This window comes from Lates calcarifer, linkage group LG12, assembly GCF_001640805.2.
Source record: "Lates calcarifer isolate ASB-BC8 linkage group LG12, TLL_Latcal_v3, whole genome shotgun sequence".
Taxonomy (NCBI): domain Eukaryota; kingdom Metazoa; phylum Chordata; class Actinopteri; family Centropomidae; genus Lates; species Lates calcarifer.
Genome location: NC_066844.1, coordinates 27,477,060 through 27,614,936, shown reverse-complemented (window position 1 = coordinate 27,614,936; position 137,877 = coordinate 27,477,060). Strand labels below are relative to the sequence as shown.

At 42.6% G+C, this 137,877-nt stretch overlaps 10 protein-coding genes across 11 annotated transcripts; 5 read left to right on the top strand and 5 right to left on the bottom strand.

Moving 5' to 3' along the window:
• Positions 1 to 7,260: 7,260 nt before the first annotated feature.
• Positions 7,261 to 16,397, bottom strand: LOC108902104 (acid-sensing ion channel 1). The gene is made up of 3 exons (XM_018703834.2): positions 16,138 to 16,397; positions 14,677 to 15,087; positions 7,261 to 7,477 (listed from the first exon to the last, which is right to left on the bottom strand). Exons 2-3 carry the CDS (start codon positions 15,036 to 15,038, stop codon positions 7,261 to 7,263), a joined length of 579 nt encoding a protein of 192 aa, XP_018559350.1. The 5' UTR covers positions 15,039 to 15,087; positions 16,138 to 16,397.
• Positions 16,398 to 26,881: 10,484 nt separating this feature from the next.
• Positions 26,882 to 29,242, top strand: LOC108902129 (elastase-1). Its single transcript, XM_018703874.2, has 8 exons — positions 26,882 to 27,048; positions 27,265 to 27,362; positions 27,479 to 27,579; positions 28,013 to 28,138; positions 28,314 to 28,450; positions 28,554 to 28,696; positions 28,841 to 28,990; positions 29,114 to 29,242. The coding sequence occupies exons 1-8, from the start codon at positions 27,009 to 27,011 to the stop codon at positions 29,123 to 29,125; spliced, it is 807 nt and encodes a 268-aa protein (XP_018559390.1). The 5' UTR covers positions 26,882 to 27,008; the 3' UTR covers positions 29,126 to 29,242.
• Positions 29,243 to 34,189: 4,947 nt separating this feature from the next.
• On the top strand, positions 34,190 to 37,702 carry LOC108902128 (elastase-1). Its single transcript, XM_018703873.2, has 8 exons — positions 34,190 to 34,352; positions 34,467 to 34,570; positions 35,114 to 35,214; positions 35,547 to 35,672; positions 36,027 to 36,163; positions 36,282 to 36,424; positions 37,245 to 37,394; positions 37,597 to 37,702. The coding sequence occupies exons 1-8, from the start codon at positions 34,313 to 34,315 to the stop codon at positions 37,606 to 37,608; spliced, it is 813 nt and encodes a 270-aa protein (XP_018559389.1). The 5' UTR covers positions 34,190 to 34,312; the 3' UTR covers positions 37,609 to 37,702.
• Positions 37,703 to 42,597: 4,895 nt separating this feature from the next.
• Positions 42,598 to 52,183, bottom strand: gls2b (glutaminase 2b (liver, mitochondrial)). The gene is given in 19 exon segments (XM_018703868.2): positions 42,598 to 43,224; positions 43,647 to 43,710; positions 44,975 to 45,051; positions 45,243 to 45,304; positions 45,384 to 45,476; positions 45,792 to 45,923; positions 46,028 to 46,204; positions 46,313 to 46,363; positions 46,817 to 46,883; positions 47,019 to 47,077; positions 47,199 to 47,231; positions 48,006 to 48,064; positions 48,424 to 48,436; positions 48,438 to 48,588; positions 48,951 to 49,030; positions 49,240 to 49,369; positions 51,137 to 51,258; positions 51,333 to 51,432; positions 51,902 to 52,183. Coding segments are annotated over 19 exon segments (1,833 nt in total). The 5' UTR covers positions 52,108 to 52,183; the 3' UTR covers positions 42,598 to 43,067.
• Positions 52,184 to 53,352: 1,169 nt separating this feature from the next.
• rdh5 (retinol dehydrogenase 5 (11-cis/9-cis)) lies at positions 53,353 to 56,192 on the bottom strand. Its single transcript, XM_018703836.2, has 5 exons — positions 56,111 to 56,192; positions 55,689 to 56,011; positions 55,341 to 55,599; positions 54,248 to 54,411; positions 53,353 to 53,965 (listed from the first exon to the last, which is right to left on the bottom strand). The coding sequence occupies exons 1-5, from the start codon at positions 56,140 to 56,142 to the stop codon at positions 53,745 to 53,747; spliced, it is 999 nt and encodes a 332-aa protein (XP_018559352.1). The 5' UTR covers positions 56,143 to 56,192; the 3' UTR covers positions 53,353 to 53,744.
• Positions 56,193 to 58,371: 2,179 nt separating this feature from the next.
• On the bottom strand, positions 58,372 to 61,080 carry bloc1s1 (biogenesis of lysosomal organelles complex-1, subunit 1). Its single transcript, XM_018703850.2, has 4 exons — positions 60,847 to 61,080; positions 60,645 to 60,717; positions 59,327 to 59,459; positions 58,372 to 58,976 (listed from the first exon to the last, which is right to left on the bottom strand). Exons 1-4 carry the CDS (start codon positions 60,905 to 60,907, stop codon positions 58,866 to 58,868), a joined length of 378 nt encoding a protein of 125 aa, XP_018559366.1. The 5' UTR covers positions 60,908 to 61,080; the 3' UTR covers positions 58,372 to 58,865.
• A 1,466-nt stretch (positions 61,081 to 62,546) lies between these two features.
• itcha (itchy E3 ubiquitin protein ligase a) lies at positions 62,547 to 76,269 on the top strand. Of its 2 annotated transcripts, none has more exons than XM_018703848.2 (24): positions 62,547 to 62,700; positions 63,605 to 63,684; positions 64,167 to 64,308; positions 64,757 to 64,881; positions 65,879 to 66,010; positions 66,182 to 66,230; positions 66,389 to 66,567; positions 66,784 to 67,012; positions 67,220 to 67,315; positions 67,534 to 67,708; positions 67,980 to 68,049; positions 68,193 to 68,277; positions 68,994 to 69,122; positions 69,241 to 69,313; positions 69,486 to 69,557; positions 69,643 to 69,731; positions 71,194 to 71,353; positions 71,476 to 71,609; positions 71,853 to 71,993; positions 72,177 to 72,297; positions 72,458 to 72,562; positions 72,692 to 72,788; positions 72,870 to 72,942; positions 73,649 to 76,269. In XM_018703848.2, the coding sequence occupies exons 2-24, from the start codon at positions 63,660 to 63,662 to the stop codon at positions 73,746 to 73,748; spliced, it is 2,601 nt and encodes an 866-aa protein (XP_018559364.1). In that variant the 5' UTR covers positions 62,547 to 62,700; positions 63,605 to 63,659; the 3' UTR covers positions 73,749 to 76,269. The 2 variants fall into 2 exon arrangements, with proteins under 2 accessions (XP_018559364.1, XP_050930213.1); XM_051074256.1 differs by having other exon boundaries at positions 62,557 to 62,700; positions 63,614 to 63,684.
• An 878-nt stretch (positions 76,270 to 77,147) lies between these two features.
• Positions 77,148 to 79,523, top strand: pxmp4 (peroxisomal membrane protein 4). Its single transcript, XM_018703849.2, has 4 exons — positions 77,148 to 77,316; positions 77,503 to 77,565; positions 77,638 to 77,836; positions 77,917 to 79,523. Exons 1-4 carry the CDS (start codon positions 77,204 to 77,206, stop codon positions 78,184 to 78,186), a joined length of 645 nt encoding a protein of 214 aa, XP_018559365.1. The 5' UTR covers positions 77,148 to 77,203; the 3' UTR covers positions 78,187 to 79,523.
• A 1,877-nt stretch (positions 79,524 to 81,400) lies between these two features.
• On the top strand, positions 81,401 to 86,554 carry tgm5l (transglutaminase 5, like). The gene is made up of 14 exons (XM_018703832.2): positions 81,401 to 81,456; positions 81,601 to 81,783; positions 81,896 to 82,129; positions 82,519 to 82,637; positions 83,008 to 83,136; positions 83,476 to 83,653; positions 83,858 to 83,993; positions 84,095 to 84,198; positions 84,287 to 84,526; positions 84,626 to 84,688; positions 84,786 to 84,998; positions 85,092 to 85,249; positions 85,411 to 85,547; positions 86,047 to 86,554. Exons 1-14 carry the CDS (start codon positions 81,450 to 81,452, stop codon positions 86,198 to 86,200), a joined length of 2,055 nt encoding a protein of 684 aa, XP_018559348.1. The 5' UTR covers positions 81,401 to 81,449; the 3' UTR covers positions 86,201 to 86,554.
• A 183-nt stretch (positions 86,555 to 86,737) lies between these two features.
• eya2 (EYA transcriptional coactivator and phosphatase 2) lies at positions 86,738 to 111,451 on the bottom strand. Its single transcript, XM_051074626.1, is given in 17 exon segments — positions 86,738 to 87,965; positions 88,318 to 88,418; positions 88,533 to 88,654; positions 88,904 to 89,018; positions 89,549 to 89,709; positions 90,458 to 90,516; positions 92,240 to 92,329; positions 95,187 to 95,270; positions 95,401 to 95,537; positions 95,736 to 95,919; positions 96,095 to 96,171; positions 100,077 to 100,193; positions 100,700 to 100,730; positions 100,732 to 100,828; positions 101,246 to 101,287; positions 101,650 to 101,710; positions 111,064 to 111,451. Coding segments are annotated over 14 exon segments (1,431 nt in total). The 5' UTR covers positions 100,804 to 100,828; positions 101,246 to 101,287; positions 101,650 to 101,710; positions 111,064 to 111,451; the 3' UTR covers positions 86,738 to 87,884.
• Positions 111,452 to 137,877: the final 26,426 nt, after the last annotated feature.

The window sequence follows — 137,877 nt, the reverse complement described above, 5'->3', positions numbered from 1 at the left end:
CTCTGTAATCATATTCCTACACTATCAGGTTACCCCCACTGCTATGGCAACCACCTTTATATCCAATCACAGGATTACTTCAACATTAATAAAGCAGCAGTAATTAAGCATATGTAGTGCAGGTCCTGAATACTTCACATCAGTGCATTAAGAATAAAACTCTGATTTTAAAAATATTATAATGAAGTAAACGGTTTGTTCTTCTAATCTGTAAGAAGAACACAACCAACCACTCATTAGTGTTCTTACTTTGAAACCCTACTGACTAAAAAAGAAACGGTGAAGTCAAAAGGAAGAGAGGGGACTTTTATGGTACCGGATGTACCCAAGAGACAAAGAAAAGAAAAAAAATAATCAAGACAACGGCTGCTAAGATGAAAACACAGCATCCCAAGGGGAGCTGCTGGTGTTCCAGATGCTTTTCTCGCTCTATCTCTCCCAGACGCTGGAGCAGAGGATGACAGTATCTGTACCCTCTCGTCTGTGAAATAAAGAAACATCTTTCTGACCTGTCTGTCGCTCACCTTCCCGCTGTCGTATTTAATAATACGGCTGAGACGAAAGCTACATCCTGCAGTCACAGAAACTGCACATACATGCATTCACAGTCATCAATCAGCTGCTGTAATTATCAGAATCATCTGGAAATGTCAGAACCATTAATCATGTATTCATGTCATTTTTCTTTAATGAATTCAGAGGTGTTAATGAACTTGAGTAAATCTGACCATATGTAATGTAGTAGGTAAAACACGACTATTAAGAAAAAGAAGAAAATCAGCTCTGCTAATATGAGTCTGATGGTAATTAGCTGACTAATGCAGCAGTGAGCCACCTGCCAGTGGCATATGAATAATCACTCCGACTGTCTGCAGAAGCTGAACCATACATCGGCTGTTTCTGCAGTGGACTGGAGCGAACTGAGAGCTTTACAACGCTGTGAATCCCCTGCTTCTCATTCAGCTGCTGCTCCTGAGCTCCTACTCTCCTTCAGTGTCTATCAATCCCCACCTCTTTCCTCCTTCCCTCTGTTCACCACTGGCAGCCGGCACCACAAACCCAGAGCCAAACAGACACTCCCCCCGCTGGCACACACGTTCTTATTTCAGGACAGTTTCCTGCCCCCTCCACTTTCTCTTCCTCTTTCTCTCTGTGCAGCCATCCACTGCCTCTGATCTCAACCAGTGTTTATAATTGATTCTTTAAGGGATAACTTCTCTCCCTCTCCTTCTTTCTTTCTCTCCCCCGTCGCATATCTTCCCACTCACTTCATTATTAAAAATTATTTTTGAGCGGCCAGGAGCAGCGACAGGGTCATGTGGAATAAATGGATTCTCAGATCTCTCCATGCTCTGAATTTGCCTTGATCTGCGTTTCCCTCCTCTTCTCACCTCTTGTCCACCCTGCACCTCACACATCAGGAAACCATCTTGTCAAAAACGTCTGTCCTCGCTCTTCATTCCACCATTAAAAATACAACAAAGAGGTCACATGAAAGGTGCCTTTCTGTGTGTGTGGTCAGGGGAGATGCTTGAGTTTCTCAAAAGCACTGTGACAGAAAATCTACACCTGCTATCATCCTCTTCTTCTCTGCTGGAAAAGCCAACAAAAACTATGCAGTGAAGCAGGATGCAGGCTGCTGTTTAACCACCCAGGATGCTGTTTGCTGCTGTTTGTTCTTGTGCTGTTTGTACTCTTGAAAAGTAGACAATAATTATTTTGGGCAAAAGTCTACAACTTCACAGTGACAACACACAGACTAATGTAAAGGAACAGCTTATTAATTTGATGTCACAAACATTTTTCATGTTCCATTTTATTTAAGCTACTGTACGCACAGTATTCACATGTGTTTTACTGTGTTTTTATCATTGAAAAAACTGCTATTCACACACAACAGACCATACAGTAGAGCATTATTATATATTCCAACAGCAACTCCTAACCAGACATGCTCATATCCTGACGCTGACATTTACTCTGAAGTATTTGTCACAATATCCAACAAACTACCAGCAACAACATGACAACTGAACAGTCTCCAGTCTTGGTCACCTCTGAGAGAGCATGAAAACTTATCAGCAAGTAAAGATGTCAAATAAAGAGATTAAAGTACTGAATGAAAGGTTAAAACATCCAGCTTCTGTGGCAGTAATGTAAACCTAACCTACTACAACCAAAGACAGCGGGCCTAAACACAGATGGAGTTGACAGATAGCTTATCAGTGTTAAAGAAACATTCAGAAGAATACATCAGGCAGAAAAGTTTGGGAACCGGAGTGTTGCGAGATATATATCAATGTCATAGCCCCGTGATGAGTTCAGGGTCAAATATTTGATTCAGCATCTTGGGTTGTTTGAAATGTTTTGAATGGACACATTACAAAATCCTTATTACCTCATGCTTCAATTTCTACTTCAGTCTCCAGATGATGAGATTGAGAGACAGGACTGTGCCAGGGAACACCACTGGCCTCATTACACTCCAAGAGAAGATGATTTTTTTTTTTCATTAAGGATGCATCCATTACTCAGCAACAACCTAATTGATCCATGTCTTTGAGTTCTACAGTAATAGCAAATTGATTGATTTATCCTCAAGAGGAGAAGTGGTGGGAATTGTCCGGCCAAAAAGAAACGGCAGAATCATCGGCTTTGAGCTGATGGATGAGACCAGAATAGCAATGAAAAAACAGGGTGGAACAAAGGTGAGGTGTGTCAAAAACAGTTGATGAGGAATGGGAGATTAAAGCTCGTTTGAATTTCTGATATCACAACTGGCAGGTACCTCTGAAGCCTCTCAGCCTCAGCAGTCATCATATTTAAGAGCCAACATAATTAAATTAGATTACATCTTTTTTCAGAGATAAGAAATCAGAAGGCGAGCAGCTCGGAGCCTACACCAGTATCCTTCACCATGGCTCAGCAACGAAATCCAGTCTGTGTGACCACACAGGAGGGAATCTCAGAGTGAAAACTAAGGAATCACTGAGTGATTTCATTCACCAATGATTTATAAATGTGAAGAGAGAACGATGTTAAAGAAAGACTTCAAAGTCAGCATCGATTCAGAGGGTGTTTGTGAAATGTGATCCATGAGCAGGTGTCTCTGAAAGGCTTTCTCTATTGATCACATCTCATTAGTGACACTTCCTCTGTACCACCAGGGGTGGACTCTGAGGGTCAGTGGACAGCTGAGATGGAGCCAACAGCTCAACACAATGGTCACAAGTCATTACATAAGATCTGGGTTACACAAAGGTGGAGAGGAGTAGTGGTTAGTGGTTGGTGTTGTCACAGGGAAAGTAAATGGGAACTACTGAAATAAAAATGTCAATAATTTAACCTGAAATCCATGAATGATTCATTATATACAACCTCACAAATATTTCACTGGAGCGGTTTGTTAAATGATATTAACCAAAATGAATAAATGTCACAGTACAGTTTGATGCTGTTTGAGTTGAATATTGGAAGAGGTTTTTAGGGAGCTTCTGAGTGTTTTTGTTGTTTCGAGCTGGTGAACAGAGATGTACCATGGAGACATAAGTGCAAGACAATAATTTCAATATGTTATTCAAAGTCAGCTGTATCAGTTAAACCTTTTCAACTGAATCAAAATTAAAGGTATTAAAATGTAATAAATAAAAGTCAGTGATCTGAGGATGTTCTCTCTGAAGCTGCTCCTGTTGTAATTTGGCTGATAATTTCTACATCTAATCGAACACAGAAGGAAGAAATCATGGTGCTAACCAAGAAAGCAGAACATCATAGGAACTGTTGGAGAGTAAAGCAGAGAGCATGTCCTGTACAGAAAGAACATCATGATGATTCTTCTCATTAATTCAAGACAGCCTGAGATTTGATCTAAGCACCACTGTGTTATTCCTCCTGTGCATTTGGATAGAAGCTCACACTTATTTTTAACAGAAATAAAAGAGAGGAAAGGAGGGACCTGTTGAGCTGCCATACTTCATTGTGTTGGGACAAACAATTGTGCAGCTGAAAAAGGGAGATAGAGCGAGCTGTGCAGCGTCTGAGTGGTTAAATGAGCGCAAACCTGTGTGTCTCCTGATAGTCCTTCCACTGCTGCTGCTGCTGTGGCAGCTGCTGTTCTCTGTCTCTCTGCAGCACTTCACCATTATGTTCAGTTTCATCTCAAGGACTTTGTTGTTACCTGGGCCTCAGTCTCTGTCTTCCTGTGGCTCTGTCCCTCTTTTTTCTTGCTCTTATTTTCTCTTTCATGTGCTGCCTCTCCCTCCCTCTCCCTCTCTGTCTCTCTCTGCCAACCCCCTCACCTTCAGTTTGAGTCGTGCAAAGTTAGAAGTCTGTCAGAGTTTTCTTCAGTGACTGAAGTCAGACGTGGGTGTTTTGTGTTCAAAATGGAATAACTTAGACAATGTGACATCAATCTCCTATCAACATTATCTGCAGAGGACCCCTCGGGGATGCACTAAGATACACTCTGTACTCAGTAACTTTATTATAGACATTTATGATTACATGCCTACGTATGTGTCTCTTTAATTAAAGACCAGGCTGTAAAAAAAATCTAATTCTGGTCTTTGTAGTTCACTGTCTTTTTTAGTGTTTTCTTATTATCTCCTGCAGCCATGGTTCAGAAGCTGTGCACCACCTATTAATATTAATTGAGGGTAATTTTTCTTTCCTGCTGTTCTTTAATATCAGCTGAGCTAAAAAGACATCAGTGCAGCCGTATGCATTCCTAATTAGCAAAAGTCTTTGCAAGGAGAAAGAGAAGGCAGGGACACAGACATAGGAATGGAAGGCGTCAGAAACAGAGGAAGTAACTAATCTATAATACTTCCAGCAGTAATGACTGAAAATTGGTCATATGATACTGCGTCCCACTGAGTACTGGAGCCAGTGAACAATAACTGATGACAACAGTGGTACTGTACGTCTGATTGGATGATGGTGAACTCTACACCCGGATGTGAAACAGTGTGAAATCAGTTCAGACACAGCAGAGACTGTGGAGGAAGTCTTTACATCTGTCAGAAGATTAGAGAACGTTTCATATTCTCGCATCCCATCTGAGACAAACTGCATTAAGCAGCACCACTGCTGCGCTCGACTGTTTTATTTACCACATTATCAGAGCACTGATAAAATGACTCGCTGCAACTGGAAGCCCGGATGCATATGTAGCTGAGACCATTTGTTTCTGGCTATCTTCCACAGGCAGGGAGCAGCTAGCGAGGCTCAGAGCCGATGCCGCGGGTAAACAAGTAGAAGCTGCGACAGTGTTAATCACAGTTTACTGCTTCCATGCTCTGGGGTTTGGAGGCAGAGGCACCGTCCTCTTTCTTTTTCTATCGCACTGAGGATTCTTTCCACACCATTAGTGCTCTCTGCTGAGCTGTTCCATCCAGGACCACCACTGTACTAATACAGTAGAGCCCTGTGAAGCACCATCTGCCATAAGCACAACTAACTACAGCAAATGTGGACACATCAGCACATTAGAGCAGCCGCAGCATGTGGCAGCCCGCTCCTGTACTACATGGTTTTACAGGGAAAAACCCTCGGAGCATGAGATATTCACCTCAAAGGACCACTGAAGGACAGAGTGAGACAGTCCACTGATTTACTGGGTCTCACATTCTCTCAGGCACACTCTCTAATGTTATTTATCGAATTGGCGTACTGGTCTGGAAGAGCAGTTTGATCATGTGACGCACACCTGGAATATAATGAGTAAAGTAACTTCCTGTGTGTGTGTACATTTATTGGAGGATTGGTCAAATAAAGGCCAGAGACATGGTTTCTGTAGACAGCTGTGCACTCCTCTGGACTTAGAAAGGTTCAATGAGGTTCAGTGTAGAGATGTCTCTTAAACCTCTAAAGAAAGCTGTGGCAGGTATGACTTACTTTACAAAGAGAACACATCACTACATGATGTTAATTCAAAAGCAAAAAGAACCACTCTCTCAGAGACAGATAAATGCACCGAGGAGCAGATATTCACTCTGACTCTGATTAGGAGACATTTATTAATGTGAATTAAGTCAAAATCTCCATGAGATTTCAACCTAATCAATACAGAACCATTGTCATTTCCCACCTGCCACTGTTAATGTAATGTTTTATTATGAGATGATTGTGTGTCAGTCTGTGTTATTGTGTTTTTTAGGAATTAATTCTGTTAATGCAGCTTTACACTGGCTGAGGCCTTCAGAATGCAGAAATGTTCCCAGAACTGTTAAATATCTGTTTCACACAGAATACACCAACCTGACCTTACTAATGTCATAGTTACAGTAACTTCACTGCTGCCTTGGTTACTCAACATTAGGAAAAAAAATATTATAAAGAAAAATGTAGTGAAATGTGAAAAGTGTCACTCACAAAATTAAATTTACTGTATGGTTAAGAGTCAGCGTACTTATCAACATTTCCAGCAGCAGTAAGTGTCTCTTATTGGCTAACAAGCTCTAATAAATACACAGTACGCTACCTGACCATCATCACACTGCAGACACTTTAGAAAACAAAAGAGAAAGATCTGCTTCTGCTCTGTTTGCTGCTTCCTTCTACAAGTCACGGTCACTTCTGTAAATGTCTTGGTAGCAGCAAAATGCACAAAATGACTGAAAGCTACCATTATCAACAGGTACATTATTAACTGTACAGTAACAGCTACATAGGACAAAGTAGAGTCCATGAGCTTCAGGCAGCTCAGTGGTTGTTATGTGATGAATCTGTAAACTGTACCGCAGATATAAAGGTCACACAGGTCCCACGTAATAACCAGATGTCTGTGACCATTCGATAGATTGGAAAAACAAACACCACCAACTCCCAGAGCCAGATTTTTTAGCTTCTTACTCATAAAGAAAATGTTATGGCACTGACCCCGGGTTCAGCCAAAGACCACGTTTCAATCTTTTATGAGAGCATTGCTCAACCTTTCAGAGACTAAACTATCACACCAGGGCCAACCTCCAGGCCCCTCAGCAGACTGGAACATGGTGTGTACTCTCAGAGACCTTTGGCTCCATCCCATCCAGGGGGGATCTGGACTGATGGAGCCCCAAGACTGAATTGAGGATAAAAACCAGCCTGTACAGTTCACTACCTCCTACATCCTGAACGTGTCACTTCCCAAAAGCCAACTTCAGTGATGAAGTCATGTTATATAGAAGTCATAGTAAATTATATCAAAGCTGACCTTGTATTACAAACCAGCTGAGCTGACCCTGGTCTTGGCAGGCCTCCCCTGCAGACCACATGGAACTACTGACATGCCGGACTCACCACTTTGAAGTCCTCGGCGCTGCACTCCATGCCACGGTAGTAGCAGGAAAGCAGCATGTCCTTGATGTCGTGTCCCGTTCGGTCGTAGAATTCACGCATGTTGAAGGGGCGGGGCTTATAGTTGTCAAAGTCAGCCCTCTCCTTCAGGATCTGCAGGACATTTTCCTCCACCAGGTGTGGGTCCCGGATCTCATACCTGGACAAGAAGGGTCTGAGGTTACTTCATGTGGACATGAGGCAGAACATTCATAAATACAAAATCACAGAAACTTTACATCTTTTACAACTTCTCTTCCTGTGGGAGTCACAAGAAAAAATCTCACCTCAGAACAATCACTCAGATATGAACAGCAGATAATACAGCAGGCGTGAGAAAATGAAATTAACTTTCACAGATCTCAACAGTCTATTTTATTTAAGCATAATCGTCTTCAAATACAAAACGTTAAGCTACCCAGGAAACAGCAAAAAACTGATTTGATGTCAAGGAATTCCCATAGACAGCAGAGGAAGACACTACCTCAGCTGTACCTCAGCTCCATTTTAAAATGTGCATTTAAAGAGTCTGGCAGGCAGACAGGCAGTTTTGGCTGGACAATGGGGATTAACATGTAAAAAATTAATAAGAGGAGCAGCAAAAAGAGCATATTCACCCTCTGATTGAACCAAAGATACATATGTACATGCCACACATCATGTAAATCAACCTGCCAAATAATTAGGATTAATTTGCTGCTAGGATTGTAGCAGCAAAGCGTTTCCACATGGGTTCAAAATGCTGTACTGAAGGCTGAGGATCCTGAGCACTCACTGTGGACACAGTTTAAATCACACCTCACCTGGCATCTGTGGCATCTTTTTTCAAGTATAAAACATCGTCAGGTACATCATGGAGGGGCAAACTGACTGGAAACTCAAGTACAGTGGCCACACTGACAGAGAGGAAACACTGGGGAAGTCATTTATGACACGCCTCTGCTCGACAACCACCATCAACCTCCTGCACCTGCTCACAGTCATTCACAGACACAAATTAACCTCAATTAACGAGTGTGGCCCTGCTCCGAGAATGAACGGCCCAGTGTTGACCCCTGCTGAGAGATGGGCCATCAGTGGAACAAGCATTCAAATTATGGAGTGCTAAGATTTAACTGCACTGACAGACACTTATGAGAATAATTTGTTAGGACACACAGAGTCTATCAGAGCCAACAGTCAGTCAGAGAATGCATACTGGTTTCTGAATTAAGAAAAAAGGCTGTTTTTGATATGAAGTCCTGGATTTGTGTGTAATGTGAGAGAGCAGCAGCCATCTTATAATAGGGTTCACACATTGTGTTGTTGTAATAATTCTGGACAGCTCAATTTACATTTGCAAACATGAATAAGTCTGTCCCGAGCTGGAGAAAGCAGAATTAGAGCGAGAGAGACAAAGGCAGGCACTTCTCCTTTGACAATAAATCTGTGAATGACTTTGTGGATGCTGACAGCACAGTTATTTCTCATGGATATGGGCACTATTTCAAACGATAATTGGTGGTAAATCTTAATGGATTTTTTAAAATTCCACAAGGTCAAGCTTTGTCAGTGTTCATGAACAAGATCTTGTCCCTTGATGATGAAGGCTAATATAAGCTGATCCATGAATAAAAAATGAAATATTACATTATTTCCTTTTGTGAGCGCTGCCTTAATATTCAACTGGCGTTGAGTTTTTTACTCATGTTCCAACCAAATTACAAGAAATGTAATATGTTGCACTGCAGCTGCAGTGTTGTTTACCTGCTCCAAACAGAATGAAATAAAATATTCACCATGTGAGACAGCATGAGCTGTAATCTGAAATGAAGACTGTCTGTCTCTGCTGCCCTCACAGAGCTGAAGAGATGAGAATCTGTCATGCTGCGTGTTGAACAGTTAACAGTGCTGTGATGGAGAAAACTGGGACTATTGTTCCCACCAGGAGCTGAACTGAACGCTATACAACATGACCGTCAGGTGTAAGATGGCACCTCGGACTCAGAGCTGGTAGAAGATGATAGCGGCTTCAATTACAATTTATCTAATAACAACAGTCACTATCATACCTACTGAACAGTACTTTGAGTGGGTTAAACATCAGTGCTGCTGTGCAGTGTTAAACTGCTTCTCCACTGAAGGTAAACTCTCTAAATCAACCCTGGCTTCCACTGTTTTTTCTGAGTGTTGTAGTTTACATGCTCATTAGGAGTAACAGCTGTCGTCTTCGTATTTATCTTCTTAATAAAAAGAATGTAAGAAGATTGAAAATTAGCTCAGTAGTAGAAACTAATCGACTACAGAGAAGGCAGCGCAGACGACCACTTTGTTCACGGATTAAACACATGATGAACTCAGGAAAGGTTACTCATTAGCTGCTGCGCTCTCCTTAATACATCTGGCTGCTGAAACTATATCGAAGCCAGTTAAGGTTATGTGGGGTTAATGAATAACTCACTGCGTGGATGTGTGAACAGATCATGTGTGATCAGACTGGCTTTACTGTATTAATTACATTATAAAGAAAAACATTACCGGGAGAGATGTTTGTGCTTCAGTGATAGCAGCTCTGAACAGAGCTGATCCTCCATAAACAATGAAAAACAGATCAACCTTTATCAAAAAAAGGTACTATACATCCTTTATTAATTACATTTTCAAGTCCTTGACTGGGTTTCTAGCTCACAGTATCACTTCAGTGGAAAGTATAAATCAGTCACAGAGTTTGAACCTGGTCAGGAAAGAAAGCACCCTGTATGTCAGAGAGAAACTGGACTGGACTAGATCTAGCTTTTCCTGTTAATCGTGGTTTTTATTTGACTGATCAATTATTGATTGTTAAAATTCCAAGATCAATCATTGTGTCTTTTCTCAGCAAACACACTACACTGAATGTCCTGTGTGTGTGTTGTGGTGACTTGTTGTTAGTGGTTCACTGCATGATGCTGCATGATGTGTAAAATGTTTACTTCAAGGAAACAGAGTTGTTCTAATATATGCACAAAGTTCTTTTAGGTTACAGAGTAATGGAGATGATGGCTGATATCAGCTGATATCAGATAATAATCAACTTCAATTTAAATCACTGAGATACATGAAAAGATGCAGCTTTAACCACAGAGTGAGACTCAGACATGAACATATCTTAACACAGAGAGGTACAGTCAAAGACTTGTGTGACTAAGACTCACTGAACAGCCCGGCCACATAGATATATTCTCCTGTAAAGTTTCTGAGCGAGCCTCGCCCTCCTAACCCATCAGAGAAGGCCAAAGTCAGGAGAGGGAGCTCCCGGCTGTCAGTCAATACAAGAACTCACTGCTCGTCTACGACCCCTCTCACATCGAGACTTTGAGCTAGCATTAGCTGCTGGAAGATGTCACTATGGCTGACTCACAGCCTCCTGACTCCTGCATCAGCTGAGGCAAGGAACACAACGAGGACGTAGGTGAAGGGCTGGAGGGGGAGTAACAGAGGGGGGTGGGGGGCAGCTGAGTGGTTTGCTTTCAAGTGTCAGGCTAGCTTGATTTCCAGGACTTGCTCTTGTAGAACTTGTGGCTTTAAGCACAACTGATCTACCAGTTACAGAGATTGGGAAAGTTAGTCTGAAGTGCTGAGAATGACAGAGGCCAGTTAGGGACTAAAGGAGGTTCAGTGCTCTCTCCCACACGGGGACTACATCACTATACTGTCATGCCTTAATAAGAAGATACAGCCTGTTGTGCTATATTCTGAACTTAATTGAATTGTATCCAGAGCCTGTGTCTTATAAGCAACACAAAGCTGCCAGGAGAGCACTTAAGACGCCATGCTCAGATCCCCGAGTCAGGAGGCTTTAGTTGAAGCACATACAATCACAATAATATGGGTAGATTTTTAATATTGCCCTGCCACTGCTCCCTAAAGCAATCACAGCAAACTCACTACGTAGGGGCGGGGGAGACTAAATTGGATTATGGGCCACAAGCACTTTAATTTTCTTGCGAGGACTAAAACGAATGAAGGAGCATCTGCATCACTTCTCCACCTCATGAGAGGAGCGAGTGAACACGAGCAGCCGCCGATTCTGACAGTGAACTCTGACAGAGACACAGTGGTCACTAAAACTACATTTCTCTGGACTGCACACTCTCAGTTCTAAAAAATTGAATAAAAATGTTCCTGGATAGCAGTTCATACTCCCACTGTGTTAAGATGGTGTTACTACCTCAGGCTGCGTGACACAACAATGAACACATCTTGATATAATATCAGGTAATTATCCAATTAGAGCTAATTGAGCTGGTACACTAACGAGGACTGGATTGTTTGTGCGGTGTCCTTGAAAATGAAGTGGAATGGTTCCACAGTATCACGTCTTAATGAAGGTGCACAATGGCAGCACTTAATCTGCCATTTTAGTCACGATCATAGAATTGCAAACAAAGGTCATGGACAGGAGAAGCCAGCCCACAATCATCTTTATTATACTGATGAAGAAGCAAAATCACATCTGATCTGTTAAACACCTTAACCTTTACTAAGACTAAATCACCTACTTATATCTCTAATGCTAATCTTTACTCTGGTAACAGTTGCTATATAAACAATATAAATGCAAATGAAGCCATGTTTGAAGAATCAGCTTTAGAAGCAACTCTTTGATTTCATGTTTTCTGTATAATGATCAGACCTCCCTCTGTCCTTTGTTTTACCTGTGATCCTGCTGAGACAGATAAGTCAGAGTTATGGAGCATAACTCTTCACATGCAGCTCCTGTGACTTCACAGCCATGTTTGCAAGCTCAGGACACATGTTGAAGCTGCAGAACTGTGTAAGCAGAAGACTCGCTTCTCTGCCTCGCATGAGCTGATTCAACACTTTCTGGCAGCACACACTTTTACCACCAACACCTACCTACCAACAAAATGACCTTTCTTCTCTTAATTATCATATAATTGCCTTTGCAACGTAATAAAAATAAAATTGAGCAATTTACCGGTGATGTTCTGCACTGCCAAGTGTGACTTCAACCTGTGGAATCACAATGAGAAAGTGATTGTTTTTTTCTGTGTTTGTGGAGGAAGTTAAGGTGAAGCAGCAGCTCAGCGTCTAAGACAGCCTGGCATCAGGGATACCTCTGCTTCCTCCTGACACCCCCAGCAACATAACGCTTTGTTCTTCTTCTGCCATTTTCTAAAAAAACCTACAGTATGTCACCTGATATCTTTACCAATGAAATTAATGTTTAATTTAAACAGTGTCTACAAGAAACCCCAGGGACTGTTTCTGTACCAGTTAGATTCAAGTTGTTCCTGATCCTTTTGTTTTTCCTCCACACAGTACCTTTACTACCTCTGTCACAGAGCGCTCTCCTTACAAAGCCGGCCTTGTCGTGTTGTAAGAAAACATCGTATTCTGTACCCATCTCTAAGAAAATGAGGGGACACATCCTCCGAGGCAAAACTGAGCAGAGGGGGCAGGAAACAGAGAGAGAGATGAGAGAGCGTTAATCAGCGGGACAACTCCGTAGCTTAACAAACAGCACTAATTACACAGGGATAAAGACTTGTTCATCACACAGCTTATGAGACACAAGTTAATTGCTCTGCATGTAGTTCCCTCCCCCCATCAAAAAGTCAGCTCGCTCCCAAAGTCACTCAGAGCAAGTGGCTGTGCTTTCATTTTACTGCCTCCTCTCTCTGCTCTTCAGTCGCTGCCTCTGCCCTCATGTTTTTCACATGTCACTCCTTCCAGGAAATGTGGCTGAAACTGAACTAATAAATTCAATAGGTCAGAGCCTGTGTTGATATTTTAATGTTCTGCCATTACATCTAACAGTACAAACACAGAGAAACAGACCCACATAGGAAGGAGACACACTGGTTGAAATCTAAACCATACACAGTAGCAGAAGTGCAGCCCCCAGCAGTGGAATCTGTGCTTTCCTGTAAGGTGGATGCAAATACAGAGGTCACATAGCAGCAATTTTCAGGATAAAAATGGGGAATTGAATGTCATTGTAGCATGTGGCACTCTCCAACTGTGCCTTAGGCTGCAGAGCTGTGTGGATCAATGCACTAAAATTACACTGAGTAATGTGTTCAAAACAGCATTTATATGTGTTTGCATGTAGCACATCTTTTATTTCTGTATCAGGTTTGTGAATTCTCCTGCTTTAGCTGTGAATACTGAGCAGAGGACGGTCATCTGTTTTACACCACTGAACGTGCTCAGAATACGGTGGGTGGCACACAGAGGAGAGAGTGAAGAAATTTAGAGTCAAAAGTTTCGACATTGACGGTGAGCTTGTCATGACTGCTGAAAGACGAAATGATCAAAGCAGTGCACAGAGCAACAAGTGTAGAGGGAGGAGGGGACGGCAGCTGTGAATCACACACACACGTCTCTCCACACTGTGTCAGCCAGGGAGTTAAAAATCTACTCGCCTACTTATCCAATATTGAGATATTCATATCACATGAACTGTAAAATGATGAGGCGAGGAATTACACCAGCGGCGTTTCTCCTTCATCATTTTATATTAACCATTATCTGTTACCTGGGGTATTCACAGCATCTGTGATGAAATGTGTTCCTCCTCTTTCTTTATATCAGAAACTGTATCAACATGTTTGAACAGAGTGATGTTAGAGGAATGCTTCATGTTGTCGGTTAAGGTTTAATACAACAGCTTGTGTGCAGTGTGGATTTCAGCTGACATGATCTGTAATGTCACTACATTATTAAATAACCAGCTCTAATGCTGCTTTCATAAAACACCTTTCATCCATCTTCTTTTCTTCCTCAGTCACCTCAGGCTGAGGTCAGTGCACATTCACATTCACAGAGGCCTTCACTAGGTTTCACATGTGTAGTCCCTGCTGTTTGAACGTCTCCCAGCACAGACAGCTGTTAAAACACTGCTCTGTATAAAACATAAGCTTTCACCTGAGGCTTCATTTCCACAAAATCCACATTCCATACAAGTTCCAGGTTCACTGGTGCCTCATGGATTTAACCTGACAAGTTCAGAGCCAACACATCTTCCCTTCACACAATATCTACAGAGTTTCACTCTTTTTTCACTCTCTTTACTGATTTGATGACATTCAATTAATGTTAGTGGAGTAAAGACTAGTTCAGCTTCAGACAGCTGCAGCAGAATGTAGCGGAATTAAAAATGTTCTGTTTCAGCCAAGTGTTTCCACAGACATCAAATCCTGAATCTACGACTGGAAATCCCCACAGATGGATTTCCCTCAGGAAAAACCGTATGATCCCAAAGCTTTGTTTTCTTCTCGGCAGGAGATCAGAGCTATCTTGGCTCTGACGTCATGCATACCAACAGGTAGACCTGCTGTGCAGGTGAGATACATGGGAACCAAACACACACACCTGCCGTTGAGCAAGGCAAGGAGCTCCCCAGCGTGGTACAGGTCGTTGCGGGTCACTCGGCTGAAGCGGAACGAGTTGAGGTTGCAGAAGGTGACCGAGGGGAACACCATCATCGGAGCTGCTACCTCGTCTAGCTTGGTGACATGAGGGTACTGGAAGTAGAACTGCACCCGGTCCACGCACACCATCACCAGCACGCCCAGGGAGCCCAGGAAGAACAGGATCCACAGACTGCGCTTGATACACATCCGCTCATAAGTGAACATGTGCGAGATGCCGTGCAGCGTGGACCTGCTGGCGAAAACTTCGATAGGAGCCGGCCGCTTGTAGTCCATGTCCTCCGAGTCCGCTTTAAGATCCATGACGAAGTCCCCGGGATGAGTTCAGCTGGATGAGACGGGGTCACACCGCCTTTAAAGATAAGAAGGTGGTGCTTTAATGTGAAGGAGGATAGTGTGTGCTCACAAGTTCACGCCCTTCTACGCATGTATGTCTCATGCAGTGTGTGAGATGTTGCGTCACTGGCACGGAGAGACTGACATTCACTGCATTTTACCCGAGATATCTTCACAACAGCCCGAGCTACCGTGACAACAGCCGGGGAGAGAGCATGTGTTGTCCTCCGCTGGCTCACAGCTCCATCACTAACAGCCCGGTGTGGAGCGCGCATGGACACATGCCAACGCTGTCCTGTGGCTCCCACGCTCTTTAACGGTAAAACAGCAGAAAACACTGAGCAGGTCTGAAGACACACAACCAGAGCAGAGGTAGGAGAAAACAGACGAATCACCGCGGTGAGGACAGAGAGTGAATCAGGGACCAGGCGGCTGGTTTTTCTCTCTCCGTGTGTGTCAGAGTAGACTGGCTACATGGCTTTACCCCCGCTCTTCATATACAATCCCAGCACGTGCATAATAACGAATCGCCACCGATTTTCTCGCCTGTTAGCGTGTGTAAAGCAGAGAACCGTCGGGATGTTCTGGCTTCCCACAGCTGCAGCAGAAGAGCTGGCTCCGTCAGATAGCGCTGCCTCGGTGCGCCTCTCCTCGCTCGCTCGCATCCATTCCTCCTCCGAGCTGCCTCCACAACAACGCAGGGATAATTACTCCGCTTTATTTGGATTCCCGCTGGTTCATCCTTCAATAAGACTGCTCTGAGGGGAGAACGAGGTTTACCTGGGTGAAAAAAAAACAGGTAATTCCTGCTCGGAATGATGAGCGTTGTGAGCTGACGGGAAGCAGCTCAGAGGCGTTCGCGGTTTGCCCGGATCAATTTAATTCGCCCCAAACAGGAGAGAGCACGGATAGGACGGCACGGGATTTACACCGGGTGACGAAGTCCAACGTCGGTGTCCCTCCAGCTGAGCCCACACTTTACAGTCACTGTACCCCCAGAGACCCAGAGGCGGGAATCTGCACTTTACGAGACCACGATAAAACATGAGTGAAAATGAGTCATTACCTGAAGCCGCCTGTTTCTCTCCGTTAGCTTCGATGATCCCACCCGGCTAACAGCAAGTTTGACCCCAGGTCAAACTTTATGTGACTCGGTGACTAAACGCCTCCTGCGAGTTAACAATGAGTTCATTCACCTGGTTTTTGAAGGTAGATTTGCTCCGGTGGGTGACAAACGTTCAGACGCCACGTTAACGTCAGGTGTGTAGCAGGTGTATGGAAGCTGTCGAGGGCAAAACTAAACAAAACCAGAAGACAAATGAAAAAAAACAAAAACACAACAACTGTTGCTAATTTACCAAGAGAAGTGCAGTTTGTTTTGGATCATACAGCTGGTCAACGTTAATGGTTGTTAATTCAAAAACTACACAATAAATAATGATACTGCCTCAGCTTCTTCAAGACATTCACACATCTACACACACACACACACACACACACACACACACACAAACACAATTAGTCACTAAACATTAGTACATGAGTGCACATATAGTATGCTGTGTGCAGAAACGTGCTGCGTTTGTGGGTCCAGGTGCACATTTCTTTTCCTAACACACATATGCTCATGTATGTGTATATACACACATACTGCACATATGTTGTAGATTCTCATGCACATACTGCAGTACACACATACATAAGCATCCATGTGTGTTAAGTGAAAACGTGTGTGTACACACACACACATACAGAAATCCCTGAATGAATCTATTTTCTCCCCTGAACATTTCTATGTAGTTGAGTGGATAAAACATCCAAATATGTCAGAGTGAGTGAATGAGCCAAACACAGGCAATACGGCAGATGTGTCGCAGGACTGCCAGTGCCAAATCTGTCATAGAAACCGTATTGCCAAGAGGCGAGGGGAGCTCACCCATGAAATTGTTCATAATGCGTCCATAATTGCCATTTGCCATAGTATTGACTGTGACAATATGGCAGTCATCTATAAAGCCTGCATCTTATATTGATCAGGGTGCTGGGAAGACGAGCCACACTCTGTTCCAGTGAGGTGAAGTGAATTCTGGGTAGACACTGTGCAGCGGTGACACATGTGGGTTTGATATTACAGCTGATATTACATTACAGAGGTGCATCCTGATAGCAGGTGCAGGACTGACTAAACCAGACTAAACCAAATTTAGCTTTTATGATGGTTGTCTGTGCCACAGTGATGCTGGAGTACAGCTCACTGAGAGGACACTTCTGTCCACTTACATCATTGGGAAGACTATGTAATGCGCCTCAGAGATACCTGTATGAATAGGCCTTTCTGACAAAGAGATTTTTCAGTGCAGCTTTGTTTGCAGTCTGCCGTTCAGCTCTGCCCAGACTCTCCCGCTGTCCAGCCCTGCTTATGAATATATTTCCATGCTCTGACACTATGAAAGTAGGTCTTCAGTTTACAAAGGACTCAGAAGTTGAAAAGAAATGTTAAATTTATTGGCAGCACTTCTGACTGTATTATACAACAGATTATACAGAGATAGGCAGTGGAAAATGAGACCACAGCTATCTTTGTGTTTCAGTGAGAGTATCTTTACATTTTATCACAACTTTATAACATGACCAGTGTGTGAGGGACGCCCACCACTCCCCATCTGACTGCATGGTCTCTTAACACAATTATAGACTGCAACACAATCTGAGTTATTTGTGTTAAAATGATCATATCAAATGGTAGTTTAAATCAGAACTTACTGTAAAAACACGAGTAATGGAGGCCTATTTTATCTATTATTGTTGGCTGAGAAAGGCAAAATGCTCATTTTTCTCTTTAAGTCAAACACAAATATATAAATACACTTTCAAAATACAAAATACATGTGAAAAATACTGACTGGGCCTTTAAATGCAAGAGATACTTAGGAGGTAAACAGGGTGTTTTTACTGAGCAGAAAAGCACTGAGTGGCAATGGGAACAAGAGGGAACCAAATGCATTAATGACTGTCCTTTTTGTATGATTCCACACAGACATATGAATCTAAAAAGCACACACAGAAGACGTTTCCAGTCTCTGCACTCCCATAAAATCTTTTTGTTGTGGTCATTTTCTCCTCCATTTCCTCTGCTGTAAACAATGACCTCAGCAGGCTCTACTGTGATTGGTCAGTTCTTAAAAAGTGCATATACTGATGAGTGCATCACCTCTGAAAAGTACGAGAGAAAGTACTTTGACAGCTGGAGGGAAGATTTGCTTTAATGTAAATCAACTGACCGTCTCTACACTGATGATTAACCATTGACAACCACAACTATACATGTTTTCTTAACCTGTCAAAAACCCCAATATCCAAAGAAACAGTGCAGGTAATGGGTCAATCAGTGTGTGTATACATCAAAACAAGTGTTCCTTCCAAAGCCAAAGAGCATAAAATTAACTGAACACATTATTTTGTTGGATTACATTTAAAATAAATCCAGTTTAAGCCGGGAACACCCACTGTGTGGGAGCCAAGATGCCACAGTTCACAATGACTATAACAGCTCTGTTGTCACTGCCGCAAGCACATTACTGAGATATCATCACATTTCACCAAACACATCAGTTAGTCCTCATCCTCAAAGACTTCTCAGGTTTAAAATAATAATAATAATAAAATGTATGTGTTGCTGCTTTCTATGATATCAGTGCTAGCTGAACTAGTTAGCTAAACTAGTTAGCTAGCTACAGCTCATTTTATCCGCAATCATCAGGTAGAGATGAAAAACCTTCTCTCCTGAAGAAACCTGCTGAAATTAAAGAGCAGCTGCGTAAAAAGTGACCACATGCACTGCACTGTGAACTAGCAACTGTTATCACTGTAAATATAACACTGAGCTGGACAGGCTGAGATAGGAGTTGGTTATTGATATAAATTGTGCATGTCAGTTGCAATAATTACAGACATTACAGACAAAGACATTTTATTCCATTACTTTCCTTTTAACTGTTAAATAATGCAAACTGATTCAGTGCTGATCTGCATTCGTAAGATTATTACAGACTGTATACGTGAGTGTGATAGAACTGGCTCATGTTAAGACATGGGGAAGGCGTTTGTCTCCATAACAGTTTGTGAGGTCGAGTCTCCTTTAATTTTTCATTTGGATTACACCAGTGGTGAAAGTAAGCGCACACACATGGGGAGATTATCCAGTCCTTCCTCTGCTCTCCTTTTTCTCGAGTTCCTCTTCCTTTCAGCTCGCTCCATGCAGATTGGCTTTTTCTTTGGCCAAGGCTACATGGCATGCCAACCAACTCAGAGGGAGCTGGCAGGGAATATGAATACACTCTGGGGTCCCATTGACAAGTCTCTTTAGTTATTGTTGGGCAAGCAGGGCACAGAGGGAGCAAGAGGCTCTTGACCCTGATGATCTGAGTCCATTTCAAGCCCCCACCCAGAACCCAATTCCAAGCAACTGTTGTCTTGGTACTGGTCCAGATCATGACATCATCATCAAAGTGGTGACAGACATGGTCTTCGTAGACAGATGGTCGTTAGATCTAATAATGAGAATCTGCAGGTTCCAGCCCAGACCAATGCATACTACCCGAGTGGACAATGATCATTATCAGTCAAGGACGCCTTTATTCATAGCAGGGGAATCCATCAACGGAGAGGACTCCATACCCACAGCTGAGCTCTTTGTGATGCAGTTCACCAAGACTCCTTCTCCCTCATCTGATGTGACACACAGGACTGAAAAGGTAATACCTCTCCTCTTCTCTGGCTCTGTAACCTGTTATTATGCTCCTACTAGGTGTTTCAGGAGCTAATGACACCAGGCTAATGCTCAGCACAAAGTTTACAACGCTCCATGCATTTAGTTTTCATGGAGGCAATTGCCAAGTCAGTCTCATGAGGGAAATGCCTGCAGGAATAATTCACACATCAGATGTGGTGTTATCCAGGTAGAAAATAGCCGTCCTCACTTTGATCCTCAGGTTTGACATGTTTCTGTTCAGCGACTGAGGCTGTGGTTGGAGTTTGGAGTTATTGCTAAAAGGCCTTTGGCATTATATCTCCAGTCTGATATCAGTGTCTGGTTGGTGCAGATGAAGGACGTGGTGGAATGCAATTTGTGGATGAGGAGGTGGTGTCATTTCACCACTGCTATTTCTCCTCTGTTAGAGTGGTTGATTGGCTCTGAACATAGGTCATTCATCTGTGTCTCCAGCTCAATACAGCATCAGGTCTCTCCGCCACCGCCAGATTGATTCTCTGCCCGTGGAAGAAAAGTTGTAGAATCATCATCCACAAACTTTGTGCGCCCACAGCCTCAGGCTCGATTCAAGATAAGTGTCATGAGATATTTGGAAAGCTGGTAATGCGAGACCTTTACACTTATTTTACACTTACTGTGTTGACATTTTAACAAATCAAGGCACCAGGCAAATCCAGTGAAATGTTTCAGTTAATGTGCTGTTGCTGAGTATTTTGGCTTGCAGGCAGATCCTCTTTCACCTCTGACGTCTGGAACAACACAGCTGCATTTACGTTTGATATTTCAGAAGGTAAAGCCAGTGATTGCACAACTTCTTTGCTTTTTATGAGCAAAAGAAGCTGCTCAGAATCGTGGCTAATTGCATATTCGGTGATGACTTGTGAGCTCATTACTGCCACACAGTTTTGAGTGATTGGCCATTGTCCACAGCTGAGGCTCCATTAAGGGACAGCATGGGAACTCCACATCAGCCCGTCACACACCAACCTCCACTCTGCTGAGGGGTGCAGAAGAACATTTAAATTAGCCTTAAGGAGGAATTAATCCTAATGACTTCTATTCATTAACAGCTAATTAAATATTCACATACAGCCCCCCCCCCCGTCTTTGTCTTTTATTTCAGTGGTGGTCTGCTGAACAGTATTCTGCTGCAGTTGAGAGGAAAGCAAAAGTAAATTGTATTGCGCCACTGCATGTATGAGATATGGGCTTAGCAGAATCGGCACCTCATCTGTAATATGACATGAAAGGAATTAGTTTTCATTGAAGAGATAATTGAAAATTAAATCACCAGCAATTACTTTTTTACTGCTGACCATGAAGAGTTCTTGTATGGGTACTTACTGCAAATGAGTTCACATTGATTTTGATTAAAATTTGAAATACAGGCATTTGCAAACCTTGTATTAAAATCTCACATGTAAAATGTTAAGAAACTTTTTCAAAAATAATAAGAAAAAAAACCCTGCTGTTTTGTTGCTCAAAGGCAAGAAAGACACAGGAATATTCCTGATATAGACATTCTGAGATTCCCTCTAAATGATTTACCAAGCAGCTGGCCAGCCACATGGGCCCCAATCAATAGCTTTAACTCACATTGTTAGCTCTGTAGGACAGAATGAAATACAGAGGCAAGAGATGAGTAAAGCCCTCCACTACTATTAAGAATGGATCAGCATATATTCTCTGTGAAACCTGACGAAACATCTGAATGCCCTGGGCATAGATAGAAGCAGAACAAAACCTATCACATCCTACACCCAAAAATGATGTTTCATGTGCATTATATAACAACACTGCTGCCATCCAGTCACTCACTACTGTTCAACATTACAGAGGTCCAAGTTAATTTTCTCCCCTCTAACTTCCACTCATAATGTAGACAGTAGTCATGCATGAAAGTAATATTGCACAGACCAGTGAAGCTCTGAGATTGCATTCTCTGTCTCTCTGAACCTCCAGCTGTCAACGGTAAAAAGTGATTGGCAGAATACACAATAGATTTGGAAATCAGAGGTTTGCTTAATGCCAAAACTGTGTTGTTAAACTCATCTCATCTCTTTCATACATCAGACAGTCTCACCACATTAATCTATCACTTTAACTTATCTGACTCATATATTATCTGTGGTGGTTTATTATATTGTGGGAGGAAAAAAACCTGTTATTTGTTTGAGAGAATTTAACAATTAATACAGTGACAAATTAACCAGTTACTGTTATCACAGCACATTCACAGTGACTGACGCTCTCTCTGTTAAATTGTGCTAATTGACATATAGCTATTTTCTCCCCTTTCCCTCTGGGAATAATTATGTTGACAGCCAGTGACAGGTATAAATGTGCAGTGTAATGAAAATCATGCCTCACAAAACAGCTGCACAAGCTCCCCTCACTGTATGAGCTTGTTTTAATTAGATCTCTATGTAACACATCACTATACATGCCACTTTTTACTTAGACTATCAGAATATTGTTCACAGATTTTACACTAAAGCTGGTGTGAGTCTTTATCTTTTTTCAGCTGGGAATTTTAACCAGCAGTTTCCAGATGAAGAGTGGAAATCAGATTTTAAAGGCAATCTAATGACCCAACCACTGGCTTGTGTACTGTGATGAGGATCAAGCAACATGGTAGTCAAGTTTTTAATCACCTCTCCACCTCCCTGCATCACTGAGTGAGGGAGGCTTGGAGCAGCGGCCTCCTTTTCCACTCCAGTAGACCCTATCAGTGCTGCAGCCGAGGGCCAGGAAGCGGCAGCACGACGGCAGCTGAGACCAGAGCAGAGAGGGAACAGGGGAGAGGGAACGGGGGAGAGGGAACGGGGGAGAGGGAACGGGGGAGAGCAGCTAGAGGTGAAAACACAGCAGCCGCTGGAGGACGGAGATGGATGAACAGTACTCCACAGGATCAATCAGGCACTCGTAGCCACAGCAGATCATCTTTCTCCAGGAGCATGTTACTGCTGCTGCACCACTTTGTCCCAGCCCCCCATAAACCACACCACTCCACCACCTATATGGCACCTTTTGGCCAGATATATAGAGAGGCAGACAAAGAGGAGAGAGGAAACATGAGAGGGAAAATTAGCTGCTGTAGCTCTCTCAGAGAGGGAGAGAAGGGTTTAGGGGGTAGGAGGAGGATGTATTGATTGTTTTCACTGTGATATAATTGCAATTAAAGGTTGCAAACAGTCCAGTGGATCAGTTTCTCTGCTGTCACCCAGCAGGACACATGGCAGCACTGATGCATCCCTACACATTTCCTCAGCCAGCAGGGAGAAGTGCTAATACACTGTCGGTCCCCTGTGGACTATGTGTAGATTAGTGGCATGGTGTGCAGTAATTTGGCTCTGCAACTCCTCACATATCACATATAAACAGAGCATTTTACTGAAAAATAACACCACAGCCTCAGAGAGGAGAGGGAAGCAGCAGTGTTAACCAGCTGTTATACTCTCAGGTCAGAGGGAGACCAATCTCTGGATCTGAGATCACATACAGACCAAGAGAACTGCATTTAAATGAGAATCTGTAATATCCTCATTACCCTTTTGTCCTTGATGTTGAATCTTTTTCTGAAGCTGAAAGAGCTGAAGGATTTTGTCTGTGTGGTTTAGTTCAGTGAACCACACACATGCTGATGAAGGGAAGGAGGGTTCTGTGAACTATCCAGAACATTTGTCTGTCTAATAGACAGTCTGGAAGTCTGTATACTGTTGGCCCATAAAGACAGAAAGCATAAGAAAGGATTTGCGTGTAAGTGACCAAAATGACAGTTCAGGAGCCTTATGAGAAACAGCTGCGTGGAAATTTCCATTCTGTTTTCAGCTGAATAAAACCTAGAAAAATCCAGCTACATGGTAACTTTGAATGAATGAAAGTTGCAGTCAGATAAATGGTGACACTCCAAATCAAAGCATGACATGTCTGCTCAGCTTAAAGCTGCACTCGTCAATATATTTTTTAATGAAATGACCAAATTTAATTTGAAATGGCTCACTCAGAGTAATAAACCCATTTATGTCAGCCTGCAGTTTCACTGTTTTACTTCACACTCTCATCAGCTTCGTTTCTACTGCGGCAGGCAGCTGCTCTCAGTGTGAAAGCTTTTAAAACTCACTGTGCACTACCTGCCCAGTAATTAATGACAGAAACAGGGTTAGTGACCAGCTTGTAAACTTAGTGGAGCATTTAACAGATAAAGAACCAGATTTTTCCCTCAGGAGTTGGTGGAGAGCAAAATGGAGCTAAAAGAAGTCAGTGATGGAGTTGGCCACAAACATCAGATGAGCACTGATGCTGCTCTGTGTATGTTTGAGTCAATGACCAACTGTTAACATGTTCATCACGTCAACTTCATGAGGTGATAATATGTCACTGCACCTTCTTCTGCAAGTGGCAGGAAAAAAATCCCTGGAATGACTGCTTTGTGGTTGTATGTCTCCACCAACCAGTCAAGTTTCTGGAAATCATGATGTAAAACATCATCACGTCATCGTTTTATCCTCTTAGACATCTGTGTGAACATTTTGTCTTACGTGACGTATGAATTCTTGACTTCAAACAGGTCAAACAGGTGTTTTGTGAGGTCACAGTGACCTTGATCTGTGACCTCTGAATCTGAAACTGAACCAGGTCATTCCTGAGTCCAACTGAACATTTGTACCAAATTTAGAGAAATTCCCTGAGGGTATTACTGAGACAGACAGACAGACAGACAACCTGAGAACATGTTGCTGTGGCTGTGGCTGACACTGCACACAACAAAGATGAAGGGGTACTACATGTTTGACCTCCTGGCTGTCCTCACAGTGCTGAGAAGCAAACCAACACCTTCTTACTAATAATGGGGATCTGCAATAATATGCTCTTCTCAAAGCAGGGTTTCTGTTACACACTGTGCCTCTCACAAAGCAAGAAACAACATCACATGTCAGCACTAATAACAGAGCACCCTACAATGAGTGACTGGATACTAACACAGCAGAGTTAGCTTCTTCCAACCTCTCTGACAAGAGTCTGAGCTCTTCATGCAGTGTCACATTGACATGATCAACAGTTACCCTGTGATAACCCTCCCTGACTTTCTATCAGGGACCCAATCAGTGCGTCCCATTAATTTTTTTTGGGACCTCAATTTCCTGCCCATGTGAGAGACATCTTTATGGGAACCAAATCGACTGTTCATTAACGAGAGGAAGCTGTATCAAGAACAAACATCTTTAATTAACACATCCCCAGCACTTCCTGTCTTTGATCTCCCCATTTAATTTATGCCTCTGCTAGAAGAGGGGGTGGGGGTATATGAGGAGAGTTTGGAGGGGACGAAGACGCTCTATGAGAAAACAGTGAAAATGTGGAGCCCCTGTTGATCAGGAAGTCATGCAGCATTAGGACCTTTTCCCTGTGTGTCAGGGGGCCAGCTCAATTACCAGGCAGAGGAGCTATCTCCTTAATAGCCTGATAAGGCAATAATCCAAAATCCATACAGTTTTAATGACTTTCTGTCTAATTAAGGGCTGGTTTATAAAAGGCCGACACATCACAGGCCCTCTCATTGTCCAGAAAACTATTGATGGAAATAACAGCGTGACCAGTTAAGAACTACTAAATGGCTTTTAAAAAGTATTAGTATATATGTTTCAGTGAAAGACTCCCTGTCATCATGGAGTTATCATCTGTGATTCTACTGTTCAGGGTCAGAGAGGGCAGAGCAAAGTAGAGGAGAGAAATCTTCTGGAGCTCAGTTCTCACACTGGATTTAAATCTGACCAGACTGCAGATTCTGACTTCATCCTTAGATGTTTCACTACCACACCAAAATCTGCAACACATTTTAAATGGACTTGGACTGATGTGAAGATTTGGGCATTGAAACTGAAATCCCAGGAGCAGACATGGTCTGTCAGCCTCCTGTGAGGAGCAGAGGACATTCCTTCCAGATATTTGGCTGAGTGGAGATGCTGTGTGTTTGTTGGTCTTTAGCCCCCTCTAGTGATGAGCTGTGACAGCATGATCCTGATCCCACATTGTACTCAAGAGTCAAAATCATTTATCATTTGGCCTCTGTCCCAAATCATAAACCCTGCTCTGCTCTGTATCTTAAAATGAAACATCATAAAGTTTAACTGTGTTTCTAAAGAAAAAACTGCTCATATTTATAACCAGAAAGAAAAACATCACCCAGTCAAAGATTTAAATAACCTCCTTTTAGACTGAATTCCACAGCTCATGTCTTTATTTACTCTGCACCTCAGTGACATTGGTAACATTTCCTCTCATTTCTGACTTTTTAAATATTTGCTAAAACAAACAGACAGAATATTCTGTTTTGGGAATATTGTAAAATATATTGAAGATGTGGTCGATCATCATGGTCAGATTTTAATTTGTTGTTTATACAGCAACAGAGAAAAAACGTTTACCACCCAGCTGATGTCACTCAGTCACACCAGAAACACTGGCATCAACAATGAAGATTGATTTTTCATTTTAAAATCTACCTTTGTTGTATGCTGTTACAAAATACCTGTAAATGAGCATCTTCCATAGTTTTTAACAGCTTTACTCCCTCTCAAAGAGTCACATAAGATATGACACAGGAACATGTTACTTACTTCATAATTCATGCTGGTTCATATGTGCACGCCATTTTTATTTTCTGATGTAAATATTCACAAACACTTGCACCATATTTCATCAGAAAATTCATTTTAAGGTTTAATTCTGGAGAATAACAACAAAAATGATTTCCATGCATAAATACACTGAAAGACCACTTTAGAAAGATTGGGTGAGAATCGTGGTAAAAAAAACATTAACTCAGCCAGTCAACATTACACTGCCGTCTTTAGAAGACTCACCTAAAATACATGTGGTGAACTTTATCAGCTGAAATAAATGGATAAAAATCCTTCCTTTGAATCAGTGTGTTTGTCAGTCTACGTGTCATTCTTCAGTCTGAACCATTTTCTACTGGTCAGAGCAGGAGGTGTGTGGTAACTGTGATAACGCTGTGTGAGACAGAGCACAGGTGCATACCTGGTTTTTGTCATAGGGGACAAACAGCCACATTTTTCCACCGCAGCTGAAGGTCAAGCTGAGATATAAAAGAAGGAGAGAGGGGTTAGTTCCTGGCAGAAACGTTCAGACACACTGCAGATATGCTCAGGTTTCTGGTGTTGACAAGCCTCGCAGCCATGGGTAAGAAAATATCAGCAAACACTGTGCTCTACAACCATTCATTATTGATCTCTGTGTCTGAGTCATTCGCTCTCTTAGTCTCAAGTTAGTCACCAGTTTGTAGTTCAGTCACCACACAGGAACTCCAGATAATCTGATCTGCCTGTTCACTACCTCTCCTCTCTCTGGAAAGTAAATAATAAACCAGTGTTTTTATTCTTGATTTTTTTTCTCCAGTGCTGGCTGAGCTGGAGCCCCAGCCCAGGTACCTGGAGGACAATTTTGAGAGGGTTGTGGGAGGTGAGGTGGCCAAACCCAACTCCTGGCCCTGGCAGGTAAACAACTGTAACACAGAGTCAACAGTTAGATTCATGTTAAAGAAACTGGACTGTTTGAATGATGTTCAAACACTCGGAAGCTGGTCATCTCAGGTCTGTTTTTATCTCTGTAGATCTCCCTTCAGTACAAATCTGGCAGCCGCTACTACCACACCTGTGGAGGAACCCTGATTGAGAGAGGCTGGGTTATGACTGCTGCTCACTGTGTGGATAGGTAACACAATGATTAACCAGAGCACACACTCAGTATTCCCCAGCTGTGTGTGTTTTAGCTGGATTTGCCTTAAATAGAAAATAGTGGCATTTGTTGAGAATCCACTGCTTCCTCTTATCTTGAGAGCCAGCTATGATTTATTTTGGTGTTTTTAAATGTCAGCAGCATGAGGACATTTCTCACAGCCTCATTTATAACTGTCACATACCAGAGGGGATTCATTTATTTGATTAGGAATAAAAGTCTCCAAACCACAGAATCAAAACAAAAACACAACCACAAGTCAATTCATGTGTTTTACGGTCTTTATTTCTTTGCATCAGTTTACTGTAATAAAAATTCATGAGGCTGGAGCTGACTTTCAATTAGTCACCTGACTCACAACCCTATCTAATCATGGTTTCTCTTTGCATTCTTTTTAAAAATATAACAGCAGCAGGACGTGGCGTGTCATTATCGGTGAGCACGACCTCAACAGCAACAGTGGCAGAGAGCAGATCAAAGAGGTCGCCCAGGTTTACATCCACCCCAGATGGGACTCTGGCAGAGTGTCCAATGGGTGAGACTCTTCAGCCGACATGCTTTTGTTGATTTGAGGAGGTATCTGTTACTTTGAGACTCCTTTGTTTCTCAAACATTTTTGAAACTGGTGTGGGGTAAGAGACAAGATGTCTTCTGCAGTAGTGAGGTATCTCCTCCTGTCCTCCTGTTTGATCTGTGGATCTCTACCTCAGGTACGACATTGCCCTGCTGCGTCTGTCCTCCGCCGCCACCCTGAACTCCTATGTCCAGCTGGGCTCTCTGCCTCCCTCCGGCCAGATTCTGCCCCACAACAACCTCTGCTACATCACTGGATGGGGACGCACCTCCAGTGAGTTGTCTGTCTGATCATCCTGGGCTCAGTTTCAGTGTCGAGGTTGGGTCCTCTCTATACAGCTCAAGATATCTTATCTTTCCTGTTTCATCGTGTCTAGCTGGTGGTAGCCTGTCGGCCCAGCTCAAGCAGGCCTATCTTCCTCTGGTCGACCACAAGACCTGCACCAGCTACGGCTGGTGGGGCAGCACTGTTAAGAACACCATGGTGTGTGCTGGTGGTGGTGCTGAGTCTGGATGCAATGTGAGTCTCCTGTCTTATATTTTACTTTTTTTTTGATAAGGTTTATTGTTTGTATGCCAGTGAAGGAGCAGAGTGACAAGTGACAAAGTCTCTGAATCACCATGTTCACAACACTGATGCTCTCTTTAATCTGGCTCCTGGAAGGGTGACTCTGGTGGCCCTCTGAACTGCATGGTCAATGGAAAATACTACGTCCATGGTATTGCCAGCTTTGTGTCTGGTTTGGGCTGCAATGCTGCCAAGAAGCCCACCGTCTTCACTCGCGTGTCCGCCTACATTGAGTGGATGGACTCGGTGAGTATGAGGGACATGTACATTCATGATATGTGGTAGAATGACCTGTGAAAGAACTCCTCATTAGTCTTGTAACATGGTTTTGGTTGTGTAAGATGTCTGATCAGAACTCCTCTTTTGCAGATCATGATGTAAACAGATGACTTGTCGATGTTGGAGGACACAGAGACCGCATTCAACCATCTGTTCATCTGCTTGTGCTTCTTCACTTGTCTGGCCTCATTTTGCAAAAATAAACTTGATTAAAGTTTGTGTGATGACTCAATTCTTCCATCAGAAGGTTTACGCAGCCACAGTAGAGATGTGGCAGCTTGGTGTCACACATCATCACAAACTGTGATAAAGTCTGAGACAGATGACAGGTGTGTGTCTGACCGCGGCCGAGTTCAGCAGAGTCCACCTCCAACAGAACTCAGCTCAGGGCACATGAAGGAAACTCAGAGGCGTGTTTCACAGCCACAGGTGAGAAATGTCAGTGCTGCAGATATGATCACACGTATGTATAATTAACACAAGAGGAGCCATGGTCAGTGGTGTTTTCAGAGAGCAGCACTGCAGGAAGAGTTGTGGGAGGTGAGCAGGTTCCTCATCAAGACTCATCAGGTCCTGGCAGGTTCAGCATCACAGAGCCAGGCTCTTCCATACAGCACAGGAGGCAGATAAAAGCAGCATACTGTAGTTTTATCTCCACAACAACCTCATGTCCGCTCATTAAATATGAAGCTACAGCTGGTGAGCTTAGCTTAGCTTGACCAGCACTGCCCAAAGGTGAGAAAATGCATGAATGTGATACATAAAGACACATAAAGCACATATTAATCAGTGAGCTTTGGAGGTGCTGCCAGGTTAGATATTTTCAGATAGGACCTTGCTGGCTGTTCTCTATGCTATGCTAAGCTAACTGCTCCAGGCTGTAGAATATTTGATTTGACAAGGTTAACAGCCTTTGAATGAATTTGATATAATATTTTCTGTTTGTGTCATGTGTTGTAGTCAGGATGTTTCTGGTGATCATTTGCTGCTGTGATTGTTTGATATACTTGCAGTAGAAGTTTTTTTAGTAATGCCATCTCCCTACATGTTTGTCTGTGAACTTTCAGCTGGTGGAATCAGAATGAGACGGGCCTACCTTCCTCTGGTCGACCACCACACCTGCAGCAGCTCCGAGTGCTGGGGCAGCTCTGTCAGGACCACCATGATCTGTGCAGGAGGAGGTCCTCAGTCAGGAGACAATGAGAGTGTGCTGGAATGAATGATATGATAATATTCAATATACAGTTTAAAAATTGATTTCCCAAATTTATGCAGTCTAGTCAAATCATGGACACACAAGGTTATATCTGATTAATATGAATCCACTCTGTTGCCAGCTGAGGAAAATCTGATGAACTTTTCCAAAGTTCTCTCAGTCCCATAATCAACTGTTGGTGCCTGCAAAACACAAAATACTATTTACACATGTTACACGTGATTTTTACATTATTATTATTTCCATGGTTCACCTACCTGTTAGACTCTGGGTTGTTCAGAGCATCATCTCTGATCAGGTAATGAACGATGTTTGAAATGATTGGAAACATTCTTACAACAGAAGCTGATCTAACTGCAGCTAATCTGCCTCTTCAAACCTTTCAAAAATAAAATGATTCAAAATTAGTATCGGCGTTTTTATTTTTGTCTCTGTAACTGGCTCATGTCCTGAATTTTTCCACAGGGTGGAATTTTTTTGCGTCAATGACATTGTTGTGATGAGCCTGATGAATATCTGATGTATGACACACCATCATCAGGATCCTTTCATTTAGATCACATCTTAACAAACCACTGTCTCAGCCTAAAAATTTGCATTCAACATTTTGCCATTCAGAGCAGCATGTGAGCATCCGCAAGTTCCCTCTGTGACAGAAACGGGACAAAGACAGAGACGAGCAGACGGTGCACCGAAGGGCCTGTAGCAGGGACATGAGGATACACTCTGTGTTTCTGACATAATGCAAATGTCTTCTATTCCTGAGCTCTGACAGCCCCCGGCCCTGACTAACTGCTGACATCCACTCTGCAGTGTTTGGCCTGTCCCTTTGTATTAGTTCAGTTATTTTTCAGATGAAAGTTTTGTTCTTTTTTTCAGAAACTGTTCTGATTAGTGTTTAATAAACAGAAGGTTTGTGTTGGCCTGTCTGCGGCCTCTCTGGTGGTTTGCTGACATTTGAGGAGTGAGCACTGAGGCACTACAGGAGGGAAAAGTAGATGCATGATAAGTGTCTGCCTATGGTGGGAAGTACACATGTGCCACAGCTGTGCTATAATCACAAGGACAGACAGACAGACAGACAGACTGACTGACAGACAGACTGACTGACTGTTGTCACTGGCGAAATCCATTACATCTTGTTTGTCTGAAATGATTTTTTATATTTTTATTTTATATTATCTTTTTTTCCTCAGACTTTCATTTCCACTTTTTTATGCTAAATCTGGTAAATGTTAGCGACTGTTTTATTGAATGTTTCATTTCAACCTTGAAACACTGGACTATCCTCCATAAATAAAGGTAGAACTGGGCCTGTGGGAAGGTTTTATCATTTATGTGAATGGATTATATGCTGGTTACACGCTCCCAGCTATACTTTTATTGTTACAGGACTGCTGCAATGGATGTTTCTAGCAAGGCTGTTTAAAGTTAAAATAAGGAAGTCTCTGTGCTCTGTGTACTGATTAGACACCCCTCTGTTTATCACATGATCACATCTACAGGGAAACAGTGGAACTGTTTTTTTTTTTCAGTTCTATGATAAATTAATATGATAATAGCTCCTTTTAAAAAAAGTTCATTCGCTCCAAAGGTTGCTTGGCTCCAAATAAGAGTTCATATACATACAGCAGTGGTGAGCGTCAGACCAACAGCTGGAGGAGTGGCTGACAGCTCTCAACAGTTCAGGACTGCCAGGAAGATTCAAAGTCGGGATACATCAGTATGACATCTTACCCAGAATCTTACTACTTACACCTGTCAAAAAGTTTGTGAGGAGGATAAGTGTCACCTCTGTAGGTGGTTGAAACTCCCCATCAACAGCCTCAGTGAGGGAGGTGCTCAGTGAGGACTGGGAGGAAGTGGAGGGCACAGGAGGCAGTGGACCAGGTGGGATCCAGGCTGTTGCAGTTGGCTGAGAAGGCTTAGGCATCACTCCAACAACCCACTACAACAAAGCCAAGGGAAGAGAGGTGGGACCTGGTCCAGAAGGAAGTGAGAGCTGGGGTGGAGGAGATATGCTGAAGTCAGATGGTAGGGATGGAGCAACAGGGTGCGTGGATAAGATGGGAACAGGTGATGATCTCATGGGCTGAGCTGTGGAGGCCTAAACCCTTCAAATCTCTGATCCAGTCTGTGTACGAGGTTCTGTCCATCTAACCTCTTCTGTTGGGACAAGGTCAAAGCACCAACTGGTCCCCTGTGTGAAGGAGGAGGAATACTGGAGCTGATCCTAAAGCACTGGGGGAGGGTCACTGCTGCTGGCAGCATGACCAACAGCGGTGACTCCATTGACCAGATTCATCTTCTCAGACTGGACGTGGAGACATGGAGTCAAACATCTGAGAGCAGGACAACATCCACATCCCAAACTGAAAGCCCCTGAAGGCTGCAGTGAAACAGTACAACTGGCAGACAAAGGGCTGGCTGACTCCCAGAAGACATTATGAAGACCAACCTTAGACCAGACACTGGGCTGGTCTCTGAGACACAGAAGCAGGTGGTCATGCTGGATGACTGGTGGTAGAAGACTGTCTGCCAAGCTAAGCTAACTGACATGACAGTGGTATCAATCCTCTCAGGTGCTGGGACTATCAACAAGGAAGTGAATTAGAATATTTGCCAGAATATTCCTTTAAACCTCTCATGACAAAGACTGGCAGATACAGTAAGTTTGGGTGCGAGGCAGGAGTTGAGTTGTTCGATAACAGAGCTCATGCAGCATGTCACTGATGAACAGGATGTGAGCTTGGTATTTTCAGTCTGAATAGCTGAACAGTGGAAAACAGTGCTGTTACTTTCTGAAGCTTTGGTGGCACAGAGCCTGTAAAACAAAGCTCAGCGTTGTTTCTGCCTCCTAAAACAAAGAGTCTAAATCTCAGAGAATCATGAATGAATCCAAAGGAAATCAGAGTAAAAACATTTCTTCAAATCAAAATCCAGAGACTGAAGATGTAACTAATAACTGTGTCCATCTCCCTGAAACCAGTCACCTGTTGCAGCAGCTCTTTGTACTCTACACCACCATCACTGAATTATAAAATCAGATTCACTGAGCCTCATGAATACGTATCAAAGGCTTAAAGTAGAATACTGGAGCGAGGCCTCGGGCTTTTTAAGCTTTAAGCATGATCGTAATCTACATTAATCAACAACTTGTAACTTGTAACATGTGAGGACATACACACTCAGCTCTGTCCAGCTGCTGTTAGAGCAGCTTTGACTAGACACTCATTCCTCACGTATCCTGAGTCTGCGTTGTGGATCCATGCATGGTGCACTGTCATACAGCACATTTTCTACACATCACGCATGAAAGTAATCCTGTATAACCCTGACTTACACGTTCATACAGTTTGAAACGTCCTGAGGTGCTTTATGTTTCTAACCACTCCAGCTCCTCTGCTGAAACATGAACATGCTGGATATTTAAATTAAAGAAGCGTGTGTCTATATTCACACTCAGATTCTTTGTCTGAGTGCAACATAATTTTGAATACAAATATTTTTTTCCTCTGAACATTGTGGTTGATGGCCTGAAGTTGGTTTTCCATACAAACAGAAAGAGAGCACAGACACAGACTGCCTCTGCAGAGTTACCTGTACCTGAAGGTGGGTTTTAACAGCAGAGCTACACTTGAGGAAAATGTCAGAATGTATTTGTGTGTGTTGTGTTGAGCCTCTTTCTGTCTCTGGACAGTGGTGAGCAGCAAACAGAGACCTGAAGGTCTGAGGACAGACTGTAGTTTATGATTTGAAATACTGGATTATATCAACAGAACTTGTTTGGTTGGATGTGACTTGACGATGGGGAGAAAGTCTCACAGTAAACCTGCAACTGTTACTACCCATATTCACTGCCAAAGGTGAAGTTTTAGGTGAAACAGACAGAAACATATTTGTAGCAGAGTCAGCAGTTCCAGGAATGAATCCAGCGTACTGATAACTGTGAGACAGACACAGGTGGACACAGATACACACACACATCAGCAGCAGCAGCAGCAGGGCCCTGAGGGTATAAAAGAGAGGTGGTCAGAAGTGTGTGGTGCAGAAAGTTTCAGGAGACTGCAGACATGCTCAGGTTCCTCGTGTTGACCTCTCTCGCAGCCCTCGGTAACAGCTGTCAGCTTCTTCTTCTCTTTTGACATTCTGCACACACACGCCTCCTAACACACTTGAATACATGATGTCTGACTGTTGTGTTCCCTGTGCTTCTGCTGTGCTCAGTGCTGGCTGAGCTGGAGCCCCAGCCCAGGTTCCTGGAGGATGACAGTGCTGAGGAGAGAGTCGTGGGAGGCGAAGTAGCCAGACCCAACTCCTGGCCCTGGCAGGTACAGTAGGCCCAGTCCATGACAGAGGGGGAAGAAGTACTCAGGTCCTTTATACTTTGATAAAAGTAGGAGTAACAGCAGACAGCAATAGCAGTCTGCCTCCTGCCTGATGAGAGCAGGGCAACCCTTATACAGAGTCAGACCATCAGACACACCAGGACCTAACCTGAACCTAACCCTAACCACAGGCTGTGCATGGGACCGGGCTCACTGGCTAATCACATTCACCTCTCACAGACCCACAGTTCATACTGTTCTCCCTGTTAATAACAAGCACAACACAACATCCACAGCCACACATCTGAAAACACCTGTGGGTAAACAGGGTCTGTAATCAATAATCATGCATCATATCATACAAACTGATCATATGGTTTGTATCAAAAATCAAATTAACTAGTAAGTGAAGTAACTAGTGAGGTAAAAAGTACAGTATTTCTAAGATGATACTTTAAAGACAGTCTGATGTCAGGACACATTTATCAACCATGTGACTGGTTGAGTTTGTTGCTGCTGTAATGCTCTCCTCTGTCCTTTCATCAGATCTCTCTTCAGTATAAATCTGGCTCCAGCTTCTATCACACCTGTGGAGGAACCCTGATCAGGAGAGGATGGGTCATGACCGCTGCTCACTGTGTGGACCGGTGGGAGTCTCATGCATCACAGAACAGCTGCTGAGCTAAAGCCAGCAGAGATATGGATGAAGCAGCAGGATATGTGTTCTGACAGAGCTGAACCTTTACATTAATATATTTCATTCTAGTTCTCATGGCTTAAGTGCACAGCTGAGACATCTTAGATGTAAATTTGACTGGTTGGTATTTCAGCTGTCTGTTTGAATTAAGTATCATAGAAAAGTAACAGGCCTCCACAAAACACAGTTTCCATGTGAAACATTGATTTTCAACAGATGTGCTTGGGTTAGAGAGAACTGACTGGTAGACAGTGGAAGAATTCTGTTTTTTCATACCCACAGCTCCAGGACTTGGCGTGTTGTTCTTGGAGATCACAACATCAACTCTCACGAGGGCAGAGAACAGTACATGAGCGTGAGCCGCGTCTACATCCATCCCAACTGGAACTCCAACAATGTAGCTGGAGGGTTAGTGCATCCTGGATGTGGTCTGACCCACTTCTGCTAACAAAAAGAGCAAATATGATATATGTACATCACATATTAGAAACACTGGATACTTCAGTTATCTGCAAACATGTAAAAGTTACTAAAATGTCAATATTTCTGAGTTGGACCTGACAAAGACAGTGAATTACAGCCGGGGCTTTAAGAAACTGTGATTAACCAAGTTATTTGTAGATTAGTTTAGAAAATAATCTGCACATTCATAGTAATGAATAAATGTTAGCCCTCTGTGACTCTAACTGAGGAACAGACAGCAGCCTTCTCTTACAGTGAGAGAGACTCACTGACCTGAGGTCATGTTGTCCTGACCCTCAGCTGGGACATTGCTCTCCTGCGTCTGTCCTCTGATGCTTCTCTGAACAACTACGTCCAGCTCGGCGCCCTCCCCCCCGCTGGTCAGGTCCTGCCCCACAACAACGCCTGCTACATCACCGGGTGGGGACGCACTCAGAGTAAGTCTGACATGATGATACATCCACAGGTCATGATCAGTTCACAGTTTACTTACAGAAAGAAAGCCACCTGCAGCAGTGTCACAGCTGTGAGATGTGTGTCCTCTGCTGTCCTCAGCTGGAGGTCAGCTGTCCGCCCAGCTGAAGCAGGCCTACCTGCCTGTTGTTGACCACAAGACCTGCTCCAGCTCCGGATGGTGGGGCAGCACCGTCAAGAACTCCATGGTCTGTGCTGGTGGTGGCAGTGACTCTGGTTGCCAGGTGAGTCTGTATGAGGACTTAGGACTGTAACCAGTTCTCACATTTAAAATTGATGTGTACAACATGAGTCAGTATGTGAAGCCTGATATTTCAGGCTAACACTTTCTGATCAGCCAGCCTGTATAGAGGCTGTAAAAGTTGGAACTAATGACTTTATTAACGGTTAAAACATTATTTGCTTTTGCTTTGTGGATCAATCTTCAGCTGTCGTTTGACCATATAACCACTCACCTTGTAAAAAAGAGCTGCCGAGAATTTTTCAGCCTAACAACCCAAAATGTCTTATTAATGCTGAAAACTGATGAGTAAAGGACTGGAAACATTAACAGAGGCAGTTATAACTTATCAGACAGTGGTTTTTAATCCAGTGGGACAGATTGGTCCCAGCTCAGACTCTGAACGCAGCACTCAAGCAGACTGGGAGAAACACTGGGAAGAACCTGTCAGAATTTAGTCCCTCTCCACAGTGACAATGTGAAATTAAATGTCTCCCCCTGAGCTGAGGCCTGACCCCTTCCTGTCAGGGAAGATATTTTGGAGGACACATCTGGGATTACTTGCTGCATCAGCGGGGGCATAAGTCACTGACAAAGATCCAGGCTGGTGCTTCAGCTGCACAAAGTGTCAAAGTCTCACAAACTTGTGTTCTGCACAAAATTGCTCAAGGCTGTCTGAGATTAAAAGGGGATATGAGAAGTAAGTGGGAACATGTTGTTGTTTGAGAAAAGCCGGGCGTTTTTCCAGCTCTGCTCGGGAAGTGCAGGGATGAAGCCATCAGTTGTGAGTTTTTGGCTCTCTAATGTGTTTTGTCTGAATCCAGGGCGACTCCGGTGGCCCTCTGAACTGCAGTGTCAATGGCCAGTGGGTTGTTCATGGTGTGACCAGCTTTGTGTCCTCCTCTGGCTGCAACGCCTACAGGAAGCCTACAGTCTTCACCCGCGTCTCAGCCTACATCAGCTGGATGAACAGCGTCAGTATAAGACAACACAACAGAATGAGTGTTTAAAGAAATGCTTCAAACATGACAGTTGAACAGAGTAGGCTATGCATTAGTTGAGTTATAGTTTATGTTTTTTATTTATCTGTTTAACCTTATAAATCTATCTGTGTGATATTTTGTTCAGATTTATGTGGATAATCACATAATGACTCACTTGTCCTTACTTTGCCAGATCATGGGTTGAGAACAAGGTCGATCTCCATGGAGACGAGAGAAGACTCTGGATTCATCTCTGTTTGTGTCCAACTCCATCAGAATAAAATCTCTCATGATGTGCATTTGTTGCCTTGCTTCATTTTTTTGTATTTTGAGAGGGAGACAACAGACAGTGGTCATCTCAAGATTTACTGAGGGAAGCAGCTGGAGCTGAAGAGTCATTTAGGAAGAATTATTTAGATGTATTCAGACAGTGGTGTCAGTGAATAATGTTTAACAGGAGGTCATTTGTGTGTGATGACCTTTTGGCTACTAAATAGATTTTAAAAGTGACAAACAGATCATTAAATATTGCTCTCAGTGAGGCAGTGTTTAAGCACCTTTTATCATCAATATATAATCAGACTGTAACAAATGTAGTTTCTTGGACATAAAAAGGAGCTGATTTCAAGTGATGGAAAGAGGCTGTAAAACAGGGAATAAGAGCAAATGAACCTGTTAACAATGAAGTTGTTGTTCAACAGGGAAACAACATTAAATGTCAAAGAAGAAAATTACATATTAAACTGTATGAGGAAATCTCTCAGAGGCAAACAGGACTTCAAAATGCCCTTATGTTCCACTTATAACATCAGCTGCATGTGAATAATTCATAACTGCACTAATGTTTATCAACATATGACAAAGTAAACAACAATAAACTAATAAACTGGGTTTCAGTATACACAGGTGCTGTGCATACAAACAATAATCAGGGTGAATATTACACTGATGTGAATTAAGTTAGAACAGTGTTCATGTGTGTGTGACATTAATATTTCAGACACGTTCACTGCAGTCAAATATACATGTTCTCTTTCATTCACTATCACATTTGACTCCTGCAGTCTTTTTGTTTTTCTTCATTCTTTTATCCATCTGTCATCTGGCTCCTATACTTCAGGCTCAGGGAGGGTGGTGGAGGTGGTGGAGGTGGTGGAGGTGATGGAGGTGATGAGGGTGATGGAGGTGATGGAGGTGATGGAGGTGATGGAGGGTGGAGGTGATGGAGGGTGATGGAGGGTGATGGAGGTGGTGGAGGTGGTGGAGGTGATGGAGGTGATGAAGGGTGATGGAGGTGGTGGAGGTGGTGGAGGGTGATGAAGGTGATGGAGGTGATGGAGGGTGATGGAGGTGATGGAGGTGGTGGAGGTGGTGGAGGGTGATGAAGGTGATGGAGGTGATGGAGGGTGATGGAGGGTGATGAAGGTGATGGAGGGTGATGGAGGGTGATGGAGGGTGATGGAGGTGGTGGAGGGTGATGGAGGGTGATGGAGGGTGATGGAGGTGATGGAGGGTGGTGGAGGTGATGGAGGTGGTGGAGGGTGATGGAGGTGATGGAGGTGGTGGAGGTGGTGGAGGGTGATGAAGGTGATGGAGGTGATGGAGGGTGATGGAGGGTGATGAAGGTGATGGAGGGTGATGGAGGGTGATGGAGGATGATGGAGGGTGATGGAGGTGGTGGAGGGTGATGGAGGGTGATGGAGGGTGATGGAGGTGATGGAGGGTGGTGGAGGTGATGGAGGTGGTGGAGGGTGGTGGAGGGTGGTGGAGGTGATGGAGGGTGATGAAGGGTGATGCAGGGTGATGGAGGTGATGGAGGGTGATGGAGGGTGATGGAGGGCTGAGGTGTTTTCCTCTACCATCAGACTATAAGAAGAGAAAACAGCAGGAAAATCACTCAGGAACTGAACAAATGTAAAATCCAATGCTGCCTCTGAGACAAACGCCTTATTCATGACAAAAAGAAAAACACAGAAATGTTTTAAACAAGTCGACAAATCAGCTCTAACTCAAAAAGTGGGAGAAATCCCCCCTGGCTACATGAAAAGTGTTCTTTTAGTCAGTCTGAAGTTATGTAATGTATCTACCTACAGCAGTCACACAGAAGGGAAATAGCTGTCATCTCAGATGAACTGGCTATCAGATGGAAAACAAACACAAAATATCAGAGGCATGAAAAGAAGAGAACCTCCACAGTCTAATAATAGCCCTGACTGTGGTAGATAAGCATGAGACAGAAAACACCTGCTCTATAGGGATGAGAACAGCCTGTCCTGCTGGATACAGCAGGTCCGACACTTACGTGAGCTTTTCATGGAGAGTTTATGAAGAGAGGCCGAGTCAACGAGCTCTGACATGTACAGAGCAGTGAACGTGATTCCTAATGACCTGCTCCCAGGTTTGTACGTATCTGAAGGATAAAAGGAAAACAAACTCATAGTCAGGTATTTTGATATTGTCAGCACATTCATTCAAATACAGCGAATGTGATGTCTCTCTTCAGTCCCCGCAGCAGAGGACAGGACCAGGTTTTAGTCCTGGAGGATGAGAAGGGGACAGCATGTCAGTCAGCTCTTTGTAACGTGCCCACAGAAATACTATAATAATCAGTAAGAAAGAAGAAAGAGAAGTAGTGAGTCTGAAAAAAATGTTCTACAGATCCTAAAACTAGAGCAGAGAATTAGAAGTAGCAGCCTTAAACATTAGTACCTGTATGTACTGTAGGTACTGTAGGTGTCGTTACGATGTTTACTGCAGTTTTCAGTCCCTGAAGGATTAATAAGGTAAAGACAGGATAATAAATAGACATGGGATTAACAAGATAAACACTTCCAGACGTCTGTGAGTCCACATATCATAGTATAATAGACAATGGATGGAGTGTTACACTTCTTTACGCTCTGTTAGATGTGTTCAGCTGTAGCAGCTGAATTAAGCCAGTCTGTCACATGCTAGAGGAATTGAACTATATTTACCTCCATGGAGACATTCATTTATTAAATATTTATGAGGTGAGTGATCACCTTCACCATGTGACCCCTCAGGTGTGGCAGCTCCTGACTGTGAACCCATGTCAGACCAACACTGACTCAGTTTCTTTGATCTTTCTGTTGCCAAATAATCTATAAATGCTCAGTTTGTCAGAAAAACAAAGTAATACTTGTGTGAAAATGATGTAATCTTTGAGCTATCCGGTCAACATGGTGAAACTAATTATTATTATGATTATTACATGAGTTCATCAGCACAAAATTACCAGCAAACAAGATGATTTTATTCATTTATTACCACTTTCTCAGCTGGTGGAACGAAATCCAAAGGTCAGAGTATCTACATCAGCTCTGTAAGGAGATCCTCACTCTGTCTCTGCTGAATTCATCAGATTCTTCTGATCAGACATGTTCACACTGTCAAGGGTAAGTTACTGTGATAACAAACCCCAAACATTTTCATTCGTCTTCTCACAGACTGTAGGTTTGGGTCTCCACCCTCAAATCCTACATCCAGCGGGGCGTCCTGTGCAGATCACCTGCTCAGTCACTGTACACTCCTCCATGTTGAGGATTAAATCAGGGAGGGTAACACAAACTAACAGACTAATGAAGATAACCAGTGTAAACCAGCTCCTTCATCCTCAGCAGACTCAGCTGAGTGTTAATGTCAGCATGCTAACACGCTCACACTGACGATGCTAACATGACAATGTTTATCAGCCATTCACCATGTTCATCACCTCAGTTCATCATGTTAGCATGCTAACACCTGCTAAATAACACAGCACAAAGTAGAGGTGAGGCTGATGAGAACGTCTTGTGAGATGTTGCATTAAAGTAACTACAGTTCATCCTGGGGAGGACATGACAGTCTGTTCAGTATTAGTCAAGACATTTCAGTCGAAAGCCACAAATCTCAACCTCATGGTCGCACTAGAGGAAAAGTCTGCAAAGTTATATGGATTCATAGTTAAAACCTTTCAGTGTGTGACCAACACCACGGACTAACATCTAAAAATATCTCTACCAATGCTCAGAGACTAACCTGCTGGCAGGTAACAAAGGCCGATAGTAAAACCTACATGCTAAAATAAGATTACAGCAATAACAAAAACCACACAGTTCATACCTCCTGTCTCTGAATTCATCCTTTTTCTACCTCGTCAGGTTGAACATTCACTCGCAGGGTTCACTGTCATCTCAGCTGCAGCTCATTAAGGCCTCGCATTTAGTTTTTTTGTCCTGGTTTCATCAAAGCTCCTAAATGCCACTTTCACCTGTCTGTCTGCCATGGTGATGGGAGGCCTGGTTTATTCTGTGCAGGCAGAGTATCTGCTGGAGAAAGAGAGCTCAGTGTGAAGCCTTCCCCACTGTCTTCCTACAAGCAGAGAGCTGCATGAAGCTTCCACATCATACAAACTGAAAGTCAACGGCTGTTTTTACTAAATGCTTTGGAGAAAGCAGAGTGCCAGTCTACACAGTAAGCTGTCACATAATCAATAAAGCAATAGGTGGAAGATTTTTCCTTTCATCATTCAAAGTGCTGGATGTCAACATTTGTTCCAGATCTGCACAGAATCCAGCAAGTACACAGCTCCCATACAGGAGTCACATCCATACCACTGAAGGAGAGTTTCATGTTTTCCTTTGAGCTGGTGCCTGTCTGCCTGTCTGTCTGTCTGCCTGTCAGTCAAAATGTCTGTCTGCCTGTCTGTCTGCCTGTCAGTCAATATGTCTGTCTGTCTGTCTGATAGGAGCTCCTCTCTGCTCAGTGCTCAGTGGAGGCTGTGGGCTCACCACTGCAGATCACACACCTCTCTGATGGGGACACAGCGCCATCTGGTGGCTACAATCTACGTGTTAGCCTCAATCAGCTACATCAGCTGGGCCAGGAAAGGGACTTTACATCCATAAATAAAAAAAGAGAGAATCTCAGTTAAAGTGTGTGGACCATGACTCAGTGTATTCACAGCTGAAAGTCTGTGAATACTTCCTGTGGATGGTTTGTTTCATAAACACTATAATAATTATGCAGAACACACTCTAACAATAACAGCATTTAAACCCAACCACCTCCTGCTGCCTCTTCATCATGTATTCCTGCTTTCAGGTGATTTAGTGGATGCTGTTGAATATTTGATAACAAACTGCTGACAGCATGAAGCTTTGACTAACCTTATAAAATCAGACGAAACTGAAGCTATGGGTGGCAGATAAAATACAATTTAATAAAACATGTTTAATGGATGTCAGTGTCAAATACTCCACATAATAATAAATTACCTGTGGGAAGTTCATGTTTGTGCAGAGTTAAAACATGTATAAACATTACATCCATCCACCTATTTAGAGCTGAAGAACAGAATATATTTCAGTGAACCCCAAATCAAGTTTACTGGGATCACGTAGAACTCTGATCAAATTTGAGCTCTTTCTATTTCTATTTTCTTCTTGCATATTTTTGACATACTTTATATTGTATTTGCAGCAGCTGCTGTTTGCACAGTTACTTCATATATTAAGTGAACTAACCACAGGACAGAGTGGATCAGTACAGGTCGTTCACTCTGCTTCTGTTTGCCTCTCTCTCTTTTTCTATTAAAAGTGTATTCTCATACTTCACAGATTGGACAAACGCCCTGACGTTTCACAGTCTGGGGACTTTCACACGTCACACCATGCCCTCGATGGTGTCCAGCTTCGGGGAATGCTCGGTGACGGTATGCTGCTTCTCCTGCTGCCTGTAGACCTGCTGGTAGTCCTTCAGCACCTTCACCACCTCCTCGTGTCCGAACTGCACGGCGTCATCGACAGGCAGGTTCCCCCATCTGCACAGACAGGAGGAAAGGTCATGATAGAGGAGAATTTTCAGCAGTTCATACTTAAGGTTTGAAGCATGGATTCATAATATATCTTAAAGACAATTTAAGCTCAAAGGTTCATCCTCAGAATGCATTATTTATACTTTAAATCTTCTCAGTGTAGCTGTTGTTTTACGTCTTGCTCTGAGATAATTTTTAGTTTCATTCAAACACTTTTTAAATCAGGCAGCCTCACTAAAACTAGAGATCACATTTTCAGGAGTTAGATGAGAATGAATCTGAGTTCCTGTCAGCAGAATGATGAGAGATAAAATGACACCAGCAGAGGCCTACAAAGAAAACACAACTAGAGGTTAAAATATTTGATCATAGCTGGTGTAGAAACTGAAAGCTGGAGGACACAAAGGAGTCAGAGATACTGATCTCACCTGTCTTCTACAAAGGGATCAACTTTACAGGTCTCAGTGAGAAACTTCACAACGTTTATGTGACCTGAGAATAAACAGACAACATGTTTAAAGTTTCACATCAGGGACAATCAAACAGACTCAGCCTTTTTTTATTTAAGCTCAAGAAGCACTGATGTCAGAAAGCAATGGAGCAACAACATGAGCATTAAAAATCATACACCCACAACCAGCAAGTTATTCATCATTTACAGTCTAATAACATGATGGAGTGTGGGTGAGCAAATACTTCTGACAGATGAATAAAGCTGCTAAAAATACAAACTACAGGAAAAAAGAAGAGGATTTATGATTATTTCCTCCAGTCACAATCTGACTCAGGATCAGATTTAGGAGAGTAAAGCTCTGCCTTTCTCATTTGGAAGAAAACACTTATTACCTCCTTTTTTATTCTGCAAACAAACAACCTGCTTACAAGGCTGTTTTTGAAAAATGTTACTGTTGAAGACACAGTGAAGCAGCAGAGCATTAAATCTGCACCGTGAACAAACTTAAAGCACAACAGAGGACAAATAATGGACCATATGGTGTTCTGAGAGCTGACTCATTAGTGGTGCTGTATAAATGTGAGCCAGAGGTTCTGATCCTCTGCAGTTAATCACCAGAACAAATGAAGTGAAAACCAATTTTAGCTCTGAGCGTCAAAACAAATAATTCAACAAGAGTAACTATTTCTCTCTGTCAGTCTCTGATAAAAGTCAAGTTCCCACGTTTGTCATCTCAGAACCAGCAGGTGACTTGTTAAGTCTCACCTCACCTCTGTCAGCATCCAGCTGTGTGAAATATATCACACCTGTTCATCGGCCAGGACGCAGGGGACACCGAGGTGTCAAGACGTCTCAGCACAATTCAGAGCTGAGTTTAGTGTTTTATCATACTCCACCACAAACTAACACACATCACACCCACACAGGTGTTTTACTTATTCTGATCAGACCTCTAGTCAGGATGATGGAGGAGTAACGTCTCCCACCTTGTGCAACAGAAGGATGGTCAGAGACACAGTCCACAGAGGAAGTGAGAACACCTGTGGAGGTGGACTACAGGTGTGCAGGGCCTTTAACATGCACTAACACTAAAGCGTTATATTCTGTTAGCTTTTACTGGAGTTCATATTTTCCAGATTTTTAATGCTTCATTTGACCTTTACGAAGCAGAGGATGTAATATCTGATTTATTTTCACCCTTTGGTCACACAGATCTGTAGCCTGGCTGTTTACAGTTTGCCTGTGGAACTGATTTATCGTTGCTCATTCATTAAATAAAATGTCAAAAACTGCAGAGCTCACCCTCAGCTGCAGCAATATGCAGTGCTGTCCGAGAATCATAGTCTTTCAGATCCATGTCCATGGATGACAGAGCAAACCTGAAGGAAGGGACAGCAGTACGTTAAAAACAGGTATACACAGCTGATCCGCATGTAGGTTCCAGTGTGAGGGATTATTTTCAGCTCAGCAGACAAACTTTATGTTTAGAGTTTCAGCCTCAGGCCTGGAACAAACATTCAAGGCCATTTATTATATAAGAAGACAGTACCCAGGCCTCGTGGTAACGTACCTTCTCAGGGCTGACACGTCTCCACTGTAGGCAGCAAACATCAAGTTGAAAACGGACTTGTTCTGCAAACACAAGAAGGTGAAGTACAGAGACACTGGACATCTTTAACACAACAATCAACAAACTGAGGAGGGAACTCACCCGGTCTTCTCCATCCTGCCTGCGAGGATCCTGCTTCTTCACAAAGTGCCTCAAGTTGTCATAATTGTGGAAGTTGAAAAGCGAAACGAGCTCCTGAGATACAGTTTTGATTTAGTTAGAGAGGAAAACACTGGAGGACCTGGACATTATTCTTGTGTTTTAAGGAACATTTATTATGCGAACTCTGCCTGCTCGGTATCAAACATAGAGTCACTGGGACATAAACTCTCAAAATATCCTTTGTGATCTATAAATAATCTCCTGCTATGTTCACTTCTCTGTAGAGAAGCTTGACGTTTTACATCTCGGTGATATTAATGGTTTGAGTCTAAACTCTCAGAGTCCACTTTGGCTCCATCTGGTGGCAGAATGAACAGACACAGAGGACAGAGTGAAGGGAGCTCTTGCCTGACAGAAGTGAATTCCCCGCACACTGTTTCCAACTCTGTCCAGAGGAGGAGACCAACACATCACTCCCATGACGTTTGGGATCACCAGCAGTATCGCACCAGACACGCCAGATTTAGCAGGCAAGCCCACCTGAGACATGAGGGCGAGATTTCCTCCAGGTCAACACATGAACATTAAGAGAGCAGCAGTGAGGTGGTGGAGTGGTGTACAGCCAGCCTCTGGTGGTCACTCACATGAAAAGCCATCTGACCAGAGAAGTCGTACATGCCACACGAGTGCATGAGACTCAGAGTGTTTCGCACCGCCTCGGCACTCAGGACGCGCTCGCCTGTGATCGGACAGATCCCTCCATTGGCCAGAGTGGCGGCTATGATGCTCCCAGATTCACAGGTCACCTCCAGGGAGCAGAGCTGAGAGCAGAGGAGTCAAAACTACTGGAACTATTCTCATTTCAGATGAATTCATATCAGGATAAACAAGAGCAAGAAAAGGTTGTTTAATGATTCTTCATGGTTTACCTGGAAGTAGAAGTCTAAGGCATCGATCATGTCTGCTCCCGGTGGAAAACACTGCAAAATACAATCATCATGACTATTTGATTGATGGATATGCTGGCTAACACTGTACAGCTGAGCGGTGATTTCTTAACCAGACGATGAAGAATATCTCAGCTAACTCCCAACTCTCCCGCTCTCTCTGTCTCTCTGTCTCTCAGTCTCTCAGTCTGGGACCACAGCTCCAATGATCCTGCAGAACCCCACTGACATAATAACATGTGATGCATGCAGTGGAGTTTTACTGATGACTGAACTAACAAACTGATCAGAGGTACAGAAAACTGGAAGGAAGGTTGATTTCTAATATTTTAAGAAAAGAATTAAAAACATACAAATACAAACTGTTTAGTGATCAGACATCTAAAGATTTTTGATTTTTAGTTTTTCAGATTATTCCCATGTGAAGTTGAAACAATTACTCAGTCCACATATTTCAGCTGTGTAGGAAAATGTTGTGTAACTGACCTTCTTCTCTTTCATGTAGTATCCAATGGCAAAATTTCTGTCGCCTGTTTCTTTTTCTGACTGGAATCTGAGACAGATGAGCAGAATGGGTCAATACTGAGACATCAATAATGCAAGAGGCCAGTGGACAGGCAACCTGCCCAACACACTCTGAGCTTAGGAGTGTTAACAACATCTAGAAATGATTTGACAGTTCACTCACGTGGCATTGCTGAATCCCACGTATTCCTGGCCAGCCATCTTTTTCACAAACTCCATAAACTGGGAAAATAAAGACAAGGTTTTATGATCACTGCAGCATCTCTGAGCCCCGCTGAGATCCTCACACACAGCCACAGTCTGTCTCATGGTCTGAACAGAAAATCCAAGGCTCATTACTCACATAGTCAAACTTCTCGGCCTTGTTTGCACGAGGCTAAAAAACAAAGTCAGAGTCAGTCACTCATGTTAAAATGCTGGCTGCCACATTAATTTATGGAACTCTGCATATGACTTCAGTGTGAAACAATACATGAATGTACCTGTGATTACATAATTCTACATCCTATTATCAGCTGGTAGAACAGGAGGACAGATAGGCAGTGATCGTAAAGCTCAGAGCTCAGGTGGAGTTCAGGGAACACTGAACAGGATTACAAGCATCTGTCCCATTTAATCTGAAGTGAATCTGTGAGACAATCCCTGACTGTCATTCAGTCAGTGAGGTCACACTTCTCCAAATATTACACACATTAAGATACTGTGAAGTTATATTAATGACCCCCTGCTGCTGCTTTATGACATTTCCCTCAGGCTTTGTCATAAAGGTCATCACATCCACACTCAGCAACCTGCAGACTCTAAACCAGAACATACTGCACATTATACAGCTAAATGGGGTTGATTATTAAAACTAGTCACAAAAACACTGTTTTCCAGAAACTTTTTTAGCTAATTCAAATAAAACTTCAAAGATGTAGAGATTTTTCATGTGTGGACTATCAGAGAATTAAATAACAAATCCCTAATCAAGAGTTTGAAAATCAGAATAATATGATTAACCTGTTAAAAAGTTTACACAGTGGGACTCCAAAGTACAGGTAAGAGTTTGTTAAATCGTCTGTGTCACTGACTTTTTCTTTTTTTTTTCAGAAGGACAGTGATTGAGTGTGTGTGCTGACTCAGCTTTCACAGACGTCCATCTGTTTACCTTGATAAGAGAGCTGATCACTATGGCCCCGGCGTTCACCATCGGGTTATGGGGCTTATCTGGAGGTTAGGATGACAAGATACGGTACAGTGTGGATGAGTTCTGCACTGAATAACAGTTTCATCTGATCAGTCAGCCAGGTTCATCATCAGCTGTGCAGATATACACGCAGGTCTGTTTTAAATCTCTTTTGGTTGTAAAAACAAAAAGCAAATAAGTGAGGTAGAAATATGAGCTGGAGGAACACACTGTTGTAATCAGGGAAACTAGCATGAAGTGAATAATGTACCACAGGAGACATACAGTATCTGCTCATATCTATCTTCTTCCTGTCAGTTCAAAGTGGAGATGTTTCCTCCCTCTGACTGCAGGCTGATGTCTCTACAGTCCAACAGCACAGGGCTGAGGCCTCACACACCTTCGTCATCCAGCGGAGAGCATGTTGAACTTGAGTCCACTGGGCTCCATGCCAACGTAACGGTGAACCTTCTCTGTCCCTGCCTCATGGACGGCAATGGCATACTGCAGGGGCTTCACGCAGGACTGCAGGCAGAACGGTTGCTTGGTGTCACCCACTGAGTGTCTGACAAACAAGACCGCAGAGGAAACATTTCAGCAGCAGACCATCTGGAAAATAATGTTTTCAAACTGGACAGTTTGAGCTGTCCTGCTACAGGGCGTCTGAACAAGAGCAGTAATAAAAGGGGTCAGCAGTCCTCCTGCCTTCTCAACACAAGATCCATTTAGCAGCTGTGAGCTCAGTCATGTCACATGACTTCTCAGCATCATTCAAATCAAATCAGTCGCAACTTTTAGACCAGCATGGGTTTGAGTCTTTCAGTGGCTCTGAAAATGAAATTTAAACACATACAGTTCACTGACATCTGGGAAAAAACCAAGACTGTGTTATACGATACAAAGCTCCAGAGCTGCTGTAATTCTTACCTCTGACCATCCACTGTGCACAGAGACACTCCCCACAGCTCTGGGTTGAACTTGGCCAGCTGGGGGATGTAGTCTGCAACCTGAAGCCAGGCCAGCAGGGAGACACAGGAGGAGATTTAGGAATATGTGTCAGAAGTGAAGGCAGCGCAGCAGAAAATGATTTAGTAGGAGATGGAGTGAGGAAGAGTCAGAGGCAGGATTCTGACCATGTGGACTTTCTGTCAAAATGCATACCTGGAGAAACTACAACAACATTTCCATTTCCAAGGAACAAATGACAAACAGCTACCTTTCCATCACTTTGGTTTTCCACTCTGTTGTAGATTGCATCTATTTTTCGTGCAAACACATCAAACTCAGGGATGATGAATTTCTTCCTGAAGGCCTGGATGAGCAGGACAATGTTTCCACCTGCACATCTGAGAGAGAAACAACATGACAACACAGGACTCACTGAAAATTCAATACTGTCTTTGATATTTCAGAAATGTAAACCATGCGGCGTGTGTGTGAGTGTGCGTGGAGCAGCTGCCAACCGTCAGTCACAACGTCAGGCCTTTGCTTTCATCAGCCTGACATGTAGCGACACACACCACATTCACTGATGTGTTTTCACCACAGGCTGCCGACACGTCCAGGTTCATCAGTTCATCAGAGCGTTACTACACAGCATGTAGCACAGTGTATGACTGAGAGCTGTTACTGAAGTGAGTTAACATTGGTGTTTCCTCTAAACTGTGAAGTAAACAGCTGCTAATGCTAACGTTAGCCACGTAGCCACAGTAAAACTGACAGCTCCTTTAACAGAAAACACCAGGTTGACTGCAGATCTAATAAATTATAATAAACCATTTGAAACATCATATTTCTTTCACACTATTCAGGTGAATTCTTTTAACACTGTTTGAAAAACATGATAATCTTTAACCATTTCTGTGTTGGACTGAATCTATAATTTTTCCCCTCATACATGCTGTTTGTAGGTCGGCCATCTTTCAGTATTATACAGTTTAATAAAACCACAGCTTAAAGAATTACCTTCAGGTTGAATCCAGACATTTCAGACACAGTCTCAACAAACATTAAGCATCAACAAACTTACACTAAAGTGACACTTAACAAACTATTGTATCAGACATTATAAATGTGTTGTGGCTCTAAACTCCTCCACATTCTTCAAGTGGTACATGAATCAGACATAAATCAGTTGTAATCAGTGAGGTGTGTGTGTGTGTGTGTGTGTGTGGAGGACCAGGCAGAGAGACAATCACACAGCAACTCACACACATCCTTCATTAACATGGATTGTTGTTGGAAGGTCAGACTAAAAATAGTTTGGTCTCATGCCTGTCCTGGGTGGTGAATGGAAAACAAAACACCGTGAGACATTCACACGTCAACTCTGAAAGGCGCCCTCTTCCTGCTGATCTGTGGTATCGTAGCATGAGAGATCTATTCATTCACCCACATCATTGTCTGAGGTGGAGAGGGAAGCGTGTAGCATCCCTCTGGAAAAAGACATTAAACCTCCAGAACAGACGACAAAGGGAGCTGTAATGTCTCTGCAGCAGAGAGTTAACTAAACTGCTGCACTTTGTACTCACACAGTTCACCTGAAGTCCTGAGCTAATGGCTGTAAGTCACCGTACAGAGGCAGTCAGCATTTCATTTGTGATGATCAAAGTATCCAGAGTCCACATGAAACTCAGTGAAGATAATGACAGACTGTAGGGAGCTGCTGTGTCGTTAGATGTTCTCACTGAGGCAGTTTACAGCCAGGTCTGTGCATTATCATTAATAACTGGAGTCTACAGGCTGGACAAACAGATAACTTTACAGATAAAAGACAACTCAGATGTTACTGTGGTGAACGTTCCGTCTTCTGTTGTAGTATCAGAGCTGACTCTGACTCAGGTGTTAATAACATTAACGATGACTCTGCTCTGTTCAGGTGGCCACTGATCAGTGAGCCAGCATGCACGGAGGACCAGGACCAGGACCTGAGCCTGGAGCTTCCCTTACAGAGACATGTCAAAATGTGTTCTGTGAAAAAGACTTATTGTCTCCTATTCTTATATCTGTGTTTGTTGTTGGTGAAGATGGATTCCAGTAGCAGATACTCAGTGATGTGTGAATCATCCTCTGTGCTTCTATAGAAATAATCTGTATCTATACTGTTGTCTCACCTGTGGAAGAGTTCTCTGTCCATCATCACCTCACCTGCAGATTCCCTCACGGCCCGTCGGAGCTTGTCCATGCAGTCCTTCAGACGAGGGTCAGACGGATGAAGACCTGTTCTCTTCAGGGCCTGCAAACAACAGCGGAAACTATGGACAGGTGCTTTATAAACAGCAGAGACAGAGTGTGTTTCAGCTACGATACTGAGGTGAAGTATGAGATGGGGACTTGCTCTTTTCCCTCTGTGATGGTGTAGAACAGCATGCCCTCCACCCCAGAGCTGGGAGGCTTTGAATGTACGTTCCTGGTGAAGACAGAGACATCAGTCCACACTCTGCTACCTGTACCACTCAAACATAAAGTCTTGTTCACATGCACAATTACCGTCTGACCTACACAGGATGAAGAAGAAACTGCCAGTGTGCTTTAAGAAAAGCCAGATGACAGAGATACAGAGGGTTTGTGTTACCTGCAGTAAATAACAGGTGAGAGCTCTTTCTTACTCTCTCTGACCGAAGCTGCAAGTGGACTCATCTGTAGCCGACACATGCTGCTAACTCACAGTTAAACAGCTGCAGGAGCACATATATATCTCATCTGTATCTCCCATGATACCCTGTACATTATACACTCCCTGGCCTCTTAGGTCCACCTATACTATCCTGTAGAGTCTCTGGGCTAACCATGTAGCTGACACAGACACACGAGGCCCAGGTGAAGCTGATGTGTTGGATCAGTCTGTCTGAGGAGGCGCCGACTCTCTCAACACTTACATGTGATGGGAATGATCCAGGTGTGTGGGCGGCCGTCTCTGGGACGCGGCTGTTGATTTCCGGCTCAGACAGCACGCCGGCTGGATGGTGAAAACCTTCTTCGCAGCATCTGTGTTTTTGCTGATGAGTTGGACAGAGTTTGTCAGACGCAGCGCTCTCAGACAGTTCATGGCTCTGATCCTCTGACGGCGGAGAAACACTTTCATTCACCGAGCTGACGTTCAGAAGCGGATCCCGCGAGGTCACTGACTCTACACTGAGCTGGACTTTGGCTGGCTTCACGTGTCGTCGGAAATTTAGCTTTTTAACGAGAATTTTCGCTGTGACAGATTTAATGTTCTTCAGTCCTTTTCCTGGTATTTATCTCTTTAATGCTCTTCATCTGACAAAGGCAGCTTCACAACGTGATTTGAAAAAATATGAAACTCGTAAAAAAAGTAATAATAAAAACATGACAGAACGTATGAACACTGCCACGTATTGCAATTTCATAGAGAAAATCTAATTTTACGAGGAGCATTTGAAAGCAGCAGGGGGTCTGTATAATAAGTTACAGGCACCTGTCCTCAGGGTCAGATATCAGCTGACTGACAGTAACAAACCAGAGGGGAGACGTTTTGGAAACACGGGTCTCACATCGCTCAGAGTTCATTCAACTGTTTCTCAGCAGATCATTTAGAATAAAACAGGTCAGAGCAGAGAGAGCTTTCTCAGGGTTAGGGTTATCAGGGATATTTATGTCTGAGAAAGCCTTCGGCCTGTAACATCACATGCTCAGCCAACAAGCTACTTAGAATAACATCAGTCACCACAGCTGATCCTGCACAGTTCACTCTGTCAGTACTTTAACTGATGACTGGGTTAGGGTTACCTTATTATTCAACTACAGTCCAGACACTATTAAACTACAGTCCAGATATTACAGAGACGGTTTGAATAAATGAATGAATACATTTTCCTTTGGTCTGTCATAGAGAAACACTGGAGTAAGGCACTCTCTGGTGAAGGATACAGAACATGAGCAGCTTCTGTCTCGTCTCAGGTGTGACTTTACTATGTTGTGTGAATTCTTAGCACCACCTGGTGAAATCTCCAGCCCCTGGGTTTCAGTGTTACACAGGTACAGATCAGCCACAACATGAAAACCACTGACAGGTGAGGTGAACAACACTGATCACCTCATCACAATCCCAATGTCCTGCTGGGAAACCTTTGGAGAGCATCTGGACGTTACTCTGACATGTACCATCCACCTAAACACTGTTGTAGACAAACCGAACCCCCCCAGCTGAGACTGCTCAGAAAAACTCCCCAGATCCTGATCTGATCCAGATGATCCTGATGTTCAGGAGCTGGTGAAAAGATTCAGTGTTAGACCAGAGTCAGAACATGAACATCACAGACATCTAAAGGTTTTATGGAAAATCTCTCAGCTGTTTCTGGATGGTAAATGTGTGTTTATTCAGCCTATGATGTTAACAGCCTCAATACCAAGGAACATAAATAACAGTGTCCAAAGGCACAGCAAAACAATATGTATACAGTAAATTGTACTGTACAGTTTCATTATTTTCTCTCAGATTATCTAAAAGTATCAAGCAGACATTACATAGGAAATATACCTCTATATGGCAGATTATTCAGGCATAAATATAATAACTGTAACAACAGATCACTGCTTGGTCCAAGGTAGATAAAGAATGCAGGTACACATATGTGTATATCTATCTATCTATTTATCTATATATATATATATCTATCTTTTAAGTGAGCCTCTGTGCTGCATTAAAATGTCACCAAATGACAGTAAATGGCCAATAAGTTTGAGGATATTTCCTCAAAGTTACACGCTCTTTGAAGGACGAGGCAGCACCAGCTTCAGCCCAATATCTACCACACAGGAAGGCATGTAAGAGAGGGGGATCCAGATAAGCTTGGCATCCCAGCCGGCACTGTATCTGGTGCGTGGGTAGGCAGCTGTCAGAGCGTGCTCCATGCAGCTGGTCACCTTGGTGAGGTCAGAGTCGCAGACAGCGTTCATGATCACACGCTGCACCTTGATGTCTGAAAAGGAGACGACGCACAGGAACAGGTGAATCAAATACTTTGTGCAGAAAACAGAATAACTTATTGTCAATGCATTTTTTCATCACCTGAAAATATCTGTAGTGTAAACTGAGGGAGATTCATGATGTGACATTTTCACAGGTCACAATGAACCTGCATTTTAAGAATATCTTAATCTTAAACATTTCACCCATTAAACAGAACATTTCATATAAACCAGTAAGTCAGACATTTACTTTCAGTCCACTGAGATAATGACCAGCAGTCTGCTGTACGCACATTTATCCAGGTACTTGTCTCCATAGCTGGCCTGAACTTCAGGACTGAGCTGGTTCCACAGACGATGCAGCTCTCTCTCCAGAGGATCGAGGCTCGTCACTGCAGTCTTAAAAAACCCCGGCTCAATGATGCACACGTTCACTCCAAAGTAGTTTATATCTCTCCTGATACATAAAACACATGGTCATATTTTATTATTCAAAAATAGAGCTTAACAGTTTGAACTCCACTTTCTGAGCCAGGCTAAATAAATAATTTATAGGTTGTGACTAATGGAAGATTGAGATTAAGTCAAATCCTATTTGGTATAACGCTGTGATAAATGTTAGTAAAACACAGATGAATACCTGTGGGGTTTTACACTTTGTTAATAAGCCTTCAAGCTGCAGTGATGCATGTTAAACAGTGGTTAACAAAGTTAAAATTCTCCACAGGTTTTATCCAAAGTGATCCATGAGGTAAAAGACTAAAAAGACGAGTGTCCTGCTGGAGGATAAAATCCTTCTTTCATTACCTGACTCAAGTGTGAAAAATGACGAAGAAGAATAAGAATGTTGGTTAATAAGAAGCAGATAAATCAAATCTTTAACAGCAGAGAGGTGGACCAGTGTTCTCCCCTGTCTGTTCTCATCAGTCAGTATCTTTATTGCTCTAAATGGTTTTATAATGTTCACTATCTGTACAGTAAAGACTGTGTCTGGTATGAGTGTTCGTCCTAATGATCAGAAATAATGAAGGCCTTTGTAAATAATGGGAAAATACACACGTTCTTTGTGTTTAAAACAACACTGTGTAACTTTAGCTGAGAAACAGCGCCCTCTGCAGCCACAAATGCTAATTAGAGACAGGTCCCTTGCTCTTTAAATTCTGTTGGGCTCCCGTATGTACAGAAAACAAAGCCTGATGCTTGACTGGAGCCAGGAGACAGAGTGGTGAATGTTCCTCATGATTTCTGTAACAAACATGGCATTTGAAAAGTTTCCTCACTGGATATCAGGGATGAGCTGTGGTTCTTGAGTCTTTTTAACTGACAGAAACATACACAGTGTCGCAGTATGCTCTTATCTCACATGAATAAGGTCATAAGTCCTACCTGAGACAGTCAGAGAAAGACTCCACTGCAAACTTAGAGATGCAGTACCCACCACCGTTTGCCGCCACTCTACCGAGCACTGATGCTACGTTTACAATACGACCACGAGCCTTTTTGATGAGAGGCAGGAAAGTCATCGTCATGCCAATCACTCCATTCATGTTGACTTTCAGTGTGCTGTGGAAATCCTCCACTTTCATCCACTCTGTAGGACCCATGGGTAATGAACGCCCAGCATTGTTCACAATACCCCAAAGACCTACAAACAAAATGAGAGGGGGAAGAAGTTAGAGACAAGTCTTTCATGAACAGTCACGTTATATTTAGATCATGCAGATCATGTCTCACCCTTGTCGCCAACCTCCTTCTTGGTAAACTCCATGGCCTTTTCGATGCTGTCCTGACTGGTCACATCCAGCAGGACAGTCCTCAGATAAGGGCCCGTCACCCTCTTCAGATCATCAGCTCCCTTCTCTGTGAGACAGCCAGCCAGCACTCGGAAACCTTTTCTGTCGAGCTTTTTACACAGCAAGTTTCCAAAGCCCGAGTCGCAGCCAGTCACAAAGACGTATTTGTCAGTGATGTTCTCAATCTCCAGGCTGTCTCTGTACAGCCACATAATAATCCACAGCACCACAAATGTAGCACTGATGTACAACCAGGCGTTTTCTCTGACAAGACAGAAGACATTGTTGGTAGGTTCTTGTTAGTTGGTAGGTTCCATGGTGAGGATGCAACTGTCAAACTGGTGTAGCATTGGTGTTTCTTACCCTAAAAGGTCGTAGACAAACTGTGTATCCATGCTGCTTCCAGGATTAGAGGTGTGTTTTTGGTCACCTGGAGGACTCAGTGCTCTCTGAGAAAACATGTTGAGCAAATGTTAATAGGTACTGATGTGGCAAAGCTCCAGATCTGATTTTCAGGGAGTGGACAGACAGTAAAAACACAGACTAATTTTAGCAATTCCCATAATCCAATTCCTTCTTAAGTTCATAATAATGTGGGGTTTTATTGAAGTACTGCTCTGGTTTGTTGAACCTCTTTGATTGGAACTATGGGACACAATGAATCTGTTCAGCAAGGGCCTTAGCAGGAGAGGTGCCTGTAATACACAACTGCTGTGGGCACATGAGAAATCTTTGGATAATACTCTTATGGAAGAAAGAAAGGCATTTGTGAGGGAAGGAGACCGGGGGTGGGGTGGGGGGGTTGCATTGTTTTGAGGCATAAATTTAATGCCTGTGACGGAGCTGCTTAAGCTGGTCACTGCTGAAAACCAATTAGTTTTCAGGTATATTAGTGAGAAATAAACTGAATACATGCATCTGTGGGCTGTATTAATGATATCAAAATGATCTTAAGTTAAATCAAGTGTTTATTACTCATATTCATAGCTGTTCAATTAAAACATGAATGATCCTGTGATCAGGTTGAAAAACATGAATTTAGTACAAATAATACATATGTATCAAGAAAAATACCTCAGATATTTGTATGAATTAATATAATTTGATCAGATAAAACTAACTAAACTTAAAACCTCCGTTACTCTTCTGTTACATACATTTAAACAAATCACTTTGATTAAATTGCACTGTGATACATTTACAACAGGAAACCATGACCATCAGAACATCGATGACTGAAAAAGTAGTCTGTTGTAATTCAATGGTGATATTGGTGAGATATTTATATAAAACTTGTATTATCCTACCTTTTCCTGATGGATGTCCACAACTTATCCGTCCTCTTCCTTTTCCCTTTCTGGTTATTCCTGTGTCTTAACTCAGAGAGGCTGGTCAGAGACAGGCTTTATCCCACTGGTTTATCCCTTAAGACAAGTCCGCAATTGGTAATCCCCAGTCCGTAACCATTTGGATTGTGCATGTGTGTGTGTTTCAGACAAAAGTGGTGGGAATTACAGAAAACACAGAGAATTTTCAGTAGGATAAGAGAACTTTGAAATCAGAGAAGTTATTTTAGATATTCCAGCGTCTCACAGTGAATTATCTACTCTCACATTACACTGACAGAAATGTTGCCAACATATTTTCAGTACCTGGTGGTTCTCAGAGTATACAGGCATAAGTACTTTATGTTTTAAGAGTGTTAATAAAAACTTATGATAATCCTACGTTAAAGCACTGTGTGTGTGTGTGTGTACCCTTTAAACCATGTATATAATCTCAGTTCACTGACCCTCTTATATCAGTTTTTAAGGTTAAATAATATTTACTGTACATGCTGTAACTGTAGTCAGCTCATTCTGAAGTGAAATGTGGGGTGTCAACAATAAGTAGCTGTTGCACTGTTCATTGCATTGTAACTTATCAATAAATTATTTCAACAAAACCCTGGAGCAATAAGGAAAAAGGTTTTGTATAAATATGACTTGCTTCACAGTTGCACCGTCCACAAAACCCTGCAGCTTTAAACGTTCTGTCTAAATGTTAGATGACCCCAGAGTGAAGCAGCCTCCACTTTACAGAAAAACAGATTTCTGTGCCACATGCTGAGGAATCAAGTCTGTTTCCTGTTTTCTATCCTGATAATGAGCAGTGAAATGAAAGTGTAATTCATCATCAAACACGCCTGTAATTACGTGAGCGAAGTGAACAGCAACGTGCATCATGACATAACTTTCCTTCACGTCACACATTCAACTTGAATCAGCAACTAATGTTACTTCAACTTTTAGAACAGCTGTAATTAATCCATCAGCCAGAAAACAAACCTCCACTCAGAAGTCTTTGTGACTAACTCTCAGTCTGGACTTTAACAGTTCTTTTTTGACTTGTTTAATTAACATTTTCTATGCCCGCCCAACTACTGACACTTACTCAGGTGTCAGCAGTTTTTAATCAGCAGGCTGCTGAGATCATTTTTGTTATTTTGTTTAACATCATTTATGAACCCTTGTGAATATATATATATATATATATATATATATATATGTATATATATATATATATACACATACACACACACACACACACACACACACACATATAACACATACACAAAAAAAAAGTGCATTTTAAGAAGAATTTATTAAAAACAATGTTCCATCAACAAATTGTAACAAAACGTTGTGTTGTCTGACACAGATGTATAACACACACACAGACATACATGACTCAGTTTTCAGCAACATTCCCAAAAATGCTGTTAGGAGACACTGCAGACAATGAAAGGGTGACAATCTGTGGCTCCTTAAACCTGTTACTCATTAGAAGCAGGTGAACTAACATAACTAACTTAACATGCAACAAAGTCAGAGAAAGATCTTATTTTTATATCAGCATCCGTGTGTGGTTACCCTGGTTAATACTGTTCCTCACACAAACACTTCAACAGTGATGCACGGGTGCAGTTAGCTGTAAAATGCAACTTCAACGTTTCTCTGGACAAAGTAATGCTCAGCATCAGTCCTCTGAGAGGAGTCACTACTGCTTCTATCTGTGCTGACGACAGTCCACGACCAGATTTCTGTTTCAGCTGTAAACACCTTTCACGTCATTCATTTCATGAGGAGGCAGACTGAAGCTGACCCTTGTGTACGTACTCCAGAGCTGTGGCAATGGTCCTCATGTCCATCTCAATACTGCGGGCCCAGTTCTCCACGTCACCAATTTCCTGTTCAGAACAGAGAAACAGAATCACTGCCACCTCATACATTCATCAGTCTAATCGATCATAAACAGGAAAGCTTTAAGCCTTTCCAAGCTTCCTGATGAATTGCTTTTACCACCTGTCAGATCCCTTCAGATTCAGGAGCTGTGTCAAGACTCTTCCATGATAGTAATCTGCTTTTGGTAAAGCTGTAAGGTCTGATGACACTGTGCTCACTGACTGCTGACTGATTTCTGTGGGTATGCCTTTATTTGAATGAGGAGCACCATGAGATGAGACAGTAAAACTGAATCATGTAACTCAACAAAGAGAAGATGCTGCTACACCTAGTAGCAGTGTGAAGTGTCTCCTACCTTTAAGGCCTGGTTGAAACCCTCCACCATACTGATCCACTGAGCAGTTTGTTTGGAGAACTGGCTCGCCTGCACCTGTAGAGTCTTCACCTCATGGTCAAGCTTACGTTGGTTTATGTATGCCTGAGCAACACTACAGTAAAACAAACAACAATGAGATGCTGTATTATTAATGCATGAAAATAGAGTTGTGTACTATTATCCACTGTAGCATGTGAGAGTGAATTTGTATTTACTGGTGTAAAATCTAAGGCATTAATATGTCCATTTATACTGAGAACGTACTGCAATATCCAGACTCGACTAAATCTTTCCAAGTCACAGAAGGATTTTGGTCATAATCTTTTTCATAAAGGAACAGTACAACAGTGGTCTTTGCATCTTACTCTTGTTCTTTAAGCTGATTGTCTCAGTTTCAGCACAACTTTCACAATGTTAACAGTCAGTAACAGTAATGTACTGTTTACAGTTGTGTCACAGACTGGAACACTTTTATCCTGCCAGGAGTGGATGGTTTTATTTCAGTGGTTCAGAAAGAGGTGTTGTGCTGGGTCAGCTTGACTGAAACCTGTTGGGAACTATGATACTTGGACAGTCTAAACAGGTGATTTCTGTCAGGCACAGGCCATACAGTACATTACCCATCACATCAAGGAACATGTTTCTAATGCAGAGGAATTCCTTAACACACATACTTGTATCAGAAGCTGGAGTATGATACTCAGCTGCTGTCACTGAGTAAAAACTAAACCAGAATTTACTGTAAAGTCTATAACCCGATATTCAGATGCAACATTAATAATCTATATTATATCCAATATATTCTAATACTCACTTTGAATCAGTTTAGGCAACCATGCCAAACATTCGCAGCTCAATCTTTTCAGGTGAGTATTAACTGTACTACCCTTTCTGTTTATTAGGATTTTAAGATGAACACCTTTAGGTTTTGGATTATTATGTTGGCGTTAACGTGCCGTTTGAATGACATCACATCACACTGATTTGTCTATATGGTAGCACTTTACAACAATCAATAATAAAAACAGAAATTGAAGCTACTTGTTGAGGCTACGGCAGCTGATTTCCAGCTTTATTTCAAGCTGAATTATTCAAATGCTGTTTTCAGCTGTGTTGGCAGAGAGGCAGGGTGTAGCCTGAAAATAAAGGCGGTTATAGGGAATATTGCTCTGTCAGGGATATATTTATTGAGAATGGACCAACATGCCCGCTCCAAGTCCAAATCCTTAGTTAACTTCACGACAACGACTGAAGAACTGTGAAATCACAAAACAGCAGCGCAGCTTCATTTTCATACCCAACGTTGAGGTGGTCTACCAGGGCTTCTGTCAAACAGGTGGCTGCAGCTATAGCTTCACGCCTGCGTCTCTCTGTGAAGGAAACCAAATCAACAGACAAACCGTCAACACTGTGGAAAACGGGGGCCTCATAAGAGACACGGAGCTTTGTTTTTAGCATCTGTTAGCATGACAGCTAGCCGGTAACAAGCAGCCACTTACCCTGCAGCTCCTTCCGCTCATTTTGCTTCGCCTGGTGCTCCTTCAGAAGACGGGACAACATCCTCAGTGGTCGTTGAAATGATTTCGTAAGTGTTTTTTCCTTTAGCTAGCTGAATAACATGACCGTTACAGACCGAGACGGTGGCGATGCTAACAGCTGACAAATGAACCCGCTGTCACGAGACCAAGTTCTGGAAAGACGTCACACGAGGGCGTGTCCAAAAATGGCGCCATCTGTCATCATCAATGTAATGTTATTATGGTTGTGTTTTTAATTTACACGTCAAACAGTGTAGGAATAGACACACAACACAACAGTTCTTTGACGTGTGTAAGCGCCCGTTATTTTACATTTAACTGTGTTTTATGATGATGTCCAGATCAGTTTAACGTCATATCCGTTTGAGCCTTCAAAATAAAAGTGTGAAGACGACTCGTCAAAACCAATATTCAATAAAATTACTCAGGGCTGCAACTGATAATTAGTTTCTCTCTCTATCTGCTGATTATTAGTCTTATTAGTCTTCAAAACATCAAACAATAGTGAATAATTAACAGGATTTCACAGATTCCAGAGCAGTGTCTTTAAAAAAGCTTTTTGTGTTGACCAACAGTCCAAACATTTTCAGTTTACTACAGTGCACAACTGGAAAAAGTGACACATCCTCACACAGCATAAACTGTTTTGATAATCAATTCATGATATCAAATGTCTGGCATTTGTACTTAAAAATGGACATAAATGATTAATTGATTATCAAAACAGCTGCAGATTGTTTTTCTGTTGATTGACTAATCAGTAAATCAGTAACTTTTTTTAGCTGTATAAACTCAAATCCAATTATTAAGAGAAAAGACTGAAGGCAACATCAAGAGTAGGAACAAAGTTAGCAGGACTGATGTCCTGAGGCAGACTTTGGGCCTGTCATTACTGATGTCATGACTGAGCAGCCTACAATGGCAGGAAAAGATGAACTGTACTGAACTGTTTTCTACACTAAAGAGGCAAGAAAAATACAGAGGTATCAGAAACAAAGAAACTCACACAGACATGTCAGAAATTCCTTCTTTTTTTAGATAAAGAACTAGTTTCTACTTAAATGATGAAGTGTCTCCTACCTTTAAGGCCTGGTTGAAACCCTCCACCATACTGATCCACTGAGCAGTTTGTTTGGAGAACTGGCTCGCCTGCACCTGTAGAGTCTTCACCTCATGGTCGAGCTTACGTTGGTTTATGTATGCCTGAGCAACACTACAGTAAAACAAACAACAATGAGATGCTGTATTACTAATGCATGAAATACAGATTTATGTTTACTATATAACCTCTGTGATGTGGGAGTGAATTTGTGTTCTAAAGCATTAATATGTCCATTTATACTGAAAACCTGCTGTAATATTCAAACGAGACTAAATCTTACCAAGTCAGTAAAGGCTTTTGGTCATAATATTTCACATAAAGGAACAACTTAGCTATGGATAATCAGTTTCTCCAGGAGAGGGGCCTGGGTTCTCCTGCAGGTGAAAGGCCTCACGCCTGAATCCAGTCAATATATAACCTCTGATCAAGCCAGGCTCCTCCTCCTCCTTCCTGCTCTTCCTCAGACTGCTCCTCCTCCAGACCTGCCCTTCACAACAATTATTGTAATTAACATAAGATACATTGGGCAGATAGAGAGAAGACTGTAGATACGTGGTTTTATTTTGAAAACCGCGCACCGGAATAGTGGGTCTCGTTCTGGTTCTGGCTAGCGGAACACGGATCTGTGCTGATGACAGGCGGCTACCTGTCAACAACACAGGCACTGCCCAAACTCGAGTGTGTGTGGCTCCTGATCGTCTGCTGATTATCAGGTATGGACATGTAGACGTTCACTGGATCACAGATCTTAGATTTCCTCGACTGAACGATCGAAGCTGCTCCACGAGCCGAGGTGGTGTTAGCATAACTAACGTTAGTTGATGCTAAAGCTCCGGTGTTCAGGACATCGACGAGCAAAGTTGCTCCAGGTGGAGGAACTTCTCAGTTTCCAATAGTGATTCACAGAGGCTGTTTACATTATTACCAGTTATACACCTTCACTGTATCACCTTGGTAACCGTTAATATACCACAGGCTGGTGTTTGAAGTTGTCTTGACAACAAATCTCCTGCTGGCTAACCCTCCTGCTAACCTGACAGATAAAGCTGTTAAAGCTACAGTTGCTCTGCCTTCAGTTGCAGCTAACAGGTAACAGGTTGCCTCTGACAGCTTTATGATATTGTCTGATCCACTCTACATTATTCAAGTTACTCCCCTCTAACGTAACCCCCCCCCCCGGGTTCTGGTATTTAAGATAAACTGTCTTCTTGTTCTGTCAAAGGATATTCTCAAAGACTACTACAGAAGGTTTAGTGAGACTTAATTTAGCCAAGGAGGGGATTTTCTGTTATGGAAGGTACTCTGCTGTTTCCTGAAATAGCGACATACAGTAGATACTGTGTTAAGATGTTTGCACTGTTTATATTCATGCTACTAAGCAACTTCACTTTAAATAGTATTGTGGAGTTATAATAGGTATATTTGAGTCAGTATCACTACAGACACTCTTTTACTATAATGTCTTCAGTTACCTGGAAGTGTCATACTCATACATTTTTTCACTTACACTCATTAGTCCATACTTGCCATTGTACATAGAGCCAGGTTTCCACTTACTTCAGCCTCATCAGTTTGAGTGTGTTACCGGCACAGTGTCCCATGTTAAATTTGTTGCAGTTGTTGCAGGTCCCTCTGGTGCAGCTGAACAGGGCTGCAGTGGTATGGATGAGCCATGAAGGCCCAACTGCAAGTCACAGGTAAGATATTCTACTGACAGCATTAGACAAGAGCTGTGACAGGTTAATAAAGCTGTAGTGCTGAGTATTGTCTGACTGGAAGTTGCAGGTTGTGGAGAGTTGAGTGCCTGTGGTTAACCTAGAAAGCCGTCACTGACTGTTGCTGTGTTTAACACTGGGTGGTGCAGGAAGTAGTGGTATTAGCTGATAGTAGTATAGTTATAAAATTGCAACCTCTGATAAATCAGATTTGCTCAGCATCACTGATTATTTTCCATGCTGGATTTGTTTGTTTGTTTGCTGTTGAACTGTATTGTGTTACATGGACGGGAGTTTCTATTATTTTGTCCACCCCATCTATATCAGGGAGGGTAGGCTAAACTACAGAAACGCCTCTTTGCAAAATGCAGCACAGTTCTCTAATAAAGATGGGACATTATAATCTTCATCAGGACTAAATTTGTACCTGAGTGTATCTGACCTGCTGGTGTTTTGTTTTTCAGTGCTCTCAGCCAGGCTGAAGGAAAACAAAAAGAACTGGTTTGGTCCCAGTCCGTACGTTGAGGTAGTTGTGGATGGTCAGTCAAAGAGGACTGAGAAGTGCAACAACACACACAGTCCAAAATGGAAGCAGGCTCTCACTGTGTAAGTACTGCTGGGTTTATGATCAGACATATATTATTAATCCAGACTAAAATTACAAACCAATATCTGATATATCAGAGTGAAAATAGCAGGTGAACCTACACAGTCTGTGCAGCCAATACTGATCACTCTGCCATTAGAACAGGACCCAGTGTGTGTAAAACTAATAACCAACCACAGAGGTATTTTAGCAGTAAAGCTCTGTAGCATCAATAATTAGAGCACAAAAGATTGCATCACATCTAAAGTTGTGTCTATTAAAAATAAATAGAGATAAATAAATGAAAGATATGTGGCAGCAGAGGTTAAGAGGTTCTTGTCTTTTACAGTGTTCTTCCCTAACTTTGACTCAGATATATTTGACTCTGTTCAGCATCAGTGCAGCTCAGCCTGAATCTTTTCTTCTGCTGTTTCCTCTGACTTGTGTCATCTTCTCACTTCTCTACAGAATTGTGACTCCAGTCAGCAAACTGATCTTTCGTGTTTGGAGCCACCAGACACTGAAGGCAGACATCCTGTTGGGACTGGCCACACTGGAGATCTTTGAAACCCTCAAGAGTAATGACTTGAAATGTTAGTTCACACTACTGTCTCACACCTAAGGGACAAATGTTGTGTTTTCATTTTCATTTTTTATCATTAAAAGTTGTATCCAAATTTTCCACTAACTGTTACATTTGCAGACATGAGACAGCCACAGTCTTGTTTAGCCGCTGGATATATTATTATTTGTCTCTGTTTGGCATTAATAGTTCAGACTCAGGTTGATTCTCACAGGACACTGTGAGGTATTCAGGAAATAGCTCTCACTGCTTGGCTTTTTCATTTCAGGATAAATAACAGGTTGTATCTTTTGTAATCTCACTTTCAGTGTTTGTTTTGTGTGTCTTTGTCTGTCAGCAGCATTTTATATTTGACAGATGTTGTACACTATACACACCTGTTATGTAAGAGTGTGTATCTGCTCGTGTTTGTTATGGGAATGTTTTATTGGGCTTTGTATGGGTTTAACAACCAGACTACACACTACTCACTAGGTTTTCTTTGATAGAGGCTCCACCTAAGCTCGTGACCCTGTGTGTTTATAACTGAGTACAATGATTCCTCTCAGACCTGGTCAGCATGCACAGATCATGTGACAGTAAAGTCTGCTCCATACCTTGTCTCACAGCTGCTTGCTTTAAGTTTTCCACCACTGAACATGATTCTGAAAGCTCCTCTAACAGCGACTCAAGGCCACATGGCTTGTTACACTTCATGTGACTGGAGTGCTTTGAGCTGACTGACGCTGCCATCTTTAAAGCCTCATACTCCACCAGCAGCGCTGAAAACAGCAACACAGTACCATGAAAACTAGATGATTATGAAGAAACAGTGAAGGGAGCCCTCTTTCCAACATGTTTTCAGAGTTAATGTTATCTCAGATATCACATTAGGAAGTTAAATCTGACTGCCTCAGGGTGAGCTTAGCGTGTTTCCATCGTTCACTGTTTTGATGTGTTAATGTGGGTTACTGTGTGATGAGTTCACCTGAGGTGTGTTGTTGAGTCCTGTTCTGTCTCCATCGCAGTGTGTGAGGTTGTGCAGACTTTGCAGCTGTGCTCTGACAGAGACCCTCAGGATGTTGTAGGTGACCTGTCAGTCTGTCTGGATGGCATGCAGGTGGATCCTGAAACCTTCGCCCCGGCAGAGAGAGAATATGGTAAGGAACCACACACAGAGTTAAACTGAATGTAAAGTACAGAGCTGACCATATATTGTATCTGTTGAGCTCTGGTTCTTGAATATTGAATAAATGTTGAAATAAACCTTTTTGCTCTAGTTGTATTTTACATAAATGAAGTCACTTTCCTTTTTCTCTCTGTCATTCTAGCTGCTCTTCCAAATGGAAATGCCAAACAAAATGGAGACACTGGCAACAGGTTGAGTAAACTTTATAATATAGACCTATATGTAGACCATGGGTTAGAGGTTCAGTAACACAAAAGCTTATCAGTCATTATTCTCATACTAGTGGGTAAATAAACCCACTGTCCCTATAGAGTGATTGAAGTGTTGATAGTCACATCCTGATCTCCAGGTCAAGCAGAGACACATCTCCTTCCAGTGACTCAGAGGAGTGGGTCATTGTACCTAATGGACATGCTGTCAACGGTACAGCTTCTCCTTCTCGGTCACCAGGGGGCTCCACTGCTTCACGTCCTCCCAGACCGACCAGACCTCCTCCTCCGACGCCTCGCAGACCTGCAGCCTCACCAAGTAGGAAAACCATGAGACAACAAAGACACTTTACAACATATCAGCTCACATTCAGTTTGACTCACCAGTCAAACCACTCGTTTTACATTCTCTCTCACATATGAAGGATCTGCTGTTGTAAACAGGAACACTGTGTGTGTGTGTGTGTGTGTGAGAGAGAGACTGTAATCAAAGTAAATACAGATTGACCATGAGACTCACTCCCTCTCTCTCCAGCCTCTTCCAGCAGTTCATCCCCCAGTGAGTTGAGTGAAGGTCCAGCTTCTGATGGCTCCTCTCAGGTGTCTGCCAGTGGCTGTTCAGATCAGCAGGAAGAATCAGGTGCAGCGACAGCAGCTTCCACACAGACGGCGTCCGGCCCCAAACCAGGAGCCTCTGCCTCAGCAGCTGTGGCTGCAGCAGCTCCTAGAATGACACCCATCAACAACGGTCCCCTGCCACCAGGGTAAGAGAGAAAGGCAGTACACTTGGTTCTGCAAGCCTTCTGTTAATAAGCACTTTAGATTGAAGCCTCAGTTGTTATTGTATTATTTCTGTATTTTGACGTATTTAGTTTTTCAGCATCAGAATCTGTTTGCTCTGCCGTTGACCTCCTTCCAAAACCTGTTTCCTGTGCTTTGTCTTTGTTCACTCACTTGTATTGACTCTGCAGGTGGGAGCAGAGGGTGGACCAGAATGGACGAGTGTACTACGTGGATCACATTGAGAAAAGGACAACCTGGGAGAGGCCTGAGCCTCTGCCCACAGGGTACCGAAACATTCGATTCTTCTCTTATCCCGTCTATACTGACGTGATTCGAACTGACTGTGCAGTCATACCATCACTGTAGAACAGCGCTCACTTTATGATTTTAGATTTAATCTCAGTGATATAGTCACAGTTCTTAATCAGACTGAAACACGTCTGACTTTTGGCCTACACTGTCAACTGAGCACTGCCTTCTTTTCACTCTGCTGTTTGTATAGGTGGGAGCGCAGGGTGGACCCGATGGGCAGGGTGTACTATGTCGACCACATAACCCGAACTACTACGTGGCAGCGTCCCACACAGGAGTCAGTGCGTAACTATGAGGAGTGGCAGCACCAGCGCAGCCAGCTGCAGGGAGCTATGCAGCAGTTTAACCAGAGATTCATTTATGGGGTGAGAGCAGCTGGGTTTGTTCAATTCACTGTTCATGAATCACAGTTTGAAGATTTGTCATAAATCTGTGCTGTGTTTGTCCAGATTTACCCCACTAAATAAACCTGCTGGGTTCTTGAGGGTATCCCACTGTAGGAACCAGTGCCCCAGTCATTTCTTCTCTAAGATCACACATTTAACATCTCTACTCAGATGAGCTCACATGAGGTTGACTTTGAGCAGCTTTATATGAAATTTAATCAACGTGTGTCACATTCTCTCTCCTGCTCAGCTCCAAGACCAGTTAGCTGCTACAGCCAACAAAGAGTTTGACCCTCTGGGACCTCTGCCACATGGATGGGGTAAATATCACTCAGCATTAGACATTCAGTTTAGATGTAGTTACTGAAATGTACAAAAAAAAGAAAAATGATGAAGACATTGAAGATATGCATGACAGTGAATTAATACTGAAAAAATATTTTATGTATTTTTTTAATGTCAGAGAAGAGAACAGACACCAACGGCAGAGTGTATTTTGTTCATCATCCAACTCGAACAACACAGTGGGAGGACCCCAGGACACAGGGGTGAGTGTAAAGTATAAATGATTCTGTCATTCAAGTGTTATGTAACACTGGCAGTGGAGATAATTACCATAACAGTACTTTTTCTTAACTTCCTGTGAGAAGTGCTAATGTGTCACCAGCCTGGTCAGTATTTATACTGTAACTCAGAGAGGAGGATCTGTCTGAACTGGTCCAGTGTTCTGAGACACAGATATCTGATCCCTCCTTTAGGTTAACAGAGACATTTATTCTTTGTCAGATCTTTTAAATGACTGCAGGGTTAGGGTTAGCCGCAGGACTCAGCAGAGCTGGAAACCTGTTTACAGTCACCAGCAGTTGGACAGTGACAAGACAAACAGATGCAAATAATCTGGAGATACAGAATAAAGAGAGTTAAAGATAATAACAAGAACATTCAAACATTTCTGTGGTGTACAGGATAATCCCTCTGAGTCTACACTGAATCATTAATGAACTGCTGCTGATGAGGAAGTTATGGAAGGAGGATCTAACTAAACACTGTCTAATGTAAACAGTGAGTGTCAGGCAGTATGGAGAAATCCCTGCTTTTTATATCTGTAGGACATGTTTTTATTTTTAACTCTGTGACCCTGTTCATATCTAGAAAAGTTGAGGAATTTAATTGTTAGTGCACATTTTGATTTGCGATTCAATCCCCCAGTTTTGCTTGTAATGTAAATGACTTATGTATCTTCACTTGTATATGTAATGTTCAGGCTGCTGAATGATAAGCCCCTGCCAGAGGGTTGGGAGATGAGGTTCACTGTGGATGGTATTCCCTACTTTGTAGACCACAACAGGCGAACCACAACCTACATTGACCCTCGCACAGGGAAGTCTTCACTGTAAGTTAAACTGTCTTACATTAGAATATGGTTGTTCTAAAATGTATCCTGAACACCAGGGGCATTAGATGGATGTAAATGAGATGGACACATGCATATGTTACCTAATCTTCCACAGTGAGAATGGACCACAGATTACCTACGTCAGGGACTTCAAAGCCAAAGTGCAATACTTCAGGTTCTGGTGTCAGGTATGTGCCAGTTTAAAATAAATTTATTTCTCATGATTCATTTGTTGGTTCTTCATCTGCTGATTGAATACGCAAAGATAAAAGATAATGAACATAACCAGTTTGCCTGAGTACAAAGAATTCAGGGTGTTTAATATGTGAACATTTTTATATATTTTTTTCTCCCTCTTAGCAAATGTCGATGGCTCAGCACATTAAGATCACCGTCTCCAGGAAAACCTTGTTTGAGGATTCATTCCAGCAGGTGATCATCTGAACACACTGTCCTCTTACTGTTTAGTCAGTCCTGGAGGTGTGGAACTGATTTCATTCTTTATCTGCTTTCAAAGATCATGAGCTTCCACCCTCAAGATCTGAGGAGGAGACTTTGGATTATTTTTCCTGGAGAGGAGGGTTTAGACTATGGAGGTGTGGCCAGGTAACTGTTGTACTACCGCGTCTCATTTTATGACTCGATAGGTGTGTGTTGTCTAATTTTAACGTTTTTGTGACACCACCCTAGCCTTGCAGTAAATAAACCTGTTTTAATTAGGGATGCTCCGATACCACTTTTTTTCAAACCGATACGATACCGATACTTGGATCTGAGTACTTGCCAATACCGAGTACGATACGAGTACTTATTAATACCATTACACTTACAATTACTTGAAAACGTGTTTTATTTTCATCAGATATTGTTTTATTCTCTGGCTGTAAGAAATTGCTGTGACTGACATTTGAACATTCCATTATATATGGCACTGCCACACACACTCAAATAGAAGTACTGTTAAAGTACTGTTATTGACATTTTAGCATTCAACTGCATCTTTTTTTAACAAACAGAATATCTTCAAGGCAGGAGTAGGCTAAGGCGGAATGTTTAAAATGTCCAACTATTTTCCGTCCGACTGCCACAGCATCAGCCACACTCCTCATTAACAGCCAGCTGGAGGGTGTGTGCAACACACGGCAGGCTCGGGAGTCCAGCGTCACTCATGGCTTTGATCACGTTTTTTGCATTATCATGTAGCACAACATGAACAGAACTTTTAGGGACCTCCATGACTGAAGCATGTCATCAAACACACCTACGATGGCTTGACCGGTGTGCGAACCGCTAAACTGTTTTGCATGCAGGACGACTCTTCGCAGAGTAAAATCCTCGTCAATCTGCTGTGCAGTTAAACTGAGGAGGGACACCGGGCTAACGCTGCTCGATCCAAATATCAGTGGTGAAGCTGAGGGCCGAAATGTCTTGCAACAGGCTGCGGATGTGCCTCTTTACAAAGTCGTGTAGCTTTGGCAACACTGTGTCAGCGATGTGGTGTCGGGTAGGGATCTCATACCTCGGCTCCAGTACGCTGAGAAGACGTCTAAATATTGTCAACAACCGACGATGGCTGGTCATCAAGAGCAATGTACTGGGTCAGAGCCTCTGTTTTTTTCACTGCTCAGGTTGTCTCTTAACATCTTCTCCTCTTCTCCAGAGTTTGCTGCAAAGTTGGTTGTTGCTGTTTGCCAATATTAGCAAACGCTTTGAACTCTGGCGTCGTGTTGGTTTTTTAGATGTTTTATCAGAGCATAATTTGCAGTCCGCTTTACTTTAGTCACCATCATCCACTTTGAAATACCTCCACACGGCCGACATTGCTCCTCCGTGCTCTCACCTAGCACCTGACCGCCCAACTGAACGTCACACTGCTGTAAAGTGGAATCGGGCTGTGGTATCGGAACACTTTTACGAGTACGAGTACAGGAACGGGGTATCGGACCTGATACTGGTATCGGTATTGGTGCATCCCTAGTTGTAATAGTAACTTCTGATCTAAAGATTATACAAACCGCCTCAGTCAAACACTGTGACCACTTCTCTTTGTTCTGTGTGGGATTTTCAGGGAATGGTTTTTCTTGCTGTCTCATGAAGTCCTGAACCCCATGTACTGTTTGTTTGAGTATGCTGGGAAAGATAACTACTGTCTGCAGATCAACCCTGCCTCTTACATCAACCCTGATCACCTCAAGTACTTCAAGTTTATCGGACGCTTCATTGCCATGGTAGCTGCACTGTCAACACACCTCTAACTGTGCCATCAGTATTTGAACACAACGTGATGACATGATAACTATGGCCCACAACATGGATCATGTCACTTGACAGCCCTGCTTTTCCTTTCTAGGCCTTGTTCCATGGCAAGTTCATCGACACAGGCTTCTCCCTGCCTTTCTACAAGCGTATCCTGAACAAACCTCTGGCTCTCAAAGACCTGGAGTCCATAGACCCAGAGTTTTACAACTCACTCATATGGATCAAGTAGGTCTGAGGATACAAGGCTGAATGTGTGATTTGGTGGGTGGGTAGGACATGTGCACGATGGAAGGCTTGTGTAAAGGACAGGTTAAAATGGCATGCTCCTGATCTGCTGTGGTGCACTCAGCTTACTCTACACTGAAGGTTCACATTAGAATATATGACGCTGTTGCTGTAGTATGGATAAACTCTGATGTCAGCCTGTTTTAACCGTGTTCATTCTGATGACCACTCTCCGGCCTGCAGGGATAATAACATAGAGGAGTGTGGACTGGAGATGTTCTTCTCAGTCGACAAGGAGATCCTGGGGGAGGTCACCACCCACGAGCTGAAACCAGATGGAGGGAACATCCAAGTAACTGAGGAAAACAAGGAGGAATACATCAGGTGCTGCTGCACCTTCTGCTGCTTCTAACCCTCCACCTGTCTTCATCCACCTCATTCACACTGACCTTTACATCCAACACATTCACTGACTGACTGAGTGACATTTCTATGGTTAGGTCGTCAGTGTTTCAGAGGTCACATCATCCTCTCTTTGTGTGATTGTTCTCATATCTTTGTATTCAGGTTGGTGGCAGAGTGGAGGCTGTCCAGAGGGGTGGAGGAGCAGACTCAGGCGTTCTTTGAGGGCTTCAACGAAGTGCTGCCTCAGCAATACCTTCACTACTTTGATGCTAAAGAATTAGAGGTACTGAAGGAACTCTTCTCTCCAACTTTTACTGAAACAGGAAATGTTCAGGAGAGTGTTTGTCCTTCTAAACAGCATCAATTTTCTCATGAAAATCATCCAAACATCCAGTTTGAGTGTGTTGTCAGTGCAGTAAAGATGTTTCCTTTTTGTCCTGTAGGTGATGCTGTGTGGTATGCAGGAGATAGACCTGGTGGACTGGCAAAGAAACACAATCTACAGGCATTATGCTCGAAGCAGCAAGCAGATTCTCTGGTTCTGGCAGGTTGGTGCATATGTACTGTAACACAGACTCTGACTGTACTGCTGTGTCAAACTGCACCACCAGTTTGATCATGTTCTTATTAAAGGTGTGTTGTACTGGATTAGTTAACAGAGAGTGATGTGTTGACAGTTTGTGAAGGAGATGGACAATGAGAAGAGGATGAGGCTGCTGCAGTTTGTCACAGGAACCTGTCGTCTTCCTGTTGGAGGCTTCGCCGACCTGATGGGTACACACACACACACACACACTGTGCAGTATGTGAGTTTTCTTGATTTAAACTCTTCATGCTTTTTATTGATTAATATAGGAAGCAACGGTCCTCAGAAGTTCTGCATTGAGAAAGTGGGCAAAGACAACTGGCTTCCACGAAGCCACACATGGTGAGACCAGTTATTCTCCTTTACTTCCTCAGATGTTCTTCAGCCTCCCAGTATTTGACCACACACCACATCCAAAGAAATACAGGATTAAACTCTCAGCACCCAGCCCTCTTAGTCACTTCTGATTCAACCACATGCAAGCCATCCTTTGTTGTTAGTCACTCGATCTGGTATTTGGAGTTATATAATACTATGTGAGAACACATTGTTACTGCATCCTGAATTAGACAGTTTACACAGTGTTTATTTAGCAGATGCTGTTATGTAGCATTATGCTGAACTAATGCTGTGGTGAAGTGCTGGCAGGTTCAGTAACCAGATAATTAACTGTGGTGACACAGGTGACACAACAGGAAGGGAAGTAAAAGCATTTTATAATCAACAGTTATTGTATCTTTAAACCCAAGTATAAGTGTAATCATTGAAAGGTACAAAGCTCCTCTTTATGTGGCATTGACCATGTACAGAATGTTACCAGACACTGTTGTTATATGTATTTTTTATATTTAGAGTACGGTCCTAGTTTTTATCTATTTTAATGATTCTGTTTTCTTGTGTTTTTGTTTTGTGATTTGTGTGAATTGGTTGCTGTAATGATAAAGTTTCCCACTGGGATCAATATAGTGCTTCATCTAAGAGGCTGAACATCGAATCCAATATATTACTGTGAGGACTCATCTAGTTTCTGTCTGATTTCTCCATGAAGCTTTAATCGTCTGGACCTCCCTCCTTACAAGAGCTACGAGCAGCTGAAGGAGAAGCTCATGTTTGCCATAGAGGAGACAGAAGGCTTTGGGCAGGAGTGATGCAGGATGGGCCTGAGGAGCCATATCCATTTCAGACAAGAGCACTTTGGAACAGATCCTCCTCGCAGCCAGGAGCTGCACATGAACTGGTAGATGGACATACACGTTTTTATTTTCTGTCTCTGCAGCAGCAACTGTCTCTAAGCTGTTTAGTTTATAGATTCTCTGAATTAATGAATTTGCTCCACCTGTGGATCTTCCTCACCCTGTTTCACTGCTCACTCATACAACCAGTTCCTCCCTAATTCATCTGAAGTGTCTCAGCCCTGCTCAGCCCACTGTCAGGTGATGGAGTCATGTCTGCACTCGCTGCACGTTGCACAAGTGCAGTTTCTACACGTACACCTGAGTCTTTTCAGTAGAGATGTCGGGGAAGCCGCCTTTCAGGTTTATGCAGAATGAATAATTTCAGGAGGAGAGAACCATATTCATGCATTTTGACTTCAAACAAAAAGGTTCATATCTAAAAGCAACATAAAGACACACATATGATTTAGTCTCTTTCAGATTCCACCTTTATTTTTCTGTTGTTGAAAGGATGGCATAATTTTTTTCAAACGACTGGACATGATATCTTTGATAAATATGATCATGTTAATTGTACTTGTTTTCTTTATGATGAGTTGAGACTTTGAACATAGTTGTGTGAGCAGTAAGACAGTTGTGATTGTTCTGAAGAGAGGTATTTTTATGTGCAGTAGTTTTGTAGAAAACATTTTTGCCAGTAATGGAGCCAAACAGTGATTTGTTTGATCATTTTTATAGCACTTTGATAAGTTTCAGCATTTATTATTAATTTGTCTTCCCAGTATGAAATGGAGAACACTGTATACTTGCAGGTGGAGTGTATCTGGTGAAACTGTTTGGCTTGTGATTTGAGGTGACTGGTCTACTCTGTGCTGTATATAATATCAGCCCATCTGACCATTCTTTCAAAGTGTGATGAGTTTCTGAAGTCTCCTGATAACTACGAGCTGTTACTGATGACGTGGGAGCATCAGGATGTTCTGTGTGGTGGAAGACAGTGATTTGTTGAATAATGACCTGAATGGCTTCCCACTGAATGGTAGCCAGTTGTCTGGGAGATATCCAGAGTTAAGTATTATCCTGATGAAGATCCTGAATCCTAGCTGTTGAACCTGTGAAGCGACTGATGCAGTTTATGTAAATAGAATTACAAAGTAGAAAATGTGTTGACATATAATTTGCCCAGACGATGGATCCCTCTGAGCTTCAGGCGCAAACTGATAATTCATTTTAAAATTTGAGTTAATGTGATAGTAACTGGCCCTAGTTTTATAGGGTGGTAGGTGTTCACATCTGTACAGTAATTCCAGCTCAGCTAATGTCAAACTTTAAGTTTCTCTCTAATATCAGAAAATGACAGTGGAACCAGTCTGCCAAAGGATGTTATTTGATTATTTTTTAGTAAACCATCTGTCACCAATAAATTCACTTCTTAGCTTCCCCCACATTTTTCGACATTTCAGTTGTCGCTGATGAGTTGTCAGTACTCCTTTATTTCACCCACTGTAAAGGTACAAAAAAGTAAATGAAGCTGTAGCTCTGCCATCTCACTTTTAAAAACAGATTTCAGTAATATTTTATCATTAAAAACTAAAATACTGATTTGTCCTTTTGATGCAGTTTTAATTGAACCAAGTCTTAGTCTTTTTTTAATGTTTCACCTTCATCACTGTGGGTTTTAAATGTGTCCTTTAAAGGTTTTTCCCAGAAATGGATTTGTATTTATACACAGTATTAACTTGTGTTCTTACTGTGTATTTATACAAGTTCTTGTTTAATATGAGCAGAGCCAACTTAATAAATTGTGATTTTTTTGAACGACTACTTTTCCTCAAGCTCTGCGGTGTGTGCATCATTACAGTTTATCATTTACACATTTTCATGTTTCTTGGATCACTAAAAACAAAACAGAATTACAATTTAAGTTTCAGTGAGTTCCCTAAAGATCCCAGTAGAATATAAAAGGAAGACTTTGTCTATGTATGAACCTGTATGTGGCTGTACACTGTTTGATGATGCTGGTACTTTACAGGAATAAAAACTCTGTTGTCACTGACTTCAGCTCTCACTGACCCTCACCCAACACCTGCTGCTGCTTTAGACTGAGTCAGAGGTTTCACTTGTATTCATTCACTGGCAGTGATGTGACACACACACCTACAGACTTCTGGTGTGCACATGTGAAGAGATTATTATTGTAAAATAAAGATGTTCACAGATGAATGATACAGCGCCTTGACTCACTGGTTGAATGAACCACTTCACTGTTTAATCACTGCTGTGCTCCACATCATGGGTCAGTTCAATGTATACAAATATGCAACATTTAGTTGTACTGATTACATTGTAAATCATGTTGATAGTGTGTGGTTTTCTTTCTTTTTTTTTTTTTTTTTTGGACAAATGGAGGTCAGTGGTTGAATACTATTTATTTGGAGAATGGGTTTCATGTAACAATAAACTGGACCGACAATAAAATGATTTTAACACTGGGCTCCTGCAGGTTGCTTGTGAAGTGTAATTTTTTTTACAGCTGTGTACAGAAACTTGACTTGAACATGGGTCATTGTACAGGTCAGTGATACCTTCTTACATTACAGTCAGACATTTTTGACCATGTGGAAGTTAGAGTGAGATATTTTGAACAGAGGACTACAAATACGTTAAGGGCTTCAGCACAACTGAAAGATTTTTCTTATTTTTTGTGTTAAATGAGACATAATTCAATGATGTCTGGATTCTTTGGTGAATTACATGTCCTGTAATTTGTCAGAGACCCAGTGTCAGTTTAAATTCTTTGAACACCTGGGTGTTGGTGAAAGTTCCAGAATATTCATTATGTTTAGTCCTCTAAATTAGCTCCTGGTGACTGGTTATTGTGTCATGAAATGTCTGAGCATAATGTAAGTGCACGCGCACACATTATGTGATAGTAATTAAATGATTCAATGTAATTATCATAGCTTGTTGTAGACACAACACATTAAACCACAGTTTCACTGTAGTTACTGATTAAAAAGTGGTTTAATAAAAGGTGCTGTATTTGTATTGCAGTTCCTAAACATCAGTCTAATGTTTCTTCTGGATCGGTTTCTTTAATAATATTACTGGGTAGATATGACATTCGTTCATCCTGAGCCTTTCACACTTTATGAAGTGTCACAAACTGTCTCCCAGTCAAACACTAACTGGAAATGGTCATATTTATTCATTTCCTCTGGACGTTTTTGAAACGATTTTCCTCCACAAAGCACTTTTTTTTTTTATTTTAAACCTGCACTCACAGAAACACCAGAGGAGTTCAGAGTGCTGGGAACCCTTTAATGCAGCGCTGCAGCACGGCGGACCGTGGCTGTGACACATCAGTACGGACTGTATGTGTGCAACATGATTTAGTGTCCCGTCGGCGGCAGGCATCAGTGAAAGTCATGGCAGGTCCTGACCTATTAAAAACTCTGGTGTACACCGTGAATCATGTGCTGCGGCAGGAGAGATACAGAGCGGCTCTGGCCGTGGTGAAAGGATTCAGAAACGGCGTCGTGTGAGTGAAAATGTTCGATAAAACCATCGACTTCAACAGAGATAGTCGAGTTTATTTACCCTGGTTAACCAGGCTCAGTACAGTGGTAATGTTAGCTGCAGTCTGTGTCTCCTCTGGACTCCGTTGACTGGGAGAGTTATAGCTCTTCTGTAACAGCTCTGACTTTATAACCTGTTTATTCCTCAGGTATGGAGCTAAAATCAGAGCTCCACACGCCCTGGTGATGACATTCCTGTTCAGAGGTGGCAGGTAACACTGAGCTGTCATTTTACTCTGAGTTATCTTATCTCTGTTAACATGTCCTTTCTTTTCCTCTGGTAGTTTGAAGGACAAGCTCAGAACCATCTTGAAGGCCACTTACACCCACTCCCGTAACCTGGCGTGCTTCGTGTTCACATACAAAGGCCTGCAGGCTGTGCAGCAGAGGCTGCAGGGGAAGAGTCTACAGGCACACTCCTTCCTGGCTGCCTGTGTTGGAGGATGGTTAGTGTTTGGAGACAACAACAGCATCAACAGTCAGGTATGAGCACGCCATCACACCACACCACCACCGTAAAGCCAGGACTGTAACTGATGAAGCTCCTTCCCTCTCCACCTCAGATCAACATGTACCTGCTGTCCAGGATCTTGTTCGCCCTGTCTCGACTGGCTGTAGAGAAAGGATTCATCTCTCAGCCTAAACACGACCCCTTCCCGCTCTTCGCCACCCTGGTGTGGGGCATCGTCCTGTGGCTGTTTGAGTATTACCCCCACACCCTCCAGCCCTCGCTGCAGTCCTCCATGAACTACCTCTACCACGACAGCAACGTGTGGCACGACATAACAGACTTCCTCATTTACAATAAGCCAAGGACAGCACCTGTCAAATGAAGCTTTATTCTTTCCTCTGTAGACCTCTACAAGACAATAATTACACTTAGTTTTTATAATCACTAATATTCCCATCATACTGAATGTTGCCTTCTTGAATTATTGTTTAATTTTACTTTGTGCTATAGGAAGTTTTTCTTCTTGATGTTTGATACATTGATGTATTTTCTTGTGTTATGGTTCATGTATGTTTGACGCCAAATATCCAGCTACAGAAATACACCAGCGTATTTCAGCTTTAAACATCAGGATCTGTGGCCAGTGGGATTTTCCTGCTGATATTTGAGAAGTTGTAGATTTGTCTGATTTTAATTTTCATGGTTAAAAAAAAAAAAAAATCACTGAATACAGCTGCCACAGAATAACAGGCCACATCTGCTGATACTGACACTGAATGTCAATATCAGCAATATTACCATCAACTGATTGTCTATAAAATACATAATTAAAATGGCACCAGGGTTTTTTTTTTTTTTCCTTAGTTTGAACAGGAGCTGGTCAGACCTGAAACATGGTTTATCCAGTGTTGTACTTATGATAGGACTCATATTTGGTGTGTTCCTTTTAATTAAATGAGGGTTCCCTCACACAGGTAATCCCTGCATCATCTCCACAGGAAATACTGGATGTGCATGGTGTAAGGTTTGGTGAATGCATCAATATTTAGATTGTTTAGATGAACGTGTGACATGACATATTTAATGACTGATGAGTTTTAGTCAAACCGGTTTCTAGTTTTTCCAGTTGGAAATTTGCCAGTCTACCCAGTTCAACAGCTGCAACTCATTACCTCATCCACAGTGCGCTCAGAAAATATTTAGACCCCTTCACTTTTTTCACATTTCATTATGATGCAGCCTCATGTTAAAATCATTGTCATTTTCCCCTCATCACATCTGCTTAAGACTGTAGAATGACAAAACAAAGCAAAAATGTATTTTGCAAATTTATTGAAAAGGAAAGTTGATCTATCACATTGACACAAAAGTATTCAGACTCTTTACTCAGTGCTTTAGTTGAAGCACCCTTAGCAGCAGTTACAGCCCTGGGTATTCTTGGGTATGATGGGACAAGCTTTACACACCTGGATTTGGGGATTTTCTTTGCAGATCTTCTCTGGCTCTGTGTGTCAGTGTCAGCCATTTTCTGATTTCTCCAGAGATGTTGAGTTTGGGTCAGGTCACTGGTGACAGTTTGTCTTGGATGTGTGCTGGGGGTCATGGTCATGTTGGAAGGTGAATACTCAGTCCAGTCTCAGGTCTTGAGGGATCTGGACCAGTTCAGTCTTTCACTGAGGAGAAGTTTCCATTAAACCCACACCAGTGGAGTGTTGCAGTGATGGCTGTCCTTCTGGAAGTTTCTTTCCTCTCCACAGACTCTGGAGCTCAGGCAGTCACAGTCAGTGACAATCAGGCTCTTGTTCACCCATCTTATCAAACTCGTCTCCCCTGATCACTCAGTTTGGCAGCCAGCTCAGGAAGAGTTCCTGGTCCAAACCTTTCCCATCAAGAGGAAATATTACAAAGGCCACTGTTCGCTTAGAAACTTTCAATGCAAGTATTCCCTAGATCTGTGTCTGACCACCCCTCCTCTTCCCCCTGAGCTCTGCAGAGCTCTCTCTCCACCTCATGGTCTGGGCCCCTATATAGACAGGTGTGTGCCTCTCCTAATCATGTCCAATCAGCTGAATTAACAACAGGTGGATCCAATCAAGGTGCAGAGCCACCTCAGGAGAGAAGTGGGAGGAACCTGAGCTAAATGTGTCATGGTAAAGGGTCTGAGTACTTATGTCAATGTGATATATCAGTTTTTCCTTCTTAATAAATTTGAGTGTAGACTGATGTTTAAACAAAGTGAAGTAGATTCTCTCTGAATGCACAGTAGAAATGATTTTACTATGTCATGCTTCTTCCTGCTTTTACTTCACAACATGTCAGAGGGAACCAAATAACATTTAAACCATCGTCATTCATTTCATTTGAAAGCTGTTGTGGGTGATTATGAGAAGATTAAATATAAAACATGATCAGCCATGATATAATCTTGTTGAATAAAGTAACCAACTGTATTTAAAGCAAATAGAAATGTGCTCTACCATGACGGGTTACAACATCTGAATTCTGCTTTGACACTAATGTCACAGTAGTCATCAAATGATGTATGCAATGATACAACACTGTGAAAGGTGCACTGCTAAAAATCCTAAAACTGTCCTCTGTGCCGACTGAATGATTCAAACTGTACCTGCAGGATTGAACCAACGTGTGGTCTTTACTCTTTAAATTAGCAGTCATCATAATGTTTTACTTTTGACACAGTGACATGAAAACTTCTGATTGACAGAGAAATTGAGCAACAGTCCCTGATGCATCACACACTTTACTGTACATACCTGTCATTATAACCTGGTGACTGACTCTCCACTGGAAAGTGATTTACGCAATTAATCTGTTTCTAAACATGAATAGAAACACTAACTCCCACACCTCTGTTCAGGATCAGAGGTTACTGTGTCATAGATCAACACTGTCAGGTGTGTGTGAGCATTTTAAAAACTCTGATCCTCTGTTTATCTGCCTCAGTTATCACCATCTTATCAGTGAAGATCAGTTGAAACCTGCTGACCTGTGTAAGTAGGAGGTGTAACCTCTGGATCAGAACATGATCTCTTTAATCAACTCTAGTTTCAGCTGTGAGCTTTAGAAAGCTTTTTCTTACTGAAATCTCACTTCATAAACTAAACCAGCTCCTCAACTCAGCTCAACAGTTCCCATAATGCATTTAACCACTGTACACAACGACAAAGTCATATAATCAGCTCTACCATGTGCCATTTTGTGGTGCATGTTTTAAAGCTTTTCAGAAAAAATAGGTCTGCACACAGGGAATGATCCTCCCATGAACATGCAGAGTGGAAACACACAGAACAAATGTTAAATTAAGTAAATGAAAAGATGAAAAACTGAAAATGAGTAAAATGTTGGATGTAGAAAACAGAAAGCATCTGGATCACTTTTATAAAATGACGTTTTCTAACAGCTTCACTTGAACTGCTGGGTGAGTCTCATTACTCATGGACTGATTTACGTATGAAACCTCAAGCTGGAACTAAATCCTCCCATCTGAGCTCGAGGGCTTTTGTAACAGCTTTCTCACAGCTGAGTGGGAAATGCTTTCAGGGGGTGGGGCAGAGGTTTATAAAAAGCTGTGGAGGGTAAGGGCAGGTACACTTTACCACTGCTGTGAAAAACACACACTAACAGATGGAAGGTGAGACTCTTTTTCTCCTACACAGAGTTAGTTTGAAGTTATTTCACTTCTTGATCTATTCATTTCTTAGAGAGTGAAGGTTTTTATCTGGTGAAAGCGTTTTACTGCAGGATTTTTAAAAACACTATTCCTCTTAATTTGCAGACTTGCGTATAAAAAATGTCAACCTGCAAAAATCTGAGAACCTGGAGAGACACAGGACTGAGGGCTTCAGCAGCTCCAAAGCCCTGGTGGTGCGCAGAGGAGCCTCGTTCAGGATCAGCCTGCAGCTGGAGGGCCGACCCTTCAACCCCAAGACTGACTCTCTGAGGATCAGAGTTATGCTAGGTAATCTGGATTTAGATTTAGACCAGGTTTTTGTGCATAAATGACTGTCTGGATACAACTAGTCTGAACCACCATTTAAATTACTTCACTCCCCCCCCCCTTCTGTCCTCAGACCACCTGTATGTGATAATGCCAGTCACTTTCTCCAAGAAAGTTTCTGCCTCTCACTGGAAAGCCTACATGGACCCAGCGGACCTGAACCTCCAGAACCCCTCCATCTTCATCTCCTCTCCTGCCTCTGCCTCAGTGGGATGCTACAAGTTTGAGCTGTGTGTGTTCTCTGAAGACCGCCAGGAGAAGCATGCCTTTGGCAAATTCATTCTGCTCTGCAATCCCTGGTGTCGTGGTGAGTACCAACACAGAACATCAGTCATCAGTCAGTCAGGTGAAGTGTTCAGAGGCTTGTGTGAAGTTAATGCAGACTCAGGTGGTTTTGGTTGTTTAGAGTTTTACAGCTGCAGTGAACTAACCAAACCAGAAATGTGACCGAGTGAATTAATGATGATGGTTTGCATTCATTCATCACCTTTAATCACCTATCAGTCCCTTTTCTGGGAGTCTGGATGTAGCTCAGTGAATCATACTCAGGAGGTAAAGATTCATCACTGCAAACATCTCCAACAAGGAATAAAGACAGGCCTGGTAACTGAAAGAAACTCTTTCTGCTGTGCAGAGAAGTGCAGTTTAAAGTGTAAAACACCAGGATGTACTAAATGTCAGCTTCATTTCCTGCAGAGGACACAGTCTACATTCCCTTTGAGGACCTGAGAGAGGAATACGTCCTGAACGACTCAGGCCTGCTGTTCATGGGGACAGCTGTGAACCTCGTATCCAGACCATGGTCCTTTGATCAGGTATGAAAATGAAATCTGATGATTTGAACAGATTTGTTCTTTTGATGCACAGATTCAGTGGGAAAAAATCTTATCAGGTTATTTACAGAAGAGATTGTGACTGTGTTTTCAGGTGGTGTTGTGTTGGTTGCACACAGCTGTGACAGTGTTACTTGTGTGCACTTAAGTTAATAATTTTTAGTTTTAGAGTTGGATGAAACTCTTCAGAATTTTAGAGAGTTTAACAGCAAACATTAAATTTCAGGGATTTGGACCTTTATCAAACCTCGATCCTACACATGGCCCACACTGACCACTTGAATGTTAAGCCTATATAATGTTATCTTAAAGCATATCCTAATACTCTTGTTTCTTCCTCTCTGCTGCGCAGTATGAGCCTGGTGTTCTGGAGGCATGCCTGAATCTGCTCCAGGTCAGTCCTCAACACCAGAAGAACAGGAGAGTGGACTACCTGAAGCGAAACAACCCAGCCTACATCAGTCGGGTTGTGTCCGCCATGGTGAGTAGAAACACAGCTGACAATCTGCCAGTGTTTTTATTTACGTGACAACAGGAGCTTCACTGACGCTCGTTAAAGCAAGTCGTAGCTTGAGCTGGGACAGTGTGTTCTACAGGTTGTAAACTGAACACACCTCCTGCAGACTTCTGGAAACTAAAAGTATCACACAGACACACTATAATTACAGCAACAAAGCAGTCGATCAGAGCAGTCATTAAACTGCAGCTGTCAATCAGAATCATCTCAGAGGACCTGAGGTGCACAGACTTGCTTTATGACTCTTGGGAAGTGAAGTGCAAAGATGCTGACAATAACATTTATCTCCTCTTTTGTGTTTAGATCAACTGTGAAGACGACCGAGGAGTCCTGAAAGGGAACTGGTCAAGTAACTTCAAACAGGGAGTTCACCCTTCCATGTGGACGGGGAGCGGGGACATCTTGAGACAGTGGGCTGAGTCTGGTTGCAGACCAGTCAAGTATGGACAGTGCTGGGTGTTTGCAGCTGTCATGTGCACAGGTGATTTTATCACAATGATCCAACACCTCTGAAATGAAGTCACTGATAAAAATCAGAAACCAGCCCTAAACCACTGAAATAGACTTTAATGACTGACGTCTTATCAGTCTTGTTTACATAGTGGATCACTTTTTTCCATGATGCAACATTCAGATATTTCATCACGTGATAACATCTGTACCTGTGTTTGATTACGTCTTTCAGTAATGAGAGTTCTTGGCATTCCTTCACGTGTCGTCACCAACTTCAACTCTGCTCACGACACCAACGACAACCTGGTGATCGAGGAGTACTACAGCGAAACAGGGAAGAAGCTCGGACACAGCAAGGACAGCATATGGTCAGCACTCATGTAGATGATGATAAGTAATGAAATTATTTGTTTTCATCTAAACTATCGATTCATGTTTATTGACATCTAATTTTGGCCTTTCTTAACAGGAACTTCCATGTGTGGGTGGAGTGCTGGATGACTCGTAAGGATCAGGGATCTGGGATGGATGGCTGGCAGGTTCTGGATCCGACCCCTCAGCAGAGGAGTGGAGGTGTGTGACAAACACTGCTGGTTTCTTACTTTTTTCCCCTCCGATCTTTTACCAAACATTACCATAACCTTTTCTCTCTTGATCTTAGGAGTGTTCTGCTGTGGCCCAGCTCCAGTCAAAGCCATCAGGGATCAGCGTATCAACCTGCTGTATGACATCCCCTTTGTCTATGCTGAGGTGAACGCAGACGTGCACACGATCATTGTGAGCCAGGGTCGCGTGGTCAGCAGGAGCATAGACACCCAGAGAGTTGGATCCCTCATCTGTACCAAAGCTGCTGGCTTCCCCAGACTCCAGAACATCACAGGAGACTACAAATACATCAGAAGTATGATCCAGACACACTGATTAGCTCACTGGCATCATGTTCACTCTGAGGTGTAAGTGTTACTCTGTGTTACTCATGTTTTCTGTCTTTACAAAACAGGTCCGACTTCAACTCTTACATCAAGAAGCTCCACACTATCAGATGACTCAACACTGAGGAGAGGTAACTTTGAATTTTGGATTTTGAACATGTTAATCGAAGTTATCAGTGGTTTGAACACACGTCATCTCACCCTCTGGATATCTTCATGTTTAAACAGCGAGCTCCTCTCAGGGAGTGTTAGTCTTCCTGACTCTGGATAGAGCTCCAGTTGCTGGAGAGCCCATCTCCTTCTCAGTCAAAGTCGTGAACAAACACAGTGTTGCCAAGATGATGAAGGTGCATCTGAACGCCCAGGCCAAAGAGTACAACAGCAGCCCCTCAGACACCTTCTGGGAAGCCCATGGCGTCACACAGCTGGCACCCTTGGAAGGTAAAAAAAACTTTTCACTCAGCTACAGACTGAAGGTTTCACTTCTGAGGGACTGTTGTGGTTTTCATACAAACACTGTCTTTGTATTTCCAGTCAAGGTGCTGCAGCAGCAGATCCTCCCAGCCCAGTATGAGGATGTGGTGGGAGACGACCTGATCAACCTGGCAGTGGTCCTGGAGGACGTGGGGAGTCATGAGCGGGTCCTGGCCTCAGAGGAGTTCAATATCGCCAGCCCACAGCTCATCATACAGGTACTTTTCTCAGTCATCATTTAGATGGAAAATTCACAGAGCTTCAGTTGAGAGCTGTGGGAAACATAAAGAGAATTTATGTGATATTTACTCCTTTAAAAGTTATTAACAGGTCATTTAAGAGAATATTTAGTGTTCACTTAAACACCTTTCTCCTTCAGATGGCAGATGCAGACTCCATTGTTCTTAACAAGGAGCAGACTGCCACAGTGTCCTTCACCAACCCATTTTCTCACCCAGTGAGTGGAGTACTGACTGTAGCCGGGGCTGGACTGATCCAGGGCAAGATTCACTTCAGGTAAGAATGAGGATTAGTTGTGTATTAGTTTATGTATGTTGAATGTAAAATGTTGCAGGCACTTCAGTGATTTATGCATCACAAATAGATCCAGAATGAACGGGTGTAGGAATGCTCAGATACAGGAGTGTCACAGTCCAGTATGTTACAGCACAGGGTGTCTTTGTTGAAGGAATGCACGTCTGTTATACTTGTATTGTTCTGGGTATGTTTGTGCTTAGTGTGTAGGCAGGTGTGGCCAGAATAATTTTCCACTGCTACCTGCACATCTGGGCCAAGAATTGGCACTGACAGGTTATTTAAGGCCGTTTGATGAGACTAAAATATAACCTGACATTACAGTTCAGCCTTTCAAAGGGTAATTATATCAGCTTAGCTCTCATTATCTGAACTGGCCTGATGAAGTCAGATCCAACCAGGTGAAAACAAGCCATTCAAACTTATCACAGTAGTATTTCTACTCCCACATGGTTAAACTCTTGTCTGTGTGCTCCTGCAGGATGCTCCCGCTGCGTCCTGGAGGGAGAGTCCAACAACGCATCACCTTCATCCCCAGCATGGTGGGAACAAAGATGCTGCAGGCTAACCTGTCACTGACAAACATCAACTCCACCGTCAGGGGCTTCAAGATGGTCTTTGTCAACAAGGCTTAGACCCTTTATTTCACAAGGTTTTACTCCTTGTTTGACTTTTCTGATATTAGTGTTCATGTGAAGCAGAAATTTCTTTTTATTCAAGTTGTAACATTTAAGTCTCTGAGCTGAAGTCAGATTATGGTGACCAGGGGGCAGCATCAGATTTCCGATTACTGCTGCGACATCGTCCAACCATCCTCGTGTTCTTCTGTTGTTGTGGATGATTTCAATGTGAATGTGAATAATATTTATTTATTTGAATATTTATTTTTTATATGCCTGTGTTTGAGCCATGAAAATCATTGTTGCTTACTGCAAAATTATGCTTTTCACTTTTCTGAAAAGTGAAATAAAATAATGTGTTTAAATCTACTGTGAGTCACATTTCTTCTGGTGGATACAGTATCTTTAAGTGTGGATTTACTGTGTTATTGCAGTTTTTTTTCTGCCCAGAAGAGGGAGACTTTTCCTCACAAAAGAAAAAAGGTCACTTTGGGTCAGTGTGTTCGAAAACTCTGAAAAACTTTTGATAATTACATGTAATTTACACCAGGATCATTCATCAGTTGTTTATTTATTAGTCAGGTGAACCCTCATGTTTCATTTGCCTCAGGCTTCAGTGAAATGAAATGAAACCCAACTCACTTTTCACCCACAATGCAATTAATTTATCTTTATTAATCTATTTTCACTCTGTCAAAACAAATCGACAATAAAGCATTATATACAAATCATAGCTAAGCTGACAGGCAGTGTAATCGGCACATGCACAACCATACCAGTTTATCTATATTACAAACAGGATATCAGGAAGTTATACAGGGACAGACGGAAGGAGAATGAAAAGATGAAAACATATACAACCCAGAATCTAAAGTAAGGACTGGAGCCTGTGGTACAGCATCTTCAAGACAACTTCTTATCAAAACATTTTTACAGGAGCACATTTCTGGTCTTTGAAGGGATTTAGATTTTTTTTTAAATTCCAGGCTCCCAAACTACACAAACCTCACTGTGTTGTAGAGTTGAACCAATAATAAATATCTCACATTTTAATGGTAAAACTCAGACTATTTTCAATAGCCTCTAACTATAAGGATAATGTTATCCAACATTTATCTATGTGAAATATGAATAAAAACAATTCTAAAATAATAGTGAAGGTCAAATCTATCCCACATAACATCACAACATTGGTCTTTAAAATAGTGTTGGCCAGAAACAAACAGTTAAGTCTCACAACAGATAAAAAAGACACAGCAGAACCAACAGTCTTTTCATCCATGCAGACACGCACTGTGTTCATCAAACAGGATGGAGTTTGCATTCAGTGCAACACTTCTGTGTCTATCTAAGTGGGTCACCATTCACAAAGCTGAGATGAAAAAGAAAAACAAGGGAAAAGTTTTAAAAAAGTATTTGCAGTATTGACCGCAGTTCCCTGGGGTTAGTTATGAAGCTTTGGTCCCTTATTTTACTTTGGTATTTTTTATTTTGGTCTTCTGGCTTCATGTTCATGTGTCACAGATCTGCCACGGCCTCACTTCAAAATCCTCACAGTTCCTCTGTAAACTGTCTGCCTGGCTGCTCACTGACTCTGGATCAGTCTCTAGGGGGCACCTTCACCCTCCAGCTGCACTCAGGTATTCAGGAACATTTCATACTCTGGGTGGGAAGAGCAGAGTGAGACAGCTGGCGCCCTCTAGAGGTAGTCCAGCTCCAGTGCATGGCTCAGAGCCTCCAGATCGGCCCGACAGGACACCCTCCAGAACGGCATGTTCTTCTGAGAAAACAAAAATAAAATGGGGATGAAACACAGGTTTAATGTAAAACATGCAATCCTAAGGCAGACATACTTTAACAAGTTGAAGTGCTTGTACAGATGCGGTGCAGATGTGAAATATGGACTGTGGTTTGGAGGAGGACTGAGTTATGTGACAAAGTACATGTGGATAACATGTTGGCTGATCATGTATTTGCTGAGCTGCCAAATCCAGGAAAAACTCTGACACTTCAATGTAAAGATTAGAAAAGAGGAAGTCAGGCACAGAAGCTGCAGAGTCTTTTACAGTTAACTGATTAGCTGTGGCCCATTTTTCAGCAGTCACAGTCATAAAAACCTGATTGAGTTATACCTTCTTGGCCACGGTCTCTTCTTCAGCTCCATCGCCTATCACCACATACACTGCTCTCCGACCGAATCTCTGAGAGACGCGCTCGAAGCAGCTCTCTTTGCCTGCGAGGAGACGGAGAGTCAGAGGTTTCATGTTACTCTGAGGTGAGAAACTACAGAAGAAGGTGGAAGTTTCTTTGAGGATTATCATTCTCCTCTACCTCAGACTCTCCTCACCTGTCTTGGTGGCACTGTATATGTTCTCTATGGGGAAGGCTGAGCCCAGGCCATACAGTAACACCTTGGACAGGGCTGGGATGAGCTGGGTGGTGGTCACCAACACATTCACACAGTTAGGTCTGGAACAGCACAGGACAGACACAGTTACAGGGTAACTAAGTACATTTACTCAAGCACTGCATTTAAGTCCAGTCACATGTAACAGAATGAATAACACATGCCACAGCATCGACTGAGATTCATTCAGTTCTTAAAGGAAATGGATATGGGCGGCTAAAATCATAATAAGACATCAGACAGTGCAGATACAGCGGCTCATCTTAATTGAGCGGCTGGTTGTAAATCAAGCTGTTGCAGCATGAACTGACCTGGAGTTGATGAGAGCCAGGGCTTTGAGAGCCTGAGTCAGCCACAGGTCAGTCAGGACCTCCATCTCTCTCCTCAGCTGTAACCACTCCTCTCTCTTCGGGCTGCCCAGCAGACCTGCCCGTCGGTGAGAGACACAAGCTGATGGTCAGTAACAGAACAGGGATGATCTGAAGTCTTCTGGCTCTGATGAATAAAAGCTCTTATTTACAGAGATGTTAAAAAGCTGTATTTTGACAGCAGGACTGACTGGATGGATGATTCTCACACAACACCCTGTGGCCAAAACCTCAGACACATGGTTTCCAGCAGAGTTAAAGAAGCCAGATGTAATCAGCAGTGCACACGGGTTCATACTGAACAACAGCTTCTGACTCATCATCCTGGTTGACAAACAAACCTGTCTGCTTCTTTTCAGCTGTCTCACCACATCATGATTCAGTTAATAGGTTATACATCAGTGATTTGGAGAGAGCAGGTGTTTATTGTTACATTCTCTCTGCATTTGATGCTCATCAGCGGTCGGGTCGATGATCAAAGTGAAGCTTTAAAAATACAAACTGCACTTTTCTCAAGAAGAAGGCTTCATCACACCTGAGAACCCCAGTCAAAGACCTGTGGTTCGAGTCTGTACTTCTTGAGCTTACCCCCAACATTATTCTTGTATGTGTTGTAGATCTCCTTGACTCTGCGGTATCGGAAAGCCAGTTTCCTCATCCAGTCCACCCCTCCGTGGACCCCTGACCCCAGGCACAGAGAGCCGGCCCCTGCTGGGCTCTGGAAGCCGTCTGACCCAAAGTTGTAAGTGCTGCAGGATCACAATAGAGGAAACAGCCAGGATGGAGATCATTAGACACACACTGTGTTCTTCCTGAGCATCTCACAGTCGCACTATCACCAGTGTTTCAGAGGTGACAACTGGATATATATCATGGATATATTCTCTGGCTCTAGGAACTGATTCAGGCTTAGGAACAAGAAGGCAGCGCTTATACCATTCATCAGATTTAGAGAGGTGTGCCAGGGCAACCGCAAAAATTTCAGGGACAAGAAATTCTTTAAATTGAATGTAACCATGAATGAAGCTTTGTCAGTGAGAAATCATGAGCACGGGTGGATAAATACATAAAAAAAAACTCTTTGAGAATGAAAAAGGCCAATTTCAGTAAAGTAAATACTTCAGAAAAGTGCTTTGGCACAGTCTGGCTCTTTCTCAAATCTCTCCTAAAAGTATCCCAAAGTGCTTCAACAAGTTTATGCAATAAAACGTCTGGACTGAGGGAGACACAGGGAATGATAAAGAGATATTTTGATGAGAAATGAAAGCACTGGATAATCCTGTGACATATTATATGGCTGCGGACGTTGGGAAAATAAAAGACATGCACATGCTTGCATGCATGAACACACACAGACGCACACACTCCTCATCTCATCTCCTCGGCTCTTTTTCCTCCTGTGCACTGAAAACCCAGAGGGCAAGTCTGGTTCACAAGCCACAGTAGAACTGTCAGAGTCTCAGCAGAGCTTTTACAGTAACACAGGAGAAGCTTTACCTCAGGTCCTGTCCATTGTCGTCTGATGCCACGTCATCAATATGAACCTGGTCACATTCCTGGGAAATGAAAAGAAGAGCGGATATATGAAGAGATCCATTTCAGAGTGGAGCCCTGTACAGGCAGGTCTCTCCTCTCTAGGGGAGCCTCCGGGGGTGACAGGCGCCACCGATACACGACAGTCAAATCTACTGGAACCACGTAGTAAATTAAAGTAAATCTGCATTTTTTATAGTGCATCCAACATACAAATCCTCTGAAGAATGGCCCATTGTCTTTGAAAAGCACAGTGCTGTGCATATTGTTTCTCTCTATTGGACGTTAATGCAACCGACCAAACCACAGGGATTAAAACCACACTGCAGCTTAAACATTCAGCTGCAGCCAAAACACCTTCAGCAAAAAACAGTTAAACAGAAACTGGAAAACAGTTATTTAAATTGGATATGTTGGAGAAAACAAAAACAACGAGCATAAATCAATCATCACAGGTCAGAGAAAATACAACCCAGGAGTAACAGAGAATAACTGTCTCTTTCTTATTTCCTCCAGCTCCAAACCTCTAAATCCCACAACTACTATATTCCACATAATACACATACAGCAATACACACACACACATACGACCATACACACATATGTCCTGGTATAACTCCCTGTTGTCAGGCGGTGACCCAGGACAGACGTGCTCTCCTATCACCTTTCAGGCAGAGACGCTACCTCATCTCCTCTCCACCTCTGCACAGCTCAGCTCCCACTCACAGACAGAGATGCTACCACTGACCAAACAATGCAAATGACCCATTTAGCAGAACACAAACAGGCTCCACTCAGTGGCAACAGAGATTTCATTTAATCACACCGTTTGTAATCTCAATCATTCTTTAATCAGGCAGTCACCAAATAAAATGACGTGATCTTCTGGTGGTGTTACAGCCTGTGATGTAGCTACTGATATCAGACGGACAAGATAATTGTACCTCAAGACTTAACAGCAGTTGTCAGTCAACCATTGCCTACTGCTTTGGAGCTTTTCTGAGCCTCGACAACAAAGGAGGGGATAAAAACCCGGTTTGTAAATGGCTTTGTTGGCTCCTTTCCCTCCTCTTGACTGTTCCTCCTCCCATTTGACTAATTTTCCTCTCGGATACTCAGACACACACCTATAATTACGGCACAAAGTGTACTTGTTCTCTCTCTCTCTGACCCTCTCTAATCTTTTTTTTCTTTGTCAGAACAAGGCCGAGGAATGCAGGAGGAAAAACATATGCACTGTTCACTCACAATCAGGCAGTAAAATCCTTTCATCCTTTTTAGAGGTTGCCACAATACCCCTCTGTGGTGGATTCTTAGGTAGCAGGTTGGCTCTGACTGTGCCAGCACTTAACAACCCCTCCTTTTCTCTCTGTACGGTCACTTCAGGAGGGGAAATTGTTTGGAAAATGCTGCAGTAAGAGTTAACACAGGATAGATGTTGTGTGAGGGGATTTCTACAATGACAGCCACTGTGTTTTATGCCAGGTAAGAAAACAGCACCCAAATGTCAAACTTCTCGCTGGGCTGTAGCAGGAAGGTTTCCTGGTCAGCTGTATGCCAGTTTACACCAGTGGATACGCTCTGACTGCTGCTATTTTCCAAATTACTGGAAAAAGTCTCATGATTATTGAAAAAAAAAAAAAAAGAGAGAGATGAAGTGTGCTGTGAGGAGAATGTGAATACGCTGTGAGATTTTTGGGCTGAATGAAGACATCACTTTAATCTTCAAACTTTGTAAAAACCAACCTCCAGGTCGTTGAAGAAGAGTCTCGAGTCGGCCAGATTGAAGATCATCTCCTCCATCCACAAACCAAGAGACACTGCCTTTGAAGAGTCCTGTTGCACACACACGCACACACACGCACACACACACACACACACACACACACACACAGATCACACTGTTAGGAGCAGAGGTTGCTGTGTACTGGGTATTTGTTATATGGACCTGAATCTGTGTCTAATGTACTGTGTATTAATGCTCAGTGTGTATAAACTGTGGAAACACAGACACAGTTCAGACTCGTATCTCACATTCACTTTTAAATGAGAGAAAACTGCTTTGACCTACTTAATAACAAATGATATAACAACAGCTCTGTCACTCCAGGGGCTGCACCCTCGATAATTAAATAATCAAACCATGAGCTCGGGCTGAGATTGATGGCCTAAGAGCTTTGGTATTTAGAGAATAATCAATCAAATCACATTATTGAACATCATTCCTCTTGTCATTATTCTGGCCTCGTCAGTGCAGCTGCCTTCCCTTCACTTCCTCTGCAAACTCATCAACTGGATTGACATAAACAGGTTTGAGGGAGAGGCGAGTGTGAATATTCATCTGTCAGTCAAACTCTGCTGAGGCTGATCTCTTTAGTATCTCCTGTGTTTTCTCTTTAATCCACTGCACCAGGTTTCTCCTTTGTCTCTCCACACAGACTCATCACAGTCAATTCATTTCATTCACTGCTCACTTTATTTTGAATATAGACTTCACCTTAACTGTAACAGATCACAAGTTTCAAGAGTCTGCTCCCATACAGGGAAATTAATGGAGATCAATGACTTCCTGGGATGGTGGAAAAAACCATCTACAACACAACCCTGGTGATTTATGGTGAATGTCTAAAAACAGGCTGGAACGATTCACTTTATTCTCCCTGTGTCAGTGCAGTGGATTCAACACTTCAGAAATGATTCACGTTTGATTTCAGGAAAAACAGCAGGTATCTCTGAGGTTCTGCTCTTTGTTGGTTTTTCACCTTTTATCATTCTCTCTGTCTATAAACACGTCACACTGACTCATTTCTTTCCTCTCACATGGAAAAAAATACAAAATAAAAAATCAAATGAAAATGCTGGTGTTGCCTTACACCAACTTCACTTTATTTTTTAATAAGCAAATCCTAAATCATCACCCGGATAAACACATAAATCATGATGTCTGTGCAGTCAGGCTGACATACAGTGTGGGCGTGATGTTGTTCAAGACTACAAAAGCAGGTGTGTGTACATGGTGTATTGTTTTGATGCCAGCGTCGGCTCGTCCCTGGCAGAGAGACAGGAGGAGCAGAGCGGTGTCAGCCAAAGGTGAACATTAGATTAGTGCATCTGAAATGAAAAGGAGGAGCTGTCTCCTGGCTCTGAATTTTAGAAATGGGCTTGATGACACAAGTAGGCTAAATGCTGACAATTACAAAATACCCCCCCAAAAGAAAAAGTGCGTAAAAAAGAAAAAGATAATTGAGGACGAAGGGTGGCAGAAGTTCAATAGGAGGAGTAGGATGACAAGGAGAAAATGATGACGGGCAGGATTGTGAAACACTGGCCAGAGAAGGAAGAGATAAAGAGGGAGGGGTTGGAGGCTTAAAGGAGCTTTGTTCTGCTTGTCTAATAATTGAAATAATTATCTGTAATCACCTCCCTCCACAGACGAAGGCTGCTTCTACACAAACAAAAGCCTCTGTTAATCTGAGACAAAAAGCAGGTAGAGAAGGATAAAAAAAACACCCAGAGCATTCAGTTCCCACCTTCCTTCTGACCCAGGGGATGTCAGATATGAACGAGGCAGAGAGCAGGGTGCTGTATGATAGATGAGATAATGGAAGACCTGTTACAGGGGCGGGAATCAGGTCCTCATGTGGATCCCCGTTCACCTCTGGCTCACCAAGCTGCTGAAAACAACTGTCTTTCAACACATCCATTAGTCTTTCCTGCACGCCAGGCCCAGACCTGCCTTCACGTATAGGTCCAAACATTTGTTTATGATAACAGAGTTTAATAGGCTGACCGTACTGGAGTCTGGCTGTTAGAACTAGACACAAAGTGGAGATAATTAATGCCAGAAAAAATGTATTCTGGCTGTCAGAGTGAGAAGAGTTAGCTGCAAATTTAGGAGGGAGAAAAAAAAAGCCCGTAAGCCGTCTTGACGCTCTGGACTGTTAATCTGTTTTTCTGCTGTCACTCATTTGACTCTTTGCTGCATGTCTGAGTTTTGATGTCAGAGCCTGTCCAACTGAGCTTCCCTGGATCCAGCAGCGGGGTGTTTGGGTGGTGGGAGGAATCAGGAATTTCTGGCACATGAGTCACATTTCAACACATCTACTCTCTCCTTCGCTGGCTCATCCTCCCTTTTTCTCCTCACCCCCAACCCCCCACCCTCCGTGGAAGAAAAGAAAGAAAAAGAAACAACGGCATGCATGGCCTGCCGGGGGCTGAACCGATCAGAGACGCTGCTCTCAAACTCCCATCAGCCTTGTGTCAACCCGCAGGGGGACCGTGAGAATTCAAAACACAGAACTCCCGGCCAAAAACAAGAAACGCACCACTGTCCGCCCAACTTCAGCTCCCTGTCTGTTATGTAAAGGTCCTGCTGGCTGTCAATCACGCTGCTGGATGCCGTGGTGGCTAAACAACCCCGGTGCATTATGAAAAGAAACAAGAGGGCAGAAAGGCAAAACAGCCAGCGTGTGAAAATGCTCAGGGATGAGACCCGCAGGTCGTGGACTCGGCTCAGGCAGCCATCACTGAAACAAAGGCTGATTTGACTAAAGCAGGATTACACTGGTTTGTCTTGGTGCTAAACTGTACCTGCGTACCTGCCTACCACATAATTAAGTGCTGTCAGACTGTGATGAGCTACAGCACCGGCTCGTTACAGTAAATGACTGAGGGAGGGGCTGTATCAGCATACCTTGCCAAATCGTGAGGAGAAGGTTCCCGTGAGGAGCGAGTGGAAAATGATGATGGTTTCATCCAGGTCCCAGATAAACACTCGCTGCAGTGAAATAACAGATATGTAATGTTAACCTCATGGAGGTTTGTGTGTGTGTGTCTGAGAGACAGAGAAAGATAAATATTGTAGAGAAATACTGATAATTTTCAACACTGTGTGAGTGTGTGTTTACCTCTATATCAGAGTCCAGAGGTGGAGCAGGGTCACTCACTCTTTTCCTCCCCCTCAACTTCCCATCTGACCCCCTCCGGGCTGCGACCCCCCCCTCTTTACCTGGCGTGGGGGGGCTGGGTGGTGGGTGGTACTCTCCTAAACCACACCCACAGAAAGACTTTAAAAGTTAGGATATCTCAGTTTCTGCTCAACCTGTCCCTACACAAATCACTGGAATGACCTTTGACCCTTTGTAATTCCCTAGAACGTTTAAAGACAGGTAGACGCTGTGAGCAGAAAGACAGAGAAACCAACCCAACACATGGCTGACCATGGCTGGTGCTGACTCCATACCTGTGTGTGACTCTGGGCTGTGATTGGGCAGCATGACCGGGTGTTCTGGGTGCTGATAGGCTAATGGAGCTGTGATGGCAGCAGGGCTGATGTTGCTGCCTGTTAGGTAGGGGCTGTTGTAGTGATGTGAGTTATAATATGGAGAGTATTGACTCTGACTGTAGCTTGAGTACGCTGAAAACTCCTGTTAATACACACACAATAAGATGATGATGAACATTTTCATCCTGAAACTGTGTCTGACATTAGTCAACAATAGAAGTGATGTCAGAGAATGAGAGGAGCTGACTTTCAGTGTTATTTGCTGAGATTTCTGCAGATGTCTTGGCGGTAAAACATGTGGATGTAGACTAACTCACTTGTTGGGTCGGGTTGAAGGGGGTTGAACTGGAGATTGCATGGGTGCCTTGAAAAATTCCAGATGAAATGCCACCTCCTGTGATGTGAAGACAAAGGTCAGACTGTCAGGTAAGAATGAAATATTCAGGATAAAAACCAAACAAGTACAAACTGTAAACTGGTGAGAGATTTGACTTGTGACATCTCACGTCAGTCAACCTCAGATAATAATATAATTTCACCTACATCCGATCTGATGTGTGAAAGTGTGGTGGAAGTAATGAGCTGTAAACTTTGACTCCTTCCTCAGGGACAGCTCAGTGCTGCAGGAGCTGAGATTTATGTTTGACATAACAATACAGGTGGGAAAGTCTGCTTCTTCTGATGCTGCTCTGGGAGTCGTCTCAGTCTAATCAAGCCAAGGCAGGAATGTCTTCCTCCGAGCCATATCCCCCCACAGTGACGCTGCCTCATCCTGCATCTTCCTGTCAGCTCTGTCTATACTGTTTGTTTTTCTGATGAATTCTTTCTCCTGTAATTGTATCACCTTCACCTACGGCACTGGACAACATTTTTAATTTTCATTCCATTCCCTCTGTCCTCTTAAATATCTCTCTCTCTTTTAGCAAACATTAGCAGAGGGGTTGGACATGAGCCAAGAACTGATGAACTTTTGACATCAATTGGGCAAAAGAGTTCACTGTGTGTGGCTTCTCATAAAGAGCATATAACCTCCCAGAGGCTTCTTTGAGAGCAGACAGGAGATGATTTACACCCTCCATTAATCAGTCAAAGAGCACAGGAGCAATGGAGACCTAAGAACATTATTTAACAGACAGCAGGGCTTATTGACTCCTCAGTGCACAGTGGTGCTTTAAGCTAAATGCTAACATCAGCATGCTAACATGTTTACAGTGAAAAGCATGCTAACATCTGCTAATCAGCCAGAAAGACAAAGTCAAGGTGAGGCTGATGGGAATGTCAAGTTTTTCAGGCTTCTGGTCACAAACTACTGTACTACTATGGTCACAATACTCTTCACTAAATGAAAAGCTGAGGGCTCACCAAACTTTGTACAATTCATCCTGCAGGGACCAAACATGTCTGCACCATATTTAATTAAAATCTGTGCAACTTCTATGAGACATTTCATCCAAAACAACTGATGCCAACCTCATGTTGGAACTGCAGGAAAAGTCACAATAGATTCATCCTCTGGGAACCACAAATGTAGATATAACATCTCACAGGATAAGTGGATATTTTAACAGCTGAATGAGCTCGAGGTAAAGTCAGGAGATAATTTAAGTCAAAAGGATTCATCCTCTAGGAACCATGAAAGTCTGTACAAAACCTCATTACAATCACCTGCGGAGATATTTCAGTCTGGACCAAAGTGATGGACCAACAGACAGAGAGACAGACAGACAGACAGACAGGCTGACTGTGGACAGACAGACATTGTCATAACATTATCTCTGTAACGTGGCTCAGGATATTTCAGAGCAGCTTGAGCACACACAGTCTAATGTGTACAGACAGGTAACACATTAATAAAGGGCCTATCATTGACAGGACACACTGTCACATTTGTTTATACAGAGTGTGTGCTCTGCATTTAGATTTGATGTATTCAAACAGAAAACAGGTTAAATAACATCTGTCAATAATGGCTTGGTTTCTAACTGTAGTGTTTATTGAGTGGGTGGAAGGCTTCCAGTTCCAGTTAGGTCTAGTCCTGAAATATTTCTAAAGATTCATTTCCTCGAGTCTACGTCCCATCATTTCATCAGTCCACCACTGCTCTCTCCTGCTCCACATTTCTTCCTCCCCACTCCACAGTGCATGACAAACAGCAGAATAATGACTCAATGGAAGAACCACACTGAAACCTCGCGGACAACACAACAGTCTTCAAAGCGACTGCAGGAAAAATACAGGAGGTCCCTGGAGTAAACACAAAAAGGCTCCCATAGTCCCCCATTTGGTTTCAGTTGTACACACAGCGTACAGTATGTATTTTGATGTCTTTTTTTGTGCGGTGTGTGTGTGTGTGTGTGTATTGTGTACAGTATAATGGATGACATGGAAACATTCTGAAATCCTACAAACATTTGGTTGTTGTGGCAGTTTATTACCGTTTGAAGTTTGCAGTTAATGATTTATGCATAAAAATATTCAAACAAATTTATTTTGTTTGGGAACAGTGTCCTTCAAACTCAAAATACACTCTTTGTTGGTTCAACAGTGGTGCTGTGACGGAGCACAGTCACTGTAAAAGGTTTAATCAGAAGTTTGTTTACATGGATATTTACATTCCCGTGTAATGTCTGACATCTGAATACTGTCTTAAAGAGGGACGAATATGGAAAACTAGAACTGACTCCAGAGTCATCGATCAGGAGTCTGGTGGCTTCAGAGAAGTTAAGGAGGTCAGTCACATCTGAAACTAAAGACAAGACCGCCTCTTATCACATGACCAAAAACTGATGAGATGATAACTGAGTCATTTCTGTGTTAACGTCCATCTGCTAATGAGAGAGGTGAGGTGCACAGAGAGTGAAGAGAGCTGAAACATCAGTCCATTAACTGATCAGTCAGCAGAAAAGAAAAGCTTTTTCTTCTGTTTTCAGGTCCTGAAATATGAGGATCTGATGATTTTCTTTGTCATACATGAGAATGAATATTTCTGGGGTTTGTTTCAACAAAAACAATCGGAATAAATCATGTTTAGCTCATTATTTGATGAGATTTTATTGACCATTATTGATTAATTGGAAAATAGTCTGCAGATTAATTAATAATGTAACAATTGCTCTATTTTGCATTTTGCATATGAAAGCACTTCAAACAGTGCTTCACCAATTTTATTTAATTTTATTTAATTTCTATTCTAACCTTCTCTGGGTCAGGGTTATATACTGTCGGCTGGTAGCACTCGTCTGTCTAATACTTGTCTACCAGACTTTGTAAATTTCCTCATTGTGGGACTAATAAAGGATTATTTCATCTTATCCTTATGGTATATAGGTCAGCAGTACTGAAGGATAGTTAGATAGAACAGTTCATTTTCATTACACTGCTGTAATAAATAAATGAATAAATAAAATAACTGCTCAGATCTGGGAATATGGTAAAATCACAAGTCCAACAATGAGACAGGTTGTAAACAAACCAACAGTTTTGTTTGGACATTAAAGTGAATGTGAGGGAAATACAGAGTCACATCCACACCTCATCTGTTTACTGCTGTGTGTCTTTGTCTCCTCCATACAGTGGAGACAGGGTCATCCCCCATCTGCAACATTAAACCTACTCACCCCTCCATAAAATGCACCTTAACCTCTCCCCTCTCACACACAAGGTCAATTTCATGCTGCTTTCAAAGCCGTAAAGTCGCACTGAGCGAGTCATGCTTTAGGCGCCGGACGACTGAGGAATGTGTACAGCACAGATACACTCTCACACAATCGCAAACACACACCCACACACACAGCCATGCGTGGGCAGAGAGCTGCACACACTCCCGAGCATACCAAGTCTTCATTTGAGCGTTTGTTTTTTGGCAAAGACCCCTTTACCCATCTTTTGTTTTCTCCATTATTCTGTTTTTTTCCTGCCTTCCATCCTCTTTATTTTTCTTCCTCTCTGTCTATCTGTTTTCTTACTCTCTTTTTTTCCTCTAAAAGACACAAGCGCTCACATGCTGTGTTGTTGGTCTGAGTGGAGAAAGGGGGCCTGACCCCGAGAAAAGAGGAGGGGTGGGGAGACTTTTGACGCCAGGAGTCCAGACCGCAGCTAATGGAGAACAGGTGTGGCAGAGAGAGGGAGAGGAGAGGACGATGACGGGAGGAGAGGAGGGGAGAGAGGGAGAGAGGGAAAGAGAGATGGAGAGAGGAGGGGAAAGAGGAGGGAAAGAGTTGAGGATGGCAGCATAAGGAAGGATGCTTTAAGGTCAGGTCAGAGGTAGTGTATAGACCTGTGTCTGGTGTTCAGACTAACCATGTGTGTGTGAGTAGCTGTAGAGGCTTTGACTCGGGGGAGTGCTGCTGAAGTTTGAGTAGCCCAGTAGTCCTGTCTGTCCTGGGGAGTGACTCAGGCCATCCTCTGTTTTAATGTCTACAAAGAAAGCAGAAGATTTGCGTTGCATTCAGGAACCTAACAGTGTTCGAGCCATCCACACCTCTAAATACCCAATATTCAGTTTGATTTACTGATCTGCCCGGAGCATTTAATTAAAGTTCATGACACCACTGAAGACAGCGTCTGATTTTGATTGGTTGTCTGATAAAACAAATCATGTCTTTGCTTGCAACTTAATTAGACAAATCGACTAAATGCAGAGCACACACTGCTCTCTGGTTATCATGTTTATCTGTTACCATGGTTTTTTCTATCTCAGTACACAGGTTCGAGTGTGGAGCTTTGTCTGTTTCTTGAAAATGATTTCCCATTTTTCCTCATTCGCCTTGAACTGGACGCTTGTTTATATGTCCTCTGTGTTCCCTTCACTTCTGTGTTGATGTTATCCTTTGTGCTGTGTTGTTATTGTGTCTGGTTGTTGCCATGACATTACAAACATTTTTTTTGAGGTGATTTTGTAAATCATGCATGTTGGTCCTTACTGTAAGACGGCATGCTGTAGCTCTGTGTGTGGATGAGTGTAAGGTGTGTATGGTCCTGCAGGCTGGAGGGCAGGGCTGTACTGAGTCTGTCCATAGGCAGCCATGACACCTGTCCCTCCTCAGTTGATCCTGAAGAGGGAAGAAACAATGAGGAAACGTTTGGTGATGGTTTCTTCCTCTCTTCATCTGTTACAACAGAGGAACATCCTCAGCTGTCAGACACATGAGAACACATCTCTTTCTTTAACGGACTAAAATAATTACGGCTACAAACAGAACAAAGAGAAATCTGCTGGGCTGCATGAACTGGTAAAATCAGAGTAGACGGTTTGAATTTTTTGCTCCTTCTAGCATGAAACAATGACAAAAAACTCAGTTGGACTCAATTAAAGGAAAAGAAAACCTAAGAGTATCCCTTACAGCTCTCATTCAAACAAACCTGAACATGTTAATGTTTAACATCAGACTGTTCAAAGCTAAATCAGTTGTCACATGATTTAAATCAGCAGTAAAGCTGTTCCAGCTGTGATGTGAATGAAATCTCACCTGCAGCAGATATGAAGAGTTTTAAACAGATAATAAGAAGCCCTGTGGATGAGGCAAGAAAGGAAACAGTTAGAGAGTGAACAGTGAGATCAGCTGGGAAACAAACGAGGGAAAATCTCCACCTCCAACAAATGTGGTAAAATTTCACAATAAGATGCAGTTGTCCATTTGAAAAGTGAACACAGTTTTTTCTAATAAATTTAATTTAAGCTTGAATACCTGAAAATGTCAGCTGCACTTTATTAGAGTGATAAATCATCTTTTTAGGTTCTGAGTCCTTGTGACCAATTTTATCACTATGCAAAGTTTTATTTGAAAGGTATTTAATCTGTTTCTTCACTCCACAGGCAGACTGGGATAACTGCAGTCACTTTTCATCAGCAGCACTTTACTCTTTCACCTGCCTTATCCTCTTTATCCCGTCACACTGCTGTTAGTCAGGTTCCTCTCCAGCCTTCAACTCTCCTGTGGAAACAATAGCAAATGCACATCATGAGGACGCAGGTATGCAGGTAACTGACACATGGCAGCGTGCCTCGGGCCATGTTGCAGCAGGACAATGAGAGCAGACATTTTCTCCATGCACAAAGTTGAGGAGGTGGAGAGGTTTTAGGATAGACTGGGAGGAGGAGCGACAGACAGAGAGAGAACGAGGTAAATGTGGGATTGACGAGCAGAGTGTGGTCATCCTCACAGACTCTGACAGTCAAATGATGAGTTACAGGAACCTGACAGGTAACATTGCTTCTAGAGAAAATGTTATAACACGCTCCACTGCACTCAGTGCTGACTCACTCTGCTCATGTGTGTGTTAAACCAGGAAAAACATCCAAAACTGGGCTGTGGTCCAGTTTCAGAATAATAGTGGTGTGTGTATTTATCATTCTCAGTTCAGCAGAATTTCTCATGTATGTTGGGTGATATGATGCTATCATGAGACAATAGAGCTTTGTAAGACAGAATGAGATGACAGGATGAGACAGGAGAGAATTTCCTCTGTAGCTGGTCTGTATTTCCCTGATTGTACTGAGTCATTCAAACTGTGGCACAGATCGATAGGCACAGCTGCTTCATGGAAATACTGGATTTTTGGAAATATATTGATTTCCTGCACCAGATTAACTAAAAGAAATATGTTACAATCCTGTGTAGAAGATTACACAGACTGTGCCAGAGGATTTAATCTGTAAAATCACCCACCACATTCAGAATGGCCAGAAAGGAGTGAGAGAGAAACTTAGTTCCTATTAAAGCACATTTTAAAGCCACAGCATGCAATGATATTTTAGACAGTTCACTTCAAATGTTGCAGCACCAGTCTGGGAAAAAACCTTTTCTGTTTCAACAAGGAAATGAACCTGACCACCTGTTCATACAGAAACGTTTTTTCAGTTTGGTACAGTGTGCAGTGCACGGAGCGCTGACCTAAATCCCATCCAACATGTTTGGGATGAACTGGAATGCCTTCTCTGACTCAGGCCTTATCACTAAACATCTTACTGACCTCACTAACAGCCTTTTGGCTGAATGGGAGAAACTCCCTGCAGCCAGGTTCCAGGATTTCATGGAAAAACATCCGGATAATTGCTGCCACCTTCTAACATTTTTGCTCTCTACACTTTACACTTTACTTTTTAATTATGTATATTTACGTTATTTGTAAATATAGTTCTTGCTGTTCGCTCTTTTCTTTTACTATAACTGTCCTTTAGCACCAATATACCAAGACAAATTCCTTGCATGTACAAACTTACTTGGCAATAAAGTCTGATTCTGATTCTGAACAGTTCTGCAGTGAGACAGTCACATACAGGTGTGTTGTTCCAAAGGCCAGGGCAGAATCAAGACAGAAAAGCAACAATGTATAAAGTAATCTGTGTGTGGCTCAGCAACAACTGCTCTCCTTTATTATTCATTTCATCTCTGTCTGTCTGTCTGTCTGTCTGTCTCTCTTTACCTCTGGGCCATTCCAATCTGGCGAAGCTGTAGCTAACTGCCCGACCTCCGACCTCGCTGACAACACAACGACAGAGACAGATGACAGTCATGAATTATGGGGGCAGCAGGGTTTTTACAGCCAGAGATGAAGGGGTGGGGGGTGTGGTGGGAGCAGAGTAAGAGACTTCAGTGACAGAAACTGTAACAGTCTGACTGAACAGAAGCTTCACTGTCAGTGGTGTTAGAGGCTGAATGACAGTATCTCATGTATTGTTCTCTTTAACAACAGGGTTTTTGATGTCAGCTCCACTGATGCTCTCCGTGCTTTTTAAACACCTGTGTTACTGTCTGCTAAACAAACACAAATAAAAGAGACTGTAAATCAAACCTTGAAGAGGGAAAAAAACAAGATACAGACTGGACTCATTTCTAATTTCATTTCTTCCAAATTAAACACCAAATGATGTTTTTTTTTTTGTTTTTTTTAGCTCCAACTCAATTTTAAATCTTTCAATCTGAACCATGTGTTGATCTTTTGCTCTCCTGAGAGGTTTTCCACTTCAGAAGTGACCCTTTCACCTGGTTGAAGGCCTCGCAGCCATCAGAGAGCCTGATCTGATCTTTATCACAGACTGTGAAGCTCCACAGAGAAACGCTGGTCTCGCAGCACAGAGGAAAAATAAGGAGAGTGCTGTTGTGCTTTGCATTTCCCAGCACTTCCCAGGGATCAAAAATGAAAGCGACGCCTGTTCAGAGTCCTCTTGACTTCAGCTGCATCCCTGCAACCGTCACTTAACACATACACATGCACACACAAAATCTGTGTGTGATAGCGAAGGCACTTCCTGGTTCAGGGTGAGGCCTGGGAGGAGGGCGCACAAGGCCATGGGAACTGCAGGACACCGGAGGGAAGATGAGCGGAGCTCAGCAGAGATGTGGAGGGCTCAGGGATGAAACTGAAGCTAAAACAAACCCAGCAGGGCCACAGGAGGCCACAGGCCACAAGGCCAGTCCCACCAGCTTCACCTGGGTCCCAGGGTTCTGCTAGACCACTGCTTCTTTCACGGATATCAAATTCGAGCCTTTGTGCTGATGGATTACATCACAGAGTGGTGTATTGTGTTTTAAGTTGAAATTTCAGTTAAAGGAATACACTGAGTGTCTGCACATTTACCTGTTGTTGAGCTAACACTGATCCATGTTTACCAAGCAGCTTCACTATGCTCAAAACAAACCAGTTCATCTGACAATGTCCAACCACATGATGAACAGCCTCAGTCAGTCAGTCCAGGGTGGAAAACCTGCATCCATGGTGTCGGACTTGACCAGGCCAAACCTGCATTAAACATCTGGCAGAAACACCTCCTTCATTTCTGACATCAGACATAACTCCATCACATCCACATGCTGAGTGAGAATTAGCAGCTGACAGAAGAGATCCTGTGGAAGGTCCAGATACGATGAGCTGAGAACTGAAATCATATGTTGTGAAGTAGTGCAGTTAGATTTAGTGTGTGTGTACAAAACCAAAGCGTTGCTGTGGGATCAGTCAGTCGTTACATTTCTTATGAAGGGTGTGTGCTGTTTTCTTCTTCTTATCTTATTTACACTGGTGAGACAATTATTTGAATATTATGTCAGGTGTCTGGTGTGTGTAGTTAGACAGTTGTTTACAGTGTCAATATGTGTGCTGTGTCAGTGTCTGTACGACATGTCAGAGTCTGGTTTCACACCGCTGTCACCCGCCTATGGTTTGACCTTTACTGAAACATTGTGGTTCTCGGTCATCGCTCTGGCAAGGTGACTTGCTGGTCTGTAATTGTGCCATATGGGACCCCACCTGGAGCCCTCAGTGCCTGAGGGGAGACCAGGGCTTGATTCATTGCTGCACACAGCCCCCCCCCACCCTCTCTCAGAACAAGGGCCCAGTATTTAGGTTTGTGTGACACTATCAGGCTTTTTGTGGTTGGAGTCGGTGCCATCTGCCAGCCACTGCCCTTTGAAAGCACAGTTCAACAGGGCAGGCTGTGAGTCAGAGCTACAGCACATAGCAACTGCTATCTCAGTCACATTAGTTTGAGTTCTACAATTCTTTTCGATCTGATTCAGAAGTAAACACAACGGCAACACCTCCCAAGATAAATGAAGTGTAGATGATGTTAGAAACAGGTGAGATCACTGAACACTGTTGTTTCACCTGACAGCCTTAAAATCTCTAACAGCTAATTATAAAACAAAGAACCAGCCCTTTCCTGTAACATCTGTCCTGATAATCCTTCAGTTAACAGTATGGACAAGACACATGCTTAATATGCACAAAACATATTCATATACCAACACACAAATACACACTAAACGCAACACAAGCAGAAAGCACAAGGCTGTTCAGTTATGTCCAGAGACAGGGCTGCAACCAAGGCTTATTTTCATTCTGAATTCTTCTGTCAGTTATTTCATCTGAGAAATGAGAGAGAGAGAGAGAGAGAGAGAGAGATCAGTTTCCTGGGATCTTCACATTTCGAGTCTGATGATCAGAGCAAAGACATTCGCTCCTTTGTCACATAAGAAAAGCAGTAAACCCTCATAACTCCAGAAGCTGGAACCAGATAATGTCTCAAAATGGAACCAGATAATGTCTCAAAAATGACTCATTATACTATTATCATTAATAATATTATAAAACCAATCATAAAAATCTTTAAATGATTCAAGTGTGTTTTCACTGCCAACAGTGACAGTGCAGAGTGTGGACTGTAAAGGGAACGGACCATGTTCCAGCTGAGCTCCTGTTTGTGCTGATGTATTTATATTTTACACACTATAAATAAGTGTTGTTGCCATCACTGAACCAATTAGCAGAGTATTACTGTTTACTCACAGACTGAGACGTCCATCAGCAGAAAACACTAGAAACAAAAACAAAGGCTTCTTTTATTTTTGACGCTGAGAAAACTTTATCTCAACAGTAACCGTTCATGTTTTTGTCGACTCTGCAATGTGAGCCTGACAGTTGCTGACCAAATAAAAATCCTAAACACAGGAGTAAGATGTTCCCATGCTTCAGTCACCGGTTTACTATCAGTGAGGTTTCATACAGCCTGCGTGTAAATGTTCCCAGCGAACACTGACTGAGATACAATGTTTACATCAACAACCAAAAATGAAGAAGCTTGAACGACCAGTTTCAGACTGAGGTCAGTGATGAATGTCTTTATTGGCAGGTTCAGCTCTCACTGGAGTCTCTGCAACTTTTTACTCAAATAACCCAAACACACACACACACACACACCTGGCTAATACTGCAGTTCTTTAATGTAACGACAGGTACAGAGCTCCTTTGATAGAAACAGAAGTCATGCGACGAGAGGCTCCAGTTAATCTCTGGCAGCAGTGAACCTGTTGCTGACTCTGTCTGCACTCTGTAACTTTACCTCCCAGACTTGGTGGCCTTCTCTTTCCACTTGAGTAACTCCTGCAACAAGACTGCTTTAATGCCAGAATCCCCAACCCCCCCTCGAGTAATCAAATCCTCTTTATTCAACAAAACCACTGTCTTTATCTGTGTTTCTCCAGCACACACTTCTTTCTGAATGACCTCTCCAAACTTGCTGCATTCCTTTTCCTCCTTCCTAATCCTTTCTTTGGTTCCTCCCCGCTCGCCTTCACTGCTCATACCCCACCACTCGCTCTCTAATAACATCCCTAATAATTTTCCCCAGCCATATTGCCAAATCCAAGAGGACCACCTACCCCCAGGCCCGAGCTCTTTCTCCCCCAGAACCAGTGCCCCGGGACGGGGTCAGAATGAGGGACAGCTGGCAGACCTCCCAGCAGCCTGGAGGAGTGGCTGTGGGGTTGGAGAACTGGGCTGACCCCAGTCAGATGGTGGTCTGGCTCCCAGGTAAAAAACATCTGGTCCAGTGATGGGAGGGTGGTGGTGCACGCACGCGCACACACACACACCACACACACACACACACACACACACACACATTCAAAACTGATGCACGCCTGACTGCACGAGTGCTCCTGCCTTCTCTAATGAACACACACCCTCAGACTTGCTGCTTTATTAGTCATTAGGACAAAAAGGTTTGCCCTCGATCAGTCTCCTCGGCAGATGACGCCGAGCGGCCGCCCTAGTTGCTAACAGCTGGCCAGACAGAGCTCGCTGGTAGCTGAAGCTCACAGGCGTTACAGACGGACTGAGGTCCAATTACTTCTTTACTGTCAGATTTACTGTGTGTGTGACAGAGAAAAGACAAAATAAGAAAGTTCTTTAATACTTTTTTGGGAGAGATAAGAATCAGGCTATGTGAGATGAGATATTATCAAATATAAGTTGGCATTACAAAAATGGAAAATGGTGGAAAAAAACTACATTTGGGAAAAGGTTCAGTGAAGAAAAATTCTGACACCTAAAAAAACACTCCAAGAGCCACAGCGAATTATTAAATTCTCCTTTCAGTGGAAAGTACCCAAACCGTTATTAAGCACCAAAAAATGAAATATGGTCAGTGCGGGCTACGCTGCGATGTGTGTGGCTTCACCATTCTCAAGATGTGATAAGGAGAGCGGAGATAGCCAGAGAGACAGCTGCTGTCTGCTGACAGCCTCTAGGTTCAACACACACACAGACCTACACACACATCACCACGAGGCCTCCCCCGGTGCTCTCCGGGGCTTAAGGGAATTAAAAAGGGGAGGGAAGGGCGGGAGAGGAGAAGAGGTTTAGAGGGACGAGTGCTAACTTTGAGCCTGAAACTGTTTGAGAGGAAAATGTTTTACTGATATCATCTCCAGAATCTCTTAGTCTCTGATGTGCAGCTTCACACACACACAACACACACACTACCTCTCATATCAATGCATTATTCCACAGTCACACAAACATTTAACTGGAGGAGACACAAAGCAAATATTGACTGAGGAACAGTCATCAGTCACACTGAGGGAAAATGAGGATTAGAGGAGAAGCAGCGAAACTGTTGTTTTATGTTAATTCTTAGTCAGCGACTAATCCTTCACACTGACTGAAAAATCATCCATTGTATTGTCTTTGTTTAGCAGCATCACCTCCTGCTGCCTCTAAACCTTAAAGTAAAGACCTTTTGCAGATAATGATCTGGAAGTGGAGGAGCTGTGGTTTGGTCAGAGTTACTGTTTGAGCCGACAGCTGCACGTCCACAGACAGTCATGAATGCTGCCTCAGAGCAGGTCAGAGGCTGAAACCTTACACTCACCTAAGAAACGGAAAAGTGTGATTTTATTAGCTTTTAGTTGAACTTTTTAACATTTAACTTTGTCACATGATCAGTTCTCAAAGAGACAAAGTGTACGAACACAGAAAAAAGCAGAGGAATTAAAAATAAAGTGGATGGTGATACTTGTTTCCATTAATGAGTGAATAAATAAAGAACAATAAATAGTAAATAAACCAATAAACACAAATAGACAAACACACTCACCAATAAACACATGCAGAAGTTACTTTATGATTATTAGTTTAACAAACTGATTCTTCTCTGATCTTTTCGACAGTTCTGGGATCAAATCTAAAGAATCATTTAATGAATCTGTTTCTCTTTGTTAAATAAGGACAAACTGATGTTTGACTTTGTGTCATTCATAAAGTACAGTGTTGGAGCACTGGCGTGTAAACGTCTTTGAGTTTGGCAGGTTGTGATGACAATGTGTGAATGTAGACAGATTTGTTGTGTACACAGACGACTTCCATCACGTCTGAGAACAAAAAAAGATCAATCTAGTTGAGAAAGATTCAAACTTCACTGCACTAAATACAGACTCATTTCAATACAATAATTCTGAGTAACTGACAGTGTAGCTTTTCTCACTCAGATGAGTTCATTTCAGACTGACAGCATGGATTGAATATATTTTCAGACCCTGCTGTAACCTTCAGACTGTTTGACTCCCAGAGAGAGAGAGACACACAGAAGCTAGGAGACATCAAGAACTGTGCAGCTGTGAAGAAATATAATGAAAGTGCTGCAGATAAAGTCAGGAAGAGCAGAGCTTCCTATGAAAATATTTATCATTCCACAAACGTTTGGCTACAGAGGGTTTTGGAATTAATTTGTGTTTTCTTAAGAGGGGGTGCCTTGCGCTACAGGATGGGGAATTCTCCACAGCCCAGGACTTTTTGAGCTGCTGCTTATTCACAATTTATTAGAGCTAGTAATAAGAACCATGAAGGCTGAGGAGAGGGAGAGAGGCTGACTGAGAGGGCCCGGGGCCGGCCGTGGAGACCGAGTCCAGAAATGGGGCCTAATGTTATTAGGAGACGAACCACAGTGTTAAATCAAACACACCCGAGCACACACCTTCAGTATGTGGTCCGAGCACACCCCCACCCCCTCCATCAGACCCTGGGTATTATTTGTGAGTTAAAATACAGGTATATGCGGAGATTTACAAGCTGTCAGATCAGAGATCATTGACACTGACGAGGAGAAACGTACGCCCAGTTTATTTTCGAGAAGTCAGAGCTGAGTGTGACATTTTGAGAGCTGGTATATGAGAAACACATTTCTCTGTAGTTTAACTTTACCCGCCATGCAACAGATACGACTGAACAAAGCTCAAATCTATGACCAAATATAACCAGAATATTTTATTTCAACACAATGTACATTTGAATTCAGTTTAAAAAGAAATGTGTTGATTGATTTCCCATAAAATATTTCAAAATGAAATTACAATTTTAGAGAAGGTAATTTAATTAAAATCTAACCTGATTCTACGAATTGTAAGAAAATGTGAAGTCAGATTTCTCTGCTTTCTCTTTCTTTACATTTTTAAAGGCCTCATATCTGCTCCTCTGACTGAGACTGCAGCTGATAGAAATGTTAAAGGTGATTTAAACGGCTGGCAAAACACAGTGGGTGAGTTTCTAGTCTGAAGCCATGAAGGGGTCCTTGAAAAATATGAATACCAGCCTTTGAAAAATGCTTAGCGAGGCTCCCCTAATTTAGTTAATGAGGGTCCGTGCATGGCTGCTGAGGGGGTGTCAGTGATTTGGGTGCAATCTTCTGTACTTAGCCGAGCAAAAAGCTGCACGGGTTTCAAGCTGCACCAAGAAAAACAAAGGAGCTCAATCAAAAGACAAGGTGCCTCAACACACTTTTCCTCCCACGTCTTTAAAACGGCTTCACTGAGACACAAATAGCTGATTTACTGATGGAGGACTGGGGGGTTCTGTTCTTATTAATGACTCTCACAATGAAAACGAGTGAATAAGTTGAGCTGAAGTAGGAAATTATGTGACAATATCCTCAGCTGGAAATATGTCTACACTGAACCTACACTGAAAAGGAAAGAGAGAATTCTCTTCTGGAATATGGTGGTGTTTGTAGCAGGCCTTTCACATCAGCATCAGCATTAATAACATTTCTATCTGCCCCTTTCTCTTGTCTTTAACACTCACACATTAGATATAAATTAACAGTTTTAAATACAACTTTATTTTACAGTGACTGTAAAATTAACTGAAGCTGTAAGTTGGAGTCAGTATTTTATCAAATGTCATTTACAGTCTGTTTATTTTATTAGAAACTTATCATGGTCGAAGAAAAAATGAAAACCCAAACAGCAGAGGCGGGAGGCGAATTCAGGCTCATTACTCTGATTTAAATGTGAGCACCGACACAGGGGAAATACACGTAAACAGAAATATTTCGCTCCACAGACTATTGGATTTAATTGAATTTATTTGAATTTGTTTTAATTTAATTTGGTAATTTGAGCAGAATACGCAGCGACGAAACCACGAGGATCAAATTGTTTCAATAGCAGAAAGAGAGAGAGAAGATGAAGCGGTTGCGTGGTGAGAGGAGCAGTGAGGACGGTCTGACACTCACCATTATTCAGACTGAAGAGTGTACAGAGAAAAATCCGATCAGTCAGAGCAGCGGTGTGTCCATGCCCGGGACAGACTCCGAGGATTCCTCACCACTGTCCCGCAAACCAGTGACAGAGTGCGCGGTCCTGTGTGCTCGCAGCTCGTGTGGAGCAGCAGCAGCAGCTTCGGGTCGGGAGAGTCCAGGTGCTGACAGCTGACAGCTCTCTGCGCTCTCTCTCACATCGATCTCTGCTCTTCCTCCGCAGCTTCAGGAGCGTGTTTGCTTTCGAGGCGGTGGGGACGTGATGTTAACTAAACGACCCAAGATCTCTGGTTCCTCCTTCTCCTCCTCTGGGGCAGCGTGCGCGCCGCACACAGCCCGGACGTTTGTCTCTCTGTGTGTGTGTGTGTGTGTGTGTGTGTGCTTGCATGCGTGCGCGCCCCCACACCACCTCCTCTTATCTCGACCACTCCTCTCATTTATTCTTCCTCCTGCAGGAGTGCTCTCTCTGCTCTCTATCTGCGCCTGAAATCTCTGTTTGGTTGAGGGCTCTTCTCCGCGTCTGTTTACACAACGAGCGGCAGATTATTCAGCCTGAAACTCTCTGAAACTCTCTGAAACTCTCTGAAACTCTGTCAGACTCTGTCAGACTCACTCAGACTCTGTCTGAGCTTCACACGAGGATTTGTTAGTTTGCTGTAACTCCAGGCTATTGACAGTTTTATCAATACTTATCTGTAACTGTGTATGTGTGTGTGTGTGTGTGTGTGTGTGTGTGGGTGGGGGGTGGAAATAATCCCCCCCCACCCACTGAGTACATCAGTATTTTTACTTGTTTCTTTAAAGGAACTCAGTGGCAGAATGGTCATATTCTTATCGTCTTGTGTGATTATTTCTGCATTAAAGTGAAAGCAGCACTTTAGTGTTGCAGCAGCAGTTTGACCTGGAACTAATTGAACTGTTCTCTCTGCTGTCTGATAGTTAGACAGATTCTATAATAATGCTGATTACAGTCTACACACTCCTACAGCTCAAATATAAATGTAGTGACATGAAAAACAGGCCTGCGGTCGTTCCCTGGAGCAGAAGTAACATAACAGGGAAATTCTCAAATGAAGAATAAAGAGCTTAGATTTGTTCCTATAAATGTGCTCAGTTATTTATTACTGATACAACATTTACAAATGAGAAAAGTGAGAGAACTTATCTCTAAAAAAGAGAAAATGCTTCATTCTGTTCCAGACATGTCATTAATATGATTCCACCTCTGACCTTAAATCATCCCACTGATATGAGATCTGTTCTTATACTTTGATTTACTCAGTTTGAGCATTCAGAATCTGTTTCCTCTCTCTCAGATATCCTCTAAATGTTCCAGGTACTTTTCAGCATTTCCAACATAAATGATCTGAATCATCACATTCACTCTTGGATTCTGATCTTTAACCCAAGGCCTAGAGCACATCACCTGCTCAGGGTGGCGTATAAGAGAAATGTCAAAGATCTTTCAAGGTTTCAGGAGCAGGTCACGTGGATGTGAAGTCTTAACAAACACCTACTGAACTGAAGACAGGATTCAACAGTTTTCTCTGCCTGAGTCAACCATCATATTTTTACCCTGAAACAGAGGAGGCACAGTGCAGGTGTCTCATCTCTGCCTCTGTGTTTGTTTAATATAATAAGAGTATGTGTGTGTTTGTGCCTGTTATATGTGTGCCCAGCTTTGTGCCATTGTCTCTTTGTGTATTCTGTAACATGAGGAAGAGTGTGCTGGAGCTGGAGCTGTGGTTCAGGAGGAAACAGGTTCTCCTGAGCGGGGACAACAGGATGCCCCGGCTGACACCATCTCAACACCCGCAGACATGGATATGTGAGGGCACCTGGGGGAGCTCCATGCTACTCTGCATCTGGGCCAGCGTCGGCATCGCTGACCTTTCCAAAATAAAAGAAAAGAACATCCTCGAGGGTGATATGCCTTTCAAACAACACTGGATAACAACACGTGTCCTGGGTGAAAAGGTGTTATTTTCAACACCGTGAAGACAAAAGCCAAAAAACAAGAAGCAGAGAGATGAAGGAACTAACTTCTCTCTGCCACATCTCCATTAATAATCCATGAAATGTAGGAAAAATTAAAACTGCAATTGAAAAATGGATGAAGGCCTCTTGTGAAGTTGAAGGAAATTCCACCTTCTTATACTTTGAAAAATGTTATCCCCTGATGCGTACCAGTTGTCATTTTGTGCTATCACTTACTGCTTTATTTCCTCGACCTTACTTATCAAGAATTACTTCAGTTAGTAATTCTCCTTCTTTACCAAGAATGCCTTCCAAAATCCCCTGAAGAATGAGCCTGAACCTGTTGCTCTTGGCACTTGTCAGTTCTGGGAGTGAGAGCGACATTTTCGAGTCGCGAAAATGATTTATGGCTCTCACTCGCTACACAGCGTGGCTTGTAGCAACAGCAGTGCATTCTGGTTTATTGAGGCTACTGTCGGTGGAGAGACTGGATTCCTGAGTGCTGAGAGATGACAATGATGATACATCCTACACTTAATTTATATTCTGAGAAATGATCTTTTCTGATGTTTTGGTGACAAATGTAGGTAAAATTTTCAGTCAATAAATAAATATTTATTATAAATATTTAAATCAAAAATACACACAGACCTGTCAAGTACAAAGATGGCAGCCATTGTTTTTCCTGGTGTTTTTAGTATGAACAGCTGTGACCTTATGAACCCAGTGACATGATGAGTTATGATCTTCAGGGACGTGACAGGAGTCATGTCAGTGTCCCACACCAACAACTTACCACCTCATCAGTGACACCAGATTCACAGCAACTGATGATGATACAACAGGAGAAATGTGATTCCATGTTGTTGATTAAAGGGAAATTGTACCAAAAAAAAAAAAAAAAATCTACAGCAACACTGGAAAAATCTCTCATTGTGACATTACAGCACAGAGGTACAAAATCACAATGGCAGTGGGAAGTACCGTGACCCAGACATGATGAACTAGTCTGCCTCTGGTTCAAACAGCAGGCGCGCTCCTTTCTTCCACTGGAATGTGTGGTGGAGAAATAAAAGCTGCTATTGTCTCTGTCTTCCTCTGATGGCTTCAGTTGGCAGTCTGTCTGTCCTCTCGCCAGCTGGCCGTATCCTCTGACACAGTTACTGTCACAGCGTGTCATCGCTCCCCCCATCATGACACGGGGAAAAGGTGTTTCTGAGCTCCATGAAGTTTAATTCCAGTGAAGAAGATGTCGGCTGGGATTTGAGACTAATGATAAGACTGTGATGAGTGAGTTTGCAGACTTTAGTTGGTGTGAAACATTGATGTGAATGTGACAGAGGCAGCATCATCCCCTGGACACTGAGAGAACTCAGAAAAGGGAGGGAGGGGGAATATAAACATGAGCAGAGATGAATGTAATATTATACTTTACAGGGCTTACCGCCATGTGAAAGGTTTAGATGCCCCCTCTATCCAGCCTGCAAAGCATGAACTCCATTTTGCTCAGCCCTACAAACTCACACTCCTCTCACTCACAGAAATCTCTCCTCTCGACTGCAGCACTCTTGATCTGTCCACTTTTTAATTTCCATCTCCATCCTTCTCTTCTACTCCTGTCAAGTTTGTTTCTGATTCTCATTCACTCGTTGTTTTTAATGCACAGAACAATCATGGGACCATTTTATTTGTTTGCCCACTGTATCTGTCCAGAACAAAAGTTCAGGATTTAAAAATCTTGTCAATCAGGGGTGTTGAAAGTCATTCAGGAAATAAAGTTTAAAGCAGGCAGATGAAGCACAAAGAAAACAGACTCCAAGTCAACAGACACAGAACAGAACAGAATGAAAATCAATGCAGCAGAACTAGAAATTCTAAACCTGGCACCTACAAAACACAGCTCCAATGTTCAGTCAGAAATCTGCTCTCAGTGGAGGTTTGGTGAGCTCACTTCTTTCAAACTCCATCCCTGCACATTTTCTTTTTTCATTTTCAAACTTTCTAGTCTTTGTGTCCAACAGACAATTTCTCAGACTTTACACAGCCCAGTCTGAGGATTTGTATGCAAACACCTGCAACTGGTATCTTTCTCATTTATTCAGGTTTTTCATAAATATTTTCCCCATCTGTCCTTTGATAACTGTGGTTGTATGGTTGCCTTCTAACAGTTTGCAGTGGAGTTACAGTATTCTTTACCAAGTGTCTCTGAAGTGTATCTGAAATCAGAGCTGTGAGTTCAGACTTTATGTTGAGACGAATTCTCTCTTCACAGAATTATTTTCCCCTCCCTCTGTCTCTAATAAACACACCCAGCATCCGTCCATTGCTCCCCACTGGTACCAGTGATGGAGCAGCCCTCCCTCCCAGTGAGACAGCTCTCAGCCATGCTGGTTATATGTTGTGTGTGTTATTGAACTGACCCTGGCCTCTAACCGTACAGCCAGGAGGCCCCTCAGGAACACACGCATGTGCAGGGCCCAGGAACGTTATTTTCTCAGTGTGATATAGTGCAGATCTGTGTTTGACCAAACAGTCCAAACACTGACGGTCGATAACCTAAGTTTGTTAATTAAACAAAACAATTTGACATTTAATTTCCACTTGCAGTACAATCAATAAAAGTACAACCAGTATCAGAACCATTTCTAAATAACCATAACACTCCGACAGTGTGACTCCTCTCTTTTATTCAGATATGTAGGAAATCATTTTAAACACATTTTATACAAGCCACCCCCACCATTCTGCAGGAGCCCATGAAGAAGCACATGTACTATATATGTGAACACGTATATACACACACCCTCACTGCTGCTCTGCACCCCTCTTCGCCCTCCTCAGTGCCCCCCATGTCTCAGGAATGTGGGAATGATTGCCTTAATTTTATAAAGCGCACGGCTTCCTTTGGTTCAATTTTCACCAACACCATAAAAAAGAAGCAGTTGTAAGGTCAGCAAGAACCCATCTGGTTTTGCCATTGCTGCAGCTTTAATGACCAGGTAATAAAAATTCAATTTGACAGAAATTACAACAGATGTTTGAGGCTGTAGGCCTCAGACAGAGTTGGTTCCACAGCGGGATGAAACCCCAGCCTGCAGGAGCTGCCCCTCTGGACTGATATACTGTAGAAAATGACTAATGTTTGTACAGCATGAGAAACAGCATTAGAAATGCACATGTAGCAGTATATGTGTGGAGGGCTCCCAGTGCTGTATTCATCAGTTATCAGTATATACTGGACCTTTAATCTGTAATGCTCCGTGGGTGTAATGATGTAGGAATGAGCCTGTTTTACCTGCACAATACAATGAAATCTATTAACACATCTCAGCAATAAATACTGCCTTTGTGTCAGTGAGGTGATGATTCATCTCTGTGGTTTATGGTGTTTCTGTGTACAAACAGCAGCTGAACTGAATCACCACCTGTTTACCTCAGGTTCAACAACCTGTTTGGTTGTTTTGTTGTGGTAGAAAATTGAATAACTTTGCAAAATGATCAATTGCCTCTGCAAGAAATTAAACTTCAAATAATAATATAAATTATGAGAATTGTTAGTTACAGAGCTTCTTTAAATAGATTATCACTGATTTCATTTTAAAGGTGTAGTTTTTGTTGTTATTTCCAAGCAGGTGTGAGTCGCTCCTCAGCTACAGTACAGCACCCTGATGTTGATTTGTAAATCTATCTATTGATATAAATCAGATGAACACTAACTGTCATTCCATCCCATTAAAGTTTTCTGTCTATTTACTGAGTAGTTAAGAGAGTCAGACTCGTCCTCTGTGTTCAAGTTGTGAGAAAGTGTTTAGTGACACTTTTCTCATCAACACAGGAACTGAAGCACAGCATTAAATTTTGAAAGGAATGTCTCAACATCCTCGGGGCAGGTATTCATGTGACTCCTCTCTATGTTTTCCCATGTGTACCAACACAACAGTGGCTGTGTCAAGCAGAGTGAAAAGAGTTTACATTTCTGCTCCATGTAGGACACGCTGTGTGAGTCAACAACACATCACTCCTGTTATCAATAACACAAAAGTGCAACTGAAACAAATGTAAACTCCTGTCTGTCGCAGGAAAAGTCAACTAGAAATCTGAAACACAGCTGGTGTTCAAATGACGAGCGACACTTGTTCTCACTTCTGATGAATTATAAATCCCCCATGTATGCAAATAAAGCAAAACCTCAGACTGTCTCCCTCTCTCACATGATGGACGATCTCCTGAGCGAATTCCACAACCTTTTGCTTTTTGAAACCCTCCACCCGTACCCCTGAACCCACACACAAAAACACACTTTCAACTCTTCCATTTCCTGCGCTCAGGCCCAGAGGTGAGACAGATACGTTCACACGGAGCGTTACCAGTTCCCACGACAGCAGAAATCATTTAGGATCCGTAAAAGCAGAGGGATTTTTTAAACTCGCTCTCTGACAAAGACGAGGCGTGTCGAGAGTATTGTGTTTCTGCTCTGCCCATGTGACCTGAGGAATGGTGTGAAATAGTTTCACCACAACACAGCCTATTGTTGTGTTGACAATGAATGTTATTTTTTTTCTGGTTTTTGGAGCTGTTGGTGATGACATTACTGAACAATGATAATACACATACTCTGAACGGTTGTCCTGCAGAAAATGCTCAGAGAAAAAGGCAGAGCCCGTTTACAGTTTATTTGTTGGAATTAAAAAGATCTGAAATACAATCAAATGAACTCAACAAAATGATATTTAACCCAGTTATTCTGAACTCATGTCATTTTTCCACTCAGAGATGATTTTCATTATGTGTCAATCTCAGGCTGATGTTTCCATGAACAAAACGCTGACTCATTCACAAGCTCCTGTTCTGTTTGTTGACCCTGCTTTGACCTTGATGTGAGAGGGAAGAGCGCTGAAAACTTCCTCATTGAGTCAAATTAAGTATCATATTTTATTTTGTTTCCATTTTTCCATGAACTCTCCTCAGCTTTTCATTCACAGGATTCAGATCAGCCAGACAGATTTAGGTTGCAGAAAAATGATGTGGTTTGAAGTGACAGTGACAGTCGAGGTTTTCTGTGGGTCAACCCTGATAGTTGTTTAATGTGTGTGTGTTAATGTGTTCAGTTTTATTTTGATGTTATATATTTGTTCAGCAAAGACTCAGCTGACTTAACAACACTAAGCACGTTAGCAGGTCTGTGGGTTATATTCACAGCAGTGCTGTGAGCTAAATGCTAATGTCAGCAGTGACAAAGCTAACACGCTGACATTTAGTAGGTTCCATGTTAACCATCTCAGTTTAGCATGTTAGCATGCTAACATTTACTAATTAACACAAAGCCCAAAGTAGAGCTGAGGCTGATGGGAACGTCATTATCTGGTCACAAACCAAAGTACTGGACTAATTCAAATGTTGATCTGATGATGTTCAGATCAACCTGAGGAGAGCATGAGTGTCTGATTTACATCTCGGTGATTCATCAAACTGAGCCATCTCAGTCAAAACCACAAACTCCAACCTCCTCATGGTCCTGGAGAAAGGACGTGGGTTTCCAAAGTCAGCAGGATTCATCCTCTCAGGAACATTAATGTTCAGTTCATCTAGTAAATAAAGAAGTGAACACTGATGACACTGGTTCATTACAGTCATCAGGGCATCTTGAATCTACTAGTCGAGTCAGAAGGATTCATCTTCTGGGGAATGTGAATATCTGTACAACATTTCATCTCAATCCTCCTAATAGTTTCAGAATCATTACAGTCTGGACCAAAGTGGAAACTATATAAAGTCATCAAACAAACAAACAAACAAACTGAACTAATAAAAAACACACAGGTCCTGCTGAAGTGAAACATAACACCAAATGTCTCCCACTGTGAGAGAACAGATAAAATACTGTCTGTGGAGGAAGGTTCCTGCTTGTTAAAGGAGGCTGCATCATTAAAAAGCTTCTAAAAATCAGTCGCTCTTGCACAGTTCTCATCCAGCATGTATCTCACAAATCTTCAGTTTCATTATATCCTTATTATAATTGCACTTTAATCAACTTACCCTGAGGCAGCTGCATGACAAAGGGACCATTTCTTCACTGGGTCCCATCTTACTCATCACATCAGAACACAATGTAAAGTACTGCCAAGTGCAGTCACCCAGGATCTGCTCATGGCCATTGTTAAAAACAGCACCAACTGGCTCTGACTGTGCTGTTGTGGCAACACATCAGGACAAAGCCGTGAGAGGAGTGGACTCCCTGAAGCTTCACTGACAAACATCACACAAACAGACTGAGCCTCTGCAGCTCTTTTTAATGCAAAGGCAGAAGTGGTCTTTTATATAGAGCAGCATCAGGTTCATGACCCACGAGCTCAAAACTCAGTGTTCGTTTATGTGTCTGTTATGATAATGATAAGGGATTATAGTTGACCTCTGAGGACACTGCATGATGTCATTAGCTGCCTATGTCGTGTTGGATTCCCATGACTGGAAGGCTGAAGGAAACTAGAGTTCATTACATGACCTGTACGTGCATGTCTGTGTGATTTCTGCCTCTCTATTGGAAGGCAAGGAAGAGATTTAATCACTGTCAGCAAAAGGAAGTGAGTCGTAGGGTAGAAAGAGTAATAAGATCGGGGGAGAGGGAGAGAAAGCATGAAGGAATGAAAGAAAGAAAAAGAAATATATTTTCAGGTATACAGTGAAAACAGCATGAGGGCAGGACACAAACAGTCTTTTGATTTCACCTGCTCTGAGCAGGACCTTCAGCAAGTCCTCATCACAGAGGAAAAGCTGAAGCAACTCCTGCATTTCTTCTCATGAATCCTCCTGTTGACACTTCACATCCTCCATGAATGAAGATGAAAAACAAAAGGTGAAAACAACAATAAAACAGATAGCTGGGAACAAAACAGCTGAGAAAAAGTGAAAAATTCCAAAACACAAAGGGCAGGGTGTGGTTTTAGTCTTTCTCATGGCTTCCTGAGTTACAGGAGTCCCACTGCTTCACAATCTGAAACAGATTTTAGCCTCAGAGAGAGAAACCAGTGAGGTGCTGCAGGTGAAACTGCTTCTTCTCTCCACTGGATCACAAGACAATCAAATATTCAAAACTGTCAGTCAAAATACAGAGAGTGGTATACTGTATGTGGTCGTGGGACACATCCCAACATGACATCAACTTTACACACTATAAAGATGTTGCTGTGTGTGGTGTCCAGCTGCCATGTTGAGCTTTAATGTAAAATAGTCATTAAACTGTTAGTTTGTTTCACCCACAGACAATTTTCTGACAATCAGAATTCAAACTGATATTACATTTATTTTCACATCCCTTCAGCTTATTGGAGCCATGTACAGTGAACTGTACTGTTACAGCATGTCTGTCTGAGGAATATGAAAACACTTTTAATGAGATATATGAAGACTCTGGTCTGAGTCTGTCTCTGTCAGACTGACAGTGTTTCTTACACAGTATTATTCACAGGTGACTCATGTGTGAAGTCTTAGCTGCAGAAACAGGAACAATGTCTTTAAATGGATTTTTAATATAAAAGATGCTGTGGCTTGTTGCCCCATCTGCTCTCCGTGTGTTAATATTGATTTATTCCAAATGAAATGTGGGAGAGTGACCTACCCTTGACCTTTGACCTTTTGTGTCTGCCACCCAAAGCTTACACAAAGCCACAGAATTGATTACTGCAAATCAATGATTTGAAATGTGATAGTTATACAGGAAGCTGACTGTGGAGATTCATCTGTTTTTCCCAAAAGAAATACAGGTTTTATGCAACGATAACGCCCAGAGAAGTTCTCTGCTTACAGGAAGTAAAAACACCACCAGGTAGATTTTTTCCTTTAGTAAGATGTGATATGACTGTGTTTGGTGTTTAAAGACACTTTGTATCTGCTGCCTGTGTGGAGGCTGAATGAACAGACAAAATGAGCATGAACTCTGAGGTGCTGATCATTATCTGTGTGTACCACCTATTAGAACACATGACTTTTATCATGTCATGTGAAAAGATGAACTGAGTTGTCCAACTCCTCAGTTCTTCTTTAGACTTGATCTTCAGACTGACTGTCATCACTTTATCCCTCATGCATCTGTCATGTCTTTGTGCTGTTTTCCTCTTTGTGCATTGATCTTATTAAATTTATTTGTGTATTACATTTCTCCTGCGTTACCTTTTCACCTTCACGAACGGAGAAAAGGATCTCAGAGAACAAGGAAATGATGTGGAGAAACCTGCACTGAGTTTGATTCCAGAGTTACCTGCCCTCAGTGATCAGGTAGAAACTCCCTCAGGCTTGTTTTCTCTTTTTTTCTCATTGAAGAGAAATAGAAGGGAGGGGCGAGAGAGAGAGGCCACAGGTCACCTTTTGGATTATCAGCTCGATGCCTGGGGTGATTGAGTGAGAGAGAAAGAGGGAGGGAGAGAGGGAGGAGGAGAGGTGGGGACGTGTCGGAGTAAAAGGTAAAGGTGTGAAAAAAAGGGAGCGATGTGTTCATTTCCTCTCTGGTCTGCTTGGTGGCTCCAGGCAGTGGATTTTCACCGTGGCCTCACCTTGTTGCACATTGTCTTGTCACTGCAAAGTGTGTGAAAACTCCGCCCACAGAGAGCTGAAGGCTGAGGGGAATAGAGCGAGGACGTCTCAGCGTTAACACTTCACTATGAAGTACACAATAATCTGAGCTGTTACCGATGAACGGCTGGGAACACACCGAGAAGTAACAGCATCACTTTATATGAAGGAGCACAGAGATACCTCCACACATCAGCACCTGTATTCACATTTACAGATAAATACAATCTCACACACCAACATTACACTCAGCGGAAATCAGTCTGAAGATCTTTCTGTCCAGTTCAACAGTTTCCTGCTCTGTATATAGGTGACATGCTGTTAGTTTTCTTCACACACACACACACACACACACACACACACACACACACACACACACATGACACTTGATCCAATTTATTAGGGATTATTAGGGATCTCAGTGCTCCTTGTAGTAACTTCCTTTTTTTATATTTATTATATTCTAGTTTATCTGTTCTATGCATCTTTGTTATTCCTCCTTTGCTTCTGTGGAATCAGTAAAGTTGATTTTATCTTATTTATTATCATTTATTTTATCTTCCTCCCTGCTGCATCTCTCTTTTAAAAAAGATTTTTCTGTGGTTTTGGTTTCATCCTGTAAACCGTTTTGTATGAAATTATGGTTCATTAACAACAACATTTGAGCTTGATTCTTAAAACAGTCTTTAGCAACACATCCATGTTAGTCGTTATCTAGAATATGATCCTTGATTCAGATCAATTCAGGAATGTCATTTTCATCAAGTAGCAGTTCAGTGCCTGTTACTCTGCTACAGGACTTATTGACGGCTTCTATAGAGATAACTGAGATGTCTGTATTCTGGAGGCCTTGATACGCCCTGTAAGCACTCAGATATGTGATGTTTTATGGTTGTAAACCAGACATGGGCTGAGAGCAGTTTGTCATCGTGTCAGTTCAAAGCTTCAGCCCAGTGCGTCATTTTGTCATGTTACCATTTTGCAGACCACATGAAAATCAAAACCACACTAGTCAGTAAGATACCACAAACTGTGCTAGGACACTACTCAGTGGCCATAATTGAGCTCCAGTCACAGAAAATCACTGTAATTTCTTAAATGTACATCTATTAGAAAAGCTGCAGATAAGATAAGTGAGGGTTTTCTCCTCAAGGTTTCCTGGAAAAGTTGCTGCTTCTGATTCTTATAAACTTGAAGTGAAAGATGAGTGAGAGATAACAGTCTCACTGAGTATGGACTGCTCCGATTATTCTACTGCTGCTACATTCTCTCTGTATTCTGTCCTCCTCCCTCTGCACCAACACTCGCTTGTGATTGTTGTGTTTTCGCACTTTTCCCTCAGAGAGAAAACCTTATTGGATCCATCCCTGTCCCGCGGACTGTGCGCCCAGGCCCAACGTGTTTATGGTCGTGTCTGTGAGCGGTCGACAGGCGCTGGAACGCCGCACACAACCACACCTAATTAGAACAAGACTGTTTGACTTACTGCATTACCCTGTTATTACTCAGACTGGGTAGTGAAGGACACAAAGCTTGGTTTTAATAACTCTGCACACAACTGAGGGAAAATCTGAAGGGATCAAAGTCAGACTGGCATTCATAGCCATGGTGGCTGCACTGTGCCCTCCCCACCACTGTCACCACTGCTGCTGTCGGGCTACTGAAGGATGGATGGATGGAAAACAGGTTTAATTCTTCTCATGTTAACAAGATGAGGCACACACACACACACACACAGAAGCATTAATTTGGATGAAGTATCAATTATTAAAAATCCTCAGAGGCCCTCCAAAGATTCAATTGGCTTATCAATAATTCACATATGTGATCAGGAACAGATTCTCTATTGGCTAATTTAATTATCTGACATGTAAAGAGGCTTTTAAAAGGCACTGCTCTTTCTATTAAGATAATCACTTTATTGATAAACCACCATGATGGAGAGTGGGCCAACTGTCTGGGGACCATGACTGATGGATGCTGAGTGGTGTTAACACTGTGACCGACCCTCTGACCCCCCCCCTTCCCTTATGGTTTCACCAAGTCTAGTCTCACCATCATCAAGCTGTGGTGAAGGAGAAGTAAAGCATGACTCAATGGATAGATCTGCACCATTGTGGAAAAAGAAAACATTCTTGGCACACAGCAGCATGCATGAGAAGATGAGAAGTTAAACTACATGGTGGCCCAGCAGAAAACTCTCACAGATTTGGGCAAGGTCATGTAATTCTCAGCAGGATATCTAAATTCAGCAGCATGAGTTTCAACATTTAAAGTAGGTTTACACAGCTGAACTTCTTTAGTTGATAGCACAAACGCCCAAATCATATTTTTCTTTGGAGCGCAACATGTTCCCAACAGATCATTTGCTCAAACTGTCACTGTGTTGTACTGCTCCAATCTGTCTTACTCGCTTATCTCTCTTATCCAGCAAAGGTTTTCATCCTGTGTTTTCATTCTGTGCTGGAGACAGTGAATGCTGCTCCAGTCCCTCTGAAGACTGAGACGTTGGTGAAATCTCTCTCCATCAGAACAACTGCTCTGTGATTCTGACAAGTCTGAACACTTCTGGGAGCAATATAGGCAGAGCTGAATATAACCACTATTAACCCTGACTCACTGGGCCCTGAGACAAAGCTTCGGAGAATAAGTGCCTGTTTCAGGCTGCAGGGTTGTGATAATAGGACTTTTGGGATCCATAAAAACTGATGGCTGCAGGGGTGTCTGCATGTCTCAATGTGTGAATCATGTTTTCTGCTCCTGAACGCAGCCTGAGCTCTCCTGTATGCTTTGAATTTGTGTGAATGTTTCTGGTTGTCTCTGTCTTTATCACAGTCTTCATATGCTGCAGGGTCTGACTTATTTAGAGTTTTGAATATTACTCCTGTGCTGTAGTCTGCTCATCTCAACTTTAGACATACATTTTATTTTTGCAAAAATAACTGATCTGAGCTTAAAAATCATAAACCTCCCTCAGACGTTTATGACAAAATGAAAATGTATAGTTTAAACCTCAGGGCCAAATTAGCTCTATAAAACAAACAAATAGAAAAATAGATTTGATCTATCTATCTTTGATAGAAACTACATTGTCCCACTTTTTGAAATAATGAAAGTTTATATTTGTGACCTGTTTTAAAGAGTTATACTCTCAGCTGGAACTCAGAAGTCAGAAAGTATTTAGAGATGAACTAATAAATTGTTGCTTTTGATCCAGGATTTGTTGACAGTAAGAGAAAACACTGACTATCAGCAGCTTTATTCTTAAAGTGATGAGCAGTCCTATGGTCATTTGTAGAAAAAAAGAGAGCACCTATAGTAATAAAGAAGGATGGTTGTTCTTTGAGCTGAGGTGTCATCTTTTACATAAGAGTGGCCATATGTTAAACCTCACTGAGGAATGCACCTCTGCTCTTCATATGGAGACTGAGGCTCTAAACAGCTGCTGCTACACTTTCTCTCTGTAGCTGAGAAACCTGAGCCTGAGCTATTGATCAGACTTCCACTAGCAGGTTATTAGGCAGCAGCCTGATGTCTCCACATTCACTTCATGACCCTCTCCTAAAAGACAGTGGGAGTGTGATGAATGATGGACAGAAATACACCACATTCATCTTCCAAGTAGGATTTCAGCTGCTCAGACACTCAGAGGAAGAGAGTCTGTTTTAATTACTCTCCTCTTCATGGCAGATAATTCTCTTACTGATGTGACCATTTCTTCCTTTTTTTTTTCATGATGTATATTTATCATCATCGTTAATAATTGATGTCTACAAAGAATTCCACTAATATGGTGTGGAGAAAGGTATGCTTTCTTACTGTCACTTTGAATGTTCAAACACATTGATGTGCCTTGCTTGAGACAAACCAGGCAAACTTGGATTTATTATTTCATACTTTAATGATTATCTGGCTCGCTGTACTCGACATAATTTTACTAGGCTGTCACTCCAGCCTGTAGACATGGTTGTTAAACTTGGCCTAATCCTGCCTCAGGAAGAAAAAAAAAGACAAAGCTAGACCAGTGAGAAGATAGGCACAGAGCGGGGGGGGGGTATGCTGAAGAAAAATATCTGACCGGCATTTTGCTAAAGCACCTCTTAAGTTAAGAAAACAGAAGAGTTGAGGAGAACCAGCTGTGTGCACTGAAGCCTGGCATCCTCAGGATGAAAACACAGGCCGTTAATAATAAAAATAATAAGCCTGCTGAGTTCCTAATAAAAGGACCCCGATGAGATAATTCAGTGAAGTGAGGGGCCCTCGCTGCATCACAGGCCACCCTTGTCACCACACCACATCAGCTCCAACCACCACAGAAGAAGAGGAGGAGGAAGGAGCTGGCAGGGACAGTGGGATGCTGCTGGCTGCAGTCTCTGGTGCCACACAGCAGCTTCACCACAGAAGAAGAAAGTTGGCAGGACGACTCGGTCTTACTCCATGGTGCCACACGTACCATGTTAATGTTGGGTCCGAGCCAGCAGCTGGACTGAATACTTCAGCATTTATGTGAGGCTGTATTTGTGTGTGTGTGTGTGTGGTTTGTGTTCATGTTTGTGTTCCCAGCTTAATGCAGAACGCCAGGGGAACCCCAAACCACCCAGTTTTTCATCCTGTCCTTTTCCTACCTTTTTTTTCTTGCCATTTCTGTCATCTGTCTCTCTCTTTGCCATCTGGCTCCAGTGAACGGACTTCTGACAGCTCAGTCATTCTGGTCTGTGTGGTGTTAACGGGGCTCATTTCATCCCTCCAAATCTCACTGAGAAAACTTCACAGACAGCTTAGCCAATAAATAGTTGGAGGCAGGCAATAAATAACTGCAGATTTCTTATTCTCTCTTTTTTATATGGGTGAAGAGAAAAAGTATAAAAGGTCTTAGATCATCAGTAATTGTCACTGAATTTACTGTGAGAGGAAATGAGTGGACGTTGATGATATTCAGGTACTTCTGATTTATCTTTTCTGCCCCCTGTATTTTTTCTGAGCCCTGCTTGTCCCTTGAGGAGTGTTTGCAGTGGCATGAGTGGCATGCAGCCAAGCTCAGCTCCATATCTGCTCTGATTTATGAGAACCCAGGGAGAGGGAATAAATGAGAGAGAAGCGTATTAGAACATAAATCATCATCATCACAATAACTTCGCCATCATAAAACAGCAGCCAAACCTTCGGCTGGGGCAAAAGGGAAATCTGTGAAGACAACAGAAAAAGGAGAACTGTGAGAAAAAGGAGACAGACCAAAGGCCAGATATGGCCAGTAAGCTAATACTGCCCCAACTAGTCATGCCGTCAGCGGTCTGCCAAAATTACCCTGCATGCCCTGCACTCCATCTATCTGCTCCAACCACTGTTTTCAGCCAGAATTAAGATGCATGTGTTCTCAGTTTTTGATTAAATCCATAAACAGACTGTCAACTGACTGTCTATATAAAACCCATACATCCAATAATTACCTTCTGAGTGTTTCAGCCTCTTTCAGCTCAGTGTTTTCAGACAAACACCTTTGCTGTTTTACTTCAGTCTCACTAGTGGAAAAAGCTCTACTACTTTAAATTTGAAACCGGCTGACGTCTTGTTTTGAAGCAAATATCTTCAAACAATGAAAACAATAAGTAAATGAATAAAGTATGAGTTCAGTGAGGATATCTCCTCATCCCTGGAACTGATATGACAACAGTGGAGTTGAATGGCCAGTTCAGGCTCTGTCCTTGGGCTGCGATAGTATTGTTGTCGTGAAGACAGTGCAGGGAGTTGGCTGAGGAGGAAGTGAAGATGCCATCCCTCCACACATGTACTGTACAGACAACAACCACACACACACACACACAGGTATCTGTTTCATGATGTAGTGACCACTGGCCAGCTGGGTTGTAACCACTCACAGGAGGAGGAGACGGTGTTAGTTAGTTAAAGCTGTTTACTGTTCCTCAGGGCAACTGCAGTGAATAAGAAAGAAACGAGGATTCTCCCATGAGACCCTGGGCCAGTCTGTTCCACTGTAACTTAACACAGTATCTCACTTAGTATTTCCTTCATTGGTCTTTATGGTAGTTTGGAACTTTACTGTCCACACTGTGGAAAAATATCTTTGGTGTGTTCCTTTCCATCTTCAAAACACATCAGCATCTCCAACACTTGCTGTGAGAAACTGAACCCTCCCTGATTTTAATATAGTTCGGGAAATTTACTTTGAGACCACAGAAAAAAAAAAAAAAACTACAGCTCTGATGGAAAAAACTACAAGCATGGCTGCATGGGTAATTACATCATTGTAATTTGTTTCATCCATGTCCAGAAAAATCACCAGTGCTCTCTGTTAAAGTATCTTTTGTAACTTTTTGTTATCTCTGCTGTTTAAAACCTGTTACAGGCATGTCTGAGGCAGCCACAGGCTCTTGGCTCACCTCCTCTGCCAGTGTGACATTCAGCCTGTCACTTCTACAGCCTAAATGGTGTTTGTAACGTTGGTGAGTGGTGAAGGCAAAAGGAAGGGACCTTTAATTCTGTTCAGTCCAAGTTTTTATTTTCCCCTTTTTTCTTTACAGCAGAGGATTACAGCATATTTACAGATCAGCTCGGCCAAAACTGAGGAAAATGAAAACCGTAGAGAAATGAAAAAAATAACTCAGACCTCCCATACTGAAGATGGGAAAAGCATTTAAAGAAATAACAAGAAAACAACACTGCACTGGGCTTCAGTTTCTGTTTGGGCCTCCAGCAGCAGACAGACAGACAGTGCAGCCTGCACATGTCTGCATGGACTGACAAAACCCCCAACAGGTGCTTCAGCTCCTGCTTATAAAGACAGTAGCTCCTCCTACTCCAGGAAATATCAATTAGACAATCAATTAACTCACAGCAGTGATTTACCAATCACACAATAGATAACCATTATAAATCCACAATGGAAAAACATGACTAAACACGTTAGAAGAGTAAACATGATCTCAAACTGCCTGAAATCAACATATCCTCCCAACATCTCCCCAAACCTCCCCCTCCTCTCTATCACACTTGGCACGTTCCTCCAGGAACTGGACCATAAAAGGAGTCCCAGTGGGCAGGGACTGGTTCAGCAATTCCTGGGTCCCAATTAGAGAATGAGCATGTGTCCGTTTAGAGGGGAGGAGGGAAGCACACAGATTAAACACAGAAAGATGTTGTTAGGTCGTCAGGCTTCAAGAACCAAGCTCTGTCTGTGTGACTGTGGCAACAAAGCACAACAACATGACACACCCACAACTAACAGGCCGCAACCCTCAATCTGTGCTGATTAACACACACCACACACACCTGCTGAGTGGACTGTGTGTTAACGTGACTGAGGTCAACCAGCAGCCGGTGGAGATTAAGAGTGTTCATTAAAGGCCTCTGAAAAACAGACATATTCGATAAACAATAATATTAGTTGAATTTTCTCCTGTGGCTGTATTTTTCATATAATAGCATAATTACAAATGTCAGGTTCTCTTGCCTCTTACATTTGATAGCTACATACATGATACAAGACTGAGGCAAAAAGTTTACGTCCTCACCAACTGATTCATGTAGGTGTGAAGGAGCAGCATTGGTCCAACATAACTCCTCTTCTTTATATTATCAAACAATATTTCACTTTTAATGTTGTGAGAGAAAGGCTTTTCAGGATGGGACTAACAATGTGTTTAGCTATTGTAAAGCTATCTCTCTGGTTAGGCTGCTGGAGGAATTAAATGAGTGTCCAGAAGCAGCTTCTACACAGTGAGCAGATGATTTAACCCTGTGGCCCTCAGCCTGATGTAACGAGTCAGTGACGTGCTAACTCTTAGTCTGGGAGGGAATGCTTGGTTTCTTAGGCAGTAAGCTAGTTAGCCGGACATGCTAACAGTAGCTTCTGTTAGAGCAGAACTGCTTTGTCCAAGAAACCCCCACCCCTGACCAAGCTCTTTAAATCTCAGTGTCACAGCCCCATACACACTGACTCTGTGAGTGAAGAAATCCAGAACAATCCAAGTCCTGATTCTGTTGTTAAATGTTAGATGAACAGTCACTGTTCGGTTTTTCATGATTTCATTCAATCGTAGCTGAATGAAATACAACACAGCCTTCTAAAGTTTATTGTGTATCAAACAATCTAAATGTTGTTTCCACATAAAGCAGCACAGGTCTGCTGCAGTCTGATCGTGCGCTGTTGTTTCAGGGTATAAAATAAGCTCTGTGTGCTTTGTCTGATAGCCTGACCACGATGTGTGATGTCAGTATTTGGAGAGCTTAGACTGGAAACCTCCCCATCCTTGCTCCTTCATCCCCTTTTCCCCTTGCACATATACGGTTCATGTGTTGCTGATTACCCTAAAGTCCAGGTCTGGTCCCAGGGCTTCCACCTTCTCTGCTCATATGGTTTGAAGTAGCGCGGCTCCCTCACTGGAAATCCCCCAACTGACTCCCCTCTTAGAGCATGGAACAACCCACATGCATGTGCACGGGTACGTGATGTTTGTGGTTTGTGCACACAAGCACAAATCCCATCCCCGACGTTAACACATACATACAGCACACAAACATAAACACATACACCCACACACACAGTGCATGCACACATCTTCCTCTGCCTTTCTTCTCTGGGGTCTGTTTGATTGACAGTGCCCGCTCCTGCAAAGGATTATGGTGGAAAACGGTGGGGTGGAGGGGCTGTGGGGTGACGGGCGTTTGAGGCCACGGTGAGGGAGGGGGCTGAGGATTAGGCCCACTGAGCTTCATTAACCTGAATGTTTACACAAGCTGATCTCTCGCAATGAGACCCTTTTCCTTCCCACAAGTGTCCCCTTCAAGAATCTGCTGCCCCTTCCTCCATTGCCTCAGTGAAGCTCCATCCACAGCCAGCAAGTCAGGCATGCAGTCCAGCCTGACCAGAGCCAGGCCTGAGGACAGTGTAGCTGTAAAGGAGAATGAAACCAGCAGGAGCACTGACATGTTGCACAACAGCAAAGATTAAAATCCTCAGAATCCAACTGAAATGAGAATTTTAGTTTACAACTCTGAGCTCTGAGAAAGTTTCCATCCAGTTTTACAGAATAGAGGTTTCTGAAAATGTTATGGTTGTTACGCTATGTAGAGAAAAACAAAGTCTGGAAGTGATAGAGACATAGGCTGGAGGAAGCCAGTCTGCTTGTATTTTAAATGGCCCCCATCAGCCTGTTTCCTTTTCCAAGGCCAACACTGGTAATATACTGTATTCAACATTCATTATAACGGTAAGTAAAAATAACTCAAGGGCACATGTGACCTGTGGAGATCTGCTGCTCTCTAATGTTAAATGAATATGTGATGATCCTATAATGTGTAATAATAATAATAAAGCTGTTAGTCACAATTATGTTGTTTCATTTTGATTATGTGGCACAAAAGTAAACTGAGGTAGGCCTGGATGTTAATGTGTTTAACTTTGTTAAAATTTCACCAATCTGCATTAAAAAACACGGTGCTAACTAAATGAGTGCCTCAGATTGTTGTTTTGATTTGCTACTGTAAAGAAAAGAAAGAAAAAAGAGGGAAATTTCAGCTGTTGTTGGATCCGTCTGTGGTTTCCATAATGAATGACTCTGAGGATTTCAGGAGCTCTGACACGTCTGACGAAGCAGTTCCTGTTTCACTAAAGCAGAATAAATCACACATCATTCTGTAAGGTATTACAAGATCATGTAATGCAGATTTACAAAGAGGGTAAAGAGCCAGTAAATTAGTGCCAATCACAAGGCAGACTTCAAACATGCCGACTTGCGCTTTTGTTGCTGCTCTCCAAGGACCCATTGAGCTGTCCAGGGTTGTGCCTGAGCTCTAAGGACAACACTGGGGGCTATTTGCTTCTCAGATTAAAGAGGCTGAGCGAGACAGTGGCTGAGAGCAGCGGCAGTAGGAAGACAAGCTGCAGAGGTTTCCCCCCTAAAGAGCAGTTAGCAGAAAAGGACTGCCTGTATTGTTTAGCTTCTCTGGGAACTAGTGTTTTCTCTCGGCACTGAGGTGGAAAAGTAAATTAGCATTCACTCTCTGCCTGGCTCCGACCATGACAAACTGAGAATGGTGTGTCGACAGCCGCGAGATTGCTCTCTTCAAAGAGTTGTAACTGAGGGGACATGGCTCATGCTAAAATAAACAGAAAGAAGTCCAGAGCTCTTAGTTCGACAGGCAGGCTGTGGCATGGGTTTCAAAATCACCATCACATCAACTGGGCAGGAAGATCAACTGGAAGTTATTCTGCACTTCTCTGGGGGCATCTGCCATGTGGGTCTAATATTTCACCTTGAATAATTGTGAATGCTGCGGAGGGTCAGTGTAGGTCCATGCCGGCCTGACAAGATGCTGATTCTAGAGACAGAGACAGAGAAAGGGGGTGGGGGTGGGGGGGTGGAGAGAGCAGGACAGAAAGACAGACAGAGCCAACAAGAGTGCCAAATCACGACTGTTGAGGACTAGCCGTCTACACAGCCTCAGACAGGAAAGGGAATGTGGGGTGGGGGGCGGGCGGTGAGCGATTGGAGAAAGGGGTGCAGTGAGGAAAAGAGAGAAATAGTTTTTGAGGAGACATCTGGCTTTGATTAAGAGGGGCAGTGTGGACAAGCCAGCCTTTGCCGCTTGTTTTGACTGGGCTTTTCAGGGGAAGTTGATGCTGTTTTTGAATAACAAGTCTGTTAATTGATAAATAGCCATCGACACAATGACTGAGCGCGAGGAGTTTTATCCTGTAGCCTACATTTTTCCTCAAAATGCCAAATGTTTCTTCAGTTTTGAGCTTTGATGGACATGAGATTTATTTGTTAACTTTTCTTTTTCCAGCGTGTTCGAGGCTCAAAAAGCCACAGGAATTCATAGAGTTGATGCTGATGAGGACTAGATGCTAAACTGGGCTGAGATAGATGACAGTACAGAAAAACAGGAAAGAATGGAACTGAAGGAAGTAAAGCAAACACTGGGGAAAACTAAAGAATACAGAGTAGAATAGACTATAGAGGAGATTAGACTACACATGACTCACTGTAGAATTGAATGGCTGTAAAACGTTTGGATTTCTGAGGAGAAATGGTGAAAATCTGTGGTGCTGGCCGACTCTGAAAATGATTGTTGTTTCAATCTCGAGACGAGAGCAAAACATTTTCAAAAAGCTCATGCGGCAAATCTGGGATTCAGACCTCCTTTCTGTCACTTTCCTGCAGACATATTGAGTGCGAGAGGAACCTCATGGCACAGCGTCCTGCACCGCTGAATATGAATAAACCATCAAGTGCAGAGACTCAAGCCAAGCCAAACTCAGCACACAGGCATCACAGCAGAACAGGGCAGGAAGGCCCTGGAGCTCTCACTGGCAAGCACAGACGAACTCCACCACCCCCCTCCCTCACCACAAACTCCTGTTCCCAAAGTCAATTGCCCATCAAGAAAAGATAATGGCGTAAAACAAACATGATATCATCCTGCAGCGTTTTTTTTTTCTGCTCTCTGATTTTCAATTATCGTTAGGGTGAGAACACAGGCATTCCTGCAGGAGAAGACGATCCTGTGGGTTGGAGTGAATGGGAATCCGAGGGAACACTGCTGAGGCCGGTGAAGAGTTTTGGAGGTGAAACTGGAGACCTGGAGTCGGGCTGCTTGTTCTCAGAGGGCTCTGAGGTTGTGATGATGATTGGAAGTGATGTCTGTTTGGTAGCTCCCGCTTCTGCTTCAAGGGCAGCTGAATAAATGTCAGAGGGGTTTGAACCTTGGTCTCTGGCACCGTTAGGCAAAGTTAAACCCAAAAGTGTGTGAGCGACTGAAGAATGATTGAGAGTGGCATTTATTAGTCGATGCTGTCTGAAGGGCAACCAGGTAAGACTGCTACTTTAACAGAGCATCAGATCAAGTGAGAGCGGCAGGAGTCGAGTTTAAAAAAAAAAAAAAAAAAAATCACATAATACTTATCTAAACTCTGGATAAGTAAGTAAAACACATTTTTCAAAAACCATATTAACAGAATGTTTTACCTTCTCATTCAGTCGTTGTTTCAAATACAAATCCACCTGTCAGGGGATTCTTAAAATGAGTTTATACATAAACATAGTAAGTAACTGAGTGCGTTCACATTTTATAAATGTGTTGATCTGTAAACTGTTGAAGAGCTGATTGCTGTTTTAATGTTTAAATTCAGAACTTACTTCACAGGCTACCTTTACCTTATTACCTGTAAAGACTCTAACAAGCAGATGTCATTATAAGACAGTACCTTTAGGCTCAGAGTTTAAAATAGTCTGTATGATTCATGTTATGTAGAACAGTACTGTGCTTACTTGGATTTATGCTAATGTAAACTCTGATAGCAGAGTAGAAATATTGACACTTCATGCAGTGAACAAACTTGTTATCAGGTGAGTATTTAATTGGCTGAGAGGGCTGAGAGAGTCACAGGATGAGTGAAACATTATCCACAGGATGGGAAACCCCCTGGGAAGTGGAGAACAGGAGCAACTCAAGGATGTTCTCTGTGCTTACCAAACAGAAATTTAAGAGGATCTGCTCTGAGGTTGGGGAGGAAAGTGTTAAACAATGTATCAGTATCCTGACTCCTCTGGTGTATCTTCTGTTGTGAGTGTGATCTTATGTGTGTGTTTAAGAGAGAGCACACACATATTCAGCTGTGAATGATCACAAAGATGACACTTGATGTCGTCAGAAAGATAATATTTCTTATAACATTTCCTGGCCGTAGAAAAATATTTCACTGCACTAATCATAGCCAGCACAAAAAAGAGCTAGTTTTTATTTTTACAGTATGACCACTAATGACGATCTCTTGCCAAGTGAAAACATTGGTGGGAGAGGGAGCAGAGGGGAATAAAACCCATGTATTTTATTGTTATGTCTGAGGGCTGGGAGGTCTGAAAATTCCAATTTCCTATAGTTGTTATTAACAAGAGAAATAGGTGGCAGAGAGTTCAACGCTCAGTAGTTATTGTTTTCCACCTAGATGTATTACTTCACTCTATCCTCTCCAGGAAACCATTAACTTAGTTTTTAGTCCTCAGTTTTAATCCGGCTGTTTGCAAATCCAGCAATTATCCACTGTAAATGTAAGAACAACTTGACATTCAGTATGCTAATGGAGGTGAATTAGACCTGTCAAGGATAATAACTCTGATAACTCAAACAATGTGAGTGAAGAGGTAACAGTGTCAGTATGAGCCACTGCAGAGACAGCAGTCTTTTTATTGCAACATTAGATGACAGAAATTTTCATTCCCACCGTGTCCTTCACTGTCCCTTAGTGCTCTGTAATCTCTCTGTCAGAGCTACCTTTTCCTCTACAGGTTCCTGGAGGATCTGCCTTATCCACAGTGTTGGAGCACTGAAACAGGTGACTGCAGGTGAGATCTGTGGCTGTCTGTCATTATCTCATCAAGCCATCAATCAAAATGGAAGCACCGCCCTGAGGGCAGCGTTTGCCAGTAGGCATGCAGGTGAACCCTTAAATCAGCTTTAATTGAGCTGCTGAGTAACAAGCGAGGTTGAAAGGTGTGGGAAAGACAGACTGGTGTCAGTGAACTTTATTAGGTTCTGACAGACTCCCTTCCAACTGCACAGGCAGAGCTGGTGACAATAGTCTGCCCACTGTCACCCGTTCACCAGCCTGAAGACACAGAACAAACCGCATCATCATCAATGCTCACTCACACTGTTTTCTCCCTTAGCATTAAGGAAAATTCAACAGTGTATTATAAATTAAAGAAGAGTTTAATGCAGTGAAGGCATTAATCAGTATTACTTTTCTCCAACGCGACAGAGGAGGACAGCATAATCTTCATTTTATTGCTGTACCTTTACTTTTTTCTGAGACCTTTCTCTCACTGCACCATCTCTGTCGACAGCACAACACACATTTTTACTGGACTGTCATAGGTAACTTGCCAAACAAAGTGATTTTGATTCTGGTATAAATTTTGCACATTTGTTTCATACACCAGAAGCTTTTTTGAACAACACTTAGGCACTTAAATTACTCACAACATGGGCTGTTAACCAATAGCTCTAACAGACAAACAGCCACCCAGCACAGGAGCCCAATCTCCCTGGCTCTGGATGTAGATACTTCTCTCAACTCAACACTGCAAATTTATTGACAGCTTTTAAAAAATATTTACTGCCCCACTTCCTCTCCCAGCGGGCACCTAGCCTGTAATCTCCATACCCGTTTATTAGATCATTTGTCAAAGCCTTAAGCTTTTCTTCTCCCTTTTTTCTTTTTGTCATCATCCCCTTCTTTCACTCTCTGGAGGGAGGAGTGTGCATGAACTGTATGTGCACAAGAGAGGGAGAGAATACAGGGTGAGACACAGAGTGCAATAGGCCTTGGAGATTAACTCCTTCTATGCCTTCCTTTTCCTTTTTAAAAAGGAGAATTTACAGGCTGATTAGCCTCCACTGTAAAGACAGGCCCCAGTTCCCAGAAGGAACGCTGCTAAATATTTATGCAAGGCCAGATGCAAAGACCCTTATTAAAAACATGTGTTCTCCCTAAGACCCCTCAGAGAGACATCGAGGAGGGGACTGAACAAAAAAGGCTGCAGAAGCCCCTTTCAGCATATCATCCAAGAAATGTGTGTCATCCTGAACTGGACTCATGGATAATCCTCAAGAATCCTTTATTTTCTCTCCGGAGAAAAAGCAAATGTTAAGGGAAAAATACCTCAGGAGACTCAGTCTTCTAATGTTAAAATCATTTTCTTTTTCGAGAATTACACTTTTTGTTTTCTTGCTGTTTGATACCACTCTCAGGTCTGTACAGTAAATATGTAGCTGGACCAGCAGCAGTCAGTTAGCTTCACATAGTATAGCATAAAGTCTGAAAGCATGGGCAGCAGCTAGCCTCCAAAGGTAACAGTCTGGATCTTTGGTTGGCATTCAAAGTTAGCACTGAGCTCATAGTGGCAGAGAATCACCCGCTGTTTCCCCTCATGTCTGTGTAATGTGAGTGTGTGTGGGCAGCAGAGTGAGAGGGGGCAGGAGATGGTGAAAGTGAGAGTAAAATAAAGCAGCAACAAAAAAAAAGTGCGAGTGAGTTTTATTATTGCTGAAGACGTGTATGGTGAGGCGGCGGCTGGCGTGGACACCCAGAACCTTAGCTACCGTCGCTGCCAGGCCTCAGCTGCTACGTGTGCTTAGTCTTCACCACGTGCCCACAGAGTACACAAGGCAGCCACAGGTATGTCCCCATCACCCGGGGCCGCACCAATCACAGCCAGGATGCTGTCAGAACCTTTCGGGTATCCCGTCAAGCTAATGAGATGTGACTGAGTCTGAGCTGCCAGTGCACCACCAATTGTTCCATTCATATAGCCTCCACTGATGTATGGAGACTTTCCTTCCTCCGTCACAGTCATCGAGGAGGGACCAAGGATCAAATGTGTGTGTGTCCTATGGTTGTCTGTTTATACAAACCGTGAGTGTGTACATATGTATCTGAGCTGTGTGTGCGTGTATGTATCCATTTATCTGTTTGTGGGTTTGTGTCTGCGGGTGTTCAGTCTGGTTTGCCACAGTGGAAAAGATAATCAGAAACTGGCTGATGGTAAGAATGTGTCCAGGTGGACTGTGTGTGTGTGTGTGTGTGTGTGTGTGTGCGTGTGTGTGTGTGCGTGTGTGTCGGCTTGGCTGGGATCACAAAGGCCCCAGTGCTTTGTGAAGTTTGTGGTAAATAAAATGTTGAGCTGTACACTTGAGTGCATCTGTTGGATTAAAACTGTCACAGCGGGCTGGTGCAACAAGGAAAAATGGTCCACGATCGTCTGCTGGAGGAATCATGGCAACATCAGGCATGTTTTTCTCCTCCAGTCATGCCCTGGACACTGAGAGATACAGACAAACTCTGAATTTCTTGCTGCTGACTCATCTGCAGTGTTTCCAGATCCAAGTGGAATCACCTACAAAAATAAATCCTAATCCTTTACATTTGGGATTTGACTCTGATCATATCAGCAATGACAGTAAAAACAATAGTTCTGCTCAAACTCCCTGTTTAAGACTTTGTGCCAGACTGTGTGGGCTAATTTACAGAGAATAGAAAACTCTGTATCAGTATGTGGCAAAAGCTAGAGCGGGTTAATCACACTCCATGAGGATAGAAAAAATTAGTTATGGGCAGTGTTTCCAACTGACATAATTTCAGCTATGTGAGGTTCAACATAAACAGAGAAAGGAATGAGAAAATAATTGTGGTCGACTGGTGTGTGTGGTAACCCGTCGCAGTCCTCA

Coding starts and splice junctions, on each gene's coding strand:
- itcha (XM_018703848.2), top strand. CDS start 63,660: ATGAAGGCCCAACTGCAAGTCACAG. Junction 64,882..65,878: donor CAAGAGTAATGACTTGAAAT/GTTAGTTCACAC, acceptor TCTCCATCGCAG/TGTGTGAGGTTGTGCAGACT. Junction 69,732..71,193: donor GACTATGGAGGTGTGGCCAG/GTAACTGTTGTA, acceptor TGGGATTTTCAG/GGAATGGTTTTTCTTGCTGT.
- rdh5 (XM_018703836.2), bottom strand. CDS start 56,142: ATGGATACACAGTTTGTCTACGACCTTTTAGG. Junction 56,012..56,110: donor TTTGTCTACGACCTTTTAGG/GTAAGAAACACC, acceptor CTGTCTTGTCAG/AGAAAACGCCTGGTTGTACA. Junction 53,966..54,247: donor AGACAAGTACCTGGATAAAT/GTGCGTACAGCA, acceptor TCTCCTTTTCAG/ACATCAAGGTGCAGCGTGTG.
- LOC108902104 (XM_018703834.2), bottom strand. CDS start 15,038: ATGGATCTTAAAGCGGACTCGGAGGACATGGACTACAAGCGGCCGGCT. Junction 7,478..14,676: donor CTTGCCTTGCTCAACGGCAG/GTGTGTGTGTTT, acceptor CTTCTTGTCCAG/GTATGAGATCCGGGACCCAC.
- bloc1s1 (XM_018703850.2), bottom strand. CDS start 60,907: ATGTTGTCCCGTCTTCTGAAGGAGCACCAGGCGAAGCAAAATGAGCGG. Junction 59,460..60,644: donor GTAGACCACCTCAACGTTGG/GTATGAAAATGA, acceptor GTTTTACTGTAG/TGTTGCTCAGGCATACATAA. Junction 58,977..59,326: donor GTTTCAACCAGGCCTTAAAG/GTAGGAGACACT, acceptor TGTTCTGAACAG/GAAATTGGTGACGTGGAGAA.
- tgm5l (XM_018703832.2), top strand. Junction 81,784..81,895: donor GAGGATCAGAGTTATGCTAG/GTAATCTGGATT, acceptor TTCTGTCCTCAG/ACCACCTGTATGTGATAATG. Junction 83,654..83,857: donor TGCAGCTGTCATGTGCACAG/GTGATTTTATCA, acceptor TACGTCTTTCAG/TAATGAGAGTTCTTGGCATT.
- LOC108902128 (XM_018703873.2), top strand. CDS start 34,313: ATGCTCAGGTTCCTCGTGTTGACCTCTCTCGCAGCCCTCG. Junction 36,164..36,281: donor CGGGTGGGGACGCACTCAGA/GTAAGTCTGACA, acceptor TGCTGTCCTCAG/CTGGAGGTCAGCTGTCCGCC. Junction 36,425..37,244: donor GCAGTGACTCTGGTTGCCAG/GTGAGTCTGTAT, acceptor GTCTGAATCCAG/GGCGACTCCGGTGGCCCTCT.
- pxmp4 (XM_018703849.2), top strand. CDS start 77,204: ATGGCAGGTCCTGACCTATTAAAAACTCTGGTGTACACCGTGAATCAT. Junction 77,566..77,637: donor TTCCTGTTCAGAGGTGGCAG/GTAACACTGAGC, acceptor TTCCTCTGGTAG/TTTGAAGGACAAGCTCAGAA. Junction 77,837..77,916: donor ACAACAGCATCAACAGTCAG/GTATGAGCACGC, acceptor TCTCCACCTCAG/ATCAACATGTACCTGCTGTC.
- LOC108902129 (XM_018703874.2), top strand. CDS start 27,009: ATGCTCAGGTTTCTGGTGTTGACAAGCCTCGCAGCCATGG. Junction 28,451..28,553: donor TGGATGGGGACGCACCTCCA/GTGAGTTGTCTG, acceptor CATCGTGTCTAG/CTGGTGGTAGCCTGTCGGCC. Junction 28,697..28,840: donor GTGCTGAGTCTGGATGCAAT/GTGAGTCTCCTG, acceptor GGCTCCTGGAAG/GGTGACTCTGGTGGCCCTCT.